The sequence below is a fragment of the Ptychodera flava genome, chromosome 17 (genome assembly GCF_041260155.1).
Source record: "Ptychodera flava strain L36383 chromosome 17, AS_Pfla_20210202, whole genome shotgun sequence".
NCBI classification, from domain to species: domain Eukaryota; kingdom Metazoa; phylum Hemichordata; class Enteropneusta; family Ptychoderidae; genus Ptychodera; species Ptychodera flava.
In genome coordinates, this window is record NC_091944.1 from 20,892,507 (window position 1) to 21,036,685 (window position 144,179).

Below are 144,179 nucleotides of genomic sequence, written 5' to 3' on the forward strand. Positions count from 1 at the left end.
TACTATGAAATTCGAAATGTTCTGTGTATCAGTGAGATCCGTAGTCCAGTATAGATTTTGTAGCATTATTTGAACGAGTGTGTTAACTATATGCTGTCCACTATGCTTTATATCAATTACTATTCTAGCTGTTCAGTGGCGTGTTTTATATCAATTACTATGCAGATCACTAGGTTTTACGTCAATTATTATGCTGTTACAGATTCCTTTATAGCTTTTCACCCTCAGACATGTTCTAATTATATTTTCCTTTCCTTTCAAGGATTCACCGAGACTACATCCGGGCAATCTTCAGGTGATGAATGGCGGCCCTTTGGAACCTGCCGACAGCCGGGAGGATTGCAATTACATACGGGTATTCAAGTGCCTTGACAATCCAGAAATGCCGCAAGATATGCAAATTACCGTGCGTGATTGGACATTTTGTGTTCACAAGCACGTACTATGCAAGAACAGTGACTATTTCCGCGCCATGTTCGACTTTGGCCGACAAGACCCGAAACACACGACAGATGAATTGGCGTCTATGCAAAAAGTAGAAATAAAGGGAGACACGCCAACTGCGCAGGCGCTCCACATTCTCTTGAACTTCATTTACTATGGGAAGCTCGATTTGAAAAGTTACAGTGTCGAAGAAGTGATAGCTGCCTCAAGTTTTCTGTTCGTCTCCTCGGTATGGACTCATTTTGCTGACATCATCACACTGAAAAATTGGAAAACTTATCTAGGACTAGCTGAAAAATACAACATCACGGAATTGAAAGATTTGATATATAGATATTTGAATTGCAATTACAGTGTACTGCAGGGTGATATGTTCTTCCACAAGGCAAAACTCGACAACACAAATTTTTCTCAGGGTTATCTGTCCCAGTTCCGGGATTCCCAGGAGCGGTTTACGACAAAAGTGATTGCAGTGGCGGGCTTCTACAAGGACAAACAGACGTCCTCACCAGCTATCAAGAAACACGGCCATATCGTTAGTTTCTATGACGCGCTCGCACCTGGCTGGAAGTTCCTCGCAGCACTGCCCGTGTCTCTCCGTAGCAACAACGCGCACGTCGACGTCACGGGTTGGGATGATACTATTTATGCCGTCGGGGGCAAAGGATCCATACATGAAAGGGAATCGAATCAATTTCTCTTCGATTGAATGATGCTGTGTCTGTCAGCAAGTCCTTTTCATACAACACCAGGATCGGCGAGTGGAGAAGAACCAAGTCGCCAAATGAGAAAGCTTTCGGGAAAACTCGTTTGGTATCGACAGAAAAAATGTCCTATCTGCTGCATGGCGGTTTTCCTGGAATTTACAGGTATGACCCGACGGATAACTCTTGGCAGACCGTTCCAATGGAAACGAGATCGCTAAGAGACTGTTGCTATGACAAAGGAGTCATATACATGTTGTGCCGCGACTGGGGGCTGTCCAGTAAAACTTGCCATATTGCTCGGTTTTACACAGAATCTGAAAAGTTCGTAGAAAATCTAGATTCCGAGCAGGTGCTGCCCTCGGGGCGTTGTACTCACGTCACGTCCCTTGATGGCGACATATACGTCATAGACGACGCAATGCCATTTAATTGCTTCGTCTTTCGTTACGACCCCGTGACAAATTCGCGCACTCTGCTGAGCTCTTCGCCAATCAGAGAGTTCGGTTTCAAGAAGGGCGCGGGGCAATCGGTTTCCATGGTTGCATCTACTACCTGGGAGAGCACAAGGTCGCCGTGTTTGACGTCGCAGATGTATCGTGGCGGTGTCTCCCGTCATTTCCAAGGAACTTTGATCCAAAAAGTATGTTTGTGTTGACGGTGCCGCGGGATTTAGCTCAGGTATCTCCAGACATTTTATAACGTAAACCGTTGGTTAAAAACACTAGAGACGGGAAAATACCAACGACTACAACAAATACCACACTCAAAAATCGAGCGATCCCTCATTTAGTGTATGGTATAAACTTGTTCGTAAATCATCGAAAACTAATCTTCCGACTCTTATACGATAAACAACGAAAGGGAAATTAACTGAATATACTACTGTTGTATAAATGGTTAGTATGTTAAAAGAATTTGGTATTACACAGGCCTCATTGAAATGAAACGGATGCGACAGATTATGAATTCCCGGGAAATTTGTCTTGATCAATGCTTTTTTAGCACAAAGATTCTAATATTTAGGGGATGAAAATGTCTCCAACGTTCCTTTCTGAGAGAGAGAGAGAGAGAGAGAGAGAGAGAGAGAGAGAGAGAGAGAGAGAAGAGAGAGAGAGAGAGAGAGAGAGAGAGAGATCTTTGAACTAGTGGAATACTTTGAAAACAAGAAACGCAACATATATTGAAGAGTGACGTGACTTTGAAAATTTTCAGCCACAACATAATACTGAGCATGATTCACACATAAACGAACACCCCTTCCCAACAACTTTCTTGACTGTCGGCGTCATTTTACATTTTTGACACCGAGCAACGTGACTATCTGTATCTGTCATTGTCTTTTGTTGCAAAATAAAACAAATAGGCAAACAATAAACGAAAATCTAAACACATGGTAACACGATTGGAACTTATTTGGAATAATTGGATCTACATATTTTTCAAATTAACTTAAAAAGAAAGCAGATGAGCTTATAGTTGCAGATTAAACCAAGATTACTTCACCATCCAATTATACCAATAGTTCCAATCGTGTTTCGTGTGACTAGGTGTGTCTCGGATTGAAATGCGTATCGTAAGAGGTTCTTTTCAAAGGTCAAACTTAAAACTTCGCTATGAACATCGACATATTCTAGCCACCCGGAGCTACAAATTACAGCATTAAATGTGTCTAGCAGTTCCCGTAAACTGGATTATTCTTTTTACGATATGATGCAAGACATGAACTTTTTGAGTCAGATTTTTGTCGTGTATGTAGTAGCTGGTCTTCCTTTTCGAATACATCGCGGTCATTTACACGAAATTCGGCACAGTTAAGCCGCATTCACTGCCCGGATAAAAAAGACACTGAAAGAAAAATTCTCCAGGCAAATTTTATTCATAAGACGAGAACAATGATCGATCGTCAACGTATTTGCGATGGTGAGGTGAGTGGAAAATCATTACGAAAATGTCAATACAGTGCTTGAACGCAGAGGTAAGCTGAGAAAAACACATTATCCACGCAGCTGTTACACCCGTGGCCACTTTAGTGTTGATTAAGCCTGTCTGGTGCAAGCAGAAATTCTGTTTGTATAAACGAAACAAAGTGGTGGTCGGTGTAATAAATGTAAGGTTCACTATCGGCACCCCACTGTTAGGATTGAGATAACGTTCTACTAAAATGTCTCGCCTGCCCAATTCAAATCGATCACAACACTGCACTGTAGACACGCTGTAAGTCTGCACTCCGACAATGAACATCAATAACAACGGTCGCGAATATCATACGGGCAGCTTGATTGTTCAAAATATAAGACATTGTGGTGGCAATTTGGCATCCAGCGAGGTACCACGAGGAGCTACAAAAACAAGCAAGCGACCGTTTACTATAAGCGTGGAGGGAGCCAGAAAAGTTTGGAAGAGATATACATGTATCAGGACAGGTTCCCTTCAACCGGGATGAGAAAAGTGTCGTTCATGGTTACACACATGTGAATGAATACATGTACATGTAAAATGCTACCCCGACTGTACTTTACTCTTACCTTTTCTCTCTTACCAAGTGAAATTGGAGTACGTTTATTCACGGTTTGTAGGAAAGAAACATGGCTTAGTGCAAGTGAATGTTTATTTCGAAAGTTTTGCAGTCAAGACGGGCGATGTCTGTAATTTAATTGCTAACATTTTCTCAGTGGCATTTTCTCAATTCCCGCGTCTGAACAAAGTCTGAACACGACACTTGCGATGCACGCTGTAGTATCGTTGGTATTCATTCAATGCAATATTGAAATCGACACAAAATGTGTGATGTTCTGTAACACTGACTGCATTTGAAAGACATGAGTTTTACCTGAAACTAAAGACTGATAGGGCAAATGCTGTGGTCAACATAATTTGTACAGTGTATTTTATAATCACTTCGTAATTTCAGGCTAATCGGCGTGTCCATGGGGTACCGATAGTAGGATCATTATCACCACTGATACAGGGTAGAGTAACCGTTTTATCACCCTTCTGCAGACAGAATTTCTGCTTGCACCAGACAGGCTTGATCAACACTAAAGTGGCCACGGGTGTAGATTCTCGAACGAGATCGAATATGACACAGATACCTGTATTCATATCTTTGAATTACAATTACAATCCAGCATATGCCAAACCGATTGCTTAATTTGTGATTAATAGTCCATTTTTTGGGCTAGCAACATTGAAAATGTTTAAGATTGGTTATTTCTTTATCACTTACGAAGTGTGTAAGAAATCTTCTTATGTATAAACATATTTGTAGCCGCAGTATTACACACAGGCGCTAAGCATGGCGTGCCCGCAGTCGTATATGAAAAAAAGGAAGTTCAAGGGGTCCCATACGTTGATGCTTGTGTTTTACCAAGGTTTGAAACGTGAAAACTTGGATTTAGTCATAATTTCTGCTCAAAAGACCTTTCCACGGCTGTTGCGTACGTTCGTACGTTAAAGCAGTGGGTTGTGATTGACTAGTTTTTTATGGTCGAAAAAGAACGGAATCACGATATGCTTGTGTCAAAGTTGGACACTAAACGTCATCCATTTTGCAGGATGACAGTATACACTAAAATACGTTCAATTTATTTGCATATGGACCCGGAAGGCAAAACCATGTCATACCTTCCCAATTTTTATGGTACTCTACACTCCAAGCGCTTGTGGCATTACTCGTCATGAAACTCTTAATAATCGTATATCCGAGGCAAAACCGATACTTTTAAAGATGAGTTACAAATGCGTCCCTTTGACGGAGAGCCCTTTCGTCCACAAGAACGTAAATTTGCATTCTCGAAAGTTACATCAATTGCAGAACTAACAGCTATATAGGGCTATTACTGCCATGCGCGGAGGCGTATGAGGCAATCAAAAGGCAGGGGGATACTCCGGGGGCAGTCGTCGGAACTGCACGCGTGCAACTTTTTTGTTTACAAACAACGTATTTCACGCATGATATCTAGATGCATCACGTAGCTGCAACATTTAAATTTTACGATATTCATTGTTAACAAAAATGTTTTAACTTTCATCAATCCCCAACGTACCCTAGACACAGTGTTTACATTGGTCGTAGGGGGGTCCCTGGCAACCTACATTAGCAGAGTTCCGACGACTGCCTCCCTCACAGTTCCGTGAAAGGCTGTGCTAATTTGCACACATTTACATACTTTAGCATATATTCTATATGCCATTAAAGTGCACGATACTGCATCCAGTTAATGGCTTGTTGAGACGTGTGTCGGATAAATGCACCGATTCACTGTGTAAACGAGGCTGCATTCGAGATATTTCCATAATGGTGATACCAACGAATGCATGGATGTTACTATAACAATTTATTTAAAAAATCAGTCACCGGATTGATTTATTGTCGTGAGTTGGGGAAACTGATCTTACATATATTTGTCACATTTTCTGATTGCTGTTATATACGTATGACAAAACACTACTGGCTAATTGAAATTTTCTAGGAAAAAACCCCGACATTTTTCAGTTTCATGGTTCGGTCTAACGGTTATCTAAATCCACATCCCCGATCCTAAAAGCTCAGTCTTGCAGCTTTTTGTCTTTGGTTACCATGAAACTCAACATTTTGGTTTTAATTTTGATTTTCCCTTCGTTTCGTTCTGATTTGGCAACAATTTTTATCGAAAAACACACGGTATGTGATTGGTAAATTCTCGCAAAAATAGTCTGACAGGATCTCAGATTAAACTGGTTGGCAAGGAATCGTGTCCAGTAACTTTGCGTCCCTCGACGATTTCATCCCGCCGCCCCGTCTTTCTTGACTGTTTTAGAATGCGTTTCTTTAAAATATACGATACTTAAAGGAGATCGGTTTTTTATTCAACCTGACACTGAACATTCCCGCGTGTTTCGCTCCATTATATGTCGGAGTGAAATATTCGAAGTTTGAAGAAGAACTTGACAAGTATATGGGAAAGTCGACCGTAGTGCATCGTAGTGATAGTTATCGATGTATCTATCGTCCAAATCAATAAGGGGCATATTATTCACATGTGGAGACATAATCTCGTCAGGGAGCTCACTTCTCGTGCGAAGATACGAGAACGGAGATGAAGATTCAGATGACAAACCAAGTGGTCCTAGGCTTTTCAGGGTCACCAAATATTCTAAAAAGAACGATGATTTACAAGTGACAATGTTTCAACTCAAAGAAGTAGTTGAAATGGCTATTAGCACAGCATTAAGCGACCTCAGACCAACTTAAGAAATTGTTCTTAAAGGTATACTGTTACCTGTTCCAATTTTGCCACAGTTAACTTGGAAAGAGAAAATCTAACCAATCACAGATTTTAGGCGGGTGGCCGCTTCTTAAAAACATCGCCCTCACATGGGCATTTTGAATACCAAGGAACGCTCCTTTGACCATATATGGGTATATTTAGATTACAGGTGACTGTATACCTTTAACTCATCTGCATTGCCAATAGTCCTAATAAAGCTTATAACATAAAAGTTTAACTCTGTTTCGAAAATCACGATAGATTGCAGGACATGACATTTTGTCTTAATCATAATCTAGCATAGGCAGCAAACCAACCGATCACTGTATTATAAATATGCTATCCTAACATAAGTTGAACAAAAATTTACAGGCAAAATAATAGCTGTTCTTTGCGGCCCTCCTGCTATCGTCTAGAAAGATTCCCTTAGGCCAAAAAAATAATAGGTTTGTTTCTGGTCATTGACATGTGGCAAAAATGATGCGGCGACGCGATTTTTTTTTTTTTTCAATTTTTGGTGGAATTTGATACAATTTTCCCTTTTTTCCATGGGGGCAAATGAAAAACAGGGAAAAAGAGTTGACGCGCACACTTTGAAGTGATGCGCGCGATGACCAGAAATGAATCAATGTTTTTTGGCCTTACTGGCCTTACCTCATTTTCCCGGCTCTTTGCCAGGATATTTCAAAGCTTCCTTCTCCACATTACACTCACTGTGCCACAGCATTATTATACAGAAGTAAGCAAGCATTATTTATGTTGATTTTTCCTGTTATGATCATAAATTAATAATGAATATTGATAAATTATTAATATGAATGTTGCAAAATAACAAGAAAACATTTTTTTTACAATCGATGCCGTCTATTTTGTGTAAATAGCTTCTGGAAACCCCATTGTTGTTATAATTATGATATTAATAAATTATGATTGAGATTAATAAAATCATATTTTACACATTGTAATCTGCTTACGTAAACAACTCTATGGAATCCTTATTAAGTTCGTAATCTATTTAAAAATATACTTGTGACACCATTACTCGTAGAAACTTTCGCCACAGACTGAACATGTTATAGTAGAGCATATATAAAGGAGGACCGTGCATGCCATAGCAATGTCAACCTGGTCTGTTTCATGGAAGTCTCACAATTGATCTGTCAGTCGTTTGTTTGTTTGCTTGTTTACTTGTTGTTTTTGTTTATTCTATTATTGTTATTAGTCTCACAATTGATCAGTCAGTCGTTTGTTTGCTTTTGTTTACTTGTTTATTTTTCTTTTTTTTTCTTTTTTTGACCGATTCTTTTCAATTTTTTTTATTTTTTCTCTATTGTTTATTTACTTGGTTACTGTCATTCAGTCAGAATTCCCTGTGCTTTGATTGGTGTCACTACTGTGGCGAATTCAGGAACAAGTTTTCAAACCAATTACACAAGCTTGAAAACATTTAGATCAATTTCATCGTCCATTCTCATCTGGATTTCACTGTAAGCTAGGTCTGTGTACAGAGGCGTAATATGTAAGACAGCATTTGTGAAAGCTTCAGTCTTTACTCTAGAAAATTGGAATTATGACATGTAGAATGCAGCTAGTTGTATGAAAAAGATGACAGAAATATAGATATGCCATCAGGAAGGGGGACCACACGTTGGTCCATGGCCATGCCCACTCCCATCCCAGCTTCCGGCTCTACAGTCTGAGAAAAGATTTAGATGCCTGTATTATACGATTATTTATACGATTATTTTGCTATAACACCGTCCCTCCCCCCCCCCTCCCCCATGGAGGGACGGTGGTAATAGCATCGAAAGACTCGTCCCTGGAGAGCGCCCTCTAGTGACGAATATATATAGGGCGAAACTAATCTAAATACAGAGCTCTAGTTTGTCGGTAAAAATCCAAATAAACCCTGCCTGCTACACCAGATTCTCATGGAAGAAAGTGCCTTATGTAGATATAGTCCTGCTTCCATGATAACTGACATTAGAAAGAAAATCATTATTCAATAGAAAAGAAAATACAAACAAACACACAAATAGAGGCCAATAATATGGACAGTTATATATACATATTTATATATATATATATTTATTTACCTCAAAATTCATATCCCTGATACAATTAAATGTCAACATAAGCCTAACAGTTCAGTATACGTCTATACATGTTGACCTGTTAAAAATTACAAATGCAAAAGCACCTAACAGTTGGGTTTCAATTCAGTGCCACAACTCAGCTTGTACGTACAATAGAAATGATCATCCTTGGTATCACCACACATTTCACAGTCACTGACTCATTGATTAGTGACAGCATAGACCCTCTCTACTGTCTAAGGTTACAGTAACCCAGCATGGGACAACTTTGTCTGGACTGAGAGCCGTTTTTAGGAGCAATAACAGCTGAAAGTTAAACATGTTTTCTCAACTAACTCTCACACACAGAGTTGTTGCATTCACTGTAATCTTGTGTCACATAGTGTCAATGGTGTAAATTGTTTCATTTGCTGGTAAAGTTTACAACACTAGCATTTACACATTATGTAAAATTTAGCTATGCATATTGTTAAAGGTCAATAACTATACACACTTTCACCTGCTGAGGGCTGTATACAATTAAAGATAATGCTGACAAGTATATTTCACTGTATCAATAATATTAATGCACAGAAAAATACTTTTGCAAAAAAATATGTAAATCTTTCATGTATTTCTTTGTATACCGTTTGTATACCAGTATGGCGTTCACACCTGTCTTATGTGTTGTGTAAATCTGCAATGCAAAATTTAGCATTGCGGTGATCAAAATGGCAGTCGAGCTGATTTAACCCTTTCACCACCATGGTTTGGTCCAAACCCATTGTTATCAATGGTGATTGTGGACCTGTTTACAGAGAATTGGGGTGGACAGGTTAAAGATGGGTTGTTGGAGGCCTTCAGGAACGAGGTGACCACATATTTTACTCTTAAATACCTTTGAATTGGCAGATGGGAAAGCGTGTGTATGAAAATCTGCAAAATTTGCTTCATTATCAATGACAAAATGAACTGACAGTGTGGTTAAAGACACAGAAAAAAGTAAATAAACACTGATACAAAAATATGTAAAAATCATAAGTTGTAATTACCTGCATGTAAGCTGAGGAGAATTTCAGACAAATTTTACCAAAAATAAATGGATAAATGAAAATGTTTGCAAGAAAACAAAACATGATTATAAATAAATCCAGAGGTAAACGTGTGACATACAACATGATTGATTCCACTTTCTTTTACTTCAAATAACATTGTTTGATCATGTGATCTGCATTGACCATACACTGAACAGAGAAGCTACCTGTACACATCAATATAGTGAGACAAAAACTGCATTTAAACGCCGAAATATCTGTTGTAATATCCAATGACAAATATTTGAAGGGGTTTAATATTGAGATTTCTCCTCCTCGCCCATGATTCACACAGCATCATTGTGCTTATTGAGTACAAAAAAAACCATATAAAACAACATATAACTACCATGTTTGCAATAAAATCAGAAAGAGCTCTGCTGTGTTATGTAGAGAATAACACATGAGTTGATGAAGAAGGTGGAAATCTTTGAAAGCTCATTACAGGATGGCCTGACAAAAATGGCAAAAAGACATAATTGCAGATTTCATCATAATTTGAACATATCACATTTTAAGATCATCCCCAAGGACATGTCAATCGAAACTATCAGACAAGTTTTTTGAGAAACAAATATTTTGAACAAAATTGCCCCAAAAATACATAATTGCAGATTTCATCATAATTTCAATGTATTACATTTTGATCATCAATATGCACCTGTATATCAGATATCAAAGCTGTCAGACAAATGGTTTTGGTGAAATATATTTTTGACCAAAAGGGACAAAAATTGACATAAAAATACAAATTTCCATATTTCTGCACAATTTGAACAAATGTGAAACAGGTCATCCCTAGGGCCCTACATCCAAAATATCAAAGCTGTCTCACCTGCAGTTTTGAAGATTTTGAGATACTTTTGGACCAAAAAAGGCGATAATTGCCTTAAAAATACAAATTTGCATATTTCATCATAATTTGAAAAAAATCAAAATAAGGTCAACCCAAGGGACCCGTATCCCATATATTAAAGTTGTCTGATCAGTCCTTCAGGAGAAGATTTTTGTCCCAAAATATTAAAAATGCCCTAAAAAATACAAACTTGAATATTTCATCACAATTTGAAGGAATCTGATTAAGGTCATCCCTGGTAACCTGTACTTCAAACGTCCAGTAATCCAGTCCAGGAATCCGACTTGCTGTTTTCAAGAAGATGCTTAGAATATAAAAAGTTGATGGATGCTGGATGCCAAACAACGAGTGATGGATGACAGATGACAGATGCTGCCACAAATCTACCTATTAGATAAGCTTTGTGTCATCGACAGTGAAGCTAAAATATGGAAATAAGGGACGATGCGCTGACTATTAACTTTTATTTATTGGCGAGGGCGAGAGGAAAGCCAAAAGTTAACGGGTGAGGCTTGCCAAATCTGTTAATTTTGGCGTTCCTCTCGCCCGCACCCATAAAGAAACGTTAATGGTCAATGTGGAGTCTGTTATTTCCATTATATTATCAACAAACCCCCCAAACTGTCAAAGTTTACAAAAATTTTCCATGGAAACGACAACGGGGCCCCAGAACTTAACAGTAAGTAGTGCACTGCAAACATTTTGCAAATCCAGATATTTTTTGAAAAAATTGTCTAAACTTGGCCCACAAGTGCTAAATTTTATTTTGTGATTGATTATGATCTTTGTACAAATCACAATTTTCCTTTTAGCCGTAAAGTTACTATGTTTACGATATTATTCATATTCACAGCCATGTAAACAAACTATTACTGTGTATTTGTGGGCAGTCACATGGTTCAGTTCGACCAATTAAAATGCCATGGACAGGGAAGCTAAAAATACCAATATTGCACAGTTCAAATGATACAATTTTGTTAAATGTAGATATTGTCACATTAAACAGCAATGACACCCAATGACACTGCTGTAGTTATATGCCTGCAAAAAAGTGCATAGAATGAGGTAAAGTTATCTATTAAATCCATAAATATACATACCAGTTAATTTTTCCCTTAAAGTTTACTATTAACGACATTTTTTAGTGTATTAGAATATAAATATATACAGCTCTTGAGGTACAGATGAAACAATAACAATCACTAAGAAAAATGATGCTTGACAGTATATTTTGCTTGTCTTCAGATTCTTTGGGCATCATTCATTGTCAGAAAATGGGAACCTCATTCAGAATCTTTTATTCACAATTCAGATTGGCTTCATCCCAGTTAGCAGAAAGTCCTGCTTGATTTTTTCATAAAAGTCGTTACTTGCTCAGAGAGCAAAATTTGATTGATCAGAGAGAGTTCATAGACTCTTGTAAAATTTGACTGTGTACCCTGTGTTATAAGTGTAATATTTCGCGTCTTTTTGAATAAAATGAAGCACTTGTACACCCTATACTCTATAAATTTTCCTCATCACAGAGATTTCTAGTACATAGCATGTTACAAGCCTGCTTGACAAGGACTTAGAAGATAATTTTAAGACTACTTACGTCAAATGTCACATTTTCACATCACATATAAAAATATTTCACCATCTCTCACACAGAACAACATTGTTGGAATCAAAATCATGATTTCACTCGTACAGAAGTTTCTTTACATATGAATAAGTACCTGACATCAACTTTTTAGAAGCATGGATAATTTGTGAGATTATTTCATTTGTAAAATATGATTTTCAACACTGTGATAGGAAGCATTGCCATGTGCCATAAAGTATTCATGGTAAAACATGGAATATAAAGAGATCACCTGTTTATATCAGGTTTGATGGACTGTACCACAACAAGTGGAGGGGTGAGTAGGATAAATGATTCATCATAACACCATGTTCCTAAAAGAGCTCCCCATTATACACAATGGTTTAGTCAGACCCGACCACATAAACTTGGAGGTGGAAAAGCTAAATGATTCATCAGAAAACCAGGGCACCTGAAGCATTCTTCATTCCACAATGGTTCAGACAGACTCAACCACATCAATCTGAGGGTGAACAGGCTCAATGATTCGCCAGAAAATCAGGGCGCCTGAAGCACTCTTCGTCATACGCAATGGTTTAGTCGGACTTCACCACAACAGTCTAGGGGTGAGCAGGGTGAATTCATCAAAACACCACAGCACCTGAACCTTTCTTCCTTGCATCACTGTACGCAGACAGTTTATCGTTCTTTTTCATGACAAGCATGAATTCATTGCCAAGTGGTTGCAGGGTCACTACATTGTGTCCGCAGCTGTTGAGCTTGTCCAGTATGGCGTCAGGTACCCCATCTGAAATAGTAAAAACAAGCTATCTATTGTGAAAGAGACTCCATATTAAGTCTTATATGTACGATTATTGTATACAAGAGAAGTTACGGCATAAGAATTAAATCTGATCGGCATTCAAACAGCATTTAAATATCACATGAGTTAATGAAAACACTAACTCGGCAAGAATCAGCAACATGGAAGAACGAACCAAGGCTGCATAAATTGACAAATCACCACAATCCTAGGGGGTCAAGTTGCTTCCTAAAGCTACATAGGCTCTCTAAGAAAACAATTTTTTTTGCCATAAATATTGGACCCAGTTTTATTCAGGTATGCTGAATCAGCCACCAGCACGTCATGTGACTGGTCTCTCATATACATGAATGTCCTACCAAACAGTGGTATCATCTTTTTTGGTAATATAAATATTTTACAATGGCACTGTCTATCTCTAAAAGTTCTATTTCAACGCCAACTGTCAGTGTTCGATCTTTCAACTATGTACAACTATGTGGCTCCTAGATGGTGATATTTCACTGCAAGATCCCTTTGAAGTTTGAAGGATGAAAATGTGACCGATGTCATATTCTAACTAGTTTTCAAATGCTTCATATCCTCTGAGCTCATATCACAGCAGCACCAGGAATGAGCAATCAATCTTTGAAACCATAAATTCACTAAGTCCCGGGGGACCATCCAATAACAAATTTCTCAAAAACACTATATCACTTTTTATTTATTTTGCATCATCCAGTACACAAGTACGCTGTCCAATATTAAGCTTTGGTATGTTTTGCTTTGATATTCAAATATATGTTTAACATAATGTTACATTATAAGTAATGTAACTCAAAACACTGAAAATCTTAACTAACCTTCCACATAAACTTTGTTGGGTATGAGCTGATGATGAAGTCTTGGCTTGTCAATGCTGTCTTTGGCATTGCTGCCAAAGGACAGGATATCAAGAAACACTTGTAAAGCTCCCGTTGTGATCCTCGACCCACCGTCGCCTCCCAGCGCTATCCTCGGTAGACACGGCTTTGACTCCTGTAGAGCTATCAGGGGAACTGTCGAAGATTGCGGTCTCTTCTTAGGTTCAATCAGGTTACTCTGTTACATTACATAAAAGTAATTATGCAATTCAGAGAATAATCTTTCAAACAACACCGCGCAAATTTCAGCATGGAATAAAAAACAGAAAAAACACCAAATGTTTGAGTGTTATTTACGGACGGATTCTATATTAATTAATATCAAGAAATTCTGCAAATGAAACTAACTTTAAACAATTTTGAAATTCAACTTCCACTTGTGACATTGAGAGTGAATTTCATTTATTGGTAAAATAACTCATAATTTCAAATTAAAGAGCAAAATTGAGGAAAATCAAGAATTTCAAAGTAATTATCAGTGCTATTAGAGGCAATGAAGTGTGTTGTAAGAATGCTGCAAATGAAGCATTGTACTATATCAGAACATACCAACTGCTATCAACCATTCGGAAAAAAATACACTGCATGTTTAACCAGACATGTTATGTATAAATTTAAAAACAAACCAAAGCTTTAATTAAACACTGTTTCGATCTCATATTTCTGGAAAAATACCTTTAAGGAAATAATATCACTTAACAAAAGGGCTGAAAAAGGACAATTGTTTGATCAAATTGGTTTTGAAAACTGCGAAAAATTCATGTCTGCCTCATAAATTTGGTAAACGGGACACAAAATTGTCCTTCAGATATCTTCTATCTTACCTGACTGACAGTATACTGTGGGTTATCTTGGTGTTTGTTTGGCCAATCAAAATCAGACATCTCATTGTTTAGTAGAATTCCACTCTCCGTCATCACTGCACTGCCAAACCTGTCATTCACTGTGCTGTGTGGCAGAACATTTTGAAAGATATGTGTTTTCATAAATATAATAGAATACAAAAACACACAATTGAAGCCATATACTTTAATAGTCATGGTGACTTTTGTCACTTTAAAGGTCATTTAATTGTCACTCTTCATCTCCACTCAGACAATAGTGAGGCAAGGTTGTAACTGTCATTGTACAATACTTTTGATTGCGACATTGTATTTGAATTTTTAAAAGTTTATTTTCACTAATATTAGCCACATTGCATTGGTTTCACTCTGTAGGTGGATATTTGCAAAAGTGTATGCTATCTTCTGTAATATTAGCTATATTGTGTGACTAATAATAGTATACAGTGTTTCAAAAACATACAGTGTAACTTATATTATGGACAATAACACAACACAAAATATACAGTGTAGCTAATATTATGGAAAATAACATACAATGTATGCTTTTTGTTGTATATTATTTTCTGTAATATTAGCTACACTGTATGTGTTTTTGAAACACTGTATACTAAAGTCACACTTATATGGCTAGCAGTACAGTATATGCTTAAATTGGACACATGTTCTACCACTATTACTAATCTATGTATCAGCAACATGTTACATTGTTGGTGACATTGTGTAATCAAGTGTTCGTTAATCAATAATTTTTTGGTTACAATAAGTCTAATTACCTTGTTACAGCCACCATATTGTCATCTGGATCAATAACTGTGGCAGTTGCTGTACCTTTGGACACTGCTGGAAAGTATGGCCCATAGTGTCCTGGAGGAAAAGTTTTGCTGTCATCTATTTTATTTCTGATTTCAGCAGCTGCATGTTTGCTGTTGAGTGAAAATGTACAAAAATATCTTAGAGATCTACACAAGTGCTTGAAGGCTGCACTTCTGTTATTTGAATTTGAAACTTTTCTGAGTACTGGTATTAATTTTTATAGAGAATAAAATCAATCATATCTAAATTTTTCATTCTTTATTGGACTGATAACTGTTTACGATCATCAACTACTGCTGGGTAAAATTGACTGTGTAACCGTGACTATGAACTTGTTGTTTCACTACAAAGTGATGCATTTCTGTGTCTATTCCATGTTTTATACTTGTAAGCATGATGACCAGTAGGAGTTAATGGCTTCTAAAAACAAATAACAGGATAAAATGGCAACCTTTTCTGTCCTCTGGCCTGGAACATATTCGAGAAAATTATTTTGTGTTTCTGTCTGATCATACATCAATTATAGTCAACATGTTCTAAGCTTGAAGTAAACCATCTTATGTAAACTCAGTCACTTTGTAAAGGTTTAAACAATCTACAAAGTCTTCAGTGTACCATATGACCTATTACATTTATTGATATACCACTTTTAACCCTTTACCTGCCAGACAGTATCACTTCCCCATTTACAAAGTCAGTAAAAAGCTAAAACCATAATGTATTTTCACCCACTTGGCTTGGTATGTTATAGCAGCTTTAATCTGTACAAATCATGTTTACTGTACCTGTGTCTTCAGGGACCTTCAAATCTAAAAATCTTTGCTAAAGTGCACCATATGGGACATGTTTTAACCAACTTAACCCGATGGTGTAATATGAACTTGGCAGGAAAAGGGTTAATGTATATTACCTTATCATTATATTTGTGAGATTCTGCACGTTAGGTACAAAGTCTGGATCTCCAAGGTCAGATTTCTGAGCATATGCAAATTTGAAAGCCTGAAAAATGAGAAAAGACAGCGACAAAAAAAGTAAGTTCACCATCAAGCACAAAATTTTTAGGATTTTTTCCTTCTTTATGCAATAAAAAATGAAATTTTGCAAGAACATTAAGTTGGAAAACTAACAGTTGATTTTTAACATCACAAAACTTACAAGTGGTAGCAGACAATTTTGATAGGAAAGAGCTGATTGACAAATAGAGTAAATCGAGTAATCTTGAGTTCATAGAAATTGTAAAGTTCTCAAATGTTTACTTTCTTTCAAAAAAATTTGAGCAGTGGACTCAAGCACCAACATTTCAAATTTAACTATATACAATTTACTTTTACTACTTGGCAGACAACTTAAATACCGGTAGTCAAACATTAGAAATTGCTACCATTCAAAATATCAGCTTTTTGATATGTCAACCAGAATTCCACAGCGTTCAAATGTCAATTGACGGACTCTTACTATAAACTATACCTCAATCATTCTGTGATGCGTCAATGGATCATTTTTCAACTCTGCAGTCAAGTTGTATCCCTCCATAATTGCGGCAATTGACAGGAATACAGCTCCCCCTGATGGCTCTGGCACTGCATACACCTGGTAATCTACAAATATTGAAATCAAATGATGAGTTATCACACGAGCTACACGTCAGCTTTGAGGCAGAAATAGAACAATAACAACAAGTACAATTTTATGACTGAATTCACCATACAGTTTTAGATTGCAGAAAATACACTAAACAGATTTGTTCAGTCTGTAACTTAACTTGGTAATTTGGCGTCTGTGGTGTTGAGCTTCACAAGACTTGATGCAACAATTTCACTATGTGTTCCTACTAAAATCTGTTACCTTGTTGACCAAAATCTCTTTACAAAGTAGACAGCTATACATATGACAAATTCAGGGATACATTTTTGAATTATAAAAGTTCCATGGTGCCAAACAACACATGCATTTGCTATAAATGGAGTAAAGCATTTTGTGCATCGTTAAATACCAGATGTTGCAAACAAGATCATAAAACAGTAGATGAACTTCATAGAGTAGATGAATTTATTCAGTTTGAAAAACTACATGCTAACTCTAGCGCCCTCTGTGGCAGGTAAGGAAAATTGTTTCAGTGACTCTGTGGATGGTGGATTACCATATGTTTTTATTAACATCAATTTGATATATTGTTGTGGTCTGACTGAAATTTCCTCGTAAAACTGTAAGATATTGACAAACGCTCCATGAAAACCTTGCAAATATGGAAATCCATTCTTCAAATTCTCGTTCATGCACACAAAATCATGCAACTTAACCAATGTCTCCTCACTGATGACAGAACAACAAATATAAGCTGGAAGTAAAATTACCATGATAAGTTGTCTGTAGTGGTGTCTTCATCTTGGCTGTGTAGTCAGCCAAGTCTGCCTTGGTCAGGGAGCCACCGGCTTGCTTGACCTACAATTGGATTCAAAGAAATACTGATATGAAGTCAAGGCTACAAATCTCTGTACAGAGTTCTGTATAAAATTTATTTTTTTGGTTTATTTATTAATTTTGTAAACGTGACTCCAATGCATTGTACTAGTATTGTTTTTTTTTACATGATTTGAATAACATGACTGAAAACGATGAAAGCTCAACCAAATAGCTGTTACCCAGGATTGGGGAAAATACATTCAGAGTTGTTAATCATTTATAAATTAAATGTATAAACACACATGTAGGATATAATATTAAAACAGCTACACAGATTGGTTACTTAAATAATGATTTCTCTAATCTCCAGCATCTATGGTTTACATTGGACTCCATAAACCCTGAATATTTGAAAATGGATCAACAGATTCTAGAGACTACGTTTTCCACCATAACAGAAAAATATGTTAATGGAAGTCAATTGAAATGTCTGTTTTTTCCCACTGTAATATCATGAGATACAATTGATATGTCAACTTTGAAACTTTTCATTGCATCATGCTGTGTCTCTGGTCATTTGGTATTCAAACTGCTACAGACAAAAGTCCTAAGGTCAAAATTTCCTGCTTATTTGTTGAAATTGATAAATACCGGTAGTTCAATGTACAGTGGTACACACCCCTGATAACATGGACTCTGTGGGTACATGTTCCAAAGTAACTTGGACAGGCCCAAAAGCCTTCTTGTGACAGACGCAATGGCAAGTACATGGACTGAAATATCCTACGACTCAAAATGACAGTGAGCACCACATGTGTATGCACAGTCAATGATGTGTCATTTTTCCCAGCAAAGTTAACAACAAATGCACTTGCAGAGCAAATATGATGTGAATTGTTCAACATGTTTTCTTCTTTAATAGAATGATCAAAATAAAAAGTTCAACCACCTCAAAAGTGTAGAACATGCCATACTCACCGCATGCACAATCTTATCTGTCAGGTTGCCTTTATAGAACGCATCTGCGCCTTCATCAGCGATGATTTCAAGAACCGTGGCTAGATCAGGTCTTTTCAAAATATCTCCCTCTTTGACCGGTACACCATTGGGCTCGTAAATATCTCGTAGTCTGCTGGAATATGCCATTCTCCTCCCTTCAGATGCAATACTGTCGGCTTAATGCAAAGAAAAAGAGGAATTCAAGATAATTTTTATAAAGTTGAGGTATCATGTGAAATCTCTGAAAGAAACCAAAACGGTTAATATTATTTGTTATCTACCGGTACATGTATATTTGAGGTCCCACTCAGCCATAAAAAACAACAAAATTCAGAAAAAAAAATATGAATTGATGTTGAACCGGTTACAATGTTCCACCTCCCAACTTGGTCACCTCATTGTTTTCAATAGAATGACTGGATCTCTGTTTGGCCCTTACACCCCCATTTGCCGATGTACAGGTCCAACTCACAGAATAGAATGACATCAGGTCAACCCATCATGGTGAAGTGGTTCAATATTTTTAGTATCTAAAGTTGTTTTCACATTTCAATGTTTTAAAAGGAGTTACTAGATCTCTCTTTAACCCTGTAGTTTATCCCCCCTTTTTTCCTATATAGATATCAACCTTAAGACATGGAAAACAATAGAATCGGGCTAAACCATGGCGGTGAAAGGGTTAAGACATGGGGATGATGGGGTGAGTAGAAAGACATGCAGACTTCTGAAACCATGGGGGACACATCTTTGCATCCTATGCAATGCTCAAACAGTGCAAGATAAACGTGAGTGGCATTTACAATGTACAAAAAATTATTTTGTTGATTAATAAACTGCTGAGGTACCTGTAGTTTACAGCAGAATGCCTTTTTATGTCCAGTATGTTATAGCAATCAAAAAATTCATTACACAGCGACTTTATATATTACTGATATTTCATTTTAACAGATGGGTCTATATTGGGTGACATACAAATTACTGCTTTGCAATTATGAGATCTCTTTCCTATAATTGAATCATATGAAATCAAGTATTTATAGCCAACACCAAATATCATACAGGCAATTACAGGGGATTGGGAAAATGGGCAATTTTTTCTGTTTGCTTTTCATTCTATCAGTATTGCAAACATTTTGGAAGCTTTATATTAATATACTGAACAATGAATCTTGTATAGTCCCCTAATACAGTTTAGGGACGTCTTGGAACCAGTAAAATTTCTGCTCTCTACTGATATATAATATGGTAAAACCAAAGTTTAACTCAAGTTAATGTGGGCCTCGAAAGTCAAAAACTTAGACTTTTGCTCAAACTTTCCGCAATGAAACTTTCAACCAGTTTTATACCAAAGCAAGAATAAAAATCAGGGATGACTGTGACAGTGCAAACTTTGGTACTAGAGAGACAAATTACTTAAGATTTACTGATATTTGAAATTCAAAATAACCACCATCTCTGTGTTAACTCTATGGTGAAAAATAAAATTTTTGATTTTTGAAAACTAAGACAGTGAAAACTTTTCTTTCATCAAGAGCTTTAAAATGAACCTGAATTTCTGTCCTCAAGGCGCGTTCTGCCTAATTACAGCCTAAAATCATAGTTATACACACCTGGCTAAACCTGAACTGAGCTTAATTGATGGTTTGTACAATATTCAAGAAAAACATCACATTGCGTTGAGGGATAGAATGTAAAGGTCACCGCAATTATTACACATGAAATATTTGCTCCATCAATTTGTTACTTGTAACAGACAATCAACAAGTGTGACTTCACAGAATGTATGCTGTGATGACACCTCAGCTCATGAGTTATTCACTGAGCCGAGATTCCTACGTGACTTTAAGTATAATTCTTGTAGCGTTTGTGGCCGTGAAAATTATTTGCACAAATCATGGCTGAATGCTACCGCCTTCAGATCATTAATGGAGCTACAAAAGACTATAGTGTACACTTGGGTGTGGTTTGAATACTATGGAGTGAGCAAAGTTCTATCAAATTGTGTCAACCTGTCCATCCCCAATTCCCTGTAAACAGATCCGCAATCACCATTGATAACAATGGGTTTGGACCAAACCATAGCGGTTAAAGGGATAAGCATTTAGTTTTATTGAATCTTCACCCTTCTCTCATGAGGAGGTTAAAGTTCACTAACCATACTGAATTCAGATGAAAGTGTACTCAGTTTTTGACGACCTCGCAAATCAAACTATCTTCCTCAAATTCCTCTTGATTAGTTATGAGATGATGTTGAATAAGTACATCAACAGTATATATGAATAGAGATCTTACTTTTTGAAATATTAAATCATAGGCAAACCACAGGAAGCTGCTTTTTAACTTGACGTTCTCATATTTTTGGAGACGTAACATTCTGAAAAGAAACTTTTTATCGGCAAAAGCCACCTTGGTTATAAAAGGCTTAATTTTAGAACTAAAAAGGCGACTACATCATTGATGTTCCATAATGGGTTTCGTTTATATTTCAGGACAGATGGGAATCATGAAAATACTACTTTATCGTCTACCCTGGAATAAAAAGAATTGCAATCTGTTCTACCACTGCACATGCATGCTGTACCAATGTTCTCCATACTCAGTATGCCCGAGACATCATATGATAGCTGTACGAACAACAAAAACGTACGGAGAGATACATGTATACTGTTTGCGCATTTAGGCATGTAGTTTTGTTTGTAAAATGGCAAATGGTCCACTCGAATTCAGGGTTTAACCTATTGTACATCAGAAATCTTAAAAGATAACTAACCAGGCACAGTGAGCATAAATGTGAATTCAAAAGTTTTGAAGGGTTGAAATATGATGTACTTTTAAAGCGTACCAAATGACTGTCATAAAAATATCAAAACGACCCTTACAGACACTTAAAACAAAATCATGACAAACATATGTTCCGGCAAAAAACCCTACTATTAAATATTTTGAGCCAAGCTATTATTTCACATATGGCCAGTCACATGCATTTTATGTCTACATTGTACTTTCCACACAGGTATTATTGAATGCATTTTAATATTGTTTGTTGGTATGGTAACTGGAGTGAGAAGAAGGAAACAGAATCTATCGATGATTAACATCTGCTATTCCTATGAGACTGTGCAAACAATTGAAAACCGGATGCTTTTATCACTCTACATGATTAAACAGATAACAGGAAGACAAATTCAAACAAAAGTCGAATATCCACTATCCAACTCATGTCCGAAAGCTGTTTTAGGGTTTGCTTTTCAAAACCAAAAACAACAAAACCTGTTTTTATCAATAGCGTGATACACTATTTCAAAAAAGTCAATTAAATTTTCATTTTTATTTTGTTATTGTATTATTTGCAAATCATGACCACAGTGAAAGCATAAATTTTTAACTGGATTTAATTTTGCAATTCTTGCTGATAAACAAAATCAGCCCTATTAATTCCATGTGAAAATGCTAATTCTGTATCAGAATCAATGAATGTGAATCCCAGTGAAAACGTCTCAACTGGAAAGTGAATTTAAATTCCCTCAAAAGTAATGATTTTATCTTAGTTGTTGTATAATATTCTTCCTACTGCTTAACTATTCTACTAATTAAAAGAATGGGACTACAACAGTTGTACTATATTGTACTGTATTCTATTGCAGTTCATTTCCATATGTTTAGTTGTGCTGAATTGCACTGCATTGTAATGTTTTCTTGTATTTTATTGTATAGTATGGTTTTGTATTGTTTTGTGTTGTGCTATATTGTGTTATATTGTGTTGTCTTGTATTCTCTTGCACTGTAGTGCATTGTGTTGTTTTTTATCCGATATTGCATCATGTTGTGTTGTATTATACTGCATGCACATTAGTCATCAATCATTTCAATTCAATGACAATCTCACCTGTGTGGCCTGTAACTTTGAAACCATCCCTGGCTAGTCTGATTGCTGGTTGGAACAACGCTGGCCATGCCAGTCTGAAATAACAATATAAAACATCATTCAGGCAATGTTGGAATATACTAACGCCTGATCGAACAAACAATGATTCTTAACACGTTTTGTGTTCAAAATCAGGTGCAAATATCTTCACATCACAAATTTGTTTGGTGAATTCCGGCTTGTATGCCCCTCATAACTGATACTGATGCTCAAAACTAATGTACAAAAACTTCAAGCATTTTTCTTTGAAAAACCAGTGGTCACTATGCAAATTACTTAAAATTTACTGATATTTGAAATTAAAAATGGTCCCCATCATTATACTAATTAAACCTATTGGGGCAAGTTACTACTATTTAAAACCTTCATTAATTACACCTGTTGGCTCAAAAGTGAAATTCACTGAAGAAATGTTTTCTCTGGTTTTTACCTGCCGTATTTTTTCCAAGCCATTTCTATTCCCCTTAGTTCACCTGGAACCGCTACAGCAAGCCCTCCCTGTGAAGAAAAAGAATATTGCAAAAATTTACAATATTTGAGATATTTTGTGCATGTTAGGTTAATTTTACAAAGTTACACAATCATTAGCGGAGAATTTTGTAAGAACACATGCCAAATGTCTTCTCATAATTACAGCTTGATGACAACTTAGAATTGAAGGTCAGCGTTGTAATCGTTGTATTCAGTACTTCTGTAATGTGGAGGAAACGTACGCATACACACATACTGAAGCATGTTGAAATGAAATTTTCAGATATCAACGAGATGGAATTTTGTGCAAATTTCCTGGAGTATTAAAATAATTGTCAGTGAAAACAAGATGCAACGAAAAATTTTGAAAACACCTAGAGCTACAATGTCTACATTTGTTTTCTTTTTTTTTGAAATGTTGTTGTCCAATCTTACACAGCTCTATATTTGGTCATTTTTGAAGCTGATGATAACACCAGTCTTCTCACCCCTTCATTGTCAAATTTTGGTACCGGCCCTGTGTTTTTCTATGGTAAAGTTGACCTTCTGAATTATGGAATGGGGCTGATAGCAATTTATTTTGGTGTGACTCACAATTAACCGTAGTATCATGACAAAATGACTTGGAATTAAAGATTGGAACAATCATATTCAAAATGGCTTATTCAAGTCAAAAGGTTCAAATTTTTTCTTTCTTTTTTTTCATAATAGTAAACTTTTCTGAAGTCTGAGAAACATGATGTTGGCCATAATCTTTACTGTGCCATATACTCACTATCTCTGCCAGTGTTGCATTATCATTGTACATATCTTGAGTGGCCGCTCCTGGTGCGGTTTCACGGAAATCAAAGGCAAATGACGATGTTTTGTCTCGGACTATCATGAAGCCGCCCCTGAAACAATTGAGCCACATATAATACACGTAAGTTGCCAGATTTAGCAATGCGCCTCAGGGACAGATATCTTGACTCTCAAATTTTTACAATTCTTTTCTGATCTACCACTTGTGGGCATTCATTTTAAAACTCTTGGAGTTAGAAAAATTATCACAGTCTTAGTGTTTCAAATTAAGAACTATAGTTTTTCCTAATAGAGTTAACACAAAGATGGTGCCATTTTGAATTTAAAATATTGGTATATCTTAGGTAATTTGTTTCTCTATACCAAAATTTCAAGCTGACCTTAATATTTATCGTTGATTTGGTAAGAAACTAAAATGATGGAATATACCACACTGCAGGAGGGAACATGGGGTGGGGTTGGGGGGATAGATGGTATGCCTCACTGCATGATGGAGTAGGTGGGGTAGGATTGAAATGATAGAAGAACGCACTGCAGGAGGGAACGTTGGGTAGGATGGGGTTGGAATGGCGGGTTTGTTTGTATTTTTCATTCATACTGGCATTACTGCAGTAGGAATTTGACTCATTGGGTATTGCTACCTCACATGCCGATGAAATAATTCACAGAAAAGTGTGATGTCATTTCAGTAACTCATATCTACATGCCTACATTGCTTGCTTTCATGATTAGAACTCAAGAAATCGCAACGGCCCGGCCATATTGAGTTTGCTTGTCCTTACTGTGTCACATTGCAGGTTCAAAGTTGGGAAAACATTCCGAGCTTTCAACAGATTTGCATGTCTGGCCAAATGATGGTGGTTACTAATAATACAGCGATCTGTATTATCATATACCCACATTCACGTGCCTGTGCAAAGCTATGGAAGAAAGCGCCCTCAGATCCGTGCATTTTTTTACGTATCACGCCCCGCCCCGCCCCGGTGCCCAAATATGGGCAATCGCATGCATTTCTGAACAATCTCGATTCTGGTTACTACGCGCGTTGCTATCCGCAAACGTTCCATTCGTACACAAAGCCAGCGCGAGATTTGGAAAACGTCTGCTCGCTCAGATCGTAGTTGCGCGTGGCGACAGTGAAGCTGCGCCGGTAACATCAGTTTTTATTTCTAAATTCTAGTGAAATCCAGTGTATACTAACTGCGTGCCTGTTCAGTGTAACTTACAAGAAACTGACATCACGCTTTTGTCCTTCTTACACCTCGATTTCAGCCTTGATCTCTGTTGGTCACGTAATAGTACGGATGTTGCTTTGCGCGTTCTAGAATTTTGCAGGTAAACAAATGACGTCATTATGTATGTCAATCCGCGACGGGAAGCGGCCATCGTATTTATGAAAAACTGACACAAATGGCGATGAATTTTTGATATCGCACGCATTTTTATGTCCTAAACAATGTTGAATATTATGTAAACTACATATTTATCATTCCATAAGGTATACGATAAAACCTTTACGGCCCTGATACGGCTTTTGCGGCCCTTGGTCGTATGGCGTACAGGCCCTCGCACCCTTCCGCCATAGTATATATGACCTCGGGCCGCAAAAGCCGTATCAGGGCCATAAAGATTACTCAGATCTACTGAGATTCAATCCAAAGAAATTAAATAATTGCACTACGGTCTGTGGTGTTCCATGATGTTCAAGGTAAAACTTAGCTTATCAAATCGTGAAACCAGAAAGTCATCTGTATTTTATTTTGGACCACTAAATAAAAATATTGGTGGCCTTAATTCCTATAAAGATTTGGGCCGTAACAGCAGTAATTGATGGCACTTTGAAACAGACTCAATGAAAGTAAGTCACTCCAACAACTGTGATTAAGGTACATGTACAAAAAATTTATCACCAGGTTTCACACAGAGTCAACTTGACAATGATATTATTTATGGTCAAAAGAGACCCAGTTCAATATGCATGAAGATTCTACATGAGGGTTTTTGCTTAAATGGACATAGTTTGGGCAAATTTGGTTGTTTCCTAAAAGAACTAATAAACAGATCCACACCATATGTCAGTTCTTTTTTGAAGCCAACATGTACGTGCAATTAAAGGAAAGATGCGTATGGACTGCTGTACTGACACAGTGTTGATATTGAATAAACAGTGTAGAATACTATTACATGTAAAGGCAGACAAGCCTTGGGACTAAAATTGCAAATGAAACCAATATTTATACTGAATGTTTGGTGAGTGAAAGTGAGATCTTACTCTAGGGGTTATAGGTCATGACCTGAACTGACCTAACATTCCTCTCTGGTGGTCACACTGCTCTTGAATCCAAAGTGATTCTACATCATTGCATCAATTTATTGTATCAATGTTAAAAAATTTTATAGAACTGATAATGGACTGACAGATGCTAACAAGAGATACTAACACAGATGATAAATTTCTCAAATGGCTGCAATCAGCTCTGATCCTTTACACGGGTGTTTGGAATTGATAATGTAATTTGCCACATTTTTATAAGTCTTGCGAGAGTTTAGACTCCACAATCACAGCTCAAATTTCTGAATTTAGCTTTTGGTGTGATCTTATTGGTGTTTGTTTTCACTCTTCAGAAACATTACACCACCATGATGTACATTTCTTTGCTGGATATACAGAATATTGCAGAAAGACATGTCCAATGAAAAAATGCAGGGCGAAACCATGAAATTTGAAATCTATTGTTGACTAATAACCTCTAGACCATGAATACTGATCCATTTCCGTATTTCAAAATTATGGTCGGGAACACACTAGCCTTTAAATCTGCGTCCTTCAAAGCTCCATCTGTATTGTTTGGATCATGTTGAGACATAACACAGTGTACAGTACAGCAGGTTCACTTCAGTTGTAAGTGAAATTTGGACAAAATTCTCCATCAAAGTTATCAAATCCTTGATGAACTTCATCTGATATATCATCTGGTCAATGCCCATAAAGTGTCTCTGGAATTCACTTCACATATTACAATCAGTTTTCTTAAATGCTAATTTGTAATATTTTGGTAATATGTTAAAGGGATATAGTCGTTGGAACTGCGCTCAAAGGTCGTATTGGACCCATACGACCAATGTAACCACTGTATCCCTTGGTACAATGGTGATTGATGAAAGTTAAAACATGTCTGTCATAATCTACACCGTATAATTCAAATATTGCAGCTATGTTGATGAGGTGCATCTAGATATCGTGCACGAAATACATTGTCTGTAAACAATAAACTCACACACGCGCAGTTCTGATGACTGTTTTCCTTTACACACAGTGGGCAGTAGCAAAATACTAAGAATGATTTTTTAAATTTTAATGTCCAGTCACTTCATCGTAAACAACAAAGAGGTATGATGGCTTCAAATGAAAAAAATTAAATTTTCAGGAGGATATTATATGTGTACAATATTGCTGGTCCTGTACAATTTCACTATACAGTAAATACATGTCCAGGTAGATACATGTATCTGACACGGAAAAATTAAGCATGTCTCTACTTGATAAAAACTGCCTTCATGAAAAATAGAAACAGCAAATGATTTGATCATTTGTCTAGTGGTCACAGAAGCACAGATAACATTATCATCTTTCACATTAGATTGAGTGAACTGCTATTCATTATAGATTGGGGGATGTCAAGATGTTGACATCTGTGACACTTCACTCCTACATTGGTATTCACAGGTCAAACTGTGTATTTTGAGAACAACAACTGGGTTCAGCTACACTCTCAAATGGCTTAAAGGACAAAAAAGGCTGTAGTACGGTACATGTACCATTATTACATGTACCTGTCACAGAATGTCAGTTATAACATGTTATGACAGCTCCTACTGAGATTAATGTGTCCACTAGCCTTCCATGAATTTTAGTACGATTTCTTGCCTTCCAAAAGACTGGCAACCATCTGTATCCTTTAGAAAATCAAAAGTGTCAGGCAGCCCCGGGCAGTGACTTCAAAGAGCTACTGGATAATCCTAAGAAAATCTTGTGTTCAAGAGGGCAGTTGATTCTGAAAATATTGCATGAGAAATTTTATGGGTGATATTCTAACAATAGTAACACATTTACTGATGTCTTATGCCATAAATTATGTTACTGAAGTATTCATATAATATACAAGTGTATCTGGAAAGCTGTACGGGAAATGAATTGCTATATCTAAAGCCAATATGTAAGCTTGATTCAGCTGCCTGATCACACTATATTTTGAATGGAAGAAAAATGACATTGATTGTAAAAGTAAACAACTGTATATAAACCTTTCAGTTTTGCTCTTTTTTACTCAAGCATAAAAACTTAATTAGTTTTTTAACATTGACAACATATTTTGATGAATTAAAGTGTATCAAATTAAATTCAAGTTTGTCAGTATCTGATGTCACACCTGTAAAATATTTCAATATTATTTTCTTACATTATTTATAAATTTGCTGTTTTACAGTGATGGTGCAGTTGCAATGATTATTGAACATAACTGGAACTATTACCAGATAATTGCATCATGTGTACGGTGTTTTTTGAGTTTTTCTGAATATTTATGGAATACAGAATTTGATGATTGACACCCAGTTATTATTTCATGCAAAATAGACAACTTCACAAAGCACAAGACCAATAAAAGTTGAATGCTGAGAATTATTTCACCCTTCACAATTATAGATTTAAGGATGGCCTCATAATGATGTCACACTTTCATCATTAATATGCAAAAATAAATATTTTTACAACAATTTCACTAGTTTTCAGGAAATTATGCTGATAACAATTAAAAATCTGTTATTTTTTACCTACAATGTTACAATTGAAACTATAGGATTACATATGGGGGAATCGGTCACCTTATATCGCAGCAATTAACATGGGTGAAAAAAAAGACAAAATGTGTCCAAATTTCTTGGCAGCCGACATTGTCACATCGCTAAAACTATAGGATTATACATATAGGGGGATCTGAACTCTATTGCAGCAATTAACATGGGTGCTAAAAAGACAAAATGAATCCAAATTTCTGTTGGCAGCCGACAGTGTCACATCGCTAAAAACTATAGGATTACATGGGGGGGGGGGGGGGGGGGATCTGAACTCTATTGCAGCAATTAAGATGGGTGCTAAAAAGACAAAATGTATCCAAATTTCTGTTGGCAGCCAACAGTGTCACATCGCTGAAACTATAGGATTATACATATAGGGGGATCTGAACTCTAATTGCTGCAATTAACATGGGTGCTAAAAGACAAAATGTATCCAAATTTCTTGGCAGCAAACAATGTCACACAAGTGATGCTATATTTGGAAACAAACGTACAATCACGATTAGTGCAACTTATGTCAGAATTCATGTAGTTCTCATTATGTACTTGGTTCATGGGGTGATGGAAACACTTGGATTTCATCTGCTGGAGACATGACGTAATACTTTCTGTTTGATGATGAGGATGATGATGATGTCAGCCTGAATGAATAACAATTCAACAGGACATGAATATACATCTTTCCATATAGGAAAACATATCAAAGTCAAAACACTGCGATATCCTGGTGTGATATTCATACAGTGAGTTGATTTCTTACACTGAGCTTTGGACACAAAGCACTGGCTGATGTATCTGAAATAAAGATTGATGATGTTGTCATCGTATGTAGTCAACGCTAAGAGCATTAAACCAAATTTTCACTTTTTCTGTGAAAACGGTGGGCAGAGGGATTGGGATGCCTAATTGACTTTCCAATCCAGTGCAGTCATTTATATCGCTGTGAGGCACTGCAGTGTGAAAGACACACGCACTGATAACAACTTGGAATGACATTGACTGCACACACGGTAATTGTTACAGATGGATGAACATCAGTGCTTCCATCTTTGTACGTGAAAAAAATGAATTGAAGCTTTCTGTGGAACAAGCAGAGCACTCATGAAGGACACTGTGACGCCAGACAGCTTTAAGATATGAGAGCACTCATATAAGACTGTCTCCTGCCTAAAGATTATGTTGAAAATAGCCACAAAACACATTCTTTACCTTTATTGCATGAAACTTTGTACACCGTAGATCAGTCAAAAGACATCAAATTCAATTTCAAAAGCTGACAACATACTTTACAAATCCCATTAATTTTTGCAAAACGTGAAGCATGAAAGGAACTCTTCAGTGATAAAGGCATGGTTGACTGTTCAGCAAAATCTTGAATTAGCAAAATAGCATGGTGAGTGTGCCTACCAAGCAATTTTTTGGATTCTGTCATCATTCACTCCAGTTTTGTACTGAACATATGCAATATCTATACTAGAACCTGATACTTCACAACGATTATCTCATTTGTCGGAAATTATCAACTTTAATTTAAAACTCACTGTTGTATAAAGTAATACTAAAGTATGTAATTTAATCTGCTATTAAATTCAATTGTATCATGGATTGGTAACTTCATTAGATATTACTTCATGAAACAAATTTCAAATATTTCACCCATGCTTGGTAAAAAAATGTTAATTCTAAACTTCTCTTTTTTAATGTACATTTATTGAATATCTGTCTACTGTGTCTGACATCTTTTGACATCTTTAGGGGTTCCATGACAAGTATTAGGCCATTTAACCCTTTGAGCACAAAAGTCAACCCCAGTCAATTTTTTTCAGAATTTTGACATAATTTTGATAAACAACGTTAGCCAATGAAATGTGATATCCATTCGTTCAAAGATTATCAAAAGAATTACAGAAAAATTTTAAAAATGGTGAAATGTTGGACTAAAATTATGGCGGGAAAAATTTACAGCACTCAAAGGTTTAAAGCAATGAATTTTCTGCAAACAACTGAAGCTTGTAACCAAATTAAAAGCTAGGTTTATTTTTGGAAGCCTAGATATTAGCGAATGCTGTGACATGTAATTTGTAATCATTTTTAATGATCATGTGACAGCTGATATTAATGACCTCTATAAAATCAGTCTTACTCTCCCCTGTACATACTACAGTGTTTCCAGCCAATGAATGGGTTCACCTGAAAACAATGATTTGCTTTCACTTTTCCCTACAAAACTGCCACTTATCAAATTCACACGTCTGTCATTGGATGGTTTGGCATTTATCAGGTGATATGCATGCAGGTGACTGAAAAGGTCACAACACCTGTACTTGGTGACCTTTCACACTAAAAGGTCATAACACTTGTATCCGGTGACCTTTCACACTAAAAGGTCGCAACAACCTTACCCAGTGACCTTTCACACTAAAAATTTAGCATGTAAATTTATGTCTGAAAGCATGACTGGAGAGTAAAAACAGCATCACACTGGCGATTCCGTACTACATTACTGGAGATGTAACTGTGTAGAGAGAAATAATTTCCACCTTCACAGCACATTAACTCACCCGCCAATTCCTGAGCTCTGTGCATTGACCACTCCCAGACACAGGATGGTTGCTATGGCGCTGTCCACAGCATGGCCACCACTCTTGAGGATATCAACGCCAACCTGAGAACACTGTTCAGCCCCACATGACACAGCTCCATGGGCATTCAGCTGGGATTTATCATTGAAATAATGAAAATAAATAAATAAATTTGAATAAAGAAAAATTTTGGATAAAAATCATTGAGTGTAGGGTGTAATGTGTCTATTAGGATAATGTTTGGAACAGCAATGTTCATAAGAGAGAGGTGCAATTACTGGTAATAGAGCTAATTAAAATTCCATTCAAATTGTAACTTTCAGCTTCTAATCTGTCCTTAATAGATGATGCCTATAATACAGTGGTGTCACTAATGGTTGCACTGAGTAAGATTCTATTGATATGATAAATTTCATTTTGAAAAGTCTGTCCATATCCCTTTATCCTGCCAAGTTCATATTTCACCATCAGGTCAAGCTGGTTAAAACTAGTGAAACACAACATGTCCCAAAAGGTGATTTTCACAAAAATTGAACATTTGAAGGCCCCTAGAAAACATAGATACTGTACACATGATTTTTATGGACTACAGCTGCTATAACAGATAAAGCCAAGTGGGAAAAATAAATGTACATATAGTTTTGGCTCAATACTGTTTTCTACTGACTTGGCAGATAGAGAAGAGATACTGTCTGGCAGGAAATAAAAGGAATAAAGATGGCGTTCTTAATACAGAGGTGCTTGGAAGGACAAATTTTATAACTTGTTAGATGCTTGCAGCAGTATAATATTGCAGTTTTACTTGCCAGAGGACCAAGGTGACACAAGTGCACGTATAACACTCACCTGTCTTGGTCCAAAACAAATATGGAGGATAAGAGCCGTTGTCACGGAGACAGCAAATGTGATGCAACAGATGATGATGATTTTGAGTCCCTTCTCATTGGGTGGCGGTTGTTTGATTTCTTCCAGAGTGAGGAGTGATGTTTCCCCGTTGTCAAGGTGTGACTCTTCTGACTCGTGTCTTTCTCTAGATGGTGGCTGTTTCTCCAGTAAAAGTGCACCTGGAAGAAAAATGGAGTAAAAAACAATAGTGCTCCATCAGGCTATAATTTTTGATGTATTTTAATGTATTTGTGATCTATCTTTAAAAAAAAAATTATTTTCCTAAATTCATTTTAAAATGCCAGGTGTTTACAAGTGTTGCATTTAAACAAAGATTTGAACATTTGTAGGCACCTGGAAATAGAGATACTGTAAACATGATTTGAGCCACTGAAATCTGATGAAACTCCATAATTAGGACTCATGGGAGATTACAGTCTTATTTGGTAGTTCTAGCTCGAATTGAGCCTGTAAATGGCTAATACTTAAATTTGAAATAAATAATAAATAAATAAATAAATAACATACCAAACAGGTGAAAATGTATGTACATGTATTGTTTTTTACTAATTCAGCATACCAGGGAAAAGGATAGGCCTGCCAGGCTAAGGGTAAACTTGGCAAAGTGGCATGTGTGTGAGTGTTGGTAAATATATTTTTGATTACTGAATAAATGTCAGAAGTAGCTCTTTGCAAAGCTAATAATTTTACATTTCGATACACTTGAGAGAGAAAAAGTGAGAAAATATAATGTGTGTGTTTTAAATTTATAAACCGACAAGAACAAAAATTTCAGTAAGAGTTACAGCTACTGCCCCTTTGACTTTAAAAAAGAAATGCATGCAATCAGTGTGACGTTCAAATGAGCACAGAAACTGGAAAATGTTTCAGTCAATACAGCTGTATGTATTTACTTTGAGTACACGAGAAGAAATGTTGATAAAATATAATTTGCATTTGAAATTATGACAGTCACTCATCAGAACTTATAGTACAACCAAACAGCTTGCTACAGCAAAGGTCAGATATTTTCTATACAGTGAATGACAGAAATATAGATAATTTTTGATGTGATAATCTGTGATCACTATCATTCATGTATGAACATGCCAATTTCGTAAAGTGCTCCATATGAGATATTATCCTTCATCAATCAGAGATAATTATGATGACTCTCTATGATTATTATTTTCATCATCTGCATTGCCAGACTTATATTTTATGTAACATACCGGTATAGCAAATACAAAATTATTTTAAATTCATATATCATTATGCAACTTAACTTTTTTGGAAAGGGCGCAAAATGTGTAAAAAATGGGAAGAACCATAAAAAACAAAGCACACTTAGTAACTGACGAAGCAAGAATACTATCATGTTGTGACAAAACTTTTTTTTCCCGCCAGTTATCAACCTTTTTATGGATATGGTAACTGCTTTGTTTGTCCAAATGTGTACAAAAAATCCTTTGGGAACTCACTTGCTTATTTATGCAGCGTTGTATAATAATTCTGTCTTTTCAAAATATGGACGTAATAATGTCCTTCATAACTCCCCACCAAGTAAAAATGAATGCTATGTCAGTGGGTCTGTATGTTATGTATGCAGGGAGGCTGTGTACTGTGGGGAATAAACACACCTGAACATACAAGACTTGAGAGTCTCAGGGAACACATATGTCACTGGCATTCACAGCAGGTTTTCACTGATTTCAAATGTGTAAAGAGCATTAGCAACAAGCAGCAGAGAAAACACAAATTATTCAACCCTCAGGGGAATTTTAACTTGCCCTGACATGTTTCTCAAGCATTCTCGATGTGCAATCAAGTATGAATGTACAGTATTGGGGGAAAGGGCAGATCGTCCATGTAGCCGACACGAACACGAAGTGTCTGTTACCGGCTACCAAAAACTATGAAAAATAGTAAAGAATGAGCTACAAAATTACTATCAGTTTTAAGTTGCAGGTAGAATAAGTCTGTGCCTTTGTATAAAATACTATAAAAATAGTAGAAAGTGTACAACCAGCTGAAAGTCAGTTGAGGAGATCTTGACTGCATATCATTTGCATCTCATTGTCGGCTACATGGACTGTGTGCCGGGAAAGGGGTCCTGAGGGGGGTCAGAGACAAAACAATACAAAGTCAGCCCATTGGTACATCCACCCTCAGCCATGTTTGCTGATCTGCACTTAGTTTCCTAAAAGGCGTTGATTGTGTACAACATGTGCTTGCACTGTTTTTGTTGTCAAAGTGAATTCTGTCCCAACTGAAAGTCAGTTATCAGAAACCTAACATTTTGGTCGCTGCTTTTGTACACATACTCTGCTGTGACAAGTTCTGCACTATACAGGAAGGTATCTTAATTCACAAGGTTTTGCATGTATGTTGCATTTTTACTATACTACTATAGGTTTGTACATTTGAAGGCCTCTCACATGTACCGTGAATATGACTTTTTATGACTAATCAATCCTGCTGCAAAATACCATGCTTTAGTGGGTGAAAACATGTACAGATTTGTCTCAATTTGCCTCGATTTGTCTCGATACCACTTTTGACAGACTTGGCAGATAGTGAAGTACTATCTCAGTATCTGGCAGGACACAGGTTCTGGTTGAGCAAACTGATGTTAACAGAAGTCCCCTCACATTTGACAGCGTCGCTATAAAATTGAACCCCAAGGCTTTTGTGTGATGGGTAGAGAAAGCTCACTTTACAGGAAATAGGATAGAAAATGTCTTGATTTATTCACTGGACTGATCTTGATGTGTCTTGGCAATTTCCGCTGAGAGTTTTCTCTCACATTCCACGTTTTTTTAGTATTCTGTGACGTCACAACTAACCTCGTGTTCCATTCAATTAATGATTTCATGCAGTGCTGAAGAAAGAGGCTAGACTGTTGTGTCAAATGTGTGAGGCCGTCTCCAAGCAGTTGACGGCTACCATACTGTTTCCAAGACAACTATTTCTTGGCCTCTCATGGGCATATTTGTGATAAATAATACTACTAGTACAGAAAACACTGGCAGAAATAATAAGGGCATATTCTTACGGAATGTATATAAAATCACTTTTTCACTTTTCAAACTTGCATACAACCTTGAGACTGCCATAAATCTACAGCACAGCAGTCTCCACAAGCAATAGCACCAATATGTTTTGGTTGGATAGTCTGCATATTAATGAAAGATTTGCATATAATTCTTCATTAGCATATGAATGGATCACCATGAAATCAGAGAAGTAGCTCACCTTTCTAAATTGCTGTGTGCAGAACTGCAATGTGTCAAACAGCCACATATGATGCATAGTATTAAAGTAATTTTATAATAACTGTCATTATATTTGCACAAACATACCTTATCTGTATGACAAACAGCGAATTGTAATTCTTATCTCCTATTTTGGTGTGCCTAGATTTGAAATATAAAGAGTTTAGACTGTATTCATTTTACTAAGTTTCTGATGCATGGATGTCTTTGCTGTCACAAATGAAAAATAACTTATTAAATTCACTGATTGCCAAAATGCTCAGTTTAAACCCTTTATTTGACAAGATTTGAATGTTGTAAAATAACTAAGCATGTGAATCATAGCGTGATCACCTCTTCCCCACCTTATTATCAACTGTAGAACTGAAAACAATAGTATTACGGGGCCAGTATAGCTGTAACTGTTTGTGATTGTTTATTCTTTTTCTATTTGTTATTATTTATTTCTTATCACCTTCAAAGTCTTGTTTTCTTCAGATTGTGCTGAAAACCAACTACTGCATGAAAAGTGCATTGTTATTGCAAAGGTAGTCCACACCAACAGTCACTTGTCACAAACCTGTACAAGTTGAGTTGACACATCAAATACTGTGTATCCATAGACAGCAGAAGGGGGAAAGATACTATCTATGGTGTATCTTAACATGAATTGTAGTTGACATTACAATCAAAAACAGGAAAAATAATTGTCAAAAATTACAGCTCTAATGTCCTTCGACTGTGAAATTGGTTTTCCATTCATCATTTGAAGAAACTTTTAGTTAAAAATAGGAGTCATCATGCAAATTTTCAATAAAAATCAGCCCATCCTAATTACCTACACGTACGTCAAATTTATCACTATTTGAAATTCAAGATGGCCGCCTGTACTTTAAGTAGCTCAGGGAAGAAAATTGAATTCAAAAATTGAAGTGTGAACACTGTACTTTCTAAATCTACAAATCAAATCCCAAAAAATCCTAAGCATATTAATATGTTGAAAACCTTTTGAACTCAAGGAACTTTTTGGCTTGTGAGAGTGGTTATAATTTACAATATTACTTAAGATAAGTAACACATGTGGCCAACCCATTCCTAATCTAAATGGGTTTATCTATTAATCTTACTACCATGGACACTTTACGTCACTTGGAGAGCTGAACTGTAGTCTGAAAATAGCAACATATCAGTGAGTCTTGTACACTGATGGAATCGACAGCAAGGTGTACACTTTTGACATTTCAATACAGTTGCTGAAAGGATGGCAGGAATTACGTTTCAGCGATAATATAAATTTTGTCTAAATTTAGAGTTAACTATATTGATTTATATTCTTGTTTTCCGTAAAACCTTTATTCAGAAATTATCATTGACGTTTCTGGCATTAGTTTGGCACAAACTGCTACAATGACCTCACCTGCCAGATAGAAAAAACCTGAAAACGCCAGTCTGTTGTTATTGTCTTAAAAGGAATTTCAACATTCTATTTTCTAACTCAAGAAATTGTTTCAAGTATTTCCTTTTAACAATTTGAGTGCCAAAGTCAATTTTGCTACCTGTTTGAAATATAACCCGGTCAATTTTTTTCAGATTTTCCCCAAAATTTTGATCAAAAACTGTTGCCAATGAAAAGTTAATGTAAGTCTATTCTGTTTATCATAATCAAATATTACAGAAAAAGTCATACATGTGGTGAAATGTTGCACTTCAATTTTGGTGGGAAAAAAATTACAGCTCTCAAAGGGTTAATAACATATTATAACAATGGAGTACATGTAACCCCCCTTTTTACAAGACCTATTGATATACACTCTATTCCATTTATTTTTTTTAAAGAACGGTTAATAATGTCAGGCAAAATAAAGAAATATTTTTGTTTCTGTAACATGCCTCTGAAAAGTAAGGTAGGTATCGTATGCTAGGTCAAAGGAAATTTTTTTCATTTTTATTTTTGTTGGCTGAAACCTATAAAATACCGTAAATTTAGAGAATTTACTCTAAATTTTTTTTAAATGCCATAAACAATGTCTTGGCGTCATTGATTTTTCTAGGGTTGATCAAATTACTGATAACAGACAGATATTTTCAATTCATGTATCTGCAAGCAGTAATTTATTTGACATGTATGAGCAAGTGAAGATATTTTTTTGGCATCATATGATGTAGATGTGTACAGATCATAGCCTGGTATGTATTCATTGCATTAACCCTTTGAGTGTTGTAATTTTTTCCCTCCAAAATTTTAGTGCAACATTTCACCAATTTTTATGAATTTTTCTGCAATATTGTGGATGATTTTTGACCAAATGGACATCACAATTGTTGGCAAAAACCTGAAAAAAAATTGGATATATTTTATAAAGGCAACGAAAATTGACTTTGGTGCTCAAAGGGTTAACTCCGGTTTGCCAAATAGGCAATCAGCAGAAACTGAGAATTTTGTTACGCTTCATTAACCACGTCGTACATGCAAAAGATGAAGACGTTTGCCAAAGAAAAAAACAATTAAAACACAGCAATGTGGCTAACTATTCATTGTGTTTTAAAAACATGTCTGCATTTTTTGTAAGGAAAATTAACCCCATGAGAATTAAGTGTATGTGTGGAAACTTGAGTATGCTGTTATCGAGACGAATATTCAGCGAAGGAGAGATGTAAGACAGCTCGCTCTCTTGTAATGATTCAAGTGACAGCATGGCGTTGTGTAAGACGCCCACTTGCTCATACATGTCAAATAAATTACTGCTGGCAGATACATGAAACAACAATATCTGGCTGAAAATATTTTGATGGGAGATTAATATGTACAGTGCGAAGGCACTGGTATGTGAAACAAACCAGTATGTACACTGAGAAGTATGAATTAATTCTCTTTTACCAGTTCAAGTATGTTGTATATTAAGCCCACTCATGACATCTTAAAACCTTTAAAAAATTCAATTTAAAAACAAAGGGGTAGGTTTGATTTGATATTTCAAGACTATAATTAACATACATAGTCAAACAATTGATGGTCACTGACCCAATAGCTTTAAAAAACCAAATTGAAAAGAATTTGTGGTAGATAATTTAAACTTTCATTTGCATCGAGAGTAGGCAAATTCATTTTGACAATTGTGAACTGTATTCCTCAGGGAGATACAAGATTACTGACAAAGCAACATCATGAATGTGCTTGTAAAGACACACTTATATATAATATTAGGGTATTATGAAAACGGCACAAAGGATGCACTCAGACATAAGTGCTGCATATCCCCCCCCCCCGACGCAAAGCAGAGGGCTATGTGCGGCACCAAATTTTGTCCAAGTGCATCTTTTGCGGTGTTATCATATTAAGTGACCTTATCATAATTATCATACATTTCAAATTTGTGACCGGGCAATCAATTTGCCTATAAAAGTATAACCACTTTCATGCAATGTCAACGATATTTCTTCCAATTTACAACCCTTTTCAGAATAAGAGCGCGAAGCCACTGCAGTGAACTGCAATAAAACTGCTTACACTAATTAGTTTCAGCTGTAGCCGTGGCCACTTTGGTGTTGAACAAGGCTACTTGATAAAGACCAAAAAGTCTGCTTGTACAAAGGCAAAACTAGCTCTGTCTGAGGCTCGAGTTGTAAATGAGAGTTTACAATTGGCACCCTGTGTTCAAGATTAAGATACAATGTAACATTACCATGCACTGGTCCATGTACAAATCTTTTTTATTTCAACTTCCCCAGACAAACTGTCTGCATGGGACATACAATGTTGTCGACTTTACCAGCTGGCTACAGCTGAAACTAATTAGTGTGAGCAGTTTTATTGCAGTTCACTGCAGTGGCTTCGCGCTCTAATTCTGAAAAGGGTTGTATATAGTGCAAGTACAATGTATCTATCTTGGCCATGTTTCTGGACAACCTGTGATCTGCACATACAGTGCACGAGACATATTCTGGCACTTATCCAACAGATCCGTTGAAACCATTCAACGGTGAATGCCCAGAGGCAGCAACAGAAACACACAGCACATGAGGAGGGATGGGACGCCTGGAAATATTCTGTATGGCTTTTTCAGCACACACAAATTCTCTTGTTCTCTGTGGTAGATGTATAATAATGTGGAATATTTCCTTCCTATATTAAATACTCAATTGTGTACTTCATATTCTTGTCACAGAAGAGCATCTAAAAAAAGATGTTCACAGGCAATATGTTGTGCAAAATTCTGATAAAATAATCATAATTTTAAAAAAAAACACTAAGAAACCGTGTTTACTATAGGCATCAACAATGACACTATAATAATATCATTTTTACTAATCACCATTAGCAAAGCTTCTTTTTGTTGATCTTTTATGTTATTGTACATGTTCTGAGATGTGCAGATAAACTGTGCAGGTATAGATGTATTCAACCCTTGGGGCTAATCCTCATTGCTATTCAATGGGACCTATTTCAAGCCTCCCTGAATGACACGCAATGATTAATAGTGAGACCTGTGAGATGTCAGAGTGACATTCTCAATGTTTAACCCAGCTGGTGAACATGTAATCTTGCTGTATCTTTTGTTCTTCAGATAGTGATGGCAGAACACCTGTACTTTCTATATGATTCCAGACTGCATAGTATGACACATGAAGACCTCACACACAATCATCTTAGTGAGCACAGCTGTCCGCTTGATTCAATTTTGATCGCATCAGTACAGATTTCTGGTGATATACCTTGACTGTGCTCTGCCGATTGAACAGGGCACAATCATGTGACCTCGTGTCAATTACTGAAAATAATTCCAGATGTCTGTGATAGTGTGGAGATCACATGATCAAATAAAATGAAGAGTGGATGTATATGGTTAGCATCTGTGCTGGTAATAAATTTGTCATGCCCTTACAATATAGATATGTAGACATGTTTTATACTTGAAACTGAGCTGTTCACTGCTGTATATGTATACACACAGTAATACCTCAAAAAAAAAAAATCGTGCAGTGCATTTTTTCAAACCACCTCTTTAGAAACTGAGAGAGAGAAACTCTCAGTATTTTACTGATTACAAACGACCAGCAAGTTCAGGATATCAATTCTACAGCGTAAGTGTAACATGTTAAACAGTTTTGACCTGAAGTGTCTGCACAAGAATTACTCATGAGTGGATTCAGAATTGATGCTGTCCAGGTCTATCAATCCCATGCAAAGAACTATAAACAAGGTCTGTATAATACTCTCCTGGAAAGTACTTGGAAGTCCTGGGATTTTAAAGCTGAAAAAGTCAGAAAATTTCCTTGAAAATGAAATAATCCTGGAAAGTCTTCGAAATTGACAATCTACAATTCTCAAAGATGACAAGATAATCACTGCGGTAGAGATACCATAAAAATTATATGTAAAACGATATTCAAAAATGATACTGTAAAAATAATATCTGGAAAAGGTATTATGGACATCGACCTTAAAAAGCTCTTGACCAGTATTGCTGAAAAAAGTCCTTGAAAGTCATATAATTTTAGGTGACTCTGAGTATACAGACCCTGTCAAAATTACCCTTAATGTTGATTTGAACCGTAATTTTTGCAGATTACCTTTCGATTAACTTTTTGCTGTTTATTTCAAAATAAAGTTGAAACAAAAAAAATATCATTTCAGAATATCTAATACGAGTACGTCTAAACATTGGAGTAAAAGGATGAAATTTAAATGGACAGAAAAATGTATTATTGCATGTACTATGAATGCCTTCCTTATAAAATATACGGAATTTTCTTGTACTGTGCCATACAATGTAATCCAAGTGCCCATTAGTATTAGATATCGAATACATTAGAAAATAAATTATGAGACAAAATAAGTACTTACTTAAGTACTTATCATACAAAACATATATTTAATTGTACACATGTAATTTGGAAGGTAAACAACATTTTTCAACAAAACAGATTAAATATTGATGAAATACTAGAAGCTTAGGCCGATTGACAAATTATTGTATGAGGGTGTATAAGATATCGCTTCTGGTTGAAAATCTGTGAAATCAAGCCTTGTTGAGTTGGACTTGCATCAAATACAGATTGTGTCTTCAAAGTGCTTGGATTGTGCATTATGAAGTCAGAACACAGATTTGTGATCCGATCTCAGCTATGCCGCCTCTTTTGATGACAGTTGCAAATTCTGATCACGGATGCTGATAATCTCAAACCTTATAAGTTGCCAGCAGGTGTGAGGCTCATGGGGTAAGTGTTTCAGGATTAGGAAGGAGAAAGAGAGCTGAAGTATAATTTTGAAATGTCTATCACTTCATCAAGACTGATAAACATCATAAAAAAGTTGGATGAGATAGTATCGGTAATCTGATAACCGAAATAGAATTATTCAAAAAATAATAAAGGAGAGTGTTTGATGTGTTAAACATTGTGTTTACAATGCTAATACTTTTCATTTCATTTTCTGTATGCGGAATTAAAACTAGGAAATATACGTGTGTTCTGGGACTGACAAAAAAATAACGTCTGCAAAAGTTACAACCTCTGTCCCTCTAAACCGGACTCAGTTTCATGCTAGAAATTACATATCATTGAAGTCATACATGGATAATGACACTTAGAGGTACACCGTCACCTGTTCCAATTTTGCCACAGTTGCCATGGAAAGAGAAAATCTGACCAATCACAGATTTTAAGCGGGTAGCCGCTTTTTAAAAACAGCGCCCTCACATGGGCATTTTGAATACCAAGGAACGCCCCTTTGACCATATATGGGCATATTTAGATAACAGGTGACTGTATACCTTTAAGGTGAAAGTAGTCCTATTGCTTGATTGGGTAGATTTGGAAAAGTACGCCATGTGGAAGCTTCAATTACCGGTACATTAAATCTTTCTCTGGTGTTGTTACCATGTTGTGGGTATAACCCTAACAAAACAAGACATGTGAGTGGTAGGACTGGAAATAGAACGTACATCTTATTGTGTTTGTTTTGTAGAGTCAATTCAATTCAAGACAAATACAGGTACCATATGTTCTACCATCTGGTATGTCAAGGTGAATTGTCTGTAGATCGAATACCATTACTATTTTGACATAAATACCATCTAAATGATCAAACTCAACAGACCACCTGAAATAAAATAATTTCTTTGCCTTTTCTGAAACTTTTAATGTCAAACTGCATGTAACTACCATGTCTTTGCAGAGGTAGGACAGTTGTTATTAATATACATGTATCACAACCAAGGTAGCATTAAATCAAAACACTTTTAGCCGCAAGAATCCTAAAAAGTAAACAGTTTCCATCCAAAACAGAATATCCACAGATTTTATTGTTTATTGTTTCCTACCCACTATGAGTTAACATTGCTTTTTTCACAAATTGAATTTAAACTACTTTCTCGTCATTTTAAGTTTTTTTGCAACATGGAGAGAATTAAGGTACTTGAACAGACAGACACAATTCATTATACTCAATTAGCATTAAAGCCCCAGTATTTGTAACTTTTAACCTTTTTTTATGTTCGAAATTGCATATTATTCTCCTACATCCATCGTAAAATGTTGTTCAGTAAAGAAATAAGCCAAATTTGTGCTCCTGTAGTGACATACAAACGCTAGATATTGACCGATCGAGTTGGATTGCCGCGCGGGTTTGTTGTCAATTTGTAGGCTGTGCACGTGATCGAGAACGCCGATTCTGATGACATCATCGAGCCTGCAACATTCCTGGGGCCTTGCCATGCCACGCCACCGCCCATGGTCGCCGGCTGAATGACCTGCGAATGGTTTTATTTTGTTCTTCTCCGTTCAAATTCGTACTGCTACTGTGTTTCAGAGGATACAGAATTTTGGCAGAGGAGGCTAACATTCTATTCTGGTACCGTGTGCGTTATATACGGATTATTCAAACTGCAGTCGGCAGTGCACCGATGCGCACCCTGCAGTTGGTCACTTAGAACTCCGGGTACCGATGTAACATCAAGACGACACTACATACACTTGGCTCACTTCTGTAGGCAAATAGCTATCAAAATTGAGTAACTTGAAGTAATAAATTTCAGCTGATTGTCGCTTTAGCGGCAAGGTGATTGCGAAATCGAAGCAACATAGTTTGGCAATGTATGGTAGGCTGTCGAATGCAGTGAACGCGATGGCCTTTGGCAGGAAGTAAGGGAACCGTCAGTATTTACGACATGGGGGTCATTCAAAAATTGAAAGTTATAAGGGGTGCTCAAAATGTTTTTTCTTTGTCTTACTCTGTCCTCAATGACATAATGATTAGTTGATTATATATATATTACTCTGATACATATAAATAAAAAGAAAATAAATACTCTAACAGTACAAATAATATCAACTAGATGAAGCAAGGCAAAAAACTACAAGTAGGTGCTACTACTAGCAATACTTATTATGAAAGAGAAGATAGTGACGATGAGAATGATATCGTTGTTCATGTACGCAATGGCACAGCGACATTAAAGAAAGGATCAACAGTGGTGATGATGATTTCACACAGTAGTTTTCTGCAGTCGTTACCAGGGTGGAAGGAGAGGCTGGGTCATGGAGAAATGTTCTCGACAGATATCACTATAAGTGCACTGGATCTAGGACAAAACTGAACTGTTGTGAATTCATCCTTTATATTATCATAGAAATGTATATTTTATTTGACTTGAGTTCAACAACCATTTGGACATTTAACCATACCATAATGACATGCTACCCATCCAAATTTAACAATACTATATGGTCGGAGACTGCTTATTAGGTGAGCTTTTATATCTACATATTATTACATGGGCTCAGGTAAGCCAAACTTTCTGTTAGAGGGGGGGGTTACTCAAAGTCATCATGGTTGGCTGGGGTGCGACTCAAAATTTCGGAGTTTCTAATGTAATTCCTACGACCCCCAGATCGTAAATAATGACGGCTCCCTAAACAGCTGTGAACGCCCGAGTCAGAACGATCGGGACCAGTATACGCACTGCTGTATCTCAGCGAAAATTTAGAAAAAAACAATGGAGCTACTGCTAAGAAATTTACAGACTCTTGGCTCTTGATGCATCAGTTACTGATCTTTTATACTGGTAAAAAGGCATTCTGAATACAGCGGTAAATTTCCTCCCAAACGACAAAGGATAACACGCGGGCATCCTGCAATGGACGCTGTCAATTTACCTTGCTGCAGGCCCCACACCAATCTCGGCCCGGCCCCGCTGCACTTGTGCAGTCTACTACCTCCATGTAGTACAGCCTTACAGGTCTAGTAGCTGGCCAAACACACAAAAAACAACGTCGCAGTATAAATTCCGTAGGTCAGAACCGTTGATCATAAATTTTCAGAACCAGTGATGTTTAAAAGTTTTGTATTGATCACTTCATTTAGGTTTATGTGAATGACTTTCTCATCGAGCTGCGTCTATAATTGTCCCGGGCATTGTCCATGCAAATTTGGGGCCTGCCTTAGCTCCCTCCGATCGTCTGTAGACTACAGCCTGAGCAAATTGTACAGTTGTGAAAGTCAGATATGTATCATGAATTTTATACAAAAATATAAACAACAGAATCAAACTAAACTAAGAGGTTAGTTTGCTGTCGGGCCGGGTGCGCAGGGGACGACTTTGCAGTGAGGCCGGATCTCTCTTGTGTTTGAACGGGGTTTGAACTTCCATCGCATCGCAGCTAGCCGATACAGTACTTGTTGTACTACTGTAGTCCCTGTGAGGATTATATACCCGTTACGTCGATATTATTTTGAAATGCTTTTAAATTTAATAAGTAAGACTTTTGTACTGCATTCAAGATATTTTTCCTTTCTGAGCGTTTTCAATTACGCCATACGGCAACGATATGCGAAGTTGATAGGCTGTGTTGCCTGCAGCGTAGCCGGCCTGGCCGTACACAAAACTTCGTTTGAGTAGACGGAGCAGAATCAGTCCCGCCATTTATTTTCAACGAAATTTTCATTATACTCCATAATGGAAGAAACGACTAGTTCAATGATTACAATGGTGAAGTGCTGAATTTTATTCATATATGTTTTTCTCTCTCAATTCATTCAGCAAACTTGATCTCCGTACCATCGGTCACAACGTGCAGTGCCTTGCATGAAGCTTACAATCGACTGCCTCCGTCGTTAGTTTAGCTGTTCAAGACGTTTGTTTGCACGGCTCATTATAGTCGGAACAATCTGTAAACACTTACATATTTATATCTTTCCGGTATTTCACCCAACTTTCGCGCGTTTTTAGCTGAGTCTCCAGTTTCGATGGACCAGACCTTTTCGAAGAGCGTATGGTTTCTACGGACGCCACAGTAAAACTTGCGTAGATGTGGTTGAGCATGCGCGGTGGTGTGATTACGTTTCGTTTCGTGTGTCAACAGAGCTGACTTCTGGTCCGGACAAGAAGTCATTTTCCACTCCTTTTACTGTTAATCGTGAGGCGGCTGGGCATGCAAACCATGCGATTCAGTATTAATTATGGTCTACTTTCACATACTGAGGATGTCATTTTAATCAAAAATATGAAAAAAATTGTTAAAAGTTACAAATACTGGGGCTTTAAGCATTTAGAATAATATATTTTCTAGACGAAGTGTATTTGTTCTCATTGTAAAATATAGTTTCTTGTTCTACCCCTCAAATCATGTCAAAAAGCCGAAGTCAGACTTTTCAGTAAAACCTGTACATGTTAGATAATGTTATTGCTGACAGGGGTATCAGTCTGGACCAGGAAGCATTTGTCAACAGTAACAATCTGAGTTGTAACATTACATATCCATTTAAGGTTATGTTAGAGCCATCTGTTTGGGAATGCTACTGCAAGGATTTTTTGAACAGGGTGGGGGGGGAGTGACAAGAAGCAGAGGTCTTGCAGTGATGTGGGCACATGCCAGATTCCAATATTTTTCTAATCTACTGGTGACATGTCATTCTGGAGTACATCTACATGTACATTTATTGAGCTGTCAGACTTTCTCCATGGCGATGAGCTTTATAAGGTTGACCTACATATGTTGAGAAGATCTGAGTGGTATGACATGTTACTGACAATGGTATGAGACTAATTTGTTGAAAGCTGAACTGTGAACCTTTGGACTTACATACTTCACAAATCTTGCGGTGAAAATCTGTAATGAATGGCTGTCTATGGACTTTTTGTGCTTTGACACATTCAATTGCCTATGAGTAAATCAGACTGCGTCCCTCCACACACTGAGTCTGAAGTAAAAACATGGAGGGAATCCCTTACTACCTATTTGGTAATGAAACAGTCCCTCCATCACCTGTGGTAAGAACATTACCAATAAATGTCTTTGGCAGAACTTTGACATGCAGACGCAACAAAATGTCCACGGTCACTCCACAAAGAATATCCTGAACATTATCCAATACAAAAACTACCGATGTAAATGGAGGCCACAGCATCCACAAAGGCAAGTTCTGATAACAAGTTTTGTCATCAGTTAATGTGGCTAACTAACAATAGCTCATTGCACTTCAGAATAATTAACAGAAACCCTATATAATATTTGTGAGAAATCATAAAATATTGAAAAGCTATGTGCACATTACAGAGTGAAAATAAGGTTATAGCGATGTAAACTTTTGACCTGAAAGGGATGTGAAACTTTCTTGTGTTACACGTGACTGTACTGTAAGGGCATGATATGCAAATACATGGGTCAAGGTTCAAATTCTAAAGCCTGTCAACAAAGAAAACAAATGAGAAGGTACCAGTAGCTTACTCAAATTGCCCTCATTTTCCCCAAAATACTTTCACTTCTACAGGATTGTGATTGATTGTCAATGCATATGAACATGGAAGTTCGATAACAAGCCACAAATCCTCATTATTGGCCAATAATCTCCTATTTACGGTAGATGTCAAATCCTTGGAGAAAGCCTCTTGGAAAATCCTTTTGCACATGGCAAGATTAAAGTGATATAAGATCATGATGGATGCAGGTATTTAACTATTGTAGATGGGTTTGAGTGAAAAAAAACACCCTACACAGACCTTATTTCGTGTACCTATGAATGGACATGGTGCATTATGTAATTATGATAACAATAGGCATTCCCAGATTGAAGGTGAAAATTAACATAAGAACTGTTTTGTTGTTATGGTGACCAGTCAAAAATACACAAAACATATCTTAATACTGGTATGATGTAATAAATGTAAATTATACTTCAGATACATGCAAATATCTCAATAAGGAAACCGTTTTGCAGAGAAACATGTCAAAGCATGCATAGACGGTAGCACTTCTACTGTTGGTTGAAGGTTATTGAGATGCCAATGTACATGTACTGCTCATAAGGTTGATAAAAGGTTGTATTTGTACTGGAAATTCCATCTTGGATTTTCCAATTTGAATTTTCTGATTTGGAATAATTCTAGACAGATTATGAAATCATTCAATTCAAGGTCTTACCATATCCAAAATCAGTATGGTCATGGGGCTAGCTCCGTAGTATGGCTTAGTGATGATAATTTAAGCAGAAATCATAGGATGGCATGCACACAAAGACAACACACATTGTAACATATTATGAACCTACAAGAATTGAATACAGTATTTATTAAATGAAATAAAGTGATATTTTGAAGTGATTTACTTTGCTTGTATAGAATTTTAATGCCCTTTTCCCTTTTAGCAGCCTCTATCCCCCACTTTCAAACTGCCCTGAGCCCCCCCCCCCCCCCCAAAATATATGTAGACACACCCACCCTCTATATAAAGGCCATATCTCTTAGTGGTCACTTTTCTCTAGTCCCCTGGGTGACCACTGTACACAAGTTTGACTGTATATATTGTACCAACGGTTTTGTGACTGTCTATAGTCAGGCTATTATGCATGCACATTTTGAGGATGATGATTGATGACATTTTGTGTAACCCTACAGCAACAAGTGTTACATAAATGTGACATTTTATGGACTAAATGTCCAAGTAAAGTATTGAATAAGTCTAGGAAGACTTAAGAATCAATTTCAGCAAATTGATGCCCACTAATCTAAATATAAGTAGTATAAGTCCACAAATGGTAAATTGTTTTTCGACATTTCAACATATTTTTATTTATGCATGTTATAAATCTTTGTGGGTGACATTTCAACGCATAAATCATGTTTTACCTGCGGAATCTACGAGTTCTCTGGTTCATTTGAGTGGTACTTCTAAAGTAGCATACACAAAGTCAAGATTTTCAGTGAGTACCAGCAGTACACGCTGAAATACTGTACTAAATTATTTCACTATAGGGCAACAACGTGAAGGGATAGATACTAATTGACCGATACACTGTTGCAAATGATAACTTATCTAATTACAGTACGGCAGCTTTGTAGTGACGAAGCAATGAAACCGACCATCTGTTACATCTATAACCTTTTGACAAACAAAACTATTCATCTTTATCAAACGTAATGTACTCCTAGCAATCTGCAAATGACTAACATCTACTCTCGTTCTCTCATCAAATGATACCATAGTAGGAAATGACTGTCACCCACCTGCCCAATTGGGTGGGGGAGGGCCCCCAGATAAATCTTTGGCAGGACAGGTGAAGTAATTCCACATTAATGGTTTACTCAGGTCAGACACAGGTATTGTTATGCTTGACGTAATTATCAGGGCAGGTAATATATTCTCAGACAGGCAACTCTTTTATTTGCCGGATTGTCTGCTAATTAAGCTCCAAGAATTTCGTATGTGGATGTCACCCTCAAAAAAGACATGCATGTTTCCGTAGTCTAAAATCATCGTCATTTGGTGATATGAAAAGAGCAAACATATTAGTATTACTATATATCCACTGATGCTACGATGCTACACATATTTAATGTAAGATGAAACAGATTATTAAGTCAATAATTACTTGTACCTATTCACTCTATACAATTAAAGTACTGGCCATGGGGCAAAGTGGAAGGTGTACTAAAAACTAAGCAGACTAAATATTATCAAATTAGAACATTGATTTGAAAATACAATGCTGAATTGAATAGGAGCAAAAGCAACTATGTAGGATTTACACTAGGGATTTTCCAGAACCAATTCACAGCAAATTGCAAACCATCTTGTCTTATACCTCCGTGTGCAAGGTTTCCTATCATTAGCATCCTAAAGCCTTCAAATATAAATCTACCTTACAAAGGAATTGATTGACGGAAAACAGCACTGAGATATAGTCAACAACTGAACAATCCCTTTACTTGCAACATCTACAGCTTAAGTTAAACTACATATGATTGTAGGCCAAATGGAACATCTGCAGAACACTGGGTCCACTGATTTTTACAGTGGCAATCTGAATGTTTTAGGAGGTCTTTCATGTTACATCAATAGAAACATACTCCCTAAGATGATATTAAATTTTAACATAGGTAAATTTGACCCCTGTATATTCCATTCAATGTTTTAAATTAAATAATCCAGATAATACAATTATAAGCATCTAGAAAACCCCTACACCATCAGTAAATGTAAATAACTGAAAAGACTTTATATTTTCAAAATCCATGATGTAAAATAATTCATTCCAAGTTCATTACCTAGAACCATTGTCAAGAGTTCACTATCGTTTTAGGTCCTGTCGACAACGGGCTAGTAGTAGTAAATATAACATAACATAACATAACAGTAGCAAACATGAGATCCCTCGCCAAGCATCAGTTTCTGGCACATCTGAAGGAAACTGGGGTCATCCTCCCCTATACTGTAGGAAAACAGTACACACCCCTAGCACGATGCTATTGCACGGGTCCACCATTCTTGGGCTACGCTGAGAACAAGTACTGCAAGGCATGGCCCGTCATAAAAACTGCTAAAGCGAGCCCGTGCGCGCGTGGCTTGTGGGTTTTGTACATATATCTCTGATGATGGTTGGCAAACACGCAAACCATAAAGTGAGTGAGACAGCAATTTAAATGGCTCTACATCACTTTTGCCTTTTATCCAATTGAAAGTAAAACTGAAAAGTTAAAATCCACGTGATGACGACGATTTTTATACATGCCCATGAAATTTTATTTCGTATTCTTCTCAAACTTTAATACATACGTGGTCCTATTGCATGATCGTGTCTTGGGCTTATCAGATAAAATGTTATTTTGGGTCTATAATTTAATAATTATCCTTGAAAATTAATTTTTACTGTCCTTTTATTTACTGCAGAAGTGTAAAATAAACTACGAGTCCAAATATGATTGTGAAACTTAGGCCCGGAAAACCGATCGAGGAATCTGTCGTGAACAAGACCTGGCGCTAGCGGGGGACGAGTCTGGAAACCCTGAGCTACAATGAATGAACGCTTCACCTTGTTTACCGTGCAACATTGGTCGTTGCACTCTGTCCTGAAGCGAGACAACAGCTTAGAGACTGTCACATGTACATGCCCCCACATTGCGGGTACCGCGGGGCATTACCGATACATTTTTACGCGTTACGTCTACCATGGACGTATCACATGAGTCTACGTACCGTCCCTCCAAGTGAGGTGTCGATGCAAAGAAAGTCTGCGGTAGTAGACAGTTTACATGTCCTGAAGTTTATTACCCTAGCACCGCTCCAAGGCCTTGGCCGGCCATATACTGTCTGCCGTCACGTACACCCATTGCCACCAGTGTTCCACCGTTGGTAACAATCCACTTCCGAAGTTCCGGGAAGATGGCTCATTCTGCAGCTACTGCAGGCTCGTAGGCGATGACAAATGTCGCGAAATGTTCAAACACCGATAAAATCTAACCAACGATGGTTTACGGACCAGCAGCATGAAATAATCAACTGCTACAGTGCAGAGAAACAAGAAACAAGGCTACGCCAGTCCCATGCGAAGGGCGTTCCCTTCTTACACACAGGCACACACACGCGAAAAAGCTCTACAGCTCCACCGCCACCACTAGGCCACTGCATGCCGCACGTAGTAGTACAGGATCGTTTTCAGAAGGCGCGGGGCTATCCGTCTACTGTTCGTGCTCTCAATCCATTTATGCTCGTGAAATTTAATTCCAAAACACTACGGCACACCTGCTTTTTTCTATCCACCCGAGCAACTGTCCTACGATCAATTCCCCAAGTCGGTGTTTACGTGTGGAAGCCATCATCCAACCAACGTAGAAGATGTCGCGTCTACTGCTACCGTACTTCCGGTCGCGCGCGTTCGTAGCAAAGCCTGGTCGGCCTGCCGGGTGTACAACACAGCGCGCAGCGCCTAGCAAGTAACTCTCACGATAAAACAAAAGACGTTCAAATCGTCCTTGGCAAGCGGTGTTTTGAGAAAATTACACACTCAAAAAGTTATACGTCACAACGCTGCGCCTACACGTAGAGAACAGAGTATGGGCCACGATCCATTTAAAAATGTACAAAAAGAAACATTTTATGATCCAATTTTTTTGGCGAAGTACGGTACGGGGTAACTGTTCGACGTCACTCTATCCAGGCAGCAGCTGATCACAGCGCGGAAGAATGGCTGAAGATGGGTTCTTCCATTTACGTGTCGTGTTCAGGCGCTGCGCGCGAGAAATTGTGTACATACACATTTGCTTTTGGGGAGAACAGAAATGTACGAGCAGTACTGGTAATGTTCGGTATTCTATCGTGTAAAATCTTGCGAACAACGAAACCCCCGAATCCGCTCACACGTTTGTGATAGGAGAGCAGCCGTGCTGGCATACTGCTGGTGTGGGCATGACGGTCATGGATTACGGCCGGGTAACGTCACGCTTTAGCAAAACAAATGCATATACAGTCGGCTGCACAGTCGCAGAGCCTTTTGACGTCCGCTAGATTCAAATGCACTCACAGAATTGTTCATGGGGTCGACTGGCTCCCCCGACTGGAGAGTCACACTTGTAAACGGGCGTTATTTGTCAGTAGAGGACTAGTTGGAAATTTCGATTACTTAGCACGATAGACATCACGTAAAATTTTCCAACATCGGACCATCGCTGCGCCACCAAAAGTACGATCCCTAATGCATACAAGCAACGATCAGGAAAGTTGGAGGGACCGTGAGAATATACTTACTTGTGCTGCCCGACAAATCGACTTCCTCCATGGAAACGGTATCTTTTCCGTTTACTGCTACATACGGATGGTCCTGATCGTTCAAGTCCTCAGGAAGAATGCCTGACATTTCGGAGGGTTATTTGTCAGTAAAGTACAGAGAACGACACACACGACGTTGCACAGCCAGGAACGGACTTTGTCGCTGCTAACGGGGAATCACTTCGTCGTCGTCTGTCGTTTACGCCTGCGCTGCTGATGGGTTCTCTGGGAAATCAATGGAAACCATTGTCTAAATATTCAAATAAACAGGCTGCTTTTTATATGTAGAGTATTTACCAACACATGCATAATTTTGAGGTCATATCTCTGCAAAGTGATTGGCCATTTTGGTACTGGGCATGCGCACTGAGAAAATGACCTATAATTAAAATCAGGTTGTGTGTGTACAAGTTTAGGGAAGTTTTTTACGACAAACTTCAAAGTAAATTGCCAAACTTTTCAAAACTTTAGGCGCCAAAAATTTCGAAAAATTATTCCAAAAATTAGTGTAAAAAAATCGACCGGCTGAGCGATAGGTTTGGGTACTACTTTATTGAGGACATGGCGGAGTTCATAGGGGACCGTGAACACCTCCTGCCTAGCGGAGTAAAACGGAACACAGCCAAGCTCAACAAAATGTCCGCAGCACACGGTAAGTACCGTCCCGATCATCAAACATCGGAAATATCTCCGATCACCGTGAATTTATTTTGAAATTTTTGTGTTGATACCAGTCTTCGTAATCATGGCATCAAATTTTACCCAAAATTTCTATAATATCTCCTTCTTCAGCTTGTTAAAATCGTGGGCAATTTTCGGATGAATCGTGATCGATAACAAAGGCTGTTCCTCTCGGCGCCTCGCCCGTCTAGCTTCCCTGGGAAAATGCTCTGCACTGCCGCCTCATCTGCTGGATTTTCACGATCGTATTTTGTCAACAAATTCAATTTTTTCTCTGAAATTTCGCATTTCTGCAGCGCAATTGTTGGGTTGCTATCCATGTAGCAAAATTTCCTTTATTTTGCCCGATAAATTTGCAAAAAATGCTACTTTTTTGCGACAAAGTCGCCAGTGCGGTAGCTGAACGGGTCTGCAAAAATGCTGCAGCGTGGCGTTGTTCTGCAGAAAGCTTAGCGTCATCGCGTGATGATGAGTGCGGCATGGCAGTACTGTGTGGGCTGGGTGTGCGGAGCGTTACATTTACTCGGCATTGCGTGAACGTAGCTCCGGCACTTGAACGGGCAGGGTCGGTATCCAATGAGCTCGTTTGGACGCGATCGACGGGTCGCGGCTGAATATGCAACCCGGGTTTACGCGCGGTTTTCTGTTGGTACCAATGCTTTTCCAGCGCATGCCGGGTTCTGGACCCAAACAACTTAACGGTAGAAGACATCACAGATATTTATGCTACATTTTACCAAAACCTGTATTTTACCATGATTATATATGACATTGAACTAGAGATTATGATGTATGGCCTGTTGTCTGTTATGCTGAAAGTCGTCACAATTTGATTGTCTTGAATTGCGAGCTTTCAGAATTATCTCGGGGAGGTCAACCACGGTAGGACTGAGAGCGTAATTCGGGGAAAACTGCCGTGAGCAATTACGTTGCCGTGTTCTCATATATGTAGCGGTTACCTGTACCTTTGCTGTGTCTTTTTATTTTGTTTTTGTTTTTTCCATATTTTCACTTTCGGGGGCTGGAATGATTGGAAGGTTATCTAAGGTTATAAGTAGAACAAAAAATACAATAAAAATGAAAACAGGTCGGCCAAAGATGATAATTGTTTGCAAACCTTGTCTTTGTAAGACAGAAAACACTGTTTCTTATGGGATTTCACCAAACTTAATCAGTTACCATGACAGCCGAGAAGACATTCTCACCTAAAAACCCTTAACGATCATTATGCACGCGTGTCTTATGTAATATATATTATATATATAATATATATATATATATATATATATATATATATATATATATATTATATATATATATATGTATATTAAATGCAGGCTTTTTTGTGTTGTAAGGAAACCCATTTTCTTTAGACTCAAAATTAAGGAGGTCTTGAAATCTTGTATTTCCACAGCATTGTTTGATTCAAAGTAATTGCCAAATGATGTCAAACATACAAATATATTTTGTACTCAACATAGCTGTAAGGCATGTTTTTTACATCCATTGGGATTTTGAATATTTAATTTTCTGTTGAAGATATGATGGGTATGCTCTAATTTCAATTTCGTTCACAAGATAACTCTCGGCAAAATTCAGCTGATTGGAAATTGATTGTTTACTGTAAATTGCTCTACACGAATCACATTTTTGAAAATAATTAACTTTAATATAAGATATCCACAGATTCGGTATGATATACTGCCAGGTTATATTTTTTATGGCATTATTGGCCCTTAATATCGACAAAAGGTAGAGAACATGATTTTTGTTCTTGACCTTTTTTGAATCCTTTGTGTGGACATAGTAACAAACACTAAAGGTTTAGTGACCCTTTTCTCCAAATGACTGAAGTTATGAGTGTCTGCACATACTGTAACAGAAATACCCAGCAAGGTTTCACAACTCCGAGACCCCCATGCAGGTCTTTGTTTGCATTTCAGACTGGCATCGTACATTCTTCGGTCCATGCATGCCAAGCTTTATGTACAGTACAGTATATACATGTTATGTAGCTTGCAGTGCATCACGGCACACAACCTGTGGCCACGGTTGCATTTGCACTGTCACTCGAAAATCCTGAAGTTTGAAATCCTCCGAATAGCACTGAACAATAGACATTTGTTATTGATTTTCCATGTAGTTGTGTTTAAGCTGTGTTCTGTAATCATTTTTGCCAGAGTTCTATCATAGGAAGTAGAGATAAGAAACCATAGCTATGCAGGACAAGATATCACTGCAATCAATCAATCATATTGCAGTGACATTGTCTCCTCCAACCATCTCCAAACAAATATTTGACATTGCAAATACAAAATAGATGAAAAATTGCAACGTTTTTGGAAAACTATACCAACGGCTTGGTTTTTTTCCTTTCAGAAGATCAAAAATTCACATCTGGCACTCTTGTAAATATTAAGGGTCTTTACTAGTAAATGTTGACTTGCTCCCTGTTGCCCCTTGACATGGTAGGTGTATTTCCGTGGTCATTTACAGCATGTGTTTGCTGGATAATAGACAAGTAAAATGTGAGATTGGCACTTCCTAAAAGTTGGACCAGCCATTGGTATGATGTGACCTTGTTTTGAGGAGAACTTTTTCAGTTTATTTATGTCCACTATCCCTACTTTGAATATGGATAGAGTCGACCACCTGCTGTGCCGTCCACAACAGCCAGTCGGGTTTTTACTGTGTACCATTTCATTGGCTCTTTACAGACAGTTTTGCTAGTCATTTCACCATATGGCTGGTCTGGAACTTCTTGCACTCTCTGTAATCTCAGGTGGGAAGGACAGACATGATTTAAACCATGATTACAACCAGACTTTGCTTTTTTGGTGTTTAATTGTAAAATACTCTCAATTTTACTTTATGGTAGTGTGATATGGGGAACACATGACTCTTTAGATGTGGAAAAGATTCATCATAGATTTTGTAAGTTTGTTTTAGGAGTGCGTACAAATGTTAGAAATTCTGCAGCAAGAGGTGAGCTAGGGAGACACCCTGTTCGAATGTATATTTATTTAGATATCCTTCGTATTTGGTTTAAATGCATTCACATTGATTCTGCAGAGATTGTCAAAGATTGCTATAGATACCAATATGACAGGGCAGAAAAAGGCTATAATTTTTTGTGAAAAACTTGTTATGTAAATTTGGATTTGCATATGTATGGGATAATCAAATCAGCATTCAGTTGACAGTAATCTGTTTTTACTACAGTTTAAACAGAGATGTTTTGATATATCTATTCAGGATTGATTCTTCGGGTCCCACCCCAAAACAGTTGTGTGTTTCCCCTCAGTTTCGCACAATCTATCCTCAGTTTTGCACAATCTATCCATAATTTCAATGTCAAATACGCTCTTGGTATTGAAACAAAGAATTACAGATGTCAAGAAAAAAACCATGAAACATTACGTGTACATCTCAAATCATGTATTTTCATTCGACTGCCATCAAAGCACTGTAGGGACACAGCTTCTTGCATTGATATGTATGTTTCTCACACTGTTATTCAATGATTGGCCTCTTTTTGATAAATAAATTCAATTTTTTTGAAAATAAAAACTAACGCCTCAATCAGGATGTGTTGATAGTTTTTTTACTTGACTGCAAAGAAAATGTTGACAGACACTCACGCAAATAGCTCCCAGTAAATTTTTTTGATTTCTTGTGTGTGTATTTTATTAGCTTACATAACAGTCCAATCAAATTGCTTTGATATGATTTCGTAGCACAGAACTTCAGTATATGCATGTTGGCTATTAATTATTAACATTTGCCAAAATTGTTTGAAACAGCATTAAGCCACGGTTTTTAAAGGGGAAATTCTTTGTAGATTAAGTGACTGTGTACTCACCTGTATTAGTAGCTTCAGCCTTCTAAATCTTGCATCTACTTGCAGCTAATCTCAGTAGTCATAGCAACAGTACCGACGAGGATGATGACTATGAAACGTGTCCGTCATTCCTAGAAACCAGTAAAACGACTCACTCTGATCATGGGTGTTTTGCAACACCTAATTGTGTTGAAAATCATGAAAAAGGTATTAGCGTTTCCTTCAGTGATAAGAAAAATGTTAAAACAAATACCAGTGACAGTAATTAATAGTGTTTTTGTTTTGGAAAAAAAAATTAAGTTTGTCTTTTGATTTTCAAAATATTGATAAGAATTTGATATTATTTAAAAATTTACATACTAACCCTATGCAGAGATAATTACCAAAATTTAACACTTCTTTACATGATTTTTTATTGCATGTGTGCAAATACCAGCGTTATGTTAACAGTAATAAACTTATCTAACAGCTAACTTTGCACAGTGTTAATGTGTGGTGTTGTGTGGTTAATTGTTTTATTCACAACACAATGATTAATAAACAGCTGCCATTGGACAATGGAAGTTAGATTGTCTCTGTAATGTATCTCCAGGTAACATTTACCATAATATATGTGTCTGTAAAAGGACTAGTGTGAAGAAAAACTTTTTTAACTAATTTTAAAAGTCATCTTAAGTTTTTATTGAAAGTCATTTCATTACACATACTGTAGGCTTTGTGTAGTAAAGTCTGCGTGCCGGAGAGTGTATCGTTGTGAAATTTTAAGGATCTAACTTTCTTTCCGGAAAAGAATTCAGAACTTTGCTGAGCATTTTAAAGAAAGGAAATAAAATCACTTTTTTGTTTCAATTGAAGCATTTTCTGACCACACATAGTTTCAATTGAATTATTTTCTGACCACACACAAATTTTCCAAATTGTTTCCCCAAATGGACAAAGGCATTTTTCCATAACAATCAGCCAGTAATTATAAAGTTAGTGTTCTCTGACTGCCACGGATAATTTTATTCCATTTTTCGTCTTTAATAAAATTAGTAATTTTCTAAGAGGATTAAACATCCACTAAACCTTTTGCCCTTCACATTCTCACAGTCCTCACTGACTTATGTACGCCCACAGTGCCTATCTGAGCATTTATTTAACTTGCACCCTCAATGACATAGCCCTGTGAAGTGAGGCACAGAGATGGCATTAGCCAGTGCCTTGCTGACAATACCAGTTCACTGGGCTTAGCATCATGAACTCAAAACCAGGGCAGGAGAGGGTCACAGTGCATAGCAAACAACAATCTGCCTATAGCACTGTTCTTGTCTACTTTGCGTATAGCATTGTTCATGTCTCCACACAGTCTGTGCTAGCAAAGATTTGTTACTAGTATATGGGGTAGGCAGTACAGTAGAATACAAGTCATCAGTGCATGTTAACAAGAACTGAAATCGAATCTGTGGCAAATTCTTCCAAAATCTTCAGTTTTAAAAAAATAGCATGAAACTTAATGTATAGATATTCATTGCTGAAAGTTGCTTTAGTTGTTTTATTTGTTTGTGTACTGTCTTTGCTAAACAAATCCAAGTGAATTATCATATGAATTCTGTTTCAGTGATTTCTCATTTATGCTTTATCTCTACTTCTCCCCCACTCAAAAAAAAAACAGGAAAGAAGAGGAAGTCAGTCCCAAGCCATGATGAACACCTGAATGGCAAAGCAGACCAACCATCTGTCACAAAAAAGGTTAAAACTGGTGAGTAAATCCCATTTACATGGATATTTTGCATCAGCAGTTTCCATGACGTAGTTTTTTATGGCAGTTTTATGCTTTTTTACGACATTTTTATGTATTTTTTACAGCATTAAAAAACACTGGATTTGAACAATTGTTTTAACTCTCCACTTGCCTATCACTTTGCATACTCTTTCCAAACTTTTGGCTTTATACAAAACAAATGTACTTATTTGTAGTTTGATATGCTATTCAGTCAATGCTCAGAAGGTATGAACACAAACATACTGAAAACTGCATGCTTTAACTCAAAAGAGTTCTTTTTATTGGTTATTTTGTTTTCCAGTATGAATTTGTTAAATAGTAATTGCCCCTACAAATCCACTCTTTCAGCCTACATTGAATGAGTGACTACCACAGTCTGATAGAGTGGACTGTGACTAAAACTGTTATTGGTGACTTTGTTGCTAACTTTAGAAAGTCCAGTCGATTTCTCAGAGAGTACAAACTACGATGTCCCCAGGCTGTGTAGTAATTTGTGTGCAGGGTGTTCCATCCTTGATTTGTGTCTCTTTGACTCAGTGTTTTGCTGAGTTGAATTGATATACACACACATTCTACATGGCCAAAATTAAAACACTGAGGTCCATAGTTCTGATGACAAAATCTTTAATATTACATCAGTCTCCAAAACCTCGCACATTTCATGAAAAGAAATCCTTCATCAACTATCATTTTATTTCAGATTAAGTCTAGAAAATGTTTTTGATCTTGGAAAATAGTACGCATTCGTGTGTGATAGTTGTACATTTAAAAGTATCTTTGATATACTTCCACGTGACATCAGTAATGATATCTTTATTTTCAATTTTCACTCAGCAGAGGCAGAATGGGGGACAGAGCAGAAGCTCTCTCTCTTACAGAGAGTGAAAAGCCAAATTCCTTCTGGAGACATCAACTCATTCAGGACCAGGGTCACAAAACTAGACTGGGATAAAGTAAAGTTTGAACGATTCAGCAGTGAAGAGTGTAAAGATCACTTCAGCGCCCTTCTCAATGATGTAAGTTAGCATACTGCCCTCTATCAGCTTCGAACAGTTTATCATTTGGCCTGTAGAGGGCACCCTTCAAACAATAACCCGTAAGTACATGCCACAGCACATGTGCATGTGCTGTGTGGTAAATTCATGAGTAATTCCTACGTTGCCCTCTAAAGTATGTTTTTATTGACCTTAACATGCAGTTCATATAGTTTGCAATAAAACAAAGGAAATACAATCTCTATTACTCTTGTATTTTTTTAAAGGATAAAGTCGCCCATTTGTCATGAATTTGTTTGATACGAGATACTACTTGTATTGTTTGACATGTTGAAAGATACTGAATGAATGGGTGACCCCATGTATATATTTGACCCCGGTTTTAGACAATACATGAAACCATCGCGAAAATGGTCTCAACCATTAATTCATTTTCGCTATGGTTTCGTTTATCGTTATTATCTTTCGACATGTCAAACAATATAAGTAGTATCTTGTATAAAACAAAATTCATGAAAAATGAGCGACTTTGACCCTTTAAAAGTCTTTTCAATAGCTTCTTAAGTATATTTCATGATATTCACTGATACTAGAGAGAGAACTGTTACATGATTTGGAAGCAAAGAACTAGGTGAAAGGTGGTCCTTGAACTTGGCAAAACTAAAAAGACGCACACCAATCAACGTAGACAGGTTGTCCAGAATGTATGTCAAATTGCCTACAATATTAAAAATCACACATAAATTGTATTCAGAGGGCATGTACGATCTCTGTCTTTGTATTAAGGGAATAATTCAAAGTCGAATCAAAATAGTGGATGTTAATAATTTTATGTGGATTTGTTCGCAGGTGAGGAAGCACCGAACTTTGACTGAACTCTGCAGTGAGGCAGAAGAGCTTGTTAAAAAGCCACCTGTTAAATCTAAAAAGGTATGGTGAAAGTTACTCAGAACCTTAAAATGGAATTCAATTGGATGAGGCACTGTTGCCGATTGCAGACTGCAACTATACACATAATTTCACAGGAAGCCTTTTGTGCAAAGTAATGACAATCAATTTTCTTTCAACGTGTTCTTCACGTGTCCCCTTTACGAGAATGGTTTGTCCCTATCCCATTGTTTCTTGTAGTAAAGTTAGACCTCTATATTGGAAAACAGATATGAAAGGGTTAAGAATTGGCTTGCACCCTGCACAGTGTCTGCTTCAAGAATTTCCCAAGTACTCTGGGAAACTTGTGTGGTATTAAGGTAGAATATACCTTAGGAACAGATATTCAGACTCTCAAAATTTATGGTAGCTTTCTTATCTACCACTTGTTTGGGCTCATTTAAAAGCTCTTGGGTTAAGAAAAATTAACCAACTTACTTATTTTGAATACTGAATATTTTATTATCTCTATAGAGTTAACATAGAGATTGTGGCCATTTTTAAATTTCAGAAATCAGTGAATGTCAGGCAGTTTGTTTCTCTAGTACCAAACTTTGCACAGTGACCCCTGATGTTTATAACTGAGTAGATAAGAGAACAGATGCAAGTTTAATTGAGGAAAGTTTGAGCAAAATTTCTGTCTTTCACTATCGAGGCACATACTACCTCAACTGATGGTATATAGTAGAGATTACTTCAAAAAATTACAGCTCATCTGTGTCATTTCTACAAGCCCATCGAAAGTAGGGTTCTTGCAGCATGTGATAAAGAACCCCCTCACCATCAAAATTCCATGAATTGCAAAATGAAATGAGATAAAGAATATCAAAAGATGATGACTTAATCCCCTGGATATTTTGACTAAGCCATAGTGCAGTTGAAGATATGATTTTAACTCCTTCTGCTGTAAGATCTATGCTTCTATTGTACAAATTCATGGATTGATGTAACAATGAAATGCAAGTACATAGAAATGCAGAGTTCTTCACAAAGAAATTTTTAGGTGGAAGGCCACCTTTCCTGTGTTCTTTCATGTTCAGTGATTACTGATTAGGTAAGAGAACAGTTGAAAGTTTCATTAAGGCCTGTGTCAGCATTCGATTATCTTGCCAGGAAATTTCCTGGCTAGATGACAATTTCAATGAAAAACAAAAGGCTATGACACCTCCATAATCCTCTTACAGGCTAGAACACACTTTATCCCGGGATCAAGTCCCTGGTCTTCAAGGAAAGTTTGAGCAAAGGTTCCAGCCTTTACTTTTTTAGGCATATTTTTCGTATTATTATAATCATACAAAATAATCATGACAAAGGAATATGTAAATTATACATTGTCATGTAAATTTGCTGCCCCTCTCTTTTTCCAAGCTGTGAAGAACACTGAAATTAACCAATCACACAACCGTTTGAGAACACTTTTATATGCACAATCAATGAGAAAGGCACCAGAATGAGCAAAATGGTAGCTTCAAAAAATGACGTTAATTCTAGTCATGAAGCAGTGTGCATGTGATTATCATTCTGACCAGACCCATCCCGACATGCCCAAGAAACCGCTGACGCCATACTTCAGGTATTACATGGATAAACGAAAGAAAACCATGGAAGACAATCCGGAGATGAGCGCCCCTGAGATAAGTCAGCTGGTGGCACAACAGTATAAGGGTCTTAGTGAAAAGAAGAAGGTATGTAACGTGTGGTCTTTCAAGTGGTTACAGTCGATAGCATTTTATGAAACGTCTGCCTTTGGATTTCCTGTGTTATTGATATCCAGCTTGACAAACAAAATTGAAGTTTATTCACATCATATTTGTATGGATGTCAGTCTGCAAACAATGTCAGCCATTTTAGGATTGAAACCATCCTCAGAATTTGATACACTGTGTAAATGATTTGAAAATGAAAGCTCGACTTCTTCACTGCAGAAGGACAGCGTATCAAAACAATTTCTAACAAATGTTATTATTTTCTCAAGTCCAAGTTTAGTTCTCAAGTCATGTACCACTCTTAAATGGTTCCTCTGTGTTTACCAGTACTGCCAAATACAAAACCAGCAAGAAGCCATTTAAACAGTTTGTTCAAAAGTAACATTTAATGCCAGTTCTAGTCAGCTGGCCTGGATTCAAGCTTTAGAGGCTGTGTAGTAATTTGTGTGCAGGGTGTTCCATCCTTGACTTGTGTCTCTTTGACTCAGTGTTTTGCTGAGTTGAATTGATATACACACACTTTCTACATGGCCAAAATTAAATCACTGAGGTCCATAGTTCTGATGACAAAATCTTCAATATTTCATCAGTCTCCAAAACCTCAAACAAAAAATATGTTCTCCATCAAGGTTTGGTTGAATTGTCTCATCTTCAGTGAATTGAATGTTCCCTGTAGAGATTGATGAAGCGAATTGGTCAAGAAATGATTATTACGGTTTATGTGACAACATCACAGCAAGAACTTCAGTTTTGCTCCTTACATGGCACGTTTAATTCTTGAAAACCTTATGACAGCCTGGAAAAATTTTAGTATACTCCATCATTGCAATTACAGCCTACATCAAGCATTGTTTTAAGAAATGTGAGCTCTCTAACAAACAAACAAAATCTTTTGTTCCGCTGTTTTCTTGCAGTCAAAGTATGTGAAGAAGTATGGTGATGAAATGAAGGACTACCAGAAACTCATTGAAAAATTCAGGTAAGTTGACAGTGCTTTTCTTGTTCAGAGAAGTTTTTATTTTACTGTTGTATCAATGATTTATTTATGTATTTTTCAGCCTCTCTGTCTAAGAGAGTTGCCAACATTTTAATATTTGTCATGTCGGAGGAACTTTCCAGTTATTGTAATGTGGTATGTTGTATGCTACAAGGCAAACAAGTAATATTATAGCCTTTCATAAGTTATAACTATTGATGAGAATTTTACATCTTTGAAACATTTATGATCATATTGTCTTTCTTGTGTGTCATAAATATCTCTAATTTTTACCTTACATTGGGAGGGGGTCACACAAAACCTGGATAAAAACCATGCTGTTTGTCCATATCACCCCATCCAGAAAGACATTGCAACTGCAGCAGCGAGTGAAATCATGTCAGCCAATTAGTCTGGCACACTTTTACATTTGCATAATTTATTAATTTGCTCTGCAGACAAGAACATCCAGAGTTTGCTGTTGGCAACAGTTCCAGCAAGAAATCCTCAGACCCTATCAGGAAACCAACAACACCTGTGCAGGCTTATCTCAATGCCAAACGAGATCACCTTATGAAAACCAACTCCGAGGTGAGACACAGCTAGTCAATGTTCCATAGCCACTAGAGGGCGCTGTTGCACATCAAAAAATCCAGACTGTTGTCGGAAATTTAGTTCGACAGTGCTACAAAGAGACTTTGAATCCTCTATGCAAACATCCATTCCAAATTTATCCCAAATTCTGCCTGATTAGATTCCAAAAAATCCCTTGCTACTCCTGAATGCAGTTGTCCATGATCAGGTAATACCAGAAGAACTGCTCTCAAACAACTGATGCTATGGAAGAACAATACATCACTTCTAAGAAAGTGCACTTTGTGTAGGACATGGGTGGAAAAAGTCAATTTTTATTTCAAAGAAGGAGTTTGTAAAACATTTCCATGCCAGGCTTCAAAATAGATGTACACACACTGTTTAACAGAAAAGAAAATATTCCAATTAAATAAACAAAACAGTTTTCTTTTACTGTCTGGCTGATAATGACTTTATGGTGTTTGCTTTAATCTTTTTTTCTGTCTCTTCGTGTTTCTGATCAGCTAAGCAAGAAAGACGCTGAAGAAAGCTTAAAGGTACAGTGGAAAGGATTGACAGAAAAGAAGAAAATGCTATACATAAAATCAGCCATGGATGATTTCAAACGTTATACTGTAAGTATAGTTAAAATATCAGAAGGCAATCAGAACCAATTGAAACTTTTAAAGGCGCCCTTCTCAATCCCAGGTTCTCGCATTAGCGAATGTGTCAATAGCCCATTAACAGTTTGCCATTCTTTTGTTTTCCATTGAATATTTCATCAATAGATAATATTTATATTAGATAAATCTGATAATTGAAGGGGGGGGGCTTTAAGTATTTTCATTACTAATCTGCTGAAGTATTATGTAAATCTCTCCTAAAAGAATTTTCACATTTTATTCAAACGTTATTATGATGACCTCACATTTTGCTTCCAATGTATATATATATTTTCTGTATACATGTATATACAACATTGTAAAAACATATTTGCTTACTATAAATTTACATTTTAATTTCACTGTTAAATGGAAATAGACGCTTTACTAGCAAAATCAGTGCATTTTAATGCCTAGGAAAATGTCTTCAACATCAAATTTGTAGAATCGAGTTACAAGGCTAGTAAAAGTTAATGATGTTACAGTATTGCCTGATTTTACCTCTGTATTCTATATGATACATACATTTCATGTAAAAGAAGCAGTTTACTTAGGGTTGGATATTTTTCCTGAGAGCTTTAAAAAAAACTTTTCGACCAAAGGTATCTGCATATGGATATACATGTACATATGTAACGAGCACAGTCTAAGTGTCTCTGTTTTTTCCTCTCATGTATCATAACAGAAAGAACTTGCTGAGTACCAAAAGACTCATGCTGATTATCAGCCTAAAGCCATCAAGTCAGTATTAACTAAAGAAGAACAGAAAATCCTTGACAGAGCTCGCGGTAAACCAGACAAGCCACCAGCGTAAGTGTAGACATTAACAACCAATAATATGTATGCATGACTTGAAGTGTCCATTTTCATCAGAGCTGCTGCCTATGATTTTTTCACTGTGTACATTTTGAACACAGATACCTTGTCAAAATATTATGTTGTGTTACTAGTAAAATTCACACGTTGTTTGTGATGACACGTGCAGTCTGTTGCATTTTCAGATACTACTTAGCTAAGTACAATATTTTCAGGGCGTATTTTTCTTCATGCTCAGTTTCCAGCTTTTCCCTCTCCATTTCCAGTTATCACACCAGAAGACATAGCTAGTCACTAATACCTACATGATTTGACATCTTCAAAAAAGAGGACGACAAAGTATACTCACCAAATTACAGTTTACACATTGTGTTAATTTTTCACATAACAATTAGAGCCCTCCCTCAGGAAATTTACAAAAATGCTGGTGTGGTTTGACCTTTAGTGGAAATTTTTGGATTTTTGAAATTTTTGATTTGAAAAATCACCAGTGAGAAATACTATGCTACATCCCTGCACATCAACCTTTGTATGAGAAGTATTATCACAATTTTCTTTTTACATTTAACGCTTCTGTCAATTCAACATCTGGACAAATATTTGATAAGTCAATAATGTCGGTTATTTTATGCAGTAATCACTTCAGATTTTTGCTCTCCATTTATCCACAGCTCTTCTTTAATTCTTTTCCATGGACAATGTCAGATATCTGTCTTTTGCCTTGCTATGGTAAAATATGCTAAAATGATTTGTTATTATTGTTTGAATATTATTATAAAATACTGATAGGATATTTATATTACATGATACAGAGCCATTGAAAGGTATACTGTCACCTGTTCCAATTTTGCCTCAGTTACCATGGAAAGAGAAAATCTAACCAATCACAGATTTTAAGCGGGTGGCCCCTTTTTGGACACCGTGGTGCGAAGCACCAAAGGTGTCCTATGTCGCCACAATGTCTGTGTGTGTGTCCGTCTGTCCGTCCGTCCGTCCGTCCGTCTGTCCGTCCGTCCGTAGACAGATTTTGTTCCACTCATAACTTAAGAACCCTTAGGTCCAATGTCATGCAATTTGGTATTTGGTATTATCATGATGAGACTTAGATCTGATTAGATTTTGGTGGGTGTGGCTTATTAATTAATTGCTCATTTGCATATTTTATGACTTTTTTCGTTCACGCAGATATCTCAGAGACGCCTGGAGCGATTTTGTTCAAACTTGGTAAAAGGATAGTACTCTACCTCATACAGATGCACGTTGATTTTTTTCACAATGCGATCAAATTTGGCCGTGTTAGAGGACTTTTTAGTTTTCGCCTCCATAGACTCCCCTGTATTAAGGTAATCCATAGACTCCATGTATAAGGGAATCCATAGACTCCCATGTATAAGGCAATCCATAGACTTCCATGTATAAGGCAATCCATAGACTCCCATGTTTAAGGCAGTCCATAGACTCCCATGTATAAGGCAGTCCATAGACTCCCATGTATAAGGAAGTCCATAGACTCCCATGTATAAGGCAATCCATAGACTCCCATGTATAAGGCAATCCATAGACTCCCATGTTTAAGGCAGTCCATAGACTCCCATGTATAAGGCAGTCCATAGACTCCCATGTATAAGGAAGTCCATAGACTCCCATGTATAAGGCAGTCCATAGACTCCCATGTATAAGGCAGTCCATAGACTCCCATGTATAAGACAGTCCATAGACTCCCATGTATAAGGCAGTCCATAGACTCCCATGTATAAGGCCAAGAAAAATAAAAATTTAGTTTCTCATCGTATTCATATTGCAAAAAGGATGCAGTGATACAGTTTTTAGTCCCCACAGATAAAGTCCAGGGGGCTCATAGATTGGGTCATGTCAGTCCGTCAGTCCATCCATGTGAGTCCATCCGTTCAAGCAGATATCTCAGACGCTTTCACAAAATGTCACGTGACCTTTGACCTCAAATATACATATTTGTCCAAAAATAGCAGTGTTGAATCTAGAGCGCGCCATCGCGGGATTGACGCCTTTCAGCAAAAAATCCCGCTCTGAAATCTACCCAGTGCGTCACTTTGGGCGCACTCACAAAGAGGGGGGTCTGTAAATAGGTCAACGTGTGTTTTCTTTCATTGTTAAACGTAACCACTTTGCGTGATGATTTGCTATATTTTGCTAGAATGTTACCAATGATTTCATTTATAAATACTTTAGCAGCACACGTCCGTTTTGAAATGACATTCGCGTTTGTTACATTGTCAATAAAACTTGTTTGTGAATGTACTGACTGACAGCCGTGACGAGAAAAAAAATTCACGTACGGGAGTAATTTCAAACTAACTCTCACACAGAAAGGTTTTTGAAAAATGTAGCCAACACACCTATTCCATTCAAAAAGAAAAAACATGTTCTTGATCAAGCGGAAATCAAACCAAATTCCAAAATTTTCTGAAACATTTCATGTGTCCACATGGATCGAGATACTAGACGTAGCTTGATGGTGCATGTTGTTTGCCAAAGTCGTTATGCCACGGTCACGCATGCATGGCTTGCCAAGAAATTCGATCTAGCGAGAACAACAGTGAATATCTATTCAGATCTTATACCAGACGGGTCATATGTCAAGTTCTTCAGTAAGAATGCATTTACTAATACTTGCACGGCTTGCATTGTCAGAGTCGGGACGTTGTGCTGTGTTTGTTTTGCCTCGATGCAGTACATGGTGTCGGCCATTTTCCAAACTTGCTTAGGACAAAGCGTCATCACTCTAGACTCCCTAGGTTACCCTTTTATGTCTATGGGAATTTACTGCTGCAGAGATCGAGACTACTTAGTCATTAAAAAAAGTCCTGCTCTATCAATGAGAGCTGTGAAATGACAAATGAACTTACTTTTCTCACTGTGGGGAAATTGTCAATTGTATTTTTGCATAATACTGAAAGAATTATCTCTTGAGACTAACAGAATGTGCTGCATCTTTTCTATGAATGTGAGTGAATTTGTGATACTTTATTCAAACAATTATATTCTTGAATAGATGTACAAAGACTTCATAGACTTATTTTAAATAAATGCTAATTTGATATGCAGATTAATATGCAAATTTGCTGCCAAAAAATTGTCCCCAAATTTTGAAAATGTCCCCCAAAATTTAAGGCAGTGGCCCAAATGTCCCCCAATCCTAAGATCCTAGATTCAACACTGACTCGGTAACCACAAGTGCTAAACCTTTCATATATGGTATGATGGGACACCTTATGACGCCACATATTGTACCTCATTAATTATGTGCATATCTAATTTTGAGCAAGCCAATAGAGCTAGAGGTCTGATTTTTGGTATATATAGATAAATTAGCAGTACAAATTTTTTGACAAATGTCACGTGACCTCGGTGACCTTTGACCTCAAATATACATATTTGTCCATAACTCAGTAACCACAAGTGCTACACCCTTCATATTTGGTATGATGGGACACCTTATGACGCCACATATTGTACCTCATTAATTATGCACATATCTAATTTTGAGCGAGCCAATAAAGCTAGAGGTCTGATTTTTGGTATATAGGGATAACTTAGCAATACAATTATTTTGACAAAATGTCACGTGACCTCGGTGACCTTTGACCTCAAATATACATATTTGTCCATAACTCAGTAACCACAAGTGCTACACCCTTCATATTTGGTATGATGGGACACCTTATGACGCCACATATTGTACCTCATTAATTATGCACATATCTAATTTTGAGCGAGCCAATAGAGCTAGAGGTCTGGTTTTTGGTATGTAGGGATAACTTAGCAATACAATTATTTTGACAAAATGTCACGTGACCTCGGTGACCTTTGACCTCAAATATACATATTTGTCCATAACTCAGTAACCACAAGTGCTACACCCTTCATATTTGGTATGATGGGACACCTTATGACGCCACATATTGTACCTCATTAATTATTCACATATCTAATTTTGAGCGAGCCAATAGAGCTAGAGGTCTGATTTTTGGTATATAGGGATAACTTAGCAATACAATTATTTTGACAAAATGTCATGTGACCTCGGTGACCTTTGACCTCAAATATACATATTTGTCCATAACTCAGTAACCACAAGTGCTACACCCTTCATATTTGGTATGATGGGACACCTTATGACGCCACATATTGTACCTCATTAATTATGCACATATCTAATTTTGAGCGAGCCAATAGAGCTAGAGGTCTGGTTTTTGGTATGTAGGGATAACTTAGCAATACAATTATTTTGACAAAATGTCACGTGACCTCGGTGACCTTTGACCTCAAATATACATATTTGCCCATAACTCAGTAACCACAAGTGCTACACCCTTCATATTTGGTATGATGGGACACCTTATGACGCCACATATTGTACCTCATTAATTATGCACATATCTAATTTTGAGCGAGCCAATAGAGCTAGAGGTCTGATTTTTGGTATATAGGGATAACTTAGCAATACAATTATTTTGACAAAATGTCACGTGACCTTCGTGACCTTTGACCTCAAATATACATATTTGTCCAAAACTCAGTAACCACAAGTGCTACACCCTTCATATTTGGTATGATGGGACACCTTATGACGCCACATATTGTACCTCATTAATTATGCACATATCTAATTTTGAGCGAGCTAATAGAGCAAGAGGTCTGATTTTTGGTATGTAGGGATAACTTAGCAATACAATTTTTTTGAAAAAATGTCACGTGACCTCAATGACCTTTGACCTCAAATATACATATTTGCCCATAACTCAGGAACCACAAGTGCTACACCCTTCATATTTGGTATGATGGGACACCTTATGACGCCACATATTGTACCTCATTAATTATGTGCATATCTAATTTTGAGCAAGCCAATAGAGGTAAATGTATGATTTTTAGTATATAGGGACAGACTATAGGATAGAAATTTTTTGACAAAATGTCATGTGACCTCGATAACCTTTTACGTAAAATACACGATTATGTCAATAAATAAGTAACCACAAGTGCTATGTCCTTTATATTTAGTAGGATGGGAGACCTTATGACAACACATGCTTTACCTCGTTAATTATGCCCATATATAATTGTGGGCAAGCCAATAGAGCTAGAGGTCTGAACTTTGGCATATAAAATTAATTAGCAATACAATGGGGTTTTTTTTCAAAATGTCACGTGACCTTGATGACCTTTGACCTTGAATATGCATATATATGCATAACTTCATAGATCTAAACATATACACTCCAGTGATACTTCTTAATGACCTCATTTCCCTGCCCCATCAAGACTAATACTCCTATTACAAGTGGGGACTATGTCAATGTCAATGACTTGTTACTTCTATACAGAATATTATCTCACATAGTGAGTGTCTGAATATTATTCTGAATTGTATTCCAAAGCACATTCTGAAAGGACTCTTCTGAATATACAGAATATTATCTCACATAGTGAGTGTCTGAATGTTATTCTGAATTGTATTCCTAAGCACATTCTGAAAGTAACTCTTCTGAAAATTTCACATTCTTTGCCACTGCACCATCTCCCTAATACATACTGGTGACCCACGTGTCCACTCAAGTCTCACTTTGATTAAAAACAGCACCCTCACATGGGCATTTTCAATACAAGGAATGCCCCTTTGACCATATATGGGCATATTTAGATTACAGGTGACTGTATACCTTTAAATAGAGTATTAACAACTAGTCTTGTGCAATCATTCTGTACTTTTATGAGGATTCTTGGAGAAAAAAACAATAAAATCTATAATTTTATTTGTGCAATTTACAGGAGTGGATACAGCCTGTTTTGCAGTATACTGATGCACAATGACCTGTCTCACATCCCTAGCCAGGAGAGAATGGCAGAGTGCAGCAAACGATGGAAAACTCTCACACAGGAAGAAAAAGATGCATATCAGCTCAAATGCAACCAGGTAAGCAAAACGGCTTATTTGCATGTTTTGATGATGGTGCCAGGTGGTACCCTGAATTTGCATATCCAGGTTAAGAGGGTTGTGTTTGATCATTTATAAATTTGTCAACACAGCAAGACAGAGCATCTAATACCTGAAGCCTTACATGATTATTGATGGTAGCATCAATTTCATTAGTATTGTCAATTCTCTGGAAAACGTTCAGGATGAAATATTTTTATGTGCCATTTTTTCATTAGATTTGATGATTTAGTGAGTATTGTTTATGTAACTTAAGTAAGAATAGTGCAACATAAGCTGTATTCAAGTACTGTGCTTTGGATCTCAATCTACATTTTGGTTTGAAATGTCAGGATTGACCTGTCAGCAATAGTCTGACATGCTCCACTTATTACAGTTCACTGTGCAAACATTTCAAAACCGGAAGTACGGTTCTTTCATCAGTCAGTTTGACAGTTGAACTTTCCCATTACTTGCTAGCTCCGCTCACATTTGTGTTAAAAGGCAGTTGACATGTTCCAATAAATAAATATGACTTCAACTATTTTTAGAATTTCCAAGATGAAATTTTTTTGCTTTTAGAATGTTTATGGAGATACATGTCTCACTGACAGGGTTAAATTTATTTTGAATATGTTTGTTATGAACAGGTACATGACTTTGCATGGTTTAATTGGTTGACTACTGATATCTCATATATCTCAAAAGAGCAATGTGTATAAAATGAAATCCTCCATTTGTATACCAATATTTTGTTTATGAAAATTTATCACAATCAGAAAAGGAGCAAAGTTCTTCTTTAAAATACGTGATTCATAATTAAAATTTAAAAAAAAAAAAAAAAAGTATTCCCATCAAATAAACATCCAAACAATTTATGAAACAGGTGGGAGCGAGATTTAGTAATGGGGAAATTATTCCACCATTTATTCCAGATGTAATTAATATTAATCTGTGTATTACACTCATAATGTACCTGGCAACGCTGAGCCAATGGACAATGTTTGTCCTACTGTTTGAATTTATTAAAAGTGCGCACATTCAAATCCAGTCAATTATCATTCCAAGAGTTCCACTTTGCTCTGCATGCCAGAGTGACGCACTCCGCCGACGCTCACAAGTTTTCCTTGACGCAAGGAAATTCAATAAACATACAATATTGTAGGATTTGCGTATAAAAATTCTTGACTTGAATCAAAGAGCCCAGAAACGCTGTGTATCAGTAGCACCCTCTCAAATCATCATCTTTTTTGTAAACTTACATCTTATGGTTTTTTTGTCATACATTTGTTTGCTTGTCAGATGCAGCAAAATTGACGATGTAAGCATTTGTTACGATGACGTGGTTGGTGACCGAAATAATTCTCATAATTTTGTTCTACTTATTATACTGTGTATCATGATGTTATAATTTGCCATCACGTGATAGCAAATCTGGACAGTAGCTTGTTGAATTTTCTTTGCTGAATAAATCCCACAAATATCACCGGTAGCTGTGACACCATGGAAGAATAGCTCACCTGGAAGTTTGATTGGTTCTGTTTTGAGAGACAAATATTGCATAGTGACAGCTATGGTAACTTCAATGACATGTCTTGGAATGTCTTGGTTGTTTCCAGGCATTATACCAGGCATGAATTTAGCTGGAGTCTTGACATAATAACTATAATTTGACACATTGAACAACCATAACAACTGTATACTGTACAGAGGAAATGTTGTTTTATTACTGGAGGTAAAATACACAGTTAATGTTAGTCAAACCTGTTGTTATTTATTTGTTCGTTTTCAAGACAATTTTATCAGTATCACAAAGTCTAAATTAACAGTATCGGAATAAGATAAGAGGAGTGTTTAATGTAACTCGTTTGTGACATGTCAATGTAAATTTGAAACTTTTTGAAATGTTTCAGTTAGCCAGTAAAACAGGCAAAAAGATATTCATATTGTTTAAAATAAATGCACCTGGTCCCATCCTATGTGTGGTAGAAATGTATGGTAAAGCTTGCCTGAGGGTGGCTTTGAATGCATTAAACTTACAAACATACATGTACCCCATAATATAATGTAAATTGTACTACAGCTTAGTATTGATCCAGCAATCTTTAATCTTGCCCAAAGAACGCCAGCAGATATATTCTGTAATTTTTTACCTCAATTCAAGAGAAGATCAAACCATGATGTGTATTTGTTTTGTCAATACAGTTTTTATCGGTAATTATCTTCAATCACAACATGCATGAAGTGTTTAATCACAATCAATCACAACCAGAGCTAATAAAAGTGTCAAGGATAACAAGTAAAATGGATCTTGCGGCAGTGGTTAAATTAATCTCCTTAATTTTCATATCATGTTTTGGCATTAATGCCATCAGGTTCTCTGATAGCTCACATTTTGATTTTGTTAATGTCTTCCATGAGCGTATTAAATGTATCATTCAGAATTCTATTGTTTTGAGGTTGGAGATGATATTCAATCGAAGAAAACAAAAGCTTGAAAATGTACAGAATTTTAATCAAACCTCGATTAACTGTAAATATGAACTGAATATAAAATTTTGCAAAGACTGTGGATAAGTATCAAGGCTTGAGAGTTAATTTTGGGAAGTTCAACTGTGTTGTTATGTAATCCTCCATAACTTCCAAATTAAATTATGTGAATTATAGTCGATTATTGCTTGTACAGCGTAATATCGTAAAGCCCTATGTACAAACATAATTACACGTTAATTTCAGCTTTCTGCAAACCCTGTGATTCTAAAAGCAGTAGCAGAATTTATTATTGCAGCAAGCCTAGAAATAAATCAGGATCTTTGAAAGTTAGCCTACCTTGTCTAAGGTGTAAGGTGCATTGTTGAAGGTTCAGGAAATTAAAAGTTTCATCACAATAATGTGATAAGTTGCCTCAAGCAGATGCTAAGATTAAATAGACTTTCACTTACATACATCAGAGAATTATTGATTCCATTTTTCCAGGCGTGATTAAGCGTTTTACCTGTCTTTCCTCTTTTCATGTGAAAACACCATTGCGTACTCCCACAGACACAGGCAAATTTTTTTAAAGTGGTTTTAAAATTAGATGTGCGGTTTGAACCATCACAAAAGAGTGCCAAAAATTACCAATTCACGGAGCTTGTATTTATGCATTCTCTGTAAAAATGGCTCAACCTTTGATGTAAATTTGATTATTTGATTTTAAGAACATTTGGTTGATATCCAAATTTGACAGAATATCAAAAGGCTACATCTCTGTGATTAAGATGGGGTTTGACAGCACATGACGTCAGAACCCAGCTAACGTCACATGATATTGCCACTCGACCCAGGAGAGACAGGATATGATTCCTTGCCGTAATGATTCCAGATGAGGTCACATTCATCAAATGACTAGGAGCAACCACACACAGCAGGTGTAACTTTGACTCCGTATCCCTAGCAACCGAACTCCAGCCAGGCTAGAAGACAAGACTTATTCCAGTGTTGCCCTGGCAACAATTAAAAATCAAATTAGAAACGAAGTGAACACATAGGTTAATAATAACAATGTTGAAATTTGCATTCTGATAGGTCAGTATTTTATAATATTTAAGTGGCTGTGATGTGGAATAGTTAATTGGCTATGAAAAGAACTGTTAGACAACATAATCAGTGGTTAGTTGGCCTGTTAAAGGCTTTTGTGAACAAACACAGTTGAATGTGAGGCTTTTAATGCACTATCTTGAATTGGTTAAATCAGTGCAGTTCGGGCAACACGGAGGTAGGCATTTATTTGTGGATATTTTTGTATGTGTGTATTGGTGCATTTTCTGCAAACAGGTTTAATTATTCCGTAAGACAGTGATGTGGTTTCTCAACGTACAATGTGATCTGTGACTGCCGGGCAAATATCTGTGAATTGCCTTAGCTGCTGGGAGATTTAGTCCGTGGGCTAGAGGGGGTCTACGTGCACCCCCCCCACAGGATAACAAACCTGTATTTTTCAGAACCCTTGGGATCCCTAGAATACGAAATGGAATTTAACAGGAAAAATATAGGGACGCAATAGCTGTTATGGTCATGTTTTGAAGGGTACCGCAAAATCACGATTTTCCAAGCCAAATGCATTTTCGTCAAATCTGTCTTCTTGTAAGTCATGTGCTGAGCTCATTTTTTAACATAACCTCACTTGTTTGGTATCATTAGAAAGGGAATTTATTCTTCTTTAAGATGACATATTGCATTATGCAATATCTTCTACAGTTTTCGTCAAATATAACCAAAACTTACCCCTTACCCCAAAATTTAACATTGCAAATTACAGTAAAACTCAAATTCTACCAATTTTTTAGCTGGGCATAATAAAATATGCATTGCTTTGTCTGCAATCTGTTTTATTTGATACAGGGACATGTCAGAAATATGAAATAGACTTTTAACAGAAAAATATTGGGAATCTACAGCTGTAACAGTCATATTTTGAAGGGTACCGCAAAGTAACAGTGTTGCAGATTTGCATGCATTTTTGTTAAAACTGTCTTCCTATAAGTTATCTGCTGAGCTTGTTTTTGGATATAACCTGGCTTGTTAGGTATCATTAGAAAGATAATTTACTAATCTTTGAAATGACATATTGTAACATGCTATATCTTGTGTAGTTTTCATGATATATAACCAAAAATTACCCCATACCCCAAAGTTTACATTGAAAATTTCAGTCATAGCTAAAACCAAATTCTACCATTGTTTTAGCTTGACACAAAAAATATGGCCGTTTTTGCTATGAAATCTATTTTATTTGGTACAGGGACATGTCAGAAATATGAAATAGACTTTTAACAGAAAAAATATTGGGAATCTGTAGCTGTAACAGTCATATTTTGAAGGGTACCGCAAAGTAACAGTGTTGCAGATTTGCATGCATTTTTGTTTAATTTGTCTTCCTATAAGTTATCTGCTGAGCTTGTTTTTGAATATAACCTGGCTTGTTAGGTATCATTAGAAAGATAATTTACTAATGTTTAGAATGACATATTGTAACATGCAATATCTTGTGTAGTTATCATGATATATAACCAAAACTTACCCCATACCCCAAAGTTTACATTGAAAATTTCAGTCATAGCTAAAACCAAATTCTACCATTTTTTTAGCTGACACAAAAAATATGGCCGTTTTTGCTATTAAATCTGTTTTATTTGGTACAGAGATATATCAGAAACATGAAATAGACTTTTAACAGAAAAAATATTGGGAATCTACAGCTGTAACAGTCATATTTTGAAGGGTACCGCAAAATCATAGTGTAGCAGATTTGCATGCATTTTTGTTAATTTGTCTTCCTATAAGTTATCTGCTGAGCTTGTTTTTGGATATAACCTGGCTTGTTAGGTATCATTAGAAAGCTAATTTACTAATGTTTAGAATGACATATTGTAACATGCAATATCTTGTGTAGTTTTCATGATATATAACCAAAAATTACCCCATACCCCAAAGTTTACATTGAAAATTTCAGTCATAGCTAAAACTAAATTCTACCATTTTTTTACCTAGACATATAACATCTGGCCATTTTTGCTATTAAATATATTTTATTTGGTACAGAAACATGTCAGAAATATGAAATAGACTTTTAACAGAAAGAATATTGGTATTCTATGGCTGTAACAGGCATATTCTGTGGAATACTGCAAAATCACAGCAGTGCAGACTCATATGTGCTTTTGTTAACTTTGTCCCATTGTAGGTCTTCTGCTGCGCTTATTTTATTACATAACCATGTTTATTTGGTATCATTAAAAAGCTAATTTACTACTGTTTTAAATGACATATTGTTATATGCCATGTCTGATATAGTTTTCATGGAATATGACGAAAACTTACCCCATACCACAAAGTTATATCGAAAATTACTTTCGTAGCTATCGTCAAATTCTACCCATTTTCTAGCTAGACATAACAAATAAGGCAATGCTTTATATCAAATCTTTTTATTTGGTACTGAGGAATGTCAGAAATATGAATAGACTTTTAACAGAAATATATTGGGACTCTACAGCTGTAACAGTCATATTTTGAAGGGTCTCGCAAAATCACAGTATTGCCAACTCGCTTGCTTTTTCGTTAAATGTGTCTTCTTATAAGTCATCTGCTGAGCTTGATTTTTGACATAACCTGGCTTGTTAGGTATCAATAGAAAGGTAATTTACTAGTCTTTAAAATGACATATCGTAATATGCAATGTCTTGTTTAGGTTTCATGAAATAGGACCAAAACTTACCCATACCCCAAGGTTTACACAGCAAATTACTGCAAATCTGAAACTCTACCTTTTTTACAATTTATTAACTTTATATACCAAAGGCAATGCTTGTATGCAATCTATGAAATCTGTGTTTTGTTAAAAAAGTATGTCACAAATATGAAACTAACTTTAACAGGAACATAATATGATTTTGTAGCCTTTTGGATCATATTTGGAAGGGTACCCAGGTATCAGGGCAAATTTGCCGAAACACATACATTTGCAATATATGGGTTCCCCCTCCAAAAATGATCCAAATGGCTACTAAATTGTATCATCTTCCCGTTATAAGTTAATTTTATACTTGTGACATACTTTTGTAACAAATAAATCAGATTTTAAACAAGAATTGCCTTTTGTATTATGTGCAGCAAAAATGGTAGAATTTAAGATAAGCCGTAATTTGCGATTTGAACTTTTTGGGTATGGGGTAAAGTTTGACCATATTCCAGGAAAACTATGAGTGACATTGTGTATAACAATATGTCATCTTAAAGAAAAATAAATTGCCCTACTAATGATACCTCACAAGCCAGGTTGTGTCACAAAATAAGTTCAGCAGATGACTTACAAGAAGAAGAATTTAACAAAAAAGGTGCCAGTTTGCGGTACTGCGATTTTGCATTTCCCTTCAAAATATGGCTGTTACAACCATACAGTCCAAATATTTTTTCTGTTAAAAGTCTATTTCACATTTCTGACATGACCCAGTACCATATACAACAGATTTAATACCGAAACAGAGCTATTTTTATCATGTCTAGCTAAAATTCACGGAATTTGATCACGTTATGTATGACAGTACTTTCAATATAAACCTTGGGGTAGGGGTACGTTTTGGTCATATTCCATGTAAAATATACAAGATACTGCCTGTTACAATATGTCATTGTAAAGAATATTCAATTACTTTTCAATGATACTAAACAAACCCAGTTATAATCAATAACAAGCTTAGTAGACGACTTATAAGATGACAGATTTAACAAAAACACATACGAATCAGGAATACTGAGATTTTGCTGTACCCTTAAAAATACAGCTGTTACAGCTATAGAATCCTAATATTTTTTCTGTTAAAAGTTCATTTCATATTTCTGATATGGCAAAATACAAAATAAAACAGATTTTATACAAAAAATTGTCTAATTTTTTATGTCTGCGTAAAAAATTGCTTGAATTTGACAGTAGCTATGACAGTAGTTTTCGATGTAAATTTTGGGGTATGGGGTAAGTTTTGGTCATATTTCATAAAAATCTGTACAAGATATTGCATGTTACATTATGTCATTTTAAAGACTAGTAAATAATCTTACTAATGATACCTAACAACTTACATTATTCTATAAGAAGCTCAGCAGATGACTTAAAAGACGATAGATTCAACAAAAATGCACACAAGTCAGGAATACTGAGATTTTCCTGTACCCTTCAAAATCTGACTGTTACAGCTGTAGATTCCCAATATTTTTTCTGTTAAAAGTCTATTTCATATTTCTGATATGTTCCTGTACAAAATCAAATAGATTTCATAGCAAAAACGGCCATATTTTTTGTGTCAAGCTAAAAAATTGGTAGAATTTGGTTTTAGCTATGACTGCATTTTTCAATGTAAACTTTGGGGTATGGGGTAAGTTTTGGTTATATATCATGAAAACTACTGAAGATATTGCATGTTACAATATGTCATTCTAAACATTAGTAAATTATCTTTCTAATGATACCTGACAAGCCAGGTTATATTCAAAAACAAGCTCAGCAGATAACTTATAAGACGACAAATTTAACAAAAATGCATGCAAATCTGCAACACTGTGATTTTGCGGCACCCTTCAAAATATGACCGCAACAGCTGTAGAGTCCTAATATTTTTTCTGTTTTAAAAGTCTATTTCATATTCTGACATGTCCTTGTACCAAATAAAATAGATTTCATAGCAAACCAAGCCAGATTTTTTGTGTCAAGCTAAAAAATGGTAGAATTTGGTTTTAGCTATGACTGAAATTTTCAATGTAAACTTTGGGGTATGGGGTAAGTTTTGGTTATATATCATGAAAACTACACAAGATATTGCATGTTACAATATGTCATTCTAAACATTAGTAAATTAGCTTTCTAATGATACCTAACAAGTCAGGTTATATCCAAAAACAAGCTCAGCAGATAACTTATAGGAAGACAACAATTTAACAAAATGCATGCAAATCTGCTACACTATGATTTTGCGGTACCCTTCAAAATATGACTGTTACAGCTGTAGATTCCCAATATTTTTTCTGTTAAAAGTCTATTTCATATTTCTGACATGTCCCTGTACCAAATAAAATAGATTTCATAGCAAAAACGGCCATATTTTTTGTGTCAAGCTAAAACAATGGTAGAATTTGGTTTTAGCTATGACTGAAATTTTCAATGTAAACTTTGGGGTATGGGGTAAGTTTTGGTTATATATCATGAAAACTGCACAAGATATTGCATGTTACAATATGTCATTTCAAAGATTAGTAAATTAGCTTTCTAATGATACCTAACAAGCCAGGTTATATCCAAAAACAAGCTCAGCAGATAACTTATAAGACGACAAATTTAACAAAAATGCATGCAAATCTGCAACACTGTTACTTTGCGGTACCCTTCAAAATATGACTGTTACAGCTGTAGATTCCCAATATTTTTTCTGTTAAAAGTCTATTTCATATTTCTGACATGTCCTTGTACCAAATAAAATAGATTTCATAGCAAAAACGGCCATATTTTTTGTGTCAAGCTAAAACAATGGTAGAATTTGGTTTTAGCTATGACTGAAATTTTCAATGTAAACTTTGGGGTATGGGGTAAGTTTTGGTTATATATCATGAAAACTACACAAGATATTGCATGTTACAATATGTCATTTCAAAGATTAGTAAATTATCTTTCTAATGATACCTAACAAGCCAGGTTATATCCAAAAACAAGCTCAGCAGATAACTTATAGGAAGACAGTTTTAACAAAAATGCATGCAAATCTGCAACACTGTTACTTTGCGGTACCCTTCAAAATATGACTGTTACAGCTGTAGATTCCCAATATTTTTTCTGTTAAAAGTCTATTTCATATTTCTGACATGTCCCTGTATCAAATAAACAGATTGCAGACAAAGCAATGCATATTTTATTATGCCCAGCTAAAAAATTGGTAGAATTTGAGTTTACTGTAATTTGCAATGTTAAATTTTGGGGTAAGGGGTAAGTTTTGGTTATATTTGACGAAAACTGTAGAAGATATTGCATAATGCAATATGTCATCTTAAAGAAGAATAAATTCCCTTTCTAATGATACCAAACAAGTGAGTTATGTTAAAAATGAGCTCAGCACATGACTTACAAGAAGACAGATTTGACGAAAATGCATTTGGCTTGGAAAATCGTGATTTTGCGGTACCCTTCAAAACATGACCATAACAGCTATTGCGTCCCTATATTTTTCCTGTTAAAATCCATTTCGTATTCTAGGGATCCCAAGGTTCTGAAAAATACAGGTTTGTTATCCTGTGGGGGGGGTGCACGTAGACCCCTCTAGCCCACGGACTATAGCTGCTGGGAGATTTTGTATCGGGTTCTCCGATTATTCAAAGTGTCAAAACCCTAGTTAAATTTTCTAGAAATCTTCCATGCAGGACTGCAGATTTTGATATATTCTGGTGCTAGCTTGATGTGGTTGACTTGCAGGCAAACTTTTTTGATTCAGCATTTATTTGAGATGGTGTGCTGTGTGCCCATAGAATTCATAGAAGAGCAATGCTAGATAAATTTTTATAGATGGTCCCAGGGAATAATGCTGTTGATTTTGATGTCTTCAGTTTTAGCTTTACCTTGATGTTTGACTTTAAGTGGAAAGTTTCTGTAGTTCAAGTGATATTCTATGACGTACCATGGAATGTTGTGGATTTTGATGTTTTCTACGTTTTGATTGATTCACTTGTGATATGAATTGTGATATGAACTTGTAGACAACAAACTACTGTATGTCAGAATGTCAACATTCTTTTATGCACAGAGATGTAATTTATCAAAGAATTATAGTATTAATCATGCAAATTACATTATTCTTTATAATTTTTTTTTTCCAGAGTGTAATTCTGCTTCATTGAAACTCAAACAGCTTGTGTCTTTTAGAATTAAATTAAATTCCACGTCGCAAGTAGCAAGTTATTTGATTTCTGTGTCATACTGTATCATATTTCCTTTGTTATATCATAATTAAAGCTTGCATATTGCCTCAGAGTTGTTTCGTCGAAGCATGCTTTAATAAGTGGTTGTTATGATTACTTTGCAGAACAAGCAGCAATATACGGAAAAGTATGAACAATACCTAGAGGTAAGTCTACTATGTTTTTCAGGCATAGACTTTTTGCATCAAATTTAACCTTTTCATAAGTGTTTGGTGAATTTATCATAACGTTACAATTACTGAGTATGGAGAAGCAAGTTATTTAGAAATATAATGAAAATGTTGTATTTTCAAATAAGTATGTGTGCTTTATCTTTCTACTTTCTCAACAGTTTTTCAGGGTAGAGCATCATGACCAAAAGCACAGATTATACTTTTGTTTAGTGAAAGTTATTTTGAAAAATTCAACAAATCTATGTGTCAGGATTTATTTTGACTTCAGTGTACAAAATCTGTGCGGAGAATTTGATATACAATATTTTAACCCTTTAACGACCATGGTTTAACCCAAACCCAATGTCGTCACTGGTGATTATGGACAGGTTCACATGGAATTGGGGGTGAACAGGTTAAATGAAAACCATGGAAGTAATAGTTTTTGTATTTGTATCATGTGTTGCAAACTTAAACTTTGCAGGAAGGGTACAATCTTTATTTGATTGAATTGCTGTCTTGGGAACCTGAACTAGTTACTCCTTGAGTATTGTCAATAATGTCCATGAATATGGTCAAAGATTTACCATGATGATGGGGAGTGAATGACAAGTCATGTTTTGTTTCTCTCGTAGAGCCTACCTGAAGAAGAACGTGAAATCCTTCGGCGAGAACAGAAAGCCAAGCAATCCAAATCCCAAGCTAACGATCTTGCCAAAGCCCCTGTGAGTATGAATATATTCAATCAGTCAGTCTTAGAGGTACATACATGTAGGAATGATTTCTTAGTGACTGTTGACTTCTCAGAACAGAGTTTGATTGATAGATTTTTCCGAGTACACGATCGCAGCTAGGAATAGAATAAAGAATCTCAAACGATGTAATAATGATTTAGTGAATGTGAGTGGTTTCCATTGATGTAATGAGATGAAATGTCAAGTTGATGAAACAGAGTCATGATCTAGGAAATGTTGGGTCACTTAGAAACACGGCAAAGAAGCAGTGATGAATGCTTGTTTTGTCACTATGACAACGTTGATTGCATAGTAAGATTATTTCAGTGATGATTACATTTCTGTCAGTTGCCTGTGTCTTATGAAATGAATGTACTGCTGGGTACGGACGCCTTGTCAGGATTAGCCTGCCATAAATTCTTTGTGGGTTTTATTTGCCACTCAATCACAGCAGAGCTGTTACAAATATTAGCCATCATTACCAATTGAGAGGTCAGAATCTGTCATTTATCAAGATCTATATCTACTCTGGCATTCCTGCGGCGGTCACATTTACATTCCCACTCAAAACTTTTCATTCATCATAGTGTAATCTAGCATTCCTATGAAAGTACATTTAAATGTCAGTCATGCGTTATATGGTTGACATTTTACGTAATTAAATTTGTGTCTGGCTGAACATATTTGAACAGGAATAGTGTAGGTCAGTAAAGATTGATGTTCCAAGCCTTGTGTTTCCGTTCAGTGTTTCACAGACTCCTCTGTGTGTGTGTGTGTGTTTGTGTTTGTGTGTGTTTGTGTGTGTGTGCTCATGTCTGTCTATGACATTTTCAGAAAAATTGAGAAATTCAACTCTTTATGCTACTGCTGCCATCAGTTGGTATACGTAACGGTCTTTCAAAAACACACATCTAGATTGAAACATTTTAATGGCTATTGATTGAAGGACTTATCAAATGGAACTGATGGAGGAAAATTTGATGTGCAGTTTATCAAAAATTTGACCTATGATAACCAGATTCAAGCTGGTTATTGTGAAATTAATCCTTTAGGAGTAAAAAGAGTAGGGGTCAATCCTACATTGAACTGATATTAATGCTGTGTATAACTATACACTGAGAATTGCCCTCTGCATAGCTTCTAAAGTTGTTGTATTTCTTACATTTTACAAGACACTGAAAATTGAGAAGAAGCAGCTTTGGTGAATGATATCAAGCTGCTTGCACTGGTTTTCAACCCTATCATCATTGTGTGTCTGCCTAAACCCATTGTTATCAATAGTAATATCTTATTCTCAATATTTTCAGTGCCTTTGTACAAAGTGATGTAAGATATATCAAGACTTCAGAACCTATGTACAGCAAGCAGTTCTCAGTGTACAGATGCAGATAGTGCCAAAGTCATTTTTTTGCCTTTTTTAGCATATTACACCAACAACTTTTACAGATTTAGGCAATTATTTTTTTAATTTCCCAAAACTTTTGGTCAAAACTTGTAGCACATGAAAAGTTATGTGCACTTGGTCTAAATCTATCAAAAAAATCACAGAAAAATTCATAAAAATTGGTAAAATGTTACACTGAAATTTTGGTGGGAAAAATTACAGCACTCAAAGGGTTAACTTCATATTGCTTACATCCTGTTCCACTCAAATACCAAGATTCACTTTGTTCACTGAAAGACTTTTGCATTATTGCTTATCCTAGTGCCCTGATCGACAAAGAGGCCATCAGTGCTGTCTTTATCTACTGTAACGAAAAACGAGAGAAGTTTCAGAAAAGTAACCCTCAGATGTCCAGCACTGAAGTAAATCGGACTCTGGTGCAAAAGTACAATCAACAGTCAGAGAAGAAGAAAGTAAGTTCTGTAAACTGTTTGCCCCCCCACTATTCCCTATAAGGAGGTCAACAATTACCGTTGATAACAATGGGTCTTGGCCAAACCATTTTGATGAAAGGGTAAACATAATTGCAAGCGGCTTGATATCATTCACTGCCACTGCTTCTTATTGATGTATTCAGTGTCTTTTACAAAGTGACATGCGCTTACAGGAGAGTAAAGGTTTTTGATATGCTGAGGTTTCCCATTTACAACTCACTCTACTCAACCCAGTAAAAGGAGGTACATGTATAAGATGTGGTCTTGAAGCATGCTTACAAGTCAGCACAGTGATAGGCATATATTCTAACATCTCTATCTTACTCAAAATCGTTTTGATCAGAACTTTTAAGATAGTTTTCTGCCTTTGCAATGTTACTTTATATTATTTGTGAAAAAGGTAGTCTGTATAATTCTTGACCCATGCTGTGCTACAGTACAATGCAACATTATCTTAGGGGTATTTTTGTATTTATTCATCATGGAAAGCACCCTCAGACAAGCACTGATTTGTATGATAGAAAAGGGATGTCCCAGTGTTCTTTAGGGCTACCTCAGTCCTGAGTATTGTGTCAGTATGCCTATCCATTTATAATGAGTCATTATCGAGAGAGAATATAAATGTACGTCTAATTGTGATCTCTTTGGCATTTTAGATGAGTTTCCTCAGTTCTTAAAACCAGAGTTAGAGTGATTTGAGTGGACATTTCACTGAAAAAGTTACCTTTCATGAGTTAAAATGGATTCTATTTGTCATGAACAGGAAAAGTACAAGAAGAAGGAGGAAGAATACAAAGCTGACTACGAAAAACAAATGCAACAGTTTGTGTGAGTAGTTTTGACTATTCTGTGATCTATAGCAGGATTTGTCAGTAGTTTATATCATCTACTAAAATTGCTTAAGTGTTTTGAAGAGATCACATGCAGTTTAGGAAATAAATAAGCTATTATCAGGCTTACATGGGTGCATATATTGGATTTTGAATAGTATCTAAACTTGGCAGTGCAGTAAATTGATTTGTGTTTGCAATGTGTTCTGTATGCGTCATAGTGCTCATGTACATGTATGTGCAGTGAATATGGCCTCATGATTGTAAATTACCATTAAGTGTCCTAGTGTATATGGTACACAGCTAATGGTTATTTCAAACAGTCTGAAGTCTTTAAATGTTTGAATTTCACTTCTTTTACAGCCTATATTGCTGTAATTTGTAGGAATTTTGTTTGTGATTCATCTTGTTATTTTGGTTCAAAGTTTAAATACCAAAGGTTTAAGTCATCAGCTGGAGTCAGAAAACTCAAGTTGAATTATAGATTGAATTTATGCATCCTGAAATATAACAAGCTATGAATAGTTTTGCCCTGCCTTGACAATATATAGACTAAAGAGACTAATTTCAGCACACTGCTATGAGACTTTGAGTAAAGATTGCCTGTTATTTAGTCTATTAACCCTTTTCCTGACAGACAATATCACTTCCCAAACAGACAAGTCAGTAAAAAAGCAGTACATTGAGCTAAAACCATTTGTACTGTAACCTATTTTGCTTGACATGTCATGGCGACTTTAGTCTGTAAAAATCGTGTTTACAGTATCTCAAACATTCAATTTTTAATGCAAGATGTAAGACATGTTATGCTTAACTTTCAACAAACTTGATGGTGATATATGAACTTGGCCATATCAGGGTTAAAAATCTGCATCTTATGTGTATTCACCAGGAAAGAGCACCCGGAATACTTGAAGGAGGCGACATCACAGAAGAAGAAGAACCAGAATAAAAGACAAAATGCACAGACACCAAAAACAGCTCAGGACCTATGGATTGAGAGCAAAACTGAAGAGTACATTCAAAAGAACAGAGTAAGCAGTGTCTTGTTGTTTGTCGTGTTTGTTTGGTGTGAAATAATTGTGAACAGTCATCTAAAATACTTTGACGTATTTGTCAAGAAGCATGTATTTGGATTAAACTGTGGTAGTGAGTTGGTTCTGGGTCATCCAAAAAAGGTTTTAGTTTGATCAGGCCTCTGAAATCGTTTCGCTTAAATACATTCCCCTCAGTGAATAATGAAATCATTAAAGCAAAACCTGAAACTTTATGTGTTTCTGTGTTAAAATACAACATCAAAACATTCAGTATACAATCTTTGACAATCACAAATCTTTGAAATTTCTAGCCTGTTAGGTAACCTAAATGTAATAATCATGAAAAATTCCTCTTTTTTTGATGTGATCTGCAAGGTTTGTTTATTTGTTTATTGTTGTTATTTACCAAAGGTTACGATTGACGCAGCAAGACAAGCTCTAAAAATACAATGGGAGAAATTAGACAAGAGCGACAAAACACAGTGGGATAAACAAGCAGCCAAGTTGAAGAAACAGTTTGATGTATGCAATCATTTTCCTTTGAATCATCCAATCCCGATCATGACATTCTGGTTTGCAATGCATGAAAGAGAACTTTTCGATAGTATTTTAGTACTTCTGAAAACACAAAACATGAAAATGTGTCCGTGTGATTTATATTGCCGTGTATGACATGGTAACATCAGAAATATTTACTGTTTTACAAGTAAAGGGCTGACTCCCTCCAGCAAACTTAAAATCATTCTTTCATAATGAGGAATAAAACTTAGGATCACTTCGCGAAGTCTTGGATAAGAGAAACAAATTCCCTGAAATTTATATATATTTCAAATTCACAATGGTCACCAACCCCGTGTTAATTCTATGGAGCAAAAATGAAATTTCAAATATTTGGTGACCACATCTACTCCGTAGGCTTCCAAGGGAGGCCACACAAGCAATAGACAAGCAAAGAGGTGTTAATACGAGAAACTTGGCACAATCTACCACTAGTCTGTGATATGTCAAGGCACTGATTTGAAGTTGATTCAAATTTGTTTAAGGCATACTTCCCAACTTTGGATTCGCTTTTGCCATGCTTGAAAAGAGACTTTGGACACAAACTGTGTTATATGCGACATGTGATGTCTCATCACTGAATTCTGAATTACTTTACGTTCACAGAGACAAGCAGAAGTTGATGAGAAGATACTTAGTCAGGAACCAAAGAAGCCACCAGCGTAAGTACATGAACTATATGCTGCTGAAAACCAAAAGGCATTCTGGGGGGAAAAATTCTTCCGTTGGGTAGAATGCGTCTGGGGAGAGGGGGGAGCTATTCAAACTCTCAGATATTTACAATACTTAGCTGATGTTCTGCTTGTTTGGATTCATCTTGAATTTTGTGTGGAAAGGAAGTTTTTACCATCTTGGTTTTGAGAAAATCAAAAATTTTAATTTTGCCCTTGAATAATCGCAGGGTTAGCAACAATTTTTGAATTTTAAATATCAGTAAATATTAGGGTTATTTGCAGAATAACCCCTGATTTTCATTCCTAATTTTCAAAGAGAATGGTTTACAGTGTTCTGAAAGAAAGTTTGAGCAAAAGTTTAATCTTTCTTTTTTGTGAGGTGCATATTTACAGTATATGTGTCTATTTCTGTTGGCCAACTTAAGCTCTTGGGCTGACAGTCACTGAAAAGTATCTTGTCATTTATTTAAGATACATCGCATAACTTGACACATCTCAATACCTGTCATCAAATGTATGCCTTCTGAATAATTATCAAAAGCTGATAATTTTATTCATACTGGTACTTGTAACATTTTACATACTGTCTCTGCTTTGTTTACTTACAGCAATGGCTATGCCTTATACAGTCAGGAAATGCTTCAAAGCAATGAACTTAAACACTTAGTCAGCAAATCCAGAGTTCAGGAGATTGGCAGACGCTGGAAAATGATGCCGGACCAAGAAAAGAAAAAGTACAAACTCCGAAGAGACAAGATGTTCAAGAAATATGAAGATCTGAAAGCTAAGTTTCTCCAGGTATTTGCACTGCTCTTTTACTGTTATCATTGAAAGATGTCATATCGAATCATGTAAAAGGTTGTCACAGGACAGTCATAAGTACACACTGAATCAGAACATAATATTTTCCATGGTTGATATGATAATATTTTGTTCTGACACAAAGATACCATAAAATAAAGATACAAGTAGAGATGCTTATTAACATACTGGTACATTAAAGGGTCAAAGCCAGCCATTTTTCATGAATTTTTGTTTGATACGAGATACTACTTATATTGTTTGACATGTTGAAAGTTACTGAATGAAATGGGTGACCATACATATATTCGACCCAGGTTTTAGACACGATACATGAAACCATCGCGAAAATGAATTAATGGTCATGACCATTAATTCATTTTCGCGATGGTTTCATTTAATTTGTCTAAAACGGGGTCGAATATATGCATGGTCACCCATTCATTCAGTATCTTTCAACATGTCAAACAATATAAGTAGTATCTCGTATCAAACAAAATTCATGAAAAATGGCCGACTTTGTCCCTTTAATAGAGAAACAAATTTTCATTAAAGAAAGAGTCCCTGCACAACGTCTGTTCAGGGATTGAACACTCGGGTTCAATTAAAGCATGTCATTTGTGTTCATGATATGTTCAACAGATGAACAATGAAGTGAAAAGTAGAGAGTTGTCAACATTTTGTAGACATAAAATCTGGCATTTCTAGAGTTTGTGTACAGTGTTTCCCGCAATTCATTAAGGTCGATCCGTTGTTGTCCAGTAGGGACTGGCTTGTGCCCTAACTGTGGATCTGCTGCTCTTCATGTTTCACTAGTGACTGCTCGCAATTTACTTTTATACTCCCAATTTCCTTGTTCACTTGTCCAACCACTTCATGGATAACTATGGCTGTGCCAAAGTATAGCGAGTTCAATTGTGACGTTTGTGTTCCTTCAGTTAGGGCTACAGACAACTACAGCTTCAAGGTATTGTCATTTTTCAACTCAAAGGCCATTTATATTTTCCTGTTTTGTTGTAGAGTTTGACCGCAGAGGAAAAGAAACGATATGAAGAGCTCTCAGCTAGCAAAGCAAGTCGGAAATCAAAGAAAGCTGACTCCAAAAAGGCAGCTGTGGTAAGAGAAATCCTCTCTTCACACTTCTGAGTTTCACAGTTTCATCATTCATAGTCAGTGCAGAAATCTCATGCAAAGTTTCAACCAGACATCAGGGCTGGTCACTTTGAAAAGTTGCCTGTCCAAGCAAATTTGCGCTTGCCTTGATAATGTCTTGCATACTGTTTACCTGGGATGCTATAACTCTGATCTCAGCAAACCAAGAATTGTAAACTTACTTTCACCTGGCTACTTGGCTGGTAAGTTGTAAAAATTTTGTCCAGACCATTTTTACTGTCCCAGGCAGATAGGAAAAAATTAATACTTCTCACTCTGACAGAGTTGATATTATTGATGGCAAAGATCATAAGTCATGGTTGTACTTGATGCTAATCCCTTTCAAATTATGAAATGAAATCATCCTCTCATCTAGAGTTTACTTGATTTTCCTGTTATGTCACTGAGCGTCATATGTCTATTGCCATTTCTGAAACCTGTCAAGTTTAGTCTGTCATGCTCACCGACCAGCTCTCTGATGAAGAAGACGACCTATTCTGCAGTTGGACTGTTTTACCAAAAGTACTTAGTGAAGGTTCTCTCAAACAATGTGATATATTTTTCATAGATGGAGCATCTTTTCATGGTGTGTGATTTCTTAAAAACTTCACTGATTGCGGCAAGATACATAGAAAACCTGGTCACAAATTATCCAATTTCTCAAAACAGGTCAAGAAAGAAGCTGAGTCAGGTTCAGAGAGTGGATCAGAATCTGAAAGTGGGTCTGAAGAAGAATCCGAGAGTGGATCTGAAAGTGAATCAGAGGAAGAATCTGGAAGCAGCAGTGGTTCAGAATCTGAAGCCGAGGCAGAGAACTCTGCGGCAGCTGTGAAACCCAAGACCTCCACTCAGAGGGCAGGACCTCAAGATTCAGCCTCTGAATCTGAATCCGAATCTGAAAGTGAAGAATCATCTTCAGAATCAGAGGAGGAGGAAGAGGAAGAGGAGGAAGAACAGCCGAAACAGACCGCGACAAAATCTAAGCCCCAAGCTAAAGCTGTGGCAGCTCCAAAGAAGAGACAGGGAAAACAGGCAGAATCATCCAGCGAATCTGAATCTGAAAGCTCAGGTGAAACTGAGAGTGAGAGTGACTCAGACAGCGGTCATCTTCAGATTCTGAATCTCATCTGGTGAAGAGTAGAATTCCTGTTTGGTTGGGAAGTAAATCATCAGTTTTATCTTATACAGAAAGCAGGTATAATTGTATTGTACAATGCAGAGAATGGTAGTATTATTGATCTGAGAATCATATTCATGAAAAGATGCTGTAAAATATTCTTGAAAAATTCAAATGACTACTGTACATTGATCTGTGTAAGGGATAGCTGAGCTCAAAGCAGTTTGTATGTGTAGTTTGTCCACAAAGACAGAGCATAGTCATTTTAAAATGAATTCAGTGTTCAGAACATGAAAAGTACAGAGCATTTTTATCCTTAGTCCTGGTAGATTGGAGACTTACTGGTCATATTATATTATTAGAAAAATGTAATATCTTGCCACAATACTTGACAGAGTACATGTGAATTTAGCAGTTTGATGTTCAAATTCATTTGCTTGGGCCAATCTGCATGAAAATTGTAACGGGTTTTGTACAAGTAGGTGGGTAGTCCATATGCAAAGTGTTAATGCATTGTTTGACCAGTGAAATATCTCTACAGCAACAGAGTTTGAGTTATGTCTGGGACACAGCACCAACTAGACTGAAAGATCCATCGCTCAAGGGCGCTCTCACGCTTGCTGGAGCGACGGCTCTTTCAGTCAAAGCACCGACTTAATGTGTTGACATTCGATCAAGATACAGCAAAAATATGATGATTAACTAGAAGCTGGAAAAATCACAGGTTCGATTGTGAAGTAATTTTACAGGATTCATGGTTCATTGTGAAGAATTCTATCTGATACTTTGTTAATTACCTTTTCACCACCATGGTTTGGTCTAAACCTTTTGCTATCAATGGTGCTTGTGGATCTGTTTATAGGGCATTGGGGGTGAAATGTTCTGAAAGTCTAGCCTAGAAAATGCTGGTCTTTTGTAAGTCTGGTATGGCTGAGCACTCTTGCCTTGCACTTTCCCATCTAGGGCAGTCCACCTTTACTATGGCTACAGTAACTGTATTTGTTGTATGACAAGTGAGTGCTCGCCGAGACAAACAATAAATTTTTTAATAAGTTTCTGAAAATGGTTTTTTTTTGCATATACAACTCTTGTTAATTTCATCCTAAGATTGAATTCATCATGAATGTTAGTGTAATTTCCATTGCATATTGTTCTTCAGCTTCATTAAGGGATTGCTCATCAGAACTTTAGGGGGGGGGGTGTCACAGATGAAAATTTACACAGTGCAAAAGTTGCTGGACAAAATTACAGCTGTGCTGCTTGCTGTTTTTTTGAAAAACAGATTATCTACTTAGAGGCCAGCTGGAAAAAGGCATGTAACTTTTCGGATCGGAAAAGTATGCATGCCATAGAAAATCTGACATAAAATAATTTTGTAAAATTTTGCAAAGCCAAAAACATGCTTTTCAGCATTCTAGTCAACCCCCCACCCCCCAATATCTAGGCTCCCTCCCTGAAATAATAAAACATGAATGCTTTCAGAATTGGCAGTCCTTCACTTATGTACAAGATATTTATTGTATGAACTCTTTGTCTGGTGTCCCAATTTCACGAGTTTTATGACTATTTTGATAAGGTGTTGATGACTTTCAACATTGGTGGAAAAGCGCACTTTGTTAAAACTATTTAGCTCATACTGGTAATCAGAAATCTGTCAAGATATGAAAAGCCTTAGTCCAAAGGAAGTCTACAAATTGCAGAAGAAATTCAGATGCAGCTGTGTTCTCTGCTCATTGCTTCATTGAGTAATGGTTCTACTCCGGAATACAAAGAACACAATGCATTCTACAGACTCGGTGTGCCAAAAGATCATGTGATGACAGTACAGAAAACCCATGTGTACAGCAAGTATGGAAATGTATGCAGTTCTATGCTCGTTTGCGCACGTGGGTTGTTTGTACCCTAGCCCATTAGAATTCTGGGATTAACCGTTTGGCAGTGAGTATCACATCTTTTAATGAGCTTCTCACCCGTTGAGTATTGAGTCAATAAAAAAAATCCTTTTTTTAATTTCATCAGCCCATATCTGGTTGCAAGAATGTTTCAAGTTGTATAAAAGAGTATGTGTAATTTTATCCACTGCCATGATTTTAAAAAGTATACTTGGTATTTTTTTTTTATCATGTTAACGTAACAAAATTTCAAGGGTAGAAAAAATGTATTTCTGTGACATGGTGAAATAACATTCAGTGCTTTAAAGTAGTGTATTCTTTTGGTTAGTAACTTTAAATTTATGGAATTGAAATTTGAGGCAAGCAAAAACCATACTACCATCTGTTTAACATTGTTACTTGTGTAGCTTATTATATTTATATTTAAACAGTTATTAAAAAATGCAAGATTGGCATGCAATAAAAGTGTTGATTTATTGCACTGTTAGAATATATGCAAACTGTATATCTGAGATGTGTAATATGTTCATTTTCCCTACCAGGTAAAAAAATTGTGATTGAAAATGCTACTCAGTGTTCACTAGTAGTGAAGAAGTATCTAAAATATATTCATGCAGCAAGTTGAAGTTGTAGCATTCATATTAAGGCTCCTGCTCTGTGGCTCACTTCAGAACTAAGTATCCAGATATTGGCAATTTAAGATGTATTTCCATAGGACATGGTATCCACATTGTGTCTCTGAGCTATGCAATGCATTGATACACAGTATATTTAAATTATGAGTTTTAAATTTCTCGTCCTTAAAGTGAGAAAACAAGATTGTTTCTTTCAAATTCAGAACTTCTAGTCTGTGATTAGAAATGTTAGCATTTTGGAGCCAACATGTTAACTTCATTATAAAGATGGCTCAAGCTCTGAGTAGATCTAATATATATTTATGGAATCTTAATTTAAAGTACCGTACTTCTTTCACCAGTAAGATTTATACCCAGACATGCAAGATATCTCCCGTATTCCACTGTGCTTGTTTTTTTGTCTGTGAAGGTTCACTTAGGTCATATCAACATTAAAACTCACAAATATGAAAGAAATTTTTCACAGTCAGTGTTTGACGCTAATATGGTGGGTTCACATCTTGTTCTTGAAGTCTTCATTTTCAGTTCATCAGAATATGCAGTTTCTTGTAAGAGCGCCACCAGTGTCAGCACTTCCAAAATCTTTTCATAATTTGCATGACTCTAGTGTTGTGCAGATGCAATATGAAGTATGAATTTTCATTCCTTTTAACTGATATTTTGTTCTTGGAAGAAGTTGAAACACATTACTCTGACTTACTGCCCATATGCATCCATGAATCAAGCTAATGCCAATTTTATGGGCAGTTTTGTCTCAAGATATTTATGAAAATCCACTCATGGTTTTATGTTTAATCTAAAGCGACTTTACTTGGACTCATTTTGCTGGTGTTGATGTCACAACACCGAGAAAGTCTTGCTACTTAAATATTTGTACCAGGTTCAAAATTGAGTTGTTGTTTTGTAGTTTGTGTCCAACAAAGAAGAATAGTTCTACCTTGTCACAGAAAAAAAGACATCTTTTTCAGGACTATACAAAGGGTTGGTGACCAATTTTGAATTTCAAGAACTAGGTTTAGAGGCTGTGTTAATGTGAAATAACGTTTGCAGATGACATTTTTAATTTGCCACTTGTTTGTCCGAAACTTATCTTTAAAGCTAAAAGCCAATTGGCACAGGTTAATACATATACACAAGCAAAGCCCAAATGAAACGGTACTGGTATTTTCTGGTAAATTCTGAGATCACTTTAAATGTCTGTAGAACATTCAGAGCATATTGTATTTTGTTGCAAAGTATTATTCTTGTTAGTTAAGTATCATGTAAAACTTGGGACCAATCTGGTTTAACATCCAAGCGTTGACTTTTAAGGGATATTTGGGTATATTCATGTACCTTGTTCTCAACATATAGATTTGTGCAATATGAAATTATGTTTTATCAAAGTGATACAAGACCATGTAAGTTGTAACTTTGATGACTTACTCAGAAAATGTTTCACATCCATCTGGCCCTCAGTCAGTTTCTAAGACAGGTATATAATATCAGGTACACAACACAGATGATCAAGCTCTTTGCAAAACAATTTTTTTTTAATTTGTGACCTTTGTTAGAAGCTGTGAGTGGAAAGATGACATGGTCACCTTGAAATGCACCACAGTGCAACAGTTCAGCTGTTGATTTGATAGCCACCATTGAAACATGATTGTGTATGGACGCAACCAAACCACGGGAAAAATAATGCCAGATTTGTAAAAAGTGGTAGTATCAGGAAAGGCTTTGCAGGGTTATACCAGTGGAATGAGATTAAATTTGCCAGGAGATGTTTGTTCGTATGCAGCCCTAACCGGTGCTACTGTAAGCCAATTATGCATTGTGATAGGTTTGAAAATGATTTGAAATATATCGAAGAGTAACAGCATAAAGTAACTATCACAGCAACGATCACAGCAGTCTTTATCCAGCTGTCTTTATCTTTGAATTGACGCATAGAAATGTTCCCTTGATAAGTTTAGATTATGTTCATATGGAAACAATTTGAGATACCTTGGATAAGGTAATGGACAGTATAGATCTACCCAGCCGCATTGCGTAGCTTGGTGTAGTTAATAAGCTTATTGCAATTTCCAATTACCAGTACGCTTTACATGTGCTTACATTATTCTCAAGAAGTGTATGCATCATTGACTCAATATTGCAGTTGTGGAATTTCAAAAGTCCGACAAGATTGGTGGGAACTGTAAAATCTGAACTGGCACGTTTTCAAGATTCTTGATCTCGTCTTATAATAGAAACTAGTAATAATGCAAATATTGTTCAATTGTGTACTTTTATGGAACATTAGTTCAACATTAGATAGGATACAATTACCTGACGATACTCCATCTGTTAGAGAAGTGTCACTTTGTTACATTTTCTTTGATAATATTATCTTTAAATCGTGAAATCTTGAGACGATGAGGGCGCTGTTGCACCTCAACTTGCGTCCGGAAGATCAATGAACCAGTTATGTGTTAGTCATGAATTTATCAAAATGAAGTTTTATAGTAGAATTTTTAGCCACAATTTCAGATATATGGCGGTATTTTGTAAAGTTTATTGTTAATCAGGACTATGTACTTTCTATTTTATTAGAAACATGGCCATTTGTTTTTCGTTGGTTAAAATGAAGTTGTTTTTCAAACAAATGTCTCCGTCTCTGTCATTTCTCACCGTACAACTTTAAAAAGATCAGCTCAATACAGAAAAATCCATGGAAAACGAACACACGACATAGTTACATGGTTTTGTCTGTCACAAATATGGCATCTGCCTGAAAGGCATTCATTCGATTTAGAAAACCACCGTTTTCTAAATTCCTGTGGTATGATCAAGGAAGATCATGACTGAATGAGTGAAAACCTGCATTTCTAAGCTTCATGAAGATTACGGTGTTCCCATGGTCTTTTTTGGAGGAACTTTGGTTGTATGTACATTGAATGAAAAATTATTGTTTGCGTTAAAATGGAATTTTTTTTTATTCAATCTCAGAATATGCCACAACGCGTCTGCTTTGACACAGAAAAGCCAGGTGATGGGTTTGATGTAGGCTTATTAAGTTTCTTAGAGACATGGACTTCTGGAATTACGTTTTTATCTACAGACACTCATTGATCATTTGCCCCTGTTCTGATTATTTTGGCGGTGCAGTCTACAGCCCTTCCAGTGAGTGATCCGATTATTATGACATGCGATTGAAGACAGTCGCATGGGCTGATATGATATTCATAATTCGTTCACGCGTAAATATGTTCTCATTTTCAATGCAATCAACCTGAGTGAGCTTTCAAAGGACGGTTTTCCTGATTTTGGAGGGCCCTACATGTAAAGATTATTTTTCTCATACTGCTATGCTTACTTTTTCTCACAAGCCGCAAGTAGCCAGCTGATGCTCGCGAGGTCGGCTCCAGAGACCGTTCTGTATCTGGTGAGACATGTTTAAACCTCTGTCATTTTGGCGATCGCTCAAGCTTAAGGCTGTATGCACCTCGAAAGTGAAAGACTTAAACTTGTACTCAAACTTTCCTGAATGAAACTTTCAACCATTCTCTTATGAAATCAACAATAAAATCGGGGGTAACCGCGCAAAGTTTCGAACTAGCGAAACAAATTATCCAATATTTTGCGATATTTGAAATTCAAAATTGTTGCCATTCCTGTGTTAACTCTGGGGAAAAATAATTTTGGATTAACACTAAGCCGGTGAAAGTTTTTCTTTCTCCAAGAGCTGTAAAATGAGCCCCCGCAAGTGGTAGATCAGAAAACAATTAGTAATTTGAGAGTCTGAATATCTGTCCCCGAGGCGCGTTCTACCTTAATGCATGTGTTAAAGAGATCTTCACCGCCACCCTGTAGATTTGATGTGTGATTCACCGACTGTCACAAGTATATATACGTAAGATTGCTGACAGAGTCGAGGGAGCTGCCCCTTCCTTGGAGATTATTCATTTGCCTTGGGGATAACTCTCCACTCGATCGCCATCTCCTTCAAAGTATCGACTGCACGAAGACGTTAGATTCATTTCTACAGCACAGTCTTTATTTCCAGATAAACACTGCCATCGCTCAGAATACTGCTTCTCTCATGTCTATAGGTATGTCTCGGTACAGAGGGGATTAACAGCTTGAGTAAGAACCTATGCTTCGGTTTTTTGAACACAATCTCAAGGGCGTGGCTCAACCATACAATAGCTATGAATTAAAGATAAAAGAATTCATCCCATCATAAACACCGATACAATTGTTGAAATCATCATAAGAGTTACATGTAGGTCATGATTTAGTTATTCATAACCGACACATTACAAAACCATTACATGAAATTCTATGTTTATTCATAAAGTACCTTTATTTTTCTTGCTATACTTCAACGTACTTTGTTTTCGTCAACGCTCTCGAAACAAGCCCGTAAAAAACAATTAGTGTCTCTGCAGCTGTGATAGTGTCTGTTTTAGATCGTTCAAATCGACTAATGATTAAGATACTGTGGTTTCATCAACAACAGCGGTGTCAACAATCGCTAGACGCATGAACCTTGTGTAAAATATTAAGAAGATCTTGAAAGAATGATCTGCCCCTGTAACAAGATAATGGATTGATGGTTAGCAAAAAATCGTTCAGAAGCGTACGGCTACCTATTCCATTTTGAGTTAGTCTACAAAATTAGACCACAACAAAAAAATCACCACACTTTCGGGGATACATTCAGTTTTGAACCCTGTAACTGTTCATGTCACGTGAATTTCTAAAATTCTTGTGAGTTAGCTGTTTACAAAGTAGAAGTCTGAAAATATATTGTATTAATCATTTACATTTATTGTTATAAATTCACCGGCAGTGTATACAGTACTCATACAATTTGACAACAATGTTGATGGAGCTACTGCTTGACAATTCCAGATACTCTAGGACATCACAACAAAATAAGCTTAACACCGACTTCTCTAGTGGGCCTCGAAACCTTACCCCTAGTTATTGAAAATAGACAGACACTCGGCAAGTGTTTTTATCGTTTGATTGATGAAAGGCAAACCACTTTTATTATCTCCTCGCTCCCTAATTTTTGTGTGAACATACTGTGACACATGCAGTTACTAAAATAGGAGATGAGAATTCTGCGAGATTTTTGTCACTTTTCTTTAACACTAATTGAAGCTCAGATCTCCTCCAGTTGTTCCCACAGTCAGAGTTGGCAATACTGATGGCGTATGTTTCGTGATGAATCTTATAGGTATTGTCAATATTCTTAAATATGACAGTTCTGGGGGTTCTTCTTTGGTCCAAATCACATCAATATACGGCCAGATCTCGTTTTACAAAATAGATGGAACAGGAAAAAAAAACATAAGACAAATACCGTCAAGCGTCAATGGTATGATGGCGCACTACCGGACTCTGAAGTCAATTTGTTGCTATGTCGTAACTAAAATACTGAAACTCAAGAAGGGTATTTCAAAAGCTCGAGAACTTGAGTCAAGTGCCTTAACTGTGCACTGTCTACATGCTCCAAGGGGAGGCAAAGCTGTCCACCGAATCTCTGTGAATGACGAAAGAAAGGAGAGAACATCAAAATTTCACATTCACTTCTCTCTCTTCTCTCTCTCTCTCTCTCTCTCTCTCTCTCTCTCTCTCTCTCTCTCTCTCTCTCTCTCTCTCTCTTCTCTTTCATCAAGCCAGAAGTCGGTCAAACGAAATTTGTTCAGTAAAGTTAAAATGATTGATTGTTGGTAAACAGATAACTCCACGCATGCGCATCTGACGACAACCTTCCCCTTAATGGAGTACAATAGAAACTTTGTTAATAGTTAATTGGGTTTTTTTTATAGAAAATAAAAACAAATGATTCCTTCTCCCTGCAGGATTTCAAAATACACGGAATTTATAAAATGCAATTTTTTGTTGACCAATGAATTCTAGTCCAGATCAGAATGAGTCGTCAACATAACTATTTGAAATTACGCAGTATAGGGGGGGGGGGGCTGTCGAAAAGTGGAACACCAAGCATTTCGACAGATTTTTTTGAAATCAAGCAAGAAACCTTTAACCCTCTCAGGCCTAAACCCCTATATATAGGGGTAGCTCTGGTAATTTACCACAAGTCAGGCTGGAATGGTTACAAAAGGAGCAAAAAACAGCTAGAATGTCTTGAATCAATACTTACGGCAAAGGAACTTAAAACCCTAACATAGTCTAAAATAGCCCTAAATAAATTATATGATGAACTTCCTTAAGGGTGTTCGGTGTCGTTTGGGTTTCAACCGCGGCATATTCACTGACTTTGAACATAATAATTCACATTTTGCATGGGAAAGAAAATTGTTTTTCATGTAGAATAGATACTGCAGGTTGCTGACCATCATTATATGAATGTTGTATTGTATCGACTTCCTTTCATTAATAACTTTTACAGAAACTCGATTTTTATAATTTTCACGATAAGCTTACAAACATCGAACGACGTATAAGAGTTTGTTGCTTTCTTATATTATAAACTTAGGAAGAGGAAATTGTTTTAGTTACCTCGAAAAGATTTTACAACATGAAGTCGCAAGAGTAGGACTGCGCATGCGTTATTGGCTCGATGAGCACTTGGTGAGCACTATCTTATCTACGCAAACATGGTGAGATGATATCTAATGTATCAGGAACGTTTACATAGACGGTTACCGTCACGGCGAGAACAAGGCACAATATGTATGCCAAGGAATAGTGGTAGATATGGATATATTTTAAATGATTTTAACAAATATCAGCTACCTGCCTACCTTCGTTTTAAACATGTTTTCGAATAGGATAGGAGAGACAGGTTGAAGCAATTTATCAAACACAAAATGCGACACGAGTGAAGAAAAGCGAAGGCTTGGAAAGTACGTTTATGCGTAAGACAAATGGGATTCATATGTAATACGAAATAAACCGCTTTTTAGTACCTTATGTTACATATTGTTGTCGGCGTACGATAAATGATGAAAAAAGAGTGTTTTTTGGTTGAAACAAGATATATCAAAGAGCGAGAATTTCTTTGACGTAGATTTGATTTTCTTCCCAAGTCGTAATTCACCATTCTTAGCTCAGATTATCAACATCGAATACATCATGGAATAGCTTTGTGTGATAGATTGCCCTAGAGTCTTATCTCACATATATATGTTACAGTAAAATTTGTGTGGAATGCATTGTGATGCGTTTTTCATTTTGACTAGTGATCATCGTGAGTGGAATAATCTCCCACATATTCTCGATGGAATATGCATATACATTTATTGTACAAAGACAAGCTGTACATACGTGATGCTGTGGGTGCACCGGTTCGCTCCGCAGGTGTAGCGTCCGTTCCGTGAGTCTGCGCACGCGTCGCGGAAGAGATAAACAAGTTCGTTGCAGATGGTACGGAGACAAGCGTGCACAGTGAGATAAACTCGCGCTGGCAGCGGACATACAGATATCTACATCACCTCAAAAAAGTGGCGGGTAGCTCAAACACGGTTCAATATGAACAACATCGCGAAATTTGATGTCATTATAAGCGGCCTCGGCCCTGTCGGAGCTGTTACAGCCAATTTACTGGCCCAGTATGGTTTGACCGTGGCAGTGTTTGAACGAGACTTTGAAATATACAACCTCGGCCCACGGTGAGTTGTGATTACATTGCCATACCGCTATATAAACTTGCCACCACGTATCAATGCATGTTTTGCGTAATTTCCAGTCAGTGTATTCATGTTTTAATTTTTAAAATCGGTCATCTAACCTACCCCAGGCAGAGGTTTATAAAGGCTTATACCCCTGTTCTATATTGTATGTCAGCGTATGTCTGTCTACGTTTCCATGTATGTATGTATGTATGTATGTATGTATGTATGTATGTATGTATGTATGTATGTATGTATGTATGTATGTATGTATGTATGTTTGTAGATATATTTTTTGTGTATACATTTAATAAGATGTCTCCCCAGAGGAGTACAGTGTTCTATAATATATATATATATATATTATATATATATATTATATATATATATATATATATATATATATATATATATATATTTGGTGATCTATGCAGTACAGGCAGAGCGGTATAATACATGACTAACAGTGAAGCGGTAACTAGGCCTAAATCTTACCTAGTCAGATATAATCAGACAAACCCTCCATATAATAATACAAAACAAAAATGCCAAAATGAAGCGATGTAATCCAACGGAGAGAAAGGGATGTAAACACCGTGTCTATGGCAGGAGATATTAATTCCCTAGTGTTGCTCTGACGCGTTTTTAGTGCATCACCAGTTGAATATCACCGCAGGATGTCGCCGATTTAATTGGGTCACGGTGTAGAGAATTGCGAGCACAGATATTTCGCCAGTAGGACAATGTGAGATAGTAATGCCGTTTTCCGAAAATGCTGAAATCTTAAGTTTTTTATACTCTTTGTAATAATCAAACAATTTCATAATTATCACTGTCCTTAACGAATAAAATTTGTCAGACAGAAAGAGACAAGTGGCGTAGCTAAATTTGCCTGTTTTACTCGTAGCTTTCATACGAACTTATATATAACCCGAAGATCTAATTCGAATTTCCAGCAGCAACTTCCAAACATTTTAATGGTAATTTTGCATGTTTTCTTCCGTATACAATTATTTTTAGAGTTAGTAAAATTGACTTGGCCGTTTGTTGCGTCGTTAAAACCTGTTGAAGCGTAACACCTTCGCGGAAATAAAACACATATACTAAGAGCAAGATGACGTATGCTCTCTTATTTCTCCCATTAAAAACCTAAGGCTTTATCATCAAGGATTGTCAATGACACTTTATAGATACACAGGCAAGCCAAGTGCTCCGCTTCGATGTGTAATCAGTCAAAGCAATATTCACAATGAAAACAAAAACGCATCTGTACGAATTCATACTAAAACACACAGCGAGATAGTGTCCTTACTCTCCTAAATTAACCCAATTTGAAAATATCAATCTTTGAAAAGAACACCACTGGGACAAAGGCATGTCATCGCGACGACACAGAGAGATATCAAATCCTCTCGTTAACAACATCCATCGACTACGAAACATGGTTAAGTCGATCAAATGTCTTGGGCTCACCGCAGGGAGGTTTTTACATCGCTGTTCAAATGGCAGGAGGTGATGTCTTCAAGGTTAGATATGAATCACTCGTGTGATAAAAGCGCTTCTCTTCGTCTTCACGGTCACCGATTCACCCTGGAGTATCATATTTTAACTGTAAAAGTTTTCAGGATTAAATTTAAACCATATTATAAGACACGATAATGCTTGTATCTATGGCGGCAAGGCATACAGCCAACGCATTTCGTGAAGTCTTTTGAGCTTAGCTGTGCTCGTTATATACGTATTTGTACATCTTTATTGGCTTATGTTGTATGCGCCTAGAAAGTGAAAGACTTCAACTTTTGTTTAAACTTTACTCAAGAAATCTTCCAACCATACTCTTTAAAAGTCAAGAATAAATCACCGTGCAAATTTTGTTGCTAGGGAAACAAATAACTCAAGTTTTACCGATATTTGAAATTCAAAATAGCCGCTATCCCTGTGTTAACGCTATGAAGAAAAGTAAAATTTTCGATATTCGAAGAACGAAGACGGTGAAATTTTTTCTTACACCAAGAGCTTTAAAATGAGTCCCAACAAGTGGTAGATCAGAAAAGATTGTAAAATTTAAGAGTCAGAATTTCTGTCCCCGAGGCGCGTTCTACGTTTAAGAATAAAGTTTCTTCGGTTTGAACAATTGCCCATGGACCCTTCTTTAGGGCTTTGGCAAAACACAATCTCAGTTACAGTAACGCTGCGCTTTTTGTCGTCTCAATATTGCAGAGAAAAGGAACGGCCTTTAGTTGACATTTTCAAATATCAAGCATCCAGTATTCATTTGGCAGCTCCACTGTTCTCATTTCAGAAATCCAAATCCATTCTGTGCTCATGATATTAAACTGAATGTCGGTCGACAATCTAGCAATACCGCATTTTTCTAATGCAGGCAGCCCAAACTCACTAATTTTGTTATATATACGTTCTACTGTCATGAGTAACCTTTACCACACACTTAGTACGTTCATTAGAACAGCGAGTTGCTAATAGACGGAGGGTAATAACGTAGGATGGGAAGTTGAGGAAAATGTCAAATGGGAATAGTTTTGCACGTTCAACATTTCGTGTTTGTAACATTATTGGTTCAGATTATTGATAGTGAGATGTTATCGCTACCTGCAAATCAGCATATTGTATGGATGGATGTCGTCTATTAAAAGCTGAATTATGAGTCAATAAGAGATAAGAGACATATCACATGATATATCGTCACGATAATGTATAAGGAAGTACAAGCTTTTATTGTTAGTAGTCAGACAAGGGAATATATCAAACTCCTAGAAATATTTATCTTTTTGCTTTACTTACAGTCAACATAGCTACAGTTCAATATAAATCTAAAGATTTCAAAGAATGACTTTGTCCGCTGGGGCCAAGAAAAATAATTCGTTTTTCATCCTCGCGCGCCTCAATTCAGACCCGCCGCGTCAATCTTTTTTTTCTGCTCATGAGAAAATAAAAAAAAAATAAAGGCAAATACGCGACGATAGTGCATAACACAGTGCTGTATAAAACAGAGCTGTAAACAAAATAACTGACACTAACATTCGTTCAGAACGGTTCACCAATGTCACTGTTATATTAAGCTGTCAACTTGAAAACTCAGCATCATTTTTGCAATATGTCGAGGATGAGAAACAAAATTTTTATTTTTCCTTGCCTAAGTTTGGCCTTGTTTGTAGACCGATGTGTGATTCTTTCAATTGATAACTGTGTATGCACCTAGTAGATGCTAAGAAATGGACTAATTAATCTGTGTGATTGTTTGTTTTGAGTTTCCATGTACGCAGAAATTGAATAAATTTTGCGGTTAATTGCTTGTCACTACAGTCAGTTACGACGGCGTTTAGCGCTGCGAACAAGCCAACCTGAAGGCTGAAATCTTAATCAGAATTGCCACCCGACGGCGTTCAACCACACATCACAACATGCATGCGGTATGGTTTCTGACAGCTGCCTGTGACAGCGAATAATCCACATGGTCTACAATGAAATCTCACTCTAAGAGGTCACGCTGATTGCCGAGGAATACAATAGTGCATACACCATCTGTCGGGTCAGATTTTTCTTTCCGAAACATTTCTCGATACCCGAGGTCGAATGTTTTACGTTGATATTTTACGATTTCAAAAACCGGTTAATAGACGATTTAAATTGAACACGTCCTGTAAATATATTTTTGCTTGTAACTTATAGATAGAATTTATTGATAATAATAGATGTATACCCGACAGTTTTGGTCTATTAATCTCTTAGCGACATTGGATGATAAACGAAACAGTGTTTGACCTCTGAACCATTTCCGTACACGAAAGGTTGGAGATACTGAAATCCGACACGAAAATATGATTTGAACTTCAGCAAAACACGATAAACTCCTGAAATAAGTTGCATTAAGTTTTTTTCTCACAAAGATATCAAACATGAACAGCGATTGGATATCACGCTTACGAAATTTTTACGGCGCAATCGATCATTCTGAAATTTTATAACGTATTTATTGTCTTGCATTGTCAATTTTTGTTTGAATGCGTTTTCCTCATGTTTTTAGTATCGAACGCGACAAAATTATTAACATGTTTGTGTAAAAATCGTCTATTTTCGAAAAGGTTGCAGTCTGAGATCTTTCACAAGATCCATTTGGTATGTCAGGTTACCTTTTCAATATAAAACAACATATATGAACTTAATAGCTACTTTGCACAGGCTTCCTCAACTTTTGGAGATGTCTTGGACACGAAAGGGATATTAAGTAAAATTCAACTTAGCTAAAAAAGGATTATTGACAAGCAGTCGGCGATCCATAAACGCCGCGCACAACACAACATACTGAGCCGCCGAGAGCTTTAGAAGTACAAGTAAATGACGCAATTGCTCGGCTCAGTCCTGATCCATTGTTAATGTGCCACATCCGTTCTGACAGATAGATGAGCATTCTTGCTCAAGGAGACACCAGACCCTCTACTGTCAAGTTATGTGACAGTATAGAGACCCACTGACATCATACCAGTGACGTTGATCAGCTGTGGGTGATTGAGAACACTACACCGTATAAATATCAGTTCAGTGACCCATACAGAAAGAAAAACGGTTAATGGCGTGTTCCTTTTCCAGTTTCTCAAAGTCTGCGATATATGCGCACGACAACACTTATCGCTTTTGATCGGCTAGAAATCTTCTTCATGGAATGTTAAACACGCAAGTGTAGCTTCGATTTAGATTAAATTGCAAAATACGGTTCTTCATTCACATTAAAGTTATTGTTAACGTTCAGGGATCCCATACATCAAGTGACGTCAATCCTTGAGATGAGATACACAATGTCGTCTGCATATTTGCCTCCAAACTTGTTCAGGTGGCCAGAAATCTTACGCAGCTTATGTGAGCAGTGAAGGCGCTTTATTATGCAAGATAGTTTTATCACACTCCGATCTGTAATACACACCTATGAATAAATATTCCGCGCTTCGTTTCTTGAAGAGTTGTAAGCCATTGCACGCGTTAGTGCTAAAGGAAACCTTCAAATATTATCTTTCATGACCAAGAATAGAAAGCAGAATTAGAATGGAAATTAAGAAGCACTGTTCAACATTTTAAATTACAGACTGAAGCAAATTGCCTCGGTATTTACTGGTACTTGAAATTCAAGATGGTTGCAATTCTCTGTGTTACCTGCATCATGGGAGTAATTAAAATTTTCATTTCCATTCCACACGTTCCGAAATTAGACTAGGAAAGAGTTTGCATTAACAGAGCGATGTTTGGATTCCGAATATTGAATGGTGCTCTTTAGCCGTACTCTGCCTAAATATCTTGATAGATGGGGGATGTGATCTGAACTTTCATCGTAAGAGTAAATCGGAAATCAAATTGATCGCGCAGTGCACGTTGATGAATGTGTTCATTAGGATCAAAATTAAAATTAACGTAGTACGTGCCTCTTATTAAAAGGCTAACTTTTACTCACTACACCGTCTAATAAAAATCGGGAGTCCCCGTGTAAAATTTGGTACAAGAGAAACAAATTACCAAATACTTCCCTAAACTTGAAATTCAAAATGGCCGACACCCCTCTGTGAACTCCACGGGGAAAAATTAAATTTTCAATTTTACACAAAGATAAGCCGAGCTTCAAAATGGTAACCTACAGATGACAGACCGAAAATAATACTAGTTTTGTAAAGGTTTGGAAGTTCGAAAATAGGCAAATTTTACAAGTGGTATAGCCACAAACTGATGACGTCAAATCGCGGTACACAAAACACAGACGCCTTGTAATTATGGCACTGTGTGTTGTGTACGGCGATTTGATGTCATCAGTTTCTGGCTATACCACTTGTAAGATGATGCCCGAAAATATGTCCCTGAAGTGCATTCTACCTACCTTAAATTGTCAAAGTCCCTCCCACTGTGAACCATTTAGTAGAGGAAGACAGAAGAACATCTTGTCTTACTCATAAATTAGTCTAATCTTTTCTGTCAGTATTCGCATAAACCTCGCTGCAGCAGTAGCTCGCGATAATAAGTCATTTTTAATTGCAACGGAAGAGAAACGCGATTACCCGGGACTTGGGAATGGAGAATTAACAATGGATATTAACCCAGTGATATGTATTGAGATCCACATTTTATTTCAAAACGCATATTTTGATATTCATGTCACGTCTCTGCTTTGTTTTATTGAATAATGTCCCGGAGTGAATGTTTGGCCGAACTTGAAATATGGGTTGTTGCTGCTGGGCTTGGCGTTGGATATCAACTATTGACAATGATGACGTCATCGCTTGATTTACATGATATCTTCTCAGTCGGCATTCAATTTAACTATTCCACCGGTATACACTGTGTTGTTTCGACAGGTTCAGTTTATCCATTAAAAACGCAAGGTTTGCATTCCATCTGCGCGAAATTTGTGATGGTAAATGTATAAGCGTCAACACCGATTGTGTATACAACTATACCCCATCTTGTAAAATCTGCATTTTCCAGATGCTAATTTGGGTTACCTTCCAGGTGGTAACATATATTAAAGCCACCGTGCATTTTCAAACGTTTCTCGCACCGAGTTAAAAAGCTAGACTACCTTACTCAAAGCGAACAGTGCGGCGGAAGGATACTCAGAGATTCGCCAGGTGTGACATTGAGGACGCATCACCTCACACGGAGGGCGCAAAGCCGTACGTTTTGCCCGGCAAGCGACAGGTACAAGGGAACTGCATCTACCAGTCATATCAGATGGAAGTTGTCGAAAGAGAGTCCTATCGATCTTAATAAAATGTATCAGAGAGTGAAACCAATGTTACGGTCGTCTGTTATTATTTTGAAAGCTTGAGTGCGTAAGAAATGTACTCCGAATGAGGTCGACAAGCCTCGTACTCATGTCCCTTCGGAAGACCTTTGTTTGCGATGCGAATTATTTGTAGTGTCTGTGGGACTTGAGAGCTATAACGGTTGTGATGGGATCTTGATAAAACTTTCATAGTTTCACGATTTGCGTCATAAAATATTAAAAAGTAATTGATACGCATGCGTGATTACGTGAAGGGAATGTGCATAAATCTTAGATATCCAAATTGTTGCGTAACATGGTTGTGAATGAGAAGATAGTCGAAATATTTTCTTCATCAGCTTCTTGTCACATAATCTTTTAATTTGTAATTCTTACAGGGCTCAAAAAGTAAATCGATATAGGGTATAGATCCACCTCGGGGACAGATATTCGGACTCTCAAATTTTTTCAATACTTTTCTGGTCTACCGCCTTTTGGGGCTCATTTTAAAGTTCTTGTAGTGAGAAACATTTTCGCCGCTGTAGTTTTTCAAAAATGGAAAATGTGGTTTTTCTCCATAGAGTTGACACTGGGATGGCGGCCATTCCAAATTTCAAAAAACGGTAAATATTAGGCGGTTTGTTTCTCTAGTACCATACTTTGCGCGGTGACCCCCGATTTCTATTCTTGAATTGGTGAAAGAATGGTTGAAAGTTACATCGAGGACAAGCTTGGGCAGACGTTTGTGACTTTCACTTTCGAGGCGCATAGTGGAATACGCAACGCTTGAAATGCACTCACGTCGCCCAGGCTTGCTGCTACCAGCAGATCACTGATACCCCCTTGTCACACTAACGTTAACCGAACAACTTATTCTATAGCGATAAGGCATTTTCAACGTGTCATTCACCGACTGTGTCCACGTGCGTATCTGAGCGACTTACTCATTTGACATTTAATGAATAGATTAAAAACGCGCCATTTCATTGCGAGTGTCTTTTCGCTAAGCTGGGAGTATTTTTGGTCGAGTGATGGCCATCGTTTCACGCAATACATACAGTTTTATTCTCTTCGCTGCACTCTGGTTTAGGGAGCGTTCAGTTATTATGGCCGGGGGTGGGCCGGCAAAGTCTTCCAGCGCATCAGTCAAAATAAGTGAACCCCCCTACCCATTGTACCAAAAAATTGATGACCACCCTTTCAAGATGACAAAAATTTCATGACCCCCCCCCCCCAACATTGCAAGAGTAAATTAGCTGCACACACAAACATCTCAAGAGTATGAAGCGATAGAATCCCCCCAAAAAAGAGCTTAGATTTTTTCAAATGACCTTCCTTACAAACTCAAAAGGTGTTAATGCTCAGATTTCCCATTCTGACTCGCTATAATTTTGAAATTACCCCTCAAAGGGGTTGGACAGAAATTACTGGTGGATCGCAATATTTTTGCGCAAGCGTGTGTGTACATATTTTGATATTTGGATTTAATTAAAAATCAGCTGTTGATAATGTTGATTCACTATACATGGTATACATATATTTTCTCATACATCTATGAAGAATCTATGTAATACTTTCTCAATGCAAAACTATATCTATGCATTTATAGATATTTGATAATTTACATAAATGTACTTAAATGAAATAGGGCTGTTACAACTGGCATGTGGACAAAAAGTTTGACCTTAGAATTTCACCAAAAATGTTCATCCACTATACATGGGAGTCAATGATAAAATTGTGAATAATTTTTTTCCAATGAAAAACTTGGTACACTTGTGCATATACAGACGTTCAATTATTAACATAATGTACTTGATTAGAATATGATGGTTAAAGGTGCATATTATGTGTACAAGAAATCTGATTATGGAATTTCACTGAAAATGTTCATCCACTATACATGGGAGTCTATGAGGAAAGTATGAATAATTTTTTTCCAATACAAAAATAGGTAAACCCATGTATTTATGTACTCTTGATTATTGATATCAATGTACTTGATTAGATGTGGGTGGTAACAAATGGATGTGTTCGCCAGAAATTGGATTTTGGAATTATACCAAAATGTAGATTCACTGTACATGGGAGTCTATGAGGAAAATATGAATAATTTTTTTCCAATACAAAACTATCAAAATCTGTGTATTTATAGACATTTGATAATTCATTTTAAAGTACTTAAATAGCCTCGGACGGTTAAAGGTTGATATGTGTGCAAGAAATTAGATTTTGGAATTTCACCGAAATGCTGATTCACTATATATACACTGTAGTCAATGAGAAAACTAAGAATAATTTTTTTTACAATGCTAAACTAAATTAATTGTGCTTTTATAGGTGTTTGGTAATTGATACAAATGTACTTGATTCAAATAGCGTATTTAAAAGTTCAGATGTGGACAACAATTATGATATTGGAATTTCACCTAAAAGTATTATTTAACTTTTCATGGTACTAGTAGTCTCAGTACAGGTAACTGTTAAATAATTTCCCTGACAAAACTTGCTATATCTCTAATATGTAAGTAATAGGAATTGTTCATTGCCCTCAGTGCAGTGAGCTTGATTTACAATAAGACAAGACTCAGAGTTGTCAAGTCAAGATGTTCATGTGACAGATAATTATACTTTTGTTCAGATTTACAGAGAATTACTTCAGAGAATGAAATCATGAACGAATCATTTTTATCTCGCAGAATATTTTGAACACTGAAACTGCTTTTTGACGGGACGGATACTTGTGAAAATTAAGTAACCCCCCTCTGAGCTGTTTGAAAAATACATGACCCCCCCCTTGCAGTTTTCAAATTTAAGGTGACCCCCCCCCCCCGGATTTGCCGGCCCACCCCCGGCCGTAATAACTGAACGCTCCCTTATGTTACGATATCGCATTGAGACAGCGTCCTTACATTAAATATACACTGTATAAGTAGAAAGACCACTTCTCCTACTACTGACACCCACTCATGTAATGTTGAGTTTTGATGACAGGGTATTCACTACCATTACTTATACACTATATTCTACAATAATACCAAACACCGGTGACTTTATTCACGGTGTTCAGTACGTGTAAGTGTGTGGAAATTCCTTCTCTGCCGTCACAAGACATGCAGCATATATCATTTTGCCATTTACATTGACATTGTCTGACGAAGATCCTTCACTGTTCTGGAAAGAAATGTTTGCAACACAAATTATATCTCTGGGGTGATTTACCCAACTATCTGCACGGCATCTCTCTCCTTCCACCCAGCATCTCTGCTTCTCTTTCTTTTCCAGCGTTCAACTGTCCCCAATGGCATGTAGATACATCACCTTATATATATACCTTCAAAGTATTTCTCCATCCTGTTTGCACTACGCCATCTTGTCATTTGAATGCCTCTAACCCCGCTTAGTGATCCGAGTTGGCTGATTTTCTCTTTATACCGTGATAATGATTTTAGGGACGGGGGATCAAACCTCGTGCTTGCATTTGCTACCCCATGAATTAAAGACTCGTTGATACTTCTTTGTTCCGAGAAAGCACTTTTACATGAACTAGGTAACCCTGAAAATGTATGTTTTGTTTTCATCTAGGATCATTTTTAACGTTAATTATGTGCATATTCCTTGCAGGGCCATCGCCATTGACGCGGAAGCCATGATTGTTTTCGGGATGGTGAGTATGTATTTCAAAATGTCAGCCGACACGATAACAACAGATGACATTTACAATGCATATAGCGGCACGACGTACTGTCCGCCTTTGCTAATTATCTTGGAGAGTCCGAGGTCAAGATATACCTGATTGCATGTACCGGTAAACCGAGAGCTATATTTGTACTCAATCAAAATTTGATTACGACAAACAAGACTTAGGGAATACTCTCCTCTGGCGGTGCCAGCGGGTAAACATGACTGCAAAGCTGGTTAGTTAAAGGTACACCTTCCTGAATACAGAACGATGTTTGCTTTCAAACAGAAAACGAGGTTATCCTCTTTCAGTATTCAGATCGCGTAACACTATAATCGGCTATTCTGTACTTTCAGCGTTCGTTATACTGTCATTTATTCTCAGCCGGAGGCAGCACAGGCGTACGGAATGTTTCCTAATCGTCGTCGGATGGGAAGTGACTGACACTGTACTGTGAGGCCGAAGGACGAACCTCGGTACTGTATAAGAATACAGTACCGAGGTTCGTCCTTCGGCCTCACAGTACAGTGTCAGTCACTTCCCATCCGACGACGATCTAGGAAACGTTCCGTACGCCTGTGGAGGCAGTAGGTATGTCGAGTGTTGTCTCATTCGACGAACTGATGTACTGCAAATCTAACGCTAAGATTTAATCGAAGAGTGGCGATCTATCAGGCCGCATCGCCTGCTGTGAACTCTGGGTGACAGATCATTGTGTCGAGAGGGCCAGATCTAATTGATAAACGCGAAAAAGATCTCGGGTGATGGAAATGTTTACTCTCAAACGACTATCACAAGCATTATAATCGTCTCAGGTTTACTGAAATTAAACAGGAACACCTTTCTTTTGTATGTCATATCGCTGAATTTGATGAGTAGCTGAAACAATGAGTGAACAGTCACGGCGTACAGCGGCGGACGGTCGCGTTCTTGTATCCATACGCGCCGCTCATTACTTAAGATACGCATTGCCGTCAATTTACCGCCATGGTAATTCGTCTTGAGAAAAGTACAAACGCAGATAGAATGATTTAATGCTTTCGTATCTCCCAATGAGCTGCGGCTGATAAGATTTTTTCAAGTAAATGTTACAGGGATTACAAATTAAGGGATCTTCAACTAGATAAGCAGTCGTTGTGAAAGACCCTGGGTTAGCCATTATTTCACTGTAATCCCTAAGTTTACTAAAGTTTCCATGTGGAACACAGTGGTAATCAGAACTCGAGCCGTCGGCTTTCATGGACTGTACAAAGTTAATGCTTTGACTCCATCGAATATCAATCAGTCGACGATCTATCACTATCTTTCAAAATGCCATTTTCGGGGCAAGTAAAATCTCTAGGTTAAGTATCTCCTTAACGACTCACTTGTCACGTCCCTTTCTACGTCAAACAGACAATATATTGACATTATCGAGATTTGTTACTTCAATAGTGTGCAGCAATAATTACCGGAATATTCTTTACAATCACTTGGCGCTCAGAGTCCCCAACAATACGAAGATTCGCTCATTTTCTTGAGGCTGAATTAAGCATATAGTGGCCGCCTTGTTGCGATAAGTGCTATTTTTTATCACGAGGGTTATTTTCTTGTACGGAGAACATTATTATCTCAGTGCTGAACAAGCCAAGTCCGCCTCCGGGTTATTTCATCTAAACCATCTAATTGCGCATTGTCGTACCGTGAAGTCAAGTGCGGCTGACACATCTCACGTACACATAGATTGTTAATCACCCTACATGCTTTGTTCCACAAGCTGTCTTCAATATAACCTTGGTGAACGAACATCGAATTTCTTTTTCGTGCAAAGATGGAAACTCTCCCTGGAATAAAGCGATCATTAAATTTTCATTCGTGAAATATGTGTAATAATGAGCGTCAACTAAGTCGGTAAACGAAATTAGACTTTTCCTACTATAACATATATAGGGTCTTAGAAATGGTCTTGCCATGGAGGTAAAAAGATTATATAGTAACATTACATTGTCACTATGGCCAATTAACAAAATAAGATTAGGCTTGCATAAATGCCGAACTCTTGCCCTAGAGCAACTTTGTAAGATTAATAAAAGTTAATCACACATTTTCAAATCCGTACAAAATAAAATGTGCGAGAAGAGCTCAAACTCTCTGCGCGCACATGCATTTAGTCCACGAGCGTGATCTATATCATGAAATATGAAAGTTGCTTTAATGATACTGCGCGAATCATTACTTAATGTGACTCTTTGTGAGTGTCAAGCCTGCTCTACTACATCACTGCCAATGAGCACAGAATGAACGCATATGTTCTGTTTCCGAGGGCGATTTTTTGAATTGGGGTCAAAGATCAACAAGGAGACGATTTGTTTCACGAATTGCCGAAGAAGCTTTGTCATAAAACATACTCACTTAAACGTTTTAAATTTCGCATTTCGGTGCGCTCTCTCGACATTAAAGAATGCCCAAATTAAAAATAGCGAAACAATCAGGATAGCCTGACTTGTACATCAGTCTCTTTAGGAACTATTCATTGGTAGATGACCAGCGTTGTCATCTTCCGAGCCTTCGACTGCCCTTTTTGAGATGAGAACGTCTGATGTGCACTGATCTGTGAATATTACTTTGCGTCGAAATTTCTCCAAGTAGCACAACATCTTCAAGTCTAAAGTATTACCTAAACACCTCTGGCTTTAGGACCAAGCTTTCATGGGTTAATATTTTAGCGCTAAACCACCCACTTCCTATGAAGCATATCGCTGGAGTTTGCTTGAGAGTTACGTTAGAATGCCTTTGTATTTCTGCATCTGATGGCGTAGCTAGCTTTCTATACTTTGGATGCTGTGTCCATTGTGACCTGCTTCTTTCCATGTGGGATTTCCAGATGCATGAGACATTTACTGGATGATATGTTGTAGAAGACTCTACTTCCAACATCCATTGAAAAGTAGAATACAGAATATCATCTGTTTTCGCATTTAGTCAGCAGACCTTAGTATTTACATTTCTTCCTAGCATATGCACAGGCGAGGACCCCCATTGTGAGAACTGTTAACTCTATGGTTATAACGTTAAAGGCTGATAATCTCTTAATAAAACCTCAATCTCCCCCGAAATTTTTTTCTTTGTCTGTGATCGTATGGTCTAAAGCCGGTCATTTCTGCCCGTATGACAACAGAAATAACAGGACGTTTAAAGGGAGAGGTCGTCGGAACTGCGCTCAAAGCGCGTATGCGACCCATTTGACCAATGGAAAACACAGTATCAAAGATCAACAAGAAGACGATTTATTTCACAAATTGCCGAATGAGCTTTGTCATAAAACATACTCAATTAAACGTTTTAGATTTCGCATTTCGGTGCGCTCTCTCGACATTAAAGAATGTTGGCAATTAATGAAAAACATTTTCTCATAATGTACATCGTAAAATTTAAGGATTGCAGCTCTGTCGACGTTATGAATCTAGACATCTTGCATGAAACATATTGTCTGTAAACAAGAAAGTCGCACAGGCGCAGTTCCGTCGACCCCTTCCCTTTAAGAATATATCTGGTTCACTGAAATGAATGTCTTTATGGGTACATTTATTGAATGTTACAATTTAAACCCCCGTTAGGTGTTTCTTTAAATTTATATTCCAGCATTTTTGTTCTGTCTGTAACATAAAGTTTCTTGTTCTCATCATGGCGACACAGCCCGAATGTACTGTATGAACAGTATGTTTATTGTTGGCACTTGCATCTTTGTTGACATTAAGGTATAGTATGCGCCTCGAAAGTGAAAGACTTAAACTTTTGCTCGAATTGCCTAAAGGAATCTTTCAACCATTCTCTATCAAAATCAAGAATAAAAATAGGGGTCACCGTACAAATTTTGGTACGGGAAAGAGAAATAACCCGCAAGATTTACCGATGTTTAAAATTCCAAATAGCCGCCATCCCTGTGCTAACTCTTTGATGAAAAACAATTTTCGAATTTCGAAAAACTAAGGCGGTGAAAAGTTTTCTTTCACCAAGAACTTTAAAATGAACCCCCACAAGTGGTAGATCAGAAAAGAATTGCAAAAGTTTGAGAGTCGGAATATCTGTCCCCGAGGCACGTTCTACACATTGCACGTGGTGCCTCGTGTTAGGCTAATAAAAGCTAATAAAACTATACTGTGTATTTCCTAATCTCGTTTGACGAATTCGCAAAATAACCCAAATCTTGACGCCACGGTTATAAATAATTACTTCTCCTCGGTTCTCCACAGATGGGACTTGACGATTGGCTAGACTCCCACGTCGTGAAACCTTGCATCGGAGTGAGGACCGGCGTGCCACCGAACGGCGTGACTTTGCTGTCCGTCAAGCCTGAGAGACACAGCCTATACGGTCATCAGCGAATAGCGTTCTTCAATCAACCATGCCTGGAAAAAACCCTGAGGGACAACTTGGAACAGTATTCGAATGTCAAAGTGTATCTTGGACATGAGGTATGCACCGTTATAATATCACACACACGACTTGTCTTCCTTAGCTTTATAGACGCTTTTATAGACTATATAATGCATGCAACGGTGCACGATGTGAAAGAGACTATTCCTCTTTTCTATTTTAAATGCCTTACGGTAGAATGCGCCTCGGGGACAGATATTCGGACTCTCAAACTTTTACAATTCTTTTCTGATCAACCACTTGTTGGGGTTTATTTTAAAGCTCTTAGTGTAAGAAAAAATTTACCGTCTTAGTTTTTTTAAATTCGAAATTTTTATTTCCATAGAGTTAACACAAGGATAGCGGCCTTTTTGAATTTAAAATATTGAAAATATTGGTAAATCTTAGGTAATTTGTTTTTGTAGTACCAAAATTTGTACAGTGACCCCCGATTTTATTTCTTCTTTTTGAAAGAGAATTGTTGAAAGAATCTTTGAGTAAATTTTGGGCAAAAATTTAAGTCTTTCACTTTCGAGGCGCATACTACCTTAATTGAACTTCAATATTCCTGTACAAAATGAATCACTGTTGAACCAGTTATTTTGCAGAGTTAAGCAAATTCGGGGTTGAAAGATCAACGACCAGCCAGGGTAGACCGACGATACGATTAAAAATAAACGCAAACCATCAGACTCGATGACCTAGACATTTGATCAAAACCCAACGTTTGCACATGTTTGATGGATTCGCTCACCCTGCACAGCACTTAATGGCAATTACCAACATCCAGATGGTATCAATGAGTAATAAAAGACTTATTTCATCGTATTACAACATCGTACCTTAATTGAGACAGTGTTTACATTGGCCGTATGGGTCCCATATAACCTTCGAGCGCAGTCCCGACGACTGTATCCCTTGAACGAACATAATAAATTGAAGACTTTCTCTTCGTCCCCACAAATTGTAGAAAAAGAAAGTGTTCTATCATTCTGGTCCCAAAATCTGTCTCTGTGGTACGTGTGTTTAAAGCAACGTAATGAAATGAACTTTTCACAACTAACAATTCTTGATATTTTGATATTATATAGGGCTCAGCCCTTAGTGTCGCGCCAGGGGTTAAGATTGGCAATGTTATTTGTATTGATTCATGATAAAATGTAATTAATTGTTACTTCATAAACTTTATATGACAACTATGCCCAGTTTCCCTCTGATGAAAGTAGTTCACGTAAGTACACGACGTCAAACCCTGCAGCAGAGCAAGTAAGCTTATGGATTTTCTGTAAGGTGTAAAAATTTTGGACAAAAATTGGCAATTTTACAATGATAACAGCCTATTGCGTTAAACAAGGGACGTCTTATGCAATCATTATCATTGCAATGGTAACCGCACTGCCATCCTTCCACTTGCAAGCTGAAAACACGTCCCTCGGCTGAAAACTACAGCGTTCCGTCTAAAAACTGGCAATTTTGAATCTAATTATTGACACAGGGGGCGCTTTTCTAAAATTAAATCCCAGCATTCTTTGCGCATGCCCCCGTTCATTTGCACGACAGTTTTCTCCTTTATCCACATAAACGATATTTTGTATCGGCGACAAGGTGCATAATAACATTTACTGGCTAATAAAAGAGGTATATTTTATAAATGGCATGTTATATAGTAGTAATTTGTTTCGTATTTGTTATTTACGAGTACTCAAAAAAAAACATGGCGGCGCCGGTGGAAGAAGGGTACACTTCCGGTTACTCGCATAGTATATTATAAATATGCGCATGCGTAGTCAGTAAGCCGCTGGCGCGACTATTAAACGAAACAGTTTACCTTCTCATATAAGTAGCGTCGATCGTGAAAAGTGGCGCATTCCAAACGCAATTCTCGTGGGGGGGGGGGGGGGGGGGGGGGCTCTGCAGCCTCAAGTCGTTTGCGATGCATCAAAACCGCAATAAGAATACTGCTATGAAATGCGACATCAATAAGAATATGGAGTATATATGCATCAATTTAATGATTGATGGCCTCTGAAAATAACTGCTTCATAGCCATGTCAAGCTATTGTAACCTCATCTCTTTATTATTACAACATGTGACGAAGCTGAAAATGAAAAATGAGAAAACACTAATTTCTTGACATGGATATAGCATAAATTTTTGTGTGACACAATTTTGTTTCACACGCATTTGTGCACTCATTTGTGACAACGTAATCACAATTACACAGCGTTTTAAAGCAAGAAAAGTGCTTTTTGTGAGCAAATATCAAATTAAACATAACATGATTGGAACTAATTTCGGGTAATTGGATGGTGAATTAAGGTCCTTTTAACCTGCAAATGTAAGCTCATCTGCTTTTCTTTTAAGTTACACACTTGTTTTTATGAGTACTTATGGCACCTAACTCTTTTGAGAAATTTGAAAAATATGACGATCTAATTATCTCAAATCAGTTCCAATCGTGTTACATAAACATATTGTTGCGCTTGGCTCCAGCTCAACTGTGATTAATATCTATACACATGTGTACGCCTGCCAAGCTGACTGTCTTTGCATGCCAGGGAGTACTGGCTTTTTGAGGTGTGTTTGGAATACTTTTAAGGAGAGGAACAAGATTGCATGTCCATGCATGCAACCAAGATATGGAAAAATAATGAAAAGACGCTACTGATCGGATGAACTTTTTCCCAGGTGCACTGCACATGTGCGTGACTAGACCAAAACTTGTTTTGTAATGATACAATTTCTTCATGAACTAATGATTTTTTCGATATGCATCATGGCCCAGAAGCGAATGCAATAAGATCATAAAAAATAGATTAAAATGGAGTGCATTTTGCGAATCGCAAATTATAGTTTGGGAGCTATATATGCATATGCTGCGGGTATTTGTGTCTGATTTATGCATCCATATGATAAATACGTGGAGCTTGTTGATATAACGTCCAGGTACTTCAATTTGGTAAATCTGACTGGAGGCTATTCAGGTATTGGCATTTTAGAACACAAATATTTTATCGAAAGAGCATGTTTCCTGGTATAGGTGAAACCGGTTTCTGTCTGCTGTCAGATTAAGGTAGTCTGTTGTCTGGTCCGTTTTGCCGCGTGATTGGGTCGTCTGTGTGACATATTGCGAGTATTCTGACATCTGGCTGAACTCCCAGTCTTGCGTTCTTTTATCATACACCGGCATTCCGGTCATGACGCATGTTGCGGTAGGCTGCCAGCGACTGTCGATGCATCACGCGAAAGTCAGTGGAAAACTGTGCGTGAATTATGTATGTAGCCTCTATATTAAAAGTGGACGGCATGTTTTTAGAATACAATCAAATCGATAAGTCGGGAATGGAAATCGAGTTCAATCAAACGTAGAAACGCCGCATTTCTACAAAATAAACGACACAAAATCCCCAGGCAGCCGTCCACGAAATATAATGAAACATTAATATACACTGATAACGATTCCTCGCTTTCCGTTGTCTAGTATTAAAACTCAAAAAATAATCCGTGTTGAAATTGTTCATACGATCGAAGGTATCTATTCTTCTTGACACACACGGTACAATACATGCACGCCCACTATGATTTGAAGGCAACTCACAGACGAATCATGATAAGAAATTAGTACGCCTCCGAGAAATTTCAGAGTTGTCGCCCATGCGTATTCGGCCCATCTAAGTGTAACATACAAACCACAAATCAACGACTTCCTCCTGTCTCCTGCGTGTAACTTTCTTGAAATTACACACATATCGAGAAGTCCTTGGTGTGCAAACTAATTCATGATAGACGCGATTTATAAGCAATGTACCAGACTTCCGCAGGTGTTCTAGAAGTTTACTTTGTTCAAAGTTGACGCTCATGGGTATTGGATTCATCTAACCATGACAACCCAGTTATAAATCAAGGAGTTCTTGTCTACCGTGTATAACTTCCTTGAAATTACATACATAAAAAGAAATCCTTACAGTGCAAAGCCATAGCCATACTGTTCTACAGTATTAGCCGCGCTTCGAATCTCTTCAATTATTCTGTCGTGTCCACTTTAAAATTATTGCGATTTTATCGTTTCTTGGTAACATAAATATGCCAAAAACACACAATATAACGCACCGCTGCGCAGAGTTAGTTTAGTGGATTTGATTTCACGGACGGTGCCGTTAGCCATGGAAGAAAAATGAACAGCAATTAACTGACGACTCAAGACGATAGTATATAGGTGAATGATGCCCCTCTTTACATCTCTATACGCCTCAAATATTGAAAAAATAGACGTTAGATGTTTCAGTGGAATAGAACGAAGAGGGTGATACGGAGTATGTTCCGGAACACATCGTTGTTAAAGGGGGGTGGTCGTCGGAACTGCGCGTGTGTGATGTTCTTGTTTACAAACAATGTATTTCATGCATGATATCTATATGCATCACTTCAACATAGCTGCAACTTATAAAGTTTACGATATTTATTGTTAACAAGCATGTTTCAACTTTCATCAATCGCCAACATACCCTAGATACAGTATTTACATCGGTCGTAGGGGTCCCTGGTAACCTTTGACCAGAGTTCCGACGACCCCCCCTTTTAACTGAACCTCTCTCTGATATGTCAAGTAAGAAAAAACGAAACGAGGATGGGTTTTTGTCTCTCCTCGCCAATCCTCTCACACAATCTTGATTACATATGAATAAAACATTTCTTAGCCGATTGTATGCAGTAACTGGCATGGACAAAATCTGGGGATTTTAGAATGATCTTCTTATTCACAAGACAAGGGGTCCCAACAAGTTGACATATCGAACCGAGCTGCTAGTATCGCACGCGATGTTTAAAAGTCGAGTCGGATTACCGAAATCTTCTAGGCAAGTAAGACACAGCTTTGTCAGGCTGCTGTGATTAAATAAAGTACCCAAGATGAGAAGAAAAAGGTCAGGAAAGGCTCATAGAAACAGTAAAATCTGAACGTAGTGAGTTTGATTCAAAGGGAGGCGGTCGTTGGAACTCCGCTCAAAGGTTGCCAGGGACCCAAGCGACCGACGTAAACACTGTATCTACATGTACGTTGGCGACTGATGAAAGTCGAAACACGTTTGTTGACAATGAATGTCGTAAAATTTAAATGTTGCAGCTATGTTGAAGTGATACATCTAAATATCATGCATGAAATACATTGTTTGTAAACAAGAAAGTTGCACATGCGCAGTTCCGACGATCGCCTCCCTTTAATCCTTCCTACACTACACTACACAGTTACCAAATGTTAACCATGCTTCTGTTGGATTTGTGAAAAGTTTATGCCGAAAGACTCAGTACAGGTTCTACTCTCATAAAGAAAGGTATATATCTGTGTGACGATAATTTTACCACGCACAAACGAAGAAATGTGACGTTGATTTAGTGAACACGTATAAACCGGTCATTAGAATGACAGCGAATGTTTCTCCGAGGGCTGAGTTACCAGAAATATATTTCACTTTCCCAATAATTTCCCGATATCGTCGGCTGAGGGTAGTGCCAACGTACTTCTGGCAATGCATGGCTACGAGGGGTAATAAAATGGGCGCTATAACTAGAAGAAACACTGAGCAACAGGTGTTTTTATAACACACCACTTACTCATGCTGTAATTGTTTTTGACGCACTTTAATTCACTCACCGGGACAATACGGTTTGAAAAATCAGCAAACAAGTGCCAGTGCCAGTTTCTTTGTAAGAAATAGGCAAAAACAATTTTATTACTGGAATCATTTTTATCGGTGAACTCTTCAAGACTGAATGTAAAATCTCGCCCTTTTCTTTAGCTGAGCGTTCAACGATCAATACGCTCTTACCACCCGGCCCGCTACCATTTCATTGTTGCAGACGACATCCTGTGCATGGTCATGTGACCGGGTACCAGTTCACAGTCTGATTCCTAGGGCAATAGTCGTCGAACCTGTAACCTGTGACTTTATCTTTTTATTTCAGCTAGTGTCCTGTAATTTGACTTATAGTGCACCAGCGTTACACCTTATTTATAATCACGTGATGTGCAGAGGCGAATCGTGGCAAGAAATGAGCATGCGATGTCTTATAATACCAGAACTATAGTTTTACAAACAGTGTGAAATCCTCGCATGTGAATACAATAAAAACATAAAACGTAACAAAAATGTTGATGTACTTGATGTGGCACATGCTCCTTTTAGCAACTGACAGAAGTTTAACGAGTACAGTATTGGTGCTCTCTCTCTCTCTCTCTCTCTCTCTCTCTCTCTCTCCTCTCTCTCTCTCTCTCTCTCTCTCTCTCTCTCTCTCTCTCTCTCTAGGTTGTCTCCGATATGACTGAGGGAGGCGACGTGAAGGTTAAAGTGCGAAAGTGTACCAAGAACGTCACAGAAACCTACCTTTGTAAATTTTTCTTAGTCTGTGAGGGCGGCCGCAGCGCCACGAGGAAAAGACACGGCTTCAAATTTCATGGAAGCTCTTTCAGTAAGTATGTGACGTAACTTTGACATCATAAGGACTTGTTGCATCGTCAACGGCGCTACACGGCAGAGCAGAACGTCTTTCTAGGACTATCGGAATATTCCATTTTGCTCTTTTGCTTGTTTGCAAACGTTTACCAAGTCAGATATATTCCGTGACAGTCACTACGAAAGAAAAAACGACATCAGCGCAGAATAAGGAGATATTGGAATACAATTCGGCGCGCCAACATGGACAAGTCCAATATTGAAATCGGCCTACCAACTGCATGAATGCAAAAGTACTATCAAAGCTACATTTTGTTTATGTTGAACAATACTCCACGGTGTCGATTAAACAACATATTTCACGTTGTCGGCTGCATGACGTTCACAGTGAATTCCAAGAAATGCTTACTAGTAAAATATTGCAATAAGCTTTCATTCTTTTTACTTGATCGTAGAACAGAAATGGTTGGTTTTGGACACAGTGACATTCGATAAAGACGTCAAACAGACTCTGAGAGACATGTGGTACGTCAGTAACGGACATTCGACGATGGCGCTGGTTCCCCTACCTGGCGACACACAAAGATTTGAATCCTACTCACAGAGTAAGCTACATTCTGCTTGTTTTTACACATTCAACATATTACGTGTCGACCAATAATCCCGACTGTATTATTTTCGTTGTTGACGTCAGTTGTTGTGCACGTTATGGGATGATTTGTATTGTCAAGAAAGCGTTATTACGTTCAATGTGGCCGATACAACTTCACACGATTAACAAAGAGAGAGAGAGAGAGAGAGAGAGAGAGAGAGAGAGAGAGAGAGAGAGAGAGAGAGAGAGAGAGAGAGAGAGAGAGAGAGAGAGAGAGAGGGGGGGGTTAGTAGTTAAAATAGCATTTATCAAGATATATTCTTCTCTATTTTTCACCGCAGTGATACCGACTGTCAAAAAATTGTTGAAATTGATGAAGCAGCCAGCTTGATCCGGGACATTGGAGTAGACCCGAAAAAGTTATACTTCAAACGGAGAATCGTCTACACTTTCCATGCACGACAGGTACTTATTGACCCAGAGTTCACTGTACTTATGGACCTGTACTCATTGTATCTTCACGATGTTCTGTGCGAAGCGACCTACAGCCGTCAGACAGGTGTAAAAGGTTATTGACCTGACGTTTATGCAGTAATTTTATTAGTGACATCGCAATAAAGTGATGTATGGCGCCATGGTGTCGCTGTCGATCTATACAGCAGGCAGTCATAAATTTTGACAAATACTGATCGTTACTCGAAATTTATAATATCGGTGAAGAAGGGAATATCTTTTTTAAAAGTATGCTACTAATTTGGCAGACAATTAAATGACTTGTTTGATTTTGGTGAAACGCAGGTATAAAGTAACCGATTTAATGACTATTAGCCTTTGCCAAGCAACTCGCCACCATCGAATTTGAATATAAATTAGTTTATTCGGCAACTACTGACATTACAATAGGCTCGGTTTGAACGACGCGTATTTCATCTTAAATGTCAAAGTAGCACGGTTTCGCATTGCAGACAAACTCCATCGCAAAGTTAATGAATACTATTGAGATAGTTCCTGTAGTATGTACGTGACTTCATAAAATATATACGCTTGGATAAATGTTTATTGAAGTGTTGTTTCAACGTTGTTAACGTGTCTGGGGAATGTAATTTGTCCGTACGGTGGCCCCTACACGCCACGGAACTCTATTACTTTTGAATATAAACTCTAATTTTTCTTGACAATATCTTTAATATTTGTAAGAGATTTTATTTCTCCACCGCAAACTTTTAATTTTGTACGGGCAACTTTATCTTAACATTATCTTAACTTTAACTTCTCGAAAGTATTTTAGTTTTAACCATAAACAAAATATGTTTCACAAAAGTATTTTTATTTTGTAAAACAAAAGTAAAATTTTTCAAGATAACAAACTTCCCTACACGTCATGGAAATTTATTACTTTGAACATAAACTCATATTTCTTAACAATATATTTAATATTTGTAAGAAACTTTTATATCTGAACGGGGAAACTTTATTTTTGGGGTAAACTGTTTTTAAAAACTTTTAACAAAAACACTTTAACCTTTAGAAAATAACTTTAACTTTGAACAAAATATCTGTTTCTCAAAGCGCTTTTTATTCGAAAAGAAGTAAAAATTGTTCACAGCAAGAGTTGAAGATTTTTGCTAAGCGCGAACTGAGTTACTTAAATGACATAACCTTATGTCTTTAGAGCAGAGAACTTAAATTCTTAAAGAAAAGTTTTATTTTTCCAAGAGTAAAATTAATTTCTTTATGGAAAAAAGATTTTCTCAGAGCAGCAAATTGAAATACAGAGAATAAAACTTTTTTCTCAATGGCGAGAAACTATTTTCTGAAGACAACAAAACTAATTCTTTCAAGATATATTTTCTACATATGAGTGTGGTTTAAGAATTTGGTAAAACTGAACTGAGAAAAAACGAAAAAGGAAGGATGAAAAAGTCAAACTTACTTTTTTTCAGAGGGACATTTATTTCTGAGAGGAGAAATATTCATGTGAGGGCGCAATTACCTGTAATGCATCAAACTCTTTCTAGCGAGAGTAGGCTAAACATATTTTGGGGAAGAGTAAAACATATTTTCCGACGAGCAAAACTTTATTCTAATTAAAGTATCCCACCATACAACACCCAAGTTCGATGACCCAGAGTCTCCGAGACAACCATGACTGACTTCATCGGCGATACAGGCACGCTAGCCCGGCCCTAGCTGCAGTACAGTACCTCGAGGTTTTACCTGGGTATTTGGGTCGGACGGTTTGCCGTACTGTACTGCAGCTAGCCCGGCCCTACCCTGCCTGCGTACGATGCTGTGTGTTGGGGCCGTATAATGCCGGGAACATACAGCATCGTACGCAGTGCTATGGGCACGGGCACGCAAACGAGTCAGTTCAACAGTTGCCACTTGTCCGAGTCCCCGAAGAACGGTTTGTGTTTGAGTGATTCGTCCTGACTGCAGACGTTGTGTGACGGGATGGACCGCATTGGGTTCCTTCATTAGCTCTGCATGGGCTGTGTGTTACCGGCGTTATACGGCCTCCCACCACATAACGCCGGTAACACACAGCCCTGCCATGCAGAGCTATTCCTTCATCAGTTGCTGTGTTGTTAATGTTATGTTGTGTGATAGTCATCTTTTCTATAAGCCAGATTCGTAATTGATAGTCTTCGACTGAAACTGAACCTGGCCGGCCAGATTTGACCACAGTCGAGCGTGGTTCAATACAGTAGTTGTGGGTCCACAGCTGTGGTGTTTTCGGACGGGATATGCCTTTTACGGGCTGGTTGACTTTCATGTTTTTGACCCCGCAAACCACACGTGAAAGTCAAAACCAGTCCGCGACTGTGGTCAAATCTGGCGGGCTCGGTTCAGTTTCAGTTTCTATAAATTACGAATCTGGCTTCTCCTCTTAGAAAAGATGAATATCACACACATTGGCTGTGTGTTACCGGTGTTATGTGGTGGGAGACTGTATAACGCCGGTAACACACAGCCCTGCCATGCATAGCCCTGCATACAGGTCTGTGTGTTCCCGGCGTATAACGCCGGGAACACACAGACCTGTACGCAGGGCTATGCCATGCAGAGCTAATGAAGAACCCCAATGCGGTCCCGTCGCACACCGTCTGCCGTCAGGACGAATCACTCAAACATAAAACCATTCTTCGGGGACTCAGACAAGTGGCAACTGACCCGCGTGCCCGAGGCGCTAGCCCTGTGTACGTGTACGATGTTGTGAGTTCCCGGCGTTATACGGCCCCAACACACAGCATCGTACGCATGCAGGGTAGGGCCGGGCTGGTGTGCCCGTATCGCTGATGAAGTCAGTCATGGTTGTCTCGGAGAGCAGATCGTCCATGTAGCCGGCACGAACACGAACTGATACCGGCTACCAACTCGGAGACTCTGGGTCATCAAACTTGGGTGTTGTATGGTGGGATACTTTAACTTCCGCCGCCATTAAAATAGTTTTGCTCGTCGGAAAAATGTTTTACTCTTCCCAAGAATATGTTACTCTCGCTAGAAAGAGTTTGCCATGCATTATAGGTAATTGCGCCCTCACATGAAATATTTCTCCTCTCAGGAATAAATTCGCTCTGAAGAAAAGTAAGTTTGACTTTTCATCCCTTTTTCGTTCTTCTCAGTTCAGTTTTACCAAATTCTTAAACCACACTCATATGTAGAAAATATCTTGAAGGAATTAGTTTTGTTGTCTTCAGAAAATAATTTCTCTCCGTTGAGAAAAAAGTTTTATGCACTATATTTCAATTTGCTGCTCTGAGAAAATCTTTTTTCCATAAAGAAATTAATTTTACTCTTGAAAAATAAAACTTTTCTTTAAGAATTTAAGTTTTCTGCTCTAAAAACATAAGGTTATGTCATTTAAGTAACTCAGATCGTGCTCAGCAAAAATCTTAAACTCTTGCTGTGAACAATTTTTACTTCTTTTCGAAATAACAACGATTTTGAGAAACAAATATTTTGTTCAAAGTTAAATTTATTTTTTAAAAGTTAAAGTGTTATTGTTAAAAGTTTTTAAAAACAGTTACCCCAAAAATAAAGTTTCCCCGTTCTGAAATAAAAGTTTGCTGTGGAGAAATAAAATTTCTTGCAAATATTAAATATATTGTCAAGAAATATGAGTTTATGTTCAAAAGTAATAAATTTCCATGACGTGTAGGGGAGTTTGTTGTCTTGAAAAAATTTTACTTTTGTTTTACAAAATAAAAAATACTTTTGAGAAACATATTTTCTTTATTGTTAAAACTAAAATTACTTTCGAGAAGTTAAAGTTAAGATAATGTTCAGATAATGTTGCCCGTACAAAATTAAAAGTTTGCGGTGGAGAATAAAATCTCTTACAAATATTAAAGATATTGTCAAGAAAAATTAGAGTTTATATTCAAAAGTAATAGAATTCCGTGACGTGTAGGGGCCACCGTAGTCCCGAAAGTCCGTTGAAGAGTGTGGAATAGTAACATGTCGCTGTTTTAACGTGGGAAGCAAGTCTCACTCATGAGAGAACAGATTTTATTGTCGCAGTTGTGGTGCGCATGCGCATTGGGGCAGACTGTTCGCTCGTTTTGCTCTATCATAATGCTGTTTCATCTCCTCACAAAAGAACGTACTCATGATAAATTTGATATCAGTAATTTTTAAATTCGCATTTCAATTCGCGACACTCTTTAAACTTAACAACTACATGCAAAGTGAAGTTGTACGAATCATGCAAGAACTGATGAAAATTGGACACCGATCACCAATGGGAATGCCTTTGCACTGAGGCTGCGCAGAAGCCTTTGGTTTCCAAGTTATTTGTTGTGTATGTGCTGGACAATCAAATACATCCCGTATAGAGAAGGTATTATATACATATGGAAAGGGATGAAGGACGAGACAGAAGGTTGAACATTCCATTCTGTTATACAAAATGCAGTAAAAGTGGTGACGGCAATCGTCAGTGAATTCTATAAAATATTCTATAAAATAGAATTTTCCCATTTAGGCTAAGGAAGAGAAGTAAGTTTGAATAGTTGGGTTCAAATTCGTATTAATCGGCCGTTTGAACTTTAATCCAATTTATTTTTCAGCATCAAATCTCTGATCTCTGCCATTTGTTATATGAACGGCATTTCCATCAAGCCGATTTTATTATAGTCTGCAAGTAAAATGTGACGGTTGTTGGAATTTCAATGTAGTCTCGGAAGGAAGCGACAATTACTTGAAGTGACAGAGGGGTCAAAAATGGGAAACGAAATTTGCAGAGCAAAATTGTGGGAAAAGTGCAGCTTTACAATACGGCTTTTGAAAAAAAGAAAATTCATCATAACTTGAGGCCTGTCGAAATGGTGGAATTTCGGAGAAAAAATGTGTGCAAAATGTAGCAAAGAATAGTCAAATTTCGGAACGCGAAGAAAATTAGCGTGTCGGCATTCTCAGAAACCCGAAGACCTTATGGTCCATCGCTATACGTATACACCACCTTGTCCAGGATGATGGGATAAGTATGCAAATGTTGTTCGAATGGGCTCACTTAAGGTAGTATGTACCTCGAAAGTGAAAGACTTAAACTGTTGCTCAACCTTTCCTCAAGCAATCTTTCAATCATTCTCTTACCAATCAAGAATAAAAATCGGGGGTCACCTCTCAAATTTTGGTTCTAGAGAAACAAATAACTAAAGATTTATCGATATTCAAAACTCAAAATGGCCGCCATCCGCGTGTTAACTCTATGAAGACAAATAAAATTTTCGAATTTCGAAAAACTAAGGCGGTGAAAAGTTTTCTTGCACCAAGAGCTTTAAAATGAACCCTCATAAGTAGTAGATCGGAAAAGAATTGTGAAAGTTTGAGGGTCCGAATATTTGTGCCCGAGGCGCGTTCAACCTTAAAACCCAATTAGTCAAGTGACGTTTTAATGCAATTTTCCCATCGCAGGATATCATTCAATTCATCTCTCTCTGCCTATTCATTTCTGCCTATACATTTTTTGTCCTAAATGATCTGTAAATCACTTCACTGACACAGTTTCGGTGTAAAAAAACTGATATGCAGCCACTTCATCTCCATTGATTTCAATGACATTGCATAATTTTAGAATGAAACTTAAATCATCAAATTAAATGTGAGAGGATGCAGCAAGTAAGGCTTTAAATGTCTCATTTCGACGTGCGAGTAACTTGTAAAAGTATAAGCTGCTTGAAATCAAACCACGGGAGCGCCTGTGGTCAAACTTTGGAATGTGCCAATTGACCCCTAAGGAACCGAGCAAATCCAACACATCACATTCCTGCAAATCTAAAAACATCAGACGATGATGTAGCTGTACAGTATATCAGAGCTTGTGGTTCCAAGGTTAAGATACCATGCTGTGTGTGGGATGGCTCTCCGGACGTAGAATACAGCGGCCTTGGTGACAGCTGTTCACGAACAGGCCGTGTGAATATTCCATCATTCGCTCTCTGTAGGCAAACTGATACAGGTGTAACTCAATCAGTAGGTTAAGGAGCAAAGTTACATTGATATAGTTTCGCAAGAAATGTCAGAGAACCGTTTCTTCAGTGTCGTTTACTTGGTTTCTGACACGCACATACAGCTGTATGGCGCCTACAAGATGTTTCACATTTCCTAACAGGTGTTAAATGTTCGCTTGTAGACGTGTAAAATCTCTTTCGGTCAGCTACAGGCCATAGTCGTCGGAGCGTGATGCACTCTGATTACATCGATCGCAAGCAAACCACAAGACTAGTCCCGACATGGAAGTTTAAACCGCACAGCGTGAACCGGCACCGATCAAAGTAAGCAATTTCATCTGGCCTGCCCACAGAGAGTACAATTGAAGAGCGTTATCATTCATAATCACACACACTGCAGCGATTCGGCAGTTTAGGGACCGTTCAGTTTTTGCGGCCTGGGGGGCGGCAAAATCCAGGGGGGGGGGTCACCGTAATTTTGGAATCCGCGAAGGGGAGGGGGGGGTGTCATCGCTTTTTCACTGGTAGGAAAGGGGGGGGTCACCACATTTTCAAAAACATAATACCTACAATAAAGTTCACTTTATGCCATGGCCATGATCGACCCTCTTTACCGGCGGGCCGCCTTCGGCGGCCCACTACAATAAATATACTTTATGTATTACCCATGACCCTTTTAACGGGCAGACGCCTTTGGCGGCCCACTCCAATTAGGTTTACTTCATGCAATGGCCATGATCGACCCTCTGTATTTGAGAATGCTGGAGTCAATTTACCTCGTACGTATTTATGATTTGTTGAAACGATTGAAGAAGTCGATCGATAATATACAACACTTTTTTTCAATGAAATTCACATCATTGACATTTAAAAAGACAAAAATGATCGTTCATTGGAAAGTGAGCAGTTTAAATGTGATTCATTGGACTCGCCATGTCTAATTTGCTTGAGAACAAAATTGCTGAATAATCATCTCAAAGTTTTTCAAAAACACTTCTCGTCGTGTCATTACACAGTGCCGTCAATAAAACATATATATATATATATATATATATATATATATATATATATATATATATACACATACTGTTAAAATACATACAAAGCTATGTATTGCTACTTCTGAAGAAGTTCAAGGTTCAACTTCCCCCTCTCACACCATATATCATTTCCGTACGCCTGGACTGTGACATTTCTGCCGTTCAGCCTCCACCACCAACCAGTTCAACGTTTCTGACTTACAGCACGCGCCAGAGGCTCTGCACACATTCCCACATCGCTGTTATCTGTAAACTGGTTTACATTATTGCCAATAAAACTTTGTTCGCGTATTTTAGGCAATACAGTTAAGTGATATTTAAGTGTACCATTCTGTACGCTATAATCGTAAGGTTTATACCTAGGCAACCAGAAATTATTTGGTTCAAAGGACATCACGATCTGATTTCGAGATCTCCGAAAGATAGAATAGCTGTTGGATCCAGAGCCAAAAAAAGGGAAACGGTCGTCGGAACTGCGCCTGTGTGAGTTTCTTGTTTACAAACAATGTATTTCGTGCGCGATATCTAGATGGATCTCATCACCATAGTTGCAATATTTAAATTATAAGATGAGGATTGATTATGACATACATGTTTTAACTTTCATCAATCACCAGCGTACCTTGGATACTGTTTTTACATTGGTCGTATGGGTCCCATACGACCTTTGACCTCAGTTACAGTCCCGCCACACCTTCCACAGTATCAGATGAGTTGGTTCGGCTAATTTTTGACAAAAAAATTTACTTTCTGTTCCTACATGGTGATGTGCAAAATTCCTTTTTTGCGGTGTTCTTAACAGGAGATGCTGGGAAAACGCTTTTAAATAGTAGGATATGGTTTGAAGGAACCCAGTACCTCCATTAAGTGTAATATTTATTAATAAAGCTTCATTTTCCTTGAAAGGTCTTATACAGAATAATGCCAAACGATAATACCTGAACCTGACCAAAGTTCTTCCACCACGACAATGTGATCAAAGATATAAAGCCCCATTTAATCGCAATATCTATATGGACTTTAAAGATTTTAAATAGTTTTTTAAGAAAATGAAAAACAAACAAACAAAACAAAACAATATGTAAATGCAGTGTGCCACAGCTGATGTGTACAAAATGTTTCGGTTTTTTTGCGAAAAAATGAAAAAAAAAAAACTACCTTAGGCTGCCAACTTATTTCCATTATGAATAGCAAGGTATGGAGCGATGCAGAGAGTGTCACTTCTAATAATGGTACAACACTTTCGATGCGTAGGACAGCAATTTACCTGTAATTACGCGGAAGATATAGCTACACGCCTAGCACATACTGTCCTGTCGTTTCAATCACACATCATTAACACCTTTACATGGCTGTCCAATCCAATGCCCGTCAAACTTACGACGTAAGATTCCGACGTGTACGCGTCAGGCTTATTCTAATTTTACGGGTCATTTCACCTATTCCTGCGAGTGATTTCGAGTCGCGCTTTTTTTTTCTACGCATTTGATTTTCATTTTCTGCTGCCATCGCAAAACAGCAAGCCCTTGTTGGACAGCTGCCTACGCGACAATGACATGGAGAGGTATTGTTCTGATCTGCTGAATTTTTAGGGCAAATGAACGGCTTACCGAAAAATAAGTTTACGGATATGAGAGAGAGAGAGAGAGAGAGAGAGAGAGAGAGAGAGAGAGAGAGAGAGAGAGAGAGAGAGAGATGCCTTGAGGTCGTCGATCATATGGATATTATGTCGCATTGCACCGTAAGCAGCGCACCTACATGTTCGTTTAATCAACACCATCTAATCCGGAAATACAAGATTCGTGACGGTTGACTTTAAATGAATGGCAAATTAAAAGACGCGGACGCACTCTGAATCTCAGGCTAACGACATTTTTAAGAGTAGGAAGAATATGTCATTGAGCGCATCAAGATATCTTGTTTTCAAATATTCTAGTTCACAAACTTCCTTCAGACATTCCTCATGTTTGCGTTTTGCGCATCTGCATTTGCATTTTGCGCATCTCTGTTCTTAATTTTCAAACTAATTTCGTTCATTTGATCAGTAAGAAGAAAGCTTCAGCATCGATATTAATACTGGTTGTAAACTGCCATCTCTAACATATGCAACAATGAGAGAAAAGAAGGTCTCTTTTAATATATCGACGACGCATTGATATTTCAGTACCCTGTCTACAATCGGATGTTGGGACACCGATGATGATCATTGCTGCTGTGGTGCAACTTTCCTTCGCTCACTTTAAAAAGTGAAGTGCAGTTTTGAAGTCATTCTATTTCATATCATGCACCAGAAATTTCATACCGTAAACATGGACACCATTTAGACATAATTAATTCAATGTTCTCTCTCTCTCTCTCTCTCTCTCTCTCTCTCTCTCTCTCTCTCTCTCTCTCTCTCTCTCTCTCTCTCTCTCTCTCTCTCTCTCTCTCTCTTCTTATCAACCCCACAGATAGAACACTGGTACGATGGGAATGTTGTGTTTCTCGGCGACGCCGCACACTGTATGCCGCCATTTGCAGGTCAAGGTACGTTCGTCCGGTCCAACGATGCAGGTTTATATAGAATTAAAAACTATCTACTGTTGATTGACCAATCAGAGTGCTCAATTCAGGGTGTTTTATTTACTCATAAAGCCTTGGTCACCAAATTCCAGAAACGAATGACAGCGCCGTAGTAAAGTACTGTCCAATCAAAAGTGAACATGTCATATTCTGAAGACATCTGGTACGTTTTAATATTCAAATTTGGTAACACAGCGGAAACCAGCTGCAACACAAAATCTGCTGTGCCCTAGGGCATTTATATAATGTGCCCTAGGGCATTTATAGGATGTTCCATTACATTGGAAGGCTATTTCACAAATAAAAGTTTTAATTCATATCCTAAACATGTTACATTGACAAAGGGGACGGTTGACGTAAACACATTGAAAACGAAATATATCAGTTAGGGGCGATAGTTTTTAAGTCGGATAAAACCCTCGTACTCGGGCTCTTCCGGTATATAAAGTCCAACCTACGATAAAATGTCTCGGCCTGCGGCCTCGACATTTTATCGTTGGGTTGGACTTTATATACCAGAAGAGCCCTCGTACTCGGGCTTTATCCTATACATATAAAATATTCCTATTCGGAAATGTAAAATACGCTCCATCGTCGACCGATCGACAATATTTCCTCTGCTATTTTCATTATTGCGAATTATTAATAACATATATTTATCAAAATATGGCGAAAATTGAAGAAATTGCAACCAGTGAGGAAATTTTCTCTTTCTCTAGAGTACGTCATCTATGGATCAAATGCGCCAAATAGAGATATTGCGGTTTCCTTGAGTATTCAAGCTACCAGTGTAATACCGTTGGCGTTGAATCAAGAGGTGTCAATACGGCCTGGAGTAAATATATCAACTCGTCGCCCGAAAGTTATTTTACACAGAATACGGCAAAAGACGTCAATTTGAGTAATTCAAATGTCTCCTCGTGCAACACGAAATCTCCTCAACGAAATGTCTCAGAATCACCTTGGAAATCAGAGACAGGTTGACATTTCCGCTCGACTAGTTTCTAATGCACTGTGGTGAGATCACATCCCACCGACGTCGACCTGAGCTAATGTATATCGAACGCTACTATTACTCCCACAACGACTCGCACCGGATTTTAATCAGCTCAAGCTATTGCAATGATTGACAACTGCTGAGGGATATACGGCGAGTTCAGTAAATTAAATAAAAGCAAATTATCGCCGTTCTCGTGGAACTTGTCTCTTCCTGTCTGTACAGACTCAGTGAATGTCTTTAAAGAGTTTCCTGCTTTTCATAAAAGGCGTGTCGTGTGATTCCGCGAGTCAGCAAACAAAAATATATGTTTGAAAGTATGTTGGCAATAAAAAGGCGCACCTGAAAATGGCTTTACCGATAGTTTTTGAAAAAGTCAGTTCGAGAATGAAACAAATTCAAACGTGCCCTCAAAGGCAAAATATAATTTTCTACTTCACGAAGACTGTAATTCTTTACGTCATTACGGTGAGCAGACAAATTAAATGGCGAACTATTGTGAATCACATCTTTATTCGAACCTTCTCAGTGCACGGGGAAAATACTGACGTGTTTAACTGCTTTTGGGTCAGTAATTTGTCATCAAGAATCGAAGCATACCAATCGAATAAAATGTCACAGGGTGTAGTTTATGTTGCGTTTTTTCAGAGTCTAATGATGGGTTTTTGAATTCATACAGCTACAGTCATGACGTCATCAGATGACGTCAGTTTCGAGTGTACATCTTATTTTATAGTTTATTGCGTACGCCGTGTTATTGATTCAGAGAAGGAAAGTCAAGTTTTTATATCATGGAAATGTATTACAAAGCAATGTTTATAATTAATGGAAAGTTTTGTGATTATGTGTGTCAAGTACGAGATGTGTGACAAATTTCATTGATTCCTATTGGAATGACATGTTTTTTTTTTCTTTTTAAAATTTCGGAAAGACAACGACTGTTGACACCCTGATCACGTTTGAATTTTGTTTATAAATTACAGTTTCATAAAATCAAGTCAAAATGCACAGCGGTGAACTAGTTAATTGAATACAGCCTATACTGCCTGATTCCCAATCCAATCTCATTGTTGCTAACGATGTTAGTCTGAACTAGAATGCGATTTTGGGACAGACATTCAGACTCAGTATTGTACAATACTTTAAGTTTGTATCCGCTTGTGGGAGTAAGTAAACTTTACACCAGTTTTGTGAAAATGAAAAATATTATTTTCCCCGTAGAGTTAAAACTGTGATGGCGACCGTTTTGAATTTCAAGTGTCGGTATTATAGTGGCTAAGTTGTTTCTCTTGTACCAAAGTTTGCACGGTGCAATCCCTGATTTTTATTTTTTATTTCGAAAGGGGGTTGATAAAGTTTCCTTACGCAAAGTTTGAGCGAAAGTTTAAGTTTTTCTATTTGAGGAAGAGTTGAGAAACTACATAAACTACATATCCAGAAAGGCGTTCTTGTTTGCAGTGATAATGCATTTTGTTTTCAACGTATTTTTTTGGAAAAAAAAAACATTTAACAAAATCAATTAAAATATGAACAAAATATATAGTTATTGTCTCTTTCATTCCAGGCCTTTGTAATGGGATTCGGGATGCTGCCAATCTTGCGTGGAAGATTTCCCTGGCCATCAAGGGGAATCTGAAGAAATCGAACGAACTTCTCGAGCCTGCGCAGAACGGCAACCTGTCGAGGAGACTGAAAGGACCGAGCGACGACAAGCCACTCTGTGATAGAGGTCAACTTCTGAAGTCGTTTGAACGAGAGCGGTTTGAAGATGTTGAGGAAATGACACAGCGATCAATCTGTGAGTATCGCTTATTTGGGTCAAACTTCTTTGCTATCATTATTTCTAATGAATTGCAGTATCATTCTCGGAGGTGAACGTTGTATGAGCGGCCCGCTTTCAAAGAGCACGTCACTGTTCCCGACGGGAACCCGTCTTTGATTCTGTCCTTGCCCGCAAGCACGCGACGGGACTCCTCGTATCTGTCAGGTCCGGTGCTCATTAGCAGTCTGTTGAAAACCTGAAAAGCGAGCCTGTAAACCTCTTTGAATTCCGCCGGGTAAGGCGTCCCACTCAGGGCAAGGAACGCTCATAAGCTGCATCACACAATGAGATACTTTCCACACAAAGGTTCATCTCTGGTTAGAAATCTGTGCCGCGTTTCTTTACTGAAGGGCGCTCCCTATGGAAAAGATACAAAAAGCGCTCACTTCCTGTCATCGATTTGAATCCGTTGTAACATTCTCTATTGCTTGCCTCTTTCAGATATCGGTTGGCTGATGATGATCAGAAATCCATTTATTTTGCTTTTGAGGAATCTCTTGCTTTTGTTTTGTCACGTGATCGGGCTCGGTCGAAGAATAATCGAAAAACCGACACTGCAATTCAGGGAGGGCATCTTCGATGCGTCATGCTCAAGGTGAGATAACTACACACCCAAGAGATGGAACACTGAAGCTCATCTTCTCTCCCTCAGTATTCCCAGTTTGGCACTTTAATGGAGGCATGCATGGCATGTTAATTTTTTTGACCAAATAGAGATATTGCGATATAGAGATATATTTTAGGGCTGTGCTTTTCTCCGCGATAAACCGTAATGTACGCTCAAGATGTACCCCATGCCGCAGCGTCGAACTGAATATATATTCACACTTCTTATTAACCGACTATGGTGACGGTACAACTGTAACTTTGTACAAGCTAATGGTTTAGTTCACGCTTTACAAAATGATAGATTTATTCTGTTAACTTTCCGGTATATCTTTCTTCAAAGCTCTGGAACACTATTCATTAGACCTCAGGTCCATGTAACACATTTACAGAAGACAGTACCGCTAGATAAGGTATGGGTGCGTGTTATTTGAGAGGATTGTCAATAAAATATGTATAATGTGTCCCCCCCATAATATTTTCACCTCCGGTAATTGCGAGAGACAACTTTTGATGGCTGTGACGTACCTTGACGGCAAGACGAGAATGGCAGTGACGGAACAAACTCTGATATAGAATTTTTACATATTTCTTGGCATTGATGTGATCGCCCTCTTGTGTTGTGTAATTGCGTCCCAGTTATCATCGCTGTCATCAATGTAACCATATTTGCAGAATCTAACTAGACGTGAACGGTCAAAGAAGTATTATATTAATATCGTCATTATGAAATACAATGTAATTAATTAACTCGTTCTTGCAATTTCACTTGGGTCGATCTATCTTTCTGCTCAACTATACTTGAAAAATCATTAAACGAGTGCCGATCACGCATGGCATAGCCCTCTTCGGGGCGTGCAATATAGTACGAGTGTACAGCCCATCTTTATACACTTTTGCAATATTGGATGACCCGACGACGGCTTTTTCTGGCATGATCCGTACCCCTTGAGTGAATATCCACAATCTGTAGAGCAGAAAGGAGGCTCATCCGTGATGTAATACCAAATATATTTTGTAAATGATATCAATATTTCATAATTATGATTATTAATATAATATTTCTTTGACTATTTACGTCTAGTTGGTCTGTATCTTTGCTGTCCTTCCGCCATCATCTTCAATCTCCTAGCCATTGTGAAACCTCTATTTTTATCTTGAAAGGTACTCGGAAGTGGGTTCGCCTTAATTTGTTACAACGTCACCCCTCTCATTTCAACAGTCGTGCAATCAACCATTCTTAAGCCGTTAAACTTTACTGTGATCGAAGTGTCAGTGAAGAAATCGTTATCACCGCAGAACTGTGAGGACACGTGTACGAGAGACGAAAGTGAGTATGTTATACACTTCGTAATTATTGACCGCGTCACAGATACAATAATTTTTGGTGTGTGTCAGTTTTGATGTCGAGTGAATTTAAAATGTTCAAGAACTTTGTGTTTACCTCTATCTTTTTGTCGATGATCTTGTCACCGGTCCTGGACTTGCTCTGCTAGAATGTCTACAGAACTAATTTCTGACTGCTGTGAGGAATTTAAATGAATGTGAGGCAGAAAACGTTCGAAGTAAATGTAAATGTGGAAAAGCTAAGATTTTCTTTACCTATTGCTTATTCGCATACTGAACTCACTGTGTTACATTGCTCGATGACATCTTCCGCGCGCATTTACTCATGAAAGTTTCATTTTACTCTCTACTCAAAATAACTCTTTACTTGTCGTCAAAATAACACTGAATCTGCATGTGTCTGACGTCATTCTCTTCCACTTGCAGACACCCATCGTAGTTCCCGTCACACGTGTCTCTGTGTATCTGATGTAAATGGTGAGCTCCGAAAGTGGTTCAGGAGAAACGGGTGTAACGTCGCAATCATCAGACCCGACAGGTGAGATCCGTCTGGAGTTAAAGGGAACATAATGACATTTTTCCCGACGAGGTTTTCGAAGAGACTGCAGGATATGTCCAACCACAAGCGCACGTTTTGTTCTTCTGCTCTGTTATACACCCGACTATATCCCAGCATGTGAGAGCCGAAGGGTAACACGCGCGCTTGTGTGCTGGATTGTGGATCGAAGACATTACTCTGCTTACAAGGAAGATGGGAATTACAACGCTTGCTGTTGTTAACAAGGAGATCAGAAAAACCAAGCAAACAAACAAACAAAAAGTCTATGACTGAAACGTCATCACATATACATCTGGTGTTAAGTAAATTGATGATTTTTTTACATTTTTTGTGTTCATAAATCGCAAGTTCTCGTTCTACTCCCAAAAGCATGTTAAAACATTATCTATTTAGCTTGTCACGTGTGTTAAATGCAGTGTTATTGTTTACATTTCACTTGTCAACAATAACAATGCAGTTTACACAATATACATGCTGAGTTGACAAGCTCAATATTGTGTATCTCCGCAAGTTTGAGGGAGCACACTTATACGAAGAAAAAACTCCATAAGTTACAGTTATTGGTCCTTTAAATTCAAGATGAATATTGCAGTTATTAAATGGCTAACTGTTACGGCAATTCAGCCTTTCTTCTTATTTTCAATTTAATTGCGGAAAGTTTTGACTTTTATTGGTCGCAAAATCCCAACAATGTTTTGGAAATACTTGATTAAATACTTGATAGGAGTAACAAACACATGTATAAGTGTTTCTAATGAGTTTCATGGGAAGAAATCTCAGCTGTCCGCCGACCAGCTTGACGCTGTCTCACTTGTCCTTCTTTGCTAGGTTCGTCTACAGCTGCGGCTGCGAAGTTAATCTGGCGCAGATGCTTGAAGATTTGCGACGATTATTGAGTGGACAGCGCCCTCTACGGACTAATCAGATGACACCGATTAAATGGCATTTACTGAAGACACTGACAGGGGTCATCTTATTGACATACATTTTGTATTTTTTTCTGATTTCATAGTGGAAATGATTGAATTTTATATGTTGATATAATAAAGAGTGATATTTACTGTCCTTTTTTATATATTGACGATTTTTATCTCTTTCCATAAATCATAGAGAGTGAGAATTTGTTTTACTTTTAGCTAAAAGATCTAGTGATTAACAGCAATTGAATTCATCTGCCCGTTTCTCTGTATCTTGACCAAAGTACTCCAAGCGATGGAGGCAGATCTCTAGACATGGAGTTGTATAGTACATGCATTTCGTATTCCGGTTTTTCTTATCAAAGCTCAATTATCCGAAACAGTTTCTTGTCCTACTCACAAAAATGTGCCAAATGACATATGCCTCAACTTGACAATACGGACGATAGGAGATAACTATCCAATTTATTATTGACAAATTAGTTCTTGCACCAGCTAACATTCATAGGACTTTGTCACCCATGATATTACACATGATATTGTAGAGAATCCGATGTAGCTAATACATCATGTTTTAACGCAATTCATAAATAAGAATATGAACTAATCTGTTTTTCATCACTGAACAAAGTAAGGAACATATGGTCAAAGCTTACAGTTATGACCATTTAGGAACGCATATTACGAAGCTGATAGTTACATTATCAGGTGGCTGTATCGAAGAAATATTTGAAATACTCCCACATGAATTAAATACATATCTTTCTATCTGTATCATACAAAAATAATGTTAACATTTGTCAAACACCTGCACACGGGCACCTGCAGTGTGTCCCCACAACATTATTTCCTGAATTAGAACTGATTAGTACTCCTACTCCAAGTGGTCGCTGTGCCTCAAAGCCATACGTTTAATTACCTTGCAATAGTTTTTACCAATCACATTTCCTGCTTCTGTCCTTACACGAGAAAGGTTCTCAAGATAGAACATGCCTCGGGGACAGATAGTCAGACTCTCAAATTTCAACAATTCTTTTCTGATCTACCACTTGTGGGGGCTCATTTTAAAGTTCTTGGAGAAAAAAAAACTTTGACTGTCTTAGTTTTTTTAACTGCCGAAATTTAATTTTTCCCTATAGAGTTAACACAGGAATGGCGGCCATTTTGAGTTTGAAATATCGCAAAATGTTGGGTAATTTGTTTCGCTAGTTCCAAACTTTGTACGGTGACCCTCGGGGTTTTTTGTTGATTTGGTAAGAGAACGGTTGTGAGTTTCATTCAGAAAAGTTTGAGCAAAACTTTAAGTCTTTCACTTTCCAGGCGAATACTGCCTTAACAAAACTTCAACTCGACCGTCGACGCGTCATACGCTTTGGGTTGTAGCGTAAACTGCAAGCCACGACTGCCACGAACGCGTCTCCGTTTTTTTTTTTTGGTTTTTTTTCTGGGCAGAATGTCTCTCTGTAGTGGACGCTTGATAAGTGTTGGGCTCTAGGATATCACCGGGAAAAATATCCTACGAAACGAAACGAAACCTTTGCCAAGTTTTAAAAGGATAGATTTATTACTTTTCGTGTCGCTGAGGGCGTCCTTACTGGACAACTACTACAAACGGCCCCGGTCAGAAGTTGTCAACCTGAATACATTGACTGATGTCGGCCCTAACCCCGGCGGTGGCAGTCCCCGGGTTGGTGGGTACCCATGCGCGTTACCCAAGTTTGAAAAGTACCCCCTTTCCTAGAATATTTCTGAGAAAAACACCCCTATTTGTGGCAAATCTGGGAGAAATTAGCTGTAAAAAACATACCCTTATTTTCGAAATCTAGGAGGTTAGTATGTTGACTTCCAGGGTTGACCCTGGAGGTTGACTTTGTATACATGTACATACATCACAAATGTTTGTCCTCACCTGATTTTAGTCACATTCATACACAATCATCTTCCTTATCCGTTTGGGGGCGGGGGGGGGGGGGTGGACCCTAAGTGATGGGCATGTATACGTCATATGTACATACAAACGTACGGTACTGTTTTTCATTTTCTTTGTGAGTGAGACTAGACCAGATTTAGTGTCCTAGGGAGATTATGAAAGGACTACCCCTAATCTCGGAGGTTACTCTGAAAAGTACCCCTTTTCCTCGATTTCACGGACCTAGAATCTCCGAGATGACTGAAGAAAAACACCCCTTTTCCGTGAATTTGGTAACGCGCATGGGTACCCACCAACCCGGGGACTGCCACCACCGGGGCCCTAACATGAAAACTTTATTTCCCGACACCTTCAAAATTTTCGTAGTCTTCACAGCGTTTGATGATGATTAAAGATAAAAATAGGAACATCAAAAAGACCATATTTAATGCAAATAAGGACATTCGATTCAATATTTTACAAAAACGTGCAAGTGATATATTAGTTAAAATTCAAGTGTGCAATGTGCAATGAAACTCAAAGGTGGATAAACTTTGTTGTCCTGAATCGAACCTTCATCTGTAATTTGTGGATGGTGCTAGAGGAACACTATGGTGAAGGAGTTTTGCTGAAGAAATTAGCCAATCACTTGTAGTCAAGACCCTAGGGACTAGAAAAACAAGTATTGCTGCCCCTTGTCTTGTTGTGATCAACATCACTGGCAGAATTCATCGTATTTGGTGCAGCTCGACCTCTAGTCTTGATGACGCAGATCCTCCGCTGGGGGCGTTACACTTCCTACCTGAGAAGCTCAAGATCAGGTAAGCGAGACCAGTGGGATTACCAGTTAGCTTTCACCGACTTACCATGTACCAAACATGTAATGTGTACCTGTTCATCAGCATAAAGTTCGGTAAAATACATATTTCGATACTGTTTAGATGAGCAAAAGACTTACTATAGAGTTGTTCGCAATTTCGATCCATGAATTGTCAACAAAATACACGTACCACAATACTAAATTTCTGAAAAATTGCGAAGCTAAAATAAAGACTTTACAGCTGTTTTACAGTGCTGTACTCATGACGATATCATCCTTAGCAATGAACAGAGTAAAGATTGTAGGCAGTTCTTTCCAAAGGAAAAGCTACTTTCATCTTTTATTTCATTGAAGACATCTTCACAATCAGTTAGTCGGGCGATATTGGTCTGAAAACCATTCATAGCAAGGTGGATTTTAAGTGTATTTTTTTCCAAAAGATACTTTAACTACTTAACATGTGATGCTTTATACACGTCTGAACAAGATGACCAGATATTTTGAGATAAGTGGACGTTGTATCAACGAAGTTCACTTTCAAAAAAAAAGTTTCATTACATGTCATCCACAAAGTTGTCAAAATGTGAGACATCTACTTGTGTCGAAGGTCAAAGGTCAAATGAGGCTAGTTTGTGAATCTGAATGTTACATGCAAGATTGAAAACAATATCAGTTACAGCATGTGGGTGATGAAATACGAGCAAAATAACAATAGGGTCAAAGGCGAAAGTTCAAAGGTGAAGTAACTCTGAAGGAATGACTCTGGGTCAGGGGTAAAAGATAAAATTACTTTTATTTCAAATTGTCGGGTGAAAGGTCAAAAAGATGAACAGGTGGTAAGAGTAGGGTTGTGAGAGATAGGTACAATAAAGTTCTGACAACCAAAAGTAATAAAAAAAGTTGCAGAAGAATCGAAAATCTCAAAAAACATACAAGGTGAATGACAAAATATTTTGAATACAGTGATGTGAAACGTTTGGTACGTTCTCTGATGCTAAACATGTACAAACTCTACGCGCCTTTCACTGATTACTGATACCACAAATTAGGGTAGAACGTGCCTATTTTCAACAAACAAAATCAATGTTTTGAGAATTATTTTCTTTGCTTAAAGTGCATTTCTCATGGCGTCATTTTGAAAGTTCAAGTGACAACTCTGCCATCCGCTTCCTTATTCTTCTTCAGCATATAAATTTGACCTTTCACTCAAAGGTCACCTCAAGAATGGCAGCCATTTTGAATATTGAATATAATCAAACTGTTGGTAACTTGGTTTTCTCATTAAACACTTTGCATGGCAACACATCTTAGTCTGTGTCTAGGCAATTTTAGAGGAAAGTCGAAGTCGTAGACTTATTTTCAAGGCATGTTTCAAGCTGAATAATACAATGGAACATTTACACGATATGTAAATTGATCAGATCAGCCTATCATCCAACTTTCTGCAATATGGGTCAAACCATAGACAGTAGAGGGGGGGCCCTCTGCTGTCTATGGTCAAACCAGGGCATTTGAAAACGACAGGATTATCCCAAATCCAAGTTGGAAAAAAAGATTATCATTTTTTTCTAGGACTAATCTGTTGAATTTCCAATCTGCAGTTTGCACACTTCCACGCATCTGGTTTTTCTTTGCTTTTTGTCAAAATAATTTTGGCACCATTGGATTCAATACACTTTTGTAGCAAGCTAGTGAGAGTGATCTAGTAAAGAGACTTGCTCTAGGTCCTTAGGAATATTTAAGCGTTTTGTATGACACAGATAATAATTGTAATTTTTGATGAGATCTGCATTATTTTCATTAGGAATCTGGCATATTTTCTTTTTTTTACTTCTTCATCAAGTATGTTGACATGCACAGTATCAGACTTGCAAACACAACACGTTGTGAATAACATGCGATGTTGTTGTTCACAAATGAATTCCTGCCTGGGCAAAAATCATCGTGAACAATATTAGACATCATTCACTGGTAGGTTGCACTGACAGGTTGATCGCTGAGCATTTCAAAATGGTTTGAGGGAGTAGAACGTGAAACAGAATGAAAAATCCTGGAAAACACTTCGACAGTTACAACCGATGGAGCGTTAAGATAACAATCAAATATTCTTGTTGTGATACATATAAACCTGTTATTATAACAAGTTTAAAGGGAGGGGGTCTTCCTGTCTACCACTGTATGCATGGGACCCATACAACAGGTCTGT

At 37.2% G+C, this 144,179-nt stretch overlaps 5 protein-coding genes and 2 non-coding genes across 11 annotated transcripts in view; 6 read left to right on the forward strand and 1 right to left on the reverse strand.

The window, feature by feature from the left end:
• LOC139115751 (uncharacterized) overlaps positions 1 to 2,048 on the forward strand; it is an 8,551-nt gene extending 6,503 nt beyond the window's left edge. Inside the window, exon 2 of the mRNA XM_070678078.1 lies at positions 263 to 2,048. Coding sequence (XP_070534179.1) covers positions 263 to 1,153 — 891 coding nt within the window. The 3' untranslated portion in view covers positions 1,154 to 2,048. The remainder of the gene's footprint in view (positions 1 to 262) is intronic.
• Positions 2,049 to 12,509: 10,461 nt separating this feature from the next.
• Positions 12,510 to 52,805, reverse strand: LOC139115754 (glutathione hydrolase 1 proenzyme-like). The gene is made up of 14 exons (XM_070678085.1): positions 52,572 to 52,805; positions 32,260 to 32,477; positions 31,393 to 31,544; positions 23,949 to 24,066; positions 23,133 to 23,200; positions 22,664 to 22,737; positions 18,757 to 18,953; positions 17,730 to 17,817; positions 16,843 to 16,973; positions 16,286 to 16,374; positions 15,336 to 15,485; positions 14,542 to 14,665; positions 13,658 to 13,895; positions 12,510 to 12,800 (listed from the first exon to the last, which is right to left on the reverse strand). The coding sequence occupies exons 1-14, from the start codon at positions 52,678 to 52,680 to the stop codon at positions 12,637 to 12,639; spliced, it is 1,920 nt and encodes a 639-aa protein (XP_070534186.1). The 5' UTR covers positions 52,681 to 52,805; the 3' UTR covers positions 12,510 to 12,636.
• Positions 52,806 to 53,089: 284 nt separating this feature from the next.
• On the forward strand, positions 53,090 to 92,353 carry LOC139115753 (nucleolar transcription factor 1-A-like). 5 transcript variants are annotated; one of them, XM_070678080.1, is made up of 20 exons: positions 53,098 to 53,244; positions 57,181 to 57,321; positions 58,769 to 58,855; positions 59,714 to 59,895; positions 60,724 to 60,804; positions 62,331 to 62,486; positions 63,422 to 63,486; positions 63,942 to 64,074; positions 64,581 to 64,691; positions 65,404 to 65,528; positions 71,346 to 71,490; positions 82,092 to 82,133; positions 82,775 to 82,864; positions 85,515 to 85,579; positions 86,474 to 86,615; positions 87,030 to 87,140; positions 87,783 to 87,838; positions 88,459 to 88,648; positions 89,672 to 89,767; positions 90,473 to 92,353. In XM_070678080.1, exons 1-20 carry the CDS (start codon positions 53,154 to 53,156, stop codon positions 90,935 to 90,937), a joined length of 2,574 nt encoding a protein of 857 aa, XP_070534181.1. In that variant the 5' UTR covers positions 53,098 to 53,153; the 3' UTR covers positions 90,938 to 92,353. The 5 variants fall into 5 exon arrangements, with proteins under 5 accessions (XP_070534184.1, XP_070534185.1, XP_070534183.1 ...); XM_070678081.1 differs by having other exon boundaries at positions 59,717 to 59,895; XM_070678083.1 differs by lacking the exon at positions 57,181 to 57,321 and having other exon boundaries at positions 53,090 to 53,244.
• LOC139116655 (small nucleolar RNA SNORA23) lies at positions 59,363 to 59,539 on the forward strand. The gene has a single exon (XR_011548351.1). It is a non-coding gene; the product is annotated as a small nucleolar RNA SNORA23 (small nucleolar RNA).
• LOC139116653 (small nucleolar RNA SNORA23) lies at positions 62,942 to 63,118 on the forward strand. Its single transcript, XR_011548349.1, has one exon. It is a non-coding gene; the product is annotated as a small nucleolar RNA SNORA23 (small nucleolar RNA).
• Positions 92,354 to 100,717: 8,364 nt separating the features above from the next.
• LOC139116334 (3-(3-hydroxy-phenyl)propionate/3-hydroxycinnamic acid hydroxylase-like) lies at positions 100,718 to 116,398 on the forward strand. Its single transcript, XM_070678967.1, has 4 exons — positions 100,718 to 101,057; positions 111,445 to 111,487; positions 115,735 to 115,956; positions 116,372 to 116,398. Exons 1-4 carry the CDS (start codon positions 100,918 to 100,920, stop codon positions 116,396 to 116,398), a joined length of 432 nt encoding a protein of 143 aa, XP_070535068.1. The 5' UTR covers positions 100,718 to 100,917.
• Positions 116,399 to 123,286: 6,888 nt separating this feature from the next.
• Positions 123,287 to 139,369, forward strand: LOC139116484 (3-(3-hydroxy-phenyl)propionate/3-hydroxycinnamic acid hydroxylase-like). The gene is made up of 8 exons (XM_070679104.1): positions 123,287 to 123,404; positions 132,885 to 132,960; positions 135,558 to 135,791; positions 136,257 to 136,410; positions 136,765 to 136,834; positions 137,586 to 137,751; positions 138,195 to 138,306; positions 139,156 to 139,369. The coding sequence occupies exons 2-8, from the start codon at positions 132,939 to 132,941 to the stop codon at positions 139,337 to 139,339; spliced, it is 942 nt and encodes a 313-aa protein (XP_070535205.1). The 5' UTR covers positions 123,287 to 123,404; positions 132,885 to 132,938; the 3' UTR covers positions 139,340 to 139,369.
• Positions 139,370 to 144,179: the final 4,810 nt, after the last annotated feature.

Coding starts and splice junctions, on each gene's coding strand:
- LOC139115753 (XM_070678080.1), top strand. CDS start 53,154: ATGGCGGAGTTCATAGGGGACCGTGAACACCTCCTGCCTAGCGGAGTA. Junction 71,491..82,091: donor ATCAGCTCAAATGCAACCAG/GTAAGCAAAACG, acceptor ATTACTTTGCAG/AACAAGCAGCAATATACGGA. Junction 88,649..89,671: donor TGAAAGCTAAGTTTCTCCAG/GTATTTGCACTG, acceptor GTTTTGTTGTAG/AGTTTGACCGCAGAGGAAAA.
- LOC139116334 (XM_070678967.1), top strand. CDS start 100,918: ATGAACAACATCGCGAAATTTGATGTCATTATAAGCGGCCTCGGCCCT. Junction 101,058..111,444: donor ATATACAACCTCGGCCCACG/GTGAGTTGTGAT, acceptor TATTCCTTGCAG/GGCCATCGCCATTGACGCGG. Junction 115,957..116,371: donor AAGTGTATCTTGGACATGAG/GTATGCACCGTT, acceptor TCTTTTTGAAAG/AGAATTGTTGAAAGAATCTT.
- LOC139115754 (XM_070678085.1), bottom strand. CDS start 52,680: ATGTCAGGCATTCTTCCTGAGGACTTGAACGATCAGGACCATCCGTAT. Junction 23,201..23,948: donor ATGCAACACTGGCAGAGATA/GTGAGTATATGG, acceptor TTTTCTTCACAG/GGAGGGCTTGCTGTAGCGGT. Junction 17,818..18,756: donor CAGATAAGATTGTGCATGCG/GTGAGTATGGCA, acceptor ATCCAATTGTAG/GTCAAGCAAGCCGGTGGCTC.
- LOC139116484 (XM_070679104.1), top strand. CDS start 132,939: ATGCCGCCATTTGCAGGTCAAG. Junction 132,961..135,557: donor GCCGCCATTTGCAGGTCAAG/GTACGTTCGTCC, acceptor CTTTCATTCCAG/GCCTTTGTAATGGGATTCGG. Junction 135,792..136,256: donor AATGACACAGCGATCAATCT/GTGAGTATCGCT, acceptor TGCCTCTTTCAG/ATATCGGTTGGCTGATGATG.